General features: G+C 34.8%; 1 protein-coding gene across 50 annotated transcripts; it reads right to left on the bottom strand.

The window, feature by feature from the left end:
• Positions 1-50,176: 50,176 nt before the first annotated feature.
• On the bottom strand, positions 50,177-130,177 carry LOC129259672 (androglobin-like). Of its 50 annotated transcripts, XM_064098124.1 has the most exons (46): positions 127,706-130,177; positions 118,039-118,144; positions 112,722-112,775; positions 111,663-111,842; positions 110,922-111,140; positions 110,131-110,270; positions 109,679-109,768; positions 106,562-106,761; positions 105,972-106,073; positions 99,750-99,859; positions 99,047-99,224; positions 98,436-98,526; positions 98,033-98,231; positions 97,097-97,240; positions 96,486-96,657; positions 91,758-91,989; positions 91,188-91,251; positions 90,636-90,692; positions 89,215-89,274; positions 85,207-85,326; positions 81,259-81,292; positions 80,528-80,692; positions 79,275-79,428; positions 78,702-78,816; positions 78,055-78,219; positions 77,653-77,797; positions 76,474-76,494; positions 74,956-74,997; positions 72,196-72,225; positions 70,495-70,522; positions 69,730-69,824; positions 69,009-69,102; positions 68,429-68,563; positions 67,624-67,777; positions 66,814-67,001; positions 66,096-66,298; positions 65,031-65,125; positions 63,748-63,792; positions 62,900-63,011; positions 60,394-60,498; positions 57,543-57,620; positions 54,514-54,713; positions 53,826-54,042; positions 53,036-53,165; positions 52,252-52,441; positions 50,177-51,843 (listed from the first exon to the last, which is right to left on the bottom strand). In XM_064098124.1, the coding sequence occupies exons 1-46, from the start codon at positions 128,149-128,151 to the stop codon at positions 51,625-51,627; spliced, it is 6,123 nt and encodes a 2,040-aa protein (XP_063954194.1). In that variant the 5' UTR covers positions 128,152-130,177; the 3' UTR covers positions 50,177-51,624. The 50 variants fall into 50 exon arrangements, with proteins under 50 accessions (XP_063954194.1, XP_063954230.1, XP_063954203.1 ...); XM_064098160.1 differs by lacking the exons at positions 89,215-89,274; positions 127,706-130,177 and adding an exon at positions 119,936-120,139 and having other exon boundaries at positions 96,609-96,657; XM_064098133.1 differs by lacking the exons at positions 57,543-57,620; positions 60,394-60,498 and having other exon boundaries at positions 53,835-54,042.
• Positions 130,178-144,179: the final 14,002 nt, after the last annotated feature.

The raw sequence follows: 144,179 nt of genomic DNA, 5'->3' as shown, positions 1-144,179 counted from the left end.
GTACATTTGCAGAGATATTTTGTTTTTGGTTTTCACATGCATGGACCTGCACTTTGGTGGACATACAATATATGATATTCAATTCATTCATCATGAAAAGTTGTTGACTTTGATAATGAAAAATAGTCTCCTCTTGATCTACATGAATGATGAAGAAAGTTCTTTTCAAAATACCATAATAAATCTCAAATCATTGGCGGTTATTTTCCAACAATAATTTGAATTGATTATTATAAGTATATGTATTGTATTTACATAAAACGAATGTAGAAATAAAAAAAACATTTGAATTAAATTGAGTATAGAACATAATGAAATGAGATAAATAGATAATCATAGAAAAAATAAATTACAACACAAGTACTGTTATTGACTTATATCTTATGTATAAATAAAATAATGTCGGGTTATCAAACTGCATGTATTCATTCATTCTTTCAGTTCCGCCGAGGTAAGTTCATTTAAAAAAAGTAACTTACCGTGCACTGAACATGCTGAAGCAATTGTTGTATTTCGTTATTTTCCTGCATGTTCTGTATTTAAGTTTATCTATTTTATAATCCATCCAATTATTCATTCGTTTGAACTCCGATCCATATATAAAAGGCGGCTTATTATGAAAACAAATGATGGCTTTCTCACGAGGCACTGTTAAATAGAAATCCAAGTTATCCAACAATAAAAGTAACAAATTATAAACAGCACATAATGAAATTATAAACAAACTACAGTATCGAATATACATATTTAAATAAACAAAACACTCGTATGCCAGCCTAAATGTTATTACACTTTATAGCGTTTGTAAAAAAAAACAACAACATAAGACAACGATGCTAATACAGAATATAATTATCATGCCTATTCCTGTAATGATTACCAGAAAATGATAGCAATCAGATGAAAATTTATATCTATCCTAAAAAACTTCAGTTTTATTTTATACTATTTATTTGGCATTAAAGCTTTATTCTCTAAAATAAATATAGATAACCTTCATGACATTTATAAACAATGAATAGTTGTGTTGCGTAATATTGTATTAAAATGTATTTTTTTGAAAAATTGTAATTTGTATGGCAGTTATTAGAAAGAGATGAATGAACACAACAGATTTCCATAATAAATGTTTCATGTATTATATTTGAGGTTTAAACAAAATAATGCAATGTAATTTTTCACGTTGATTAGATTAAACCATCAATTTGCCTCCGCGTTCAAAAGTAGCATTAAAATAGAGTAGCAGCATTAAATATTATTGTTGATAAAAAAAGTAATGAGACATCATTTTCTTCTTGACGTCACCGATTTATTTGTACATGTAGACGACATACCCTTATTTGTTTCAAATAATGGAATATGTTTTTCTTATTAATAATCACATAATAATGCATAGCTATTTACCTACGAAATGCAATTTATTTTGACATGATGAGGTGGATTAGAGTAGAATAAAGTGACGTCAGAAATCAGAATTATAAGAAAGAGAAATGTTGTTATGCCGCTCAGTTCTAAACAAATGTTTTTTTCTTTTGAAACACAACTCTCTCAAGAATGGCAATTAATCATTATAGGCTCTTATCATGAGTGAAAATTGTAAATACTAAATAGGGTAGAATTATAATTTTCAAATGTCGTTTTCTATAATGTAGCAAATTTCATTTGATTTGAAATTGATAAAGAAATCAGTGAGCTCATTAGTTAACTTGTGAATTTCGTTTTCTTATTAAAAAAAAAACAACCGATGCTCCCAAAGTTTTTTTTATGTGTACGACCAAGCTCCTTGGTACGACAATCCCATATGCCTATTTGTTTAATTAATGCTCTTTGCCAAGAATGCATAAGAAGTTTTGACTCATGAAATGTGTAAGTTACTGCATCTTTTGAGGGAGAGATTCGTTTTTAAATATTAAATTTATGAATTTTACAAATTCAATGAAATTCAATGAAATAAAAAAGACAGAACGATATAGAGAAAGGTATGAATACTCAGCTTTTCCATGCGGCCATTTTCAAGATGCTGTGCGTTCACTTAAAAAAACAAATTGATTTGACTTTCAACGCAAGATACCAAGAATCATGACCAATTGACCATTTTCATTAAAATAGATTACTCGAATTGAAAATTCCTATGTAATAAATGATAAAGAAATATAATTTAAGATGTGCCGAATCCACTTTACAGTGGAGTGAAGGCACACATAAATGTAAGGAAAATAAAGGATAATACACTGTTAACGTAATATAGACAATATTCACATTAACATAATTATATTTGGCCCGTTGCGCCACGATATCTTGTTGATAGAGCATGATACGGACCTGATGATTATTTGGACATCCTCATGAAAGGAAAAATGATTATACGAAATTGATATACTCCTTTATTCATAATATTAAATCGTATGATTTTATGCAGCCTGTGTGTATATCACAACTGAACGCAAGCACAGCCTACTGAAATTTAGTTCATAGTTTCTGAAGTATTTCTCGCATAGCTGAGCATTCCTAATTTGAAACGAAACTAAAAGCAGAGAAGATGGAATTCCAAAGTTTTTGTTTGCAAGTTTGCCCCTTGTATTTGACCTTTGACCCGATTGGTCATTTGGTCACCCGTTCAAAGAGCGGAGGAGCGTGAGAAATCTATACTAACAACAGGTAGTGTGGACCTAGTCTCACCACACAGTCGTTCCGAATAAATAATTTTACTCTTATAAATATTGGTAAATAGAAAAACCTGCTTTCGCTCGTGTATCTCTGAGAATGAAATGAATAAATCCACAAATCAAAACGTTAGAAACTAGAATTATTGTAACTACCTAATGTAATTATCATAATGATCGTATTTATTTTCATCAAAAGGTCTTTTAGCATATTATGTTACATACATAATGTTCTAAATTGTGTTTACATGTATGTAGCACACACACATCCACACAAGGTGTGGATTTATATGAAAGTAATCATATTTTTTTTAATAACAAATTAGAAAAACACAAAAGTATAAGGTATAGAAAAAAAGTAACAAGATAAAAAGCGATGAAAAAGAAAGAGCATACCAACTGGCACCAGTTGAACATTTTATCAAAATAATTTATATTAGGGAACACTCAGAATTTATATTAAGGACATTATCATTGAAAATATTGATACTTAGAATGAGTGATTTTTATTTCTAAAATGTTATTGCTATCACTGAGAAGTAAAGTTTACTGTAAACCGTGTTGGGTTTTATTGCACAGCTCAAAAGGTTCACGTAGCAGGTGTACATGTAGAGGATGTTCGATTAAAGATGGACTAATTTAAAAAAAAATCTTTTGCAAATAGATAATTCAAAATGGTAGAATTATATTAAACCTGTAAAGGCAGTTAAGCGATCTTCTTGAAATTGCAACACAATTTACAGAAAAAATGTAAAGATGATACACTCTTAAAAACGTTGGGCAACATACGGTCCACACAACAATTGGTTAAAACTTTATCAAATTCTGAGTAGCTTTAAACCAATAATGTGTGCTTTTGGTGAAAACTACACAGTATTGGTTGAAAACTACCCAGAGTTGGATAATGTTTTAACCAATTGTTGTGTGGACCGTATGTTGCCCAACGTTTTTAAGAGTGTATGAAGTCATATGGATACACTTTTTGGTCATAAACTTACATGTATACCATTAGAACTTTGACAGTAAAATTGAGATATCATTTATCTTGAAAAAAAAAATTAAATTAAATCATGAAAGTATATTTCTCTGCCTGAACTTATTTTTAAAGAGATGTTCGATAAGAAGTTCAGCGAACTGGGGATAGAATTAACGTTCATCAATATTTAAGAATGAAAGTTATCCTACTATATCATAATTATGTGTAAAAAGCACTACTTCAAAAGAAGCTTTGAAATTACACAGTATTGTGCTTGTTTCGGAAAAAAACCTACAAATGAATTGATTTAGCATTTTAATTTCTGGATGTTAGAATCAGTGTTCGCTAGACACTCTGATAGAAAGCAAATGATTTTTTGAAATTTGGGAATAAAATGTGTTGTAGTATTGCATTGTGTATCGATTTTTATTATCGACTTGTAGTTATTCAAATTGATTACACGAGTGTAAATTTCTGTCCATATTGACAATCTTAATTATTCGAACAATATTTTTAGTCAGTCTTTTTGTATATTTTGAGAGGATAAATATAAATACTCCACATTTTCATCCAAAAAAATAAGTAAGAAATTGTGTGACGTAATCGTTACCTTGTGTCTTTTTGTGTGCATACCACTTTTGTTAAAATTAAAGTTTTGAATATCATTTTTATATGTTATTTGTTTATATGCAGCGTCGCTTGCTTGATTTTCACTAAAATTACTTGCTTTTGGGGTGGTCTTGATATGAGCAACTACATGTACTTTAACTACATGTACTTTAACTAAACAGTAGTACGCACGCCTGCTCCAGTTTCACTTATTCATTCTTTTGATCATAATTTCATTTGTTTATTTTTGCTATGTATTTATTTTTTCAAAATATTTCTCTCTTAATGCAGATACATAATTATACTTGGGTTTATATGGTATTGGAGACACCGGAAATGCAAATATTTACTTGTTTGAATAGGAAAGATATGTCAAATAACTGAGTGTTTTAATTCATCTTATTCAACAATATTCATACCGTGGGGCCTCGCAATTTAATTCTTTACCTCCTTCTATAAAATTATCTCCCAATTATAATACATTCAATAGGACACTTAATGACCAAATCCTGAAAACTATTTCCCTTTAAACCAAAGTTCAAACATATAACTTTGGGCACTTTTGGGTGGGTGGTGGGAGGGGTTAGGTACTCGATTTTTACTGTAGGGTGGGATGGGGTGGGGTCGCTGTTCTTTCTCCCTTTAGCTGATATTGCCTTTATGTTACACAAATTTGTTAATGAATTTATTTTTGTAATATGAATTTCATGTTTATTTAATATATCTGGACCCCTCGGCAGAACAGTTGTGCTGTAATGGCTCAGCTGAGTAGGGCGATCCATCCAATGTTATTTTTATCATGTATTATATTTTGTTGTAATTTTATATGTATTGTTTTTATATTGGTAAATAAATTCAAATCAAATCAAATCAAACCGGAAACTTTATTACATTCAAGTTTTATGAAATTTTTGAGTATCAATATTCGAACATCAAAATGAATAATGATTTCGTTTGAACGATATGACAATACTTAAAGGGGAATCCAGCCTTGGCCATAAAATGTTGTGTTTGGAAGGAGAAAAATAAATCAAACAGAATGGCGAAAGTTTGAAAGAAATCGGACAAGCAATAAGAAAGTTATAGCTGCTTTAAAATTGAGATCACTAATAGTATGTAGGTTTCAAATTGGCAACTGGGTAAGTAAATTATGACAAGGGGCAAGGACAACTTTCCCATAGGCCATGTACTTTATTATCAGGGATTTGTGGTTTTCTCCTAAGTACCCATTCCCCTGGGGTAGTAATCTAATTATAATCCAGGTAGTATATTGTTTTATGTCCTCATGAAAGAAAAATATAAATTGAAATAAAACTTTTGGGAAAAATGACATTTTAGCCATAATATATATTGGAGTACATGGAAGAGTAGTCCTTGCCTTACATCACTATGACATCCCATATGCGGCCAATTTGAAGTCTCCATGGGTATAGTGATTACCAATATTTACAACTTTTAAAAATTCATAATTTTCTTGTTGTTTGTCCAATATTGTTCAAACTTTCACCTATCAACTTGTCTGATTTTTCTTTTTCTTATAAAAACAAGTTTTTATTTGGGTTGGATTCCCCTTTAAATCTCTCCATGGGCACTCCCAGGATCCCGTTGTATTAACGTTACTATCATGGTATCCTTGCCATCCAATGGATATCACGGAAGTTACCATTTGGATGGCAAAGTTACCATAATAGTAAACTTAATGCAACGGGATCCTGGTAATTTCAATAGAGAAAGGTGTAAGATTAGCTTTACTGAATATCAAAATTTCAAAATCATGACTTTAATTTGTTCACGTAAGGCGTATTGTCCAGTAAAAATCTAGTTTTGCTTGTCTTTTTCATGGTTGAATTAGAATATATATATTTGAAAATGGAATTCGATTGAGATGATCCAAGTGTAGGCATACTGTTAGAAATAACGAGGACATTTAATTTAATTGCACGACAAAGTCCTCTGTTTTCATACTTCTTTCGTCTCCTTTGCTCCAACCCCTTTTTGGCATCTATTGAAGCATCTATTGAAGAATCACAATGGCGGCGACACCCCCCCCCCCTTGGCGCCCCTCCACTTTCTACATGGATATAGGAGGAGGGCTTTTACAGAACAGGAAATCGTACTTGTAGCTGTATATACATGTACGTACGAGATGCAAAATGCATCGTAGTAACCTCATACATCTCGAAATGTCAATGGAAATGACACAGAATTCATTGCCAACGTGCTGAAGTGAGCACGAATGTAGTGGTCAAGGAAGTGACCTAGCCCTATCAACCATTGACCTTGCACGACCTGACCTGACCTTTGCACCTGACCGAGAATGTAAAACGGTAGCGGTGAAGTACATGTAAATCTTCATCCAAGCTCTTGGCCTTATACCTTCCAGCATTCAGCGCGTACAACCGTCGCACTTGCATTGGGACACACACGGAGCAGTCAGATCAGTGCACAAACCCTATTTGATATGTGGGATATTCAATTTGACAGTGATTTCCAGTATTTGTTTTTATGACCGAAAAAGAGAAAATACTCGTATGATAAGAGATGATATTCCATCAAAGAATTTAGTTAACTGATTTAGCAATGGGTTGCAACCTTATAAAATTTGACCGACGTTATAAGCTTTTTATTCTTGGACGCCAAAGTTTATATTTCTTTTAAAATGTATACCATTACCACCCTATGGTTTTTAGGTTTGTTTATAGGCATATAAAGCTTATTTGATATAGTTTGTCGGTGACATTTTATGTTATTAGACCTGCCCTTATTGTCACTCAAGTAAAACCCGAAGAAAAGAATAATTTAAATCAGTTGAAAGTATCAATACGTGATTCATTATGAAACTAGTTGTATGATATCTCTGATAATAGATAATGTATAAGAAAATAAATTATAGCACTTTTTCAATGCAAATTATTTATCAAATAACATGTTTATCTGTGCATAACGTTGACAAAAGCACTTAATGACTTCTCGGAAGCATTTCGTTTCTAAAGATCGTTCTTTTTTTCGATTTTCATGTATATTTTATTTATCTTTTTTCCAATTTATCATTTCCTTTTCCTAGAAAACATCATTTGTCCCCAGCCTAACAATGGTTATATTCGAGTGTTGATAGGTGTTTGGATTCATATCTCAATGGTTTAGATTGTATAGATAAAAATGGAGAGGGAATTATAGTTGTGCTCGTGAAGTATCTCTTAAAAGGCGTCCATCCTCTTATAATCGGTGTTATGAAATTAATTTTGAGAATGAAATTAAGATAATTGCAAGTGACAATTCATGGAAAGAAACATTTTGAAAAAGCTTTTACATATTTTTATCATGAAACGAAACTAAAATAGTACTAAAGATATTTAAGCATTCTTCAGTGTAATCATTTGCAGAAATACATTTAGAAATGTGACTAAGTTCTGTTGATTAGTAGGTTCAGAAATTGATTTTGTTTTTACAAATCAGATATTTATCACTCGTTGTAACCAATAACCAAATTAAAGTCATGCAAAATAGTAACCAAACTATTAGTTGCTGCCGAAGAGATTCATCATGAAATTTCATGACAATTCTGGTAAATCCATCACCAACTTCTTGGCCATTCTACATGCCTACATGCGTTTCTTACTTTCCCGTAACCCAATTAATTAAGGTAGCATGCTTAGCATTACAAAAATAAATTATATACGTTAAGATGTAACACATTGATAACCTCGAAATAACTGAAGTGTTCTCAGAAACCATTTAAACTCAAATAAAAATTGATTTATACGACTGTTTTTTTTTCTATATAGGGGATGAAAGTGGGGCGAGTGACACGCTTTCTGCAGCTGAGCAGGAGCGATTGGCAGAGGTACGGGCTGCCGCCGTGAAGGCGGCAGGAAACCAGCAACCGGGCGAACTCTACCGGGGCAAATGCAAATGGTTTAGCCTGGCGAAATGCTACGGGTTTTTAACTCCTGATGATGGCACCGGAGATGTATTCGTTCACCAGGTGAGAGGCAGTGTTTCAATGAGTTTTGTCAACAAACCTATTATCAATATTGAATATCTGGTAATCAGAGAGCGAGGTGAAGTGAGAAGGTGAAACTCATCGTTTTGATGCGAAACACCAGGTTAAATGCTTGCAAGCTCTATCTAATAAGGGATATGATGGCGGTGGTGGTGGGTTATGGTGAGATATAGTTGGGCATTGACACTACCAATAAGGATCCAGTGGGGACCATTAGTCCACTTTAGCTGGTATATGTTACACATCGTTTTAAAACTGCGTAGCTGACATGAAGCATTATTCAAACTTTCTCGGCCCCTTTCCTCTCACATACACACCCACACCCCACACATACCATAAACTATGGATATATACCACTGAGAATTATCTGCCCTAACCCTCACCCGCATGCTCACCCTCCTGTACCCACGCACACACATACACACCCACATCCCCTCACACAGTGATGGTAGGTACATCTTTCTTTGTCCTATTTCTTGAAAGGGCGAATGGCCCTGCACATAACATCAAAGATGAAATGAATAATTAATTGGTTTGATCTATAAATGCCCTTCAGTTCAATCTTGACATTTGCACAAAAGTATTCAAAGTAAGTACGTATGGTCAACTGTAACGTTGTGAGGTAAAATCGACGGTCAGTTCATTAAGCATATGAGAACAATAAATTATTTTGTAATCATGGAATAACTCGTATAATGTAATAAAACGTGACATTATGAAATGGTTAGTGGAATATTATGATTTAATAATAATAACAACTTATATGCTTATATAGCACATAATATTCAACCATGGAGCTCTGTTTTATAGCTCCATGATTCAACAGAATCTCTTTGCGCTTTGCATACAAGTATTTCAGTCTTATAATAGTGACTTATAAAGAGTCAGAATAAAAACATAAATATGAAGTAAACAAAAATAACAAACTTACATTATATTTCCCCTGAAATCATCAAGTCTGCATCTGTTCTGCAAATGTACTGAACGTGCAATGAAAGAAATATAAAGTATTTAATATGTTAACAACAGGAAATGCAAGAAAAAAATCAATGAAAATAGGAATAGGAATAAGTAAAATAATCTGCTTGATATTTTCAGAACAATGGTATTTCGTATTGTTGTAGAGAGGTTACGAAGTCTTACTTCAAAATGATTCAATATTTTTCTTTCAGAAATCATATAAAATGCTTGTTTCCTTTTATTCCATACATCCCTTTGATAATATATGATGTCATTTTATTTGATTGATATCGAGGCTATCGTGGTGATGTGAATTTATTTAACACAGAAACGAGGAAAGTTGTTTTTAACTTCTCCCTAAGAATGAAAGGTCTCTCTAATTTGATGAATTATTCTCTTGTCAATATCAATACGCCTACCTGTATAATGAGACGTTAGATTACACACTTCATCTAGATTAAAACTTAATTAGGTTTCCAAGAAGGCGAGAAGGCACTGCATCTATTCTGACGCTCGTAATGTTCTTTATTTTGGTTTGATTAATATTCATATTCCGGAGAATACAATCAGTGTTTCAGAAATCTGACTTTAAAAACCTGTTTCCTGAAATAACCCTGGTATTTGAATTGTTGCATCTGTGCTTGATGTATCTTAATACTCATGCTTTATATTTCTTCCCAGTGCAAACATGTAATTGATGTGTATTCGAGAGGCTAGTAATTACCGAAATAAAAATAACTATTGGCATTTTCAGATACGTCTACTTGCCTTGATTCTTCTTCTTTTTTCCGTTACTAAGGTTGATATACTTTCCTTTAAAAAAAATGCATTTTTGAGCGATTGTGAATGATGTGCCGTGTTTAATTCACGTTGTGAACGTCTTCATCTGATTTATGGAAAATATTCACATGTCTACATGTATTAGAATATGAGACATTTTCCACTCCCAAGAGTTGTATATGATCTCAGTAGATTTATTATTCGTGCTCTAATAAATGATAATACTAATTATAATGATAATAATAATACTAGTTTTTATTTGGAGAAAATTACAATTAAGTCTCTTAGCGCTGTATGCACATAATAATCCAATATATTGAACAACCGTATGGTATATAAGACAGTTATATTGAATTGATAATTCAAAGGTTTGATGTGATAATTCAAAGGTTTGGTGTCATAATTTGTGATTGACATTATCTTATAAGCAATACCTTCCCATCATTTATCATGTTTATTAGCTGTGTTTAGCAAACTTTTAATCGTTTATTTCATGGTCATCAAAATGTGTTAGAATAGGAGGGTGACCTGTGCAAAGTGTATCAAGGTCTCTTGTTTTCCCTTAAAGCCCTGTACAACGGGTCATTGTGTTATTGAATTATTCCCAGCGCTGATGAAATATTAATAATTGGATATGATATCCGAAACTTGTTAGTTTATTCACCTTTGGAATATATATTCTTGTATAAACACGTGAGTTCATTTTTAGGCTAAAGAATCTAATACTTTATATTATTGCAATCACTTTTCAGGGTGTGATCCATTACATGTAGCTGAAAAAATTAAGGAAATATAATTATTCACTGAGATTATTTACTTTTCAATTTATTACATAATCATGTCATTCGTTACAAATTGATTGTCTTTAACCAAACCATTCTATGATTTCTCTCTCTCCCCCTCTAATATCAACACCACATCAAAACCAACCAGATTGGACCCCCTTTTAAATGCCACTGAAAGTGTCATGGTAAGACACATGAATGATGATGGTGAAACATTTGAGTGTCATGATCACTCACAAATGATGAAGTATGTTAAATAGAATAACCCCACCTGCCTTGATAAGAGGAGGGTGCGAGGGTGTCTGATGTCATCTGAAGAATGGTACCACGTTCACTCATGTTCCATTTTCTTTCCAATGTCAATTCATCAGGGGGTGACTATAATGGTCGAATTCTGGAAAAGCAACCAGTTTATTCCAATTGTATCTCCATCATCATCACCTCAATGAAAAAGTGGGATATCCTGGCCACAAAGTTTATTTCTTATAATGATATCGAATATCGAACCAAATAGGTTTCATTTATGGTTGATATTGCAATGCATGAAAAGATGAATTTTTAATGAAAAACTTGTGTGTTGAACAGTAAAGATACTATCAATTTACTCCATTCATTACATTAAAAAGCACAATGTTATTGGATCTTATCAATCACACTGCGATTGGTTAACACTGAAGTGTTTTTATTCGATAGACTACAAAAATAGCCCTGATAGATCCATCCTATACACATTTTGTATATTTTATTTACATTGTAGGAGTATTATAATCTCATGCATCGTGATGATTAATCCAATGAAAGCGTGAAATAGTTTACAAAATGTTCGTCACGTGTTATACATGTAAGTAATCACGGCAATTTATCAGTCACCGTACACTGTATGCCGATCTTTTTTTTCAAATCTGGCTCACTTTTAATAGGTTCATACTAACAAATGTATATAATCAGTTTTTGTCATGCAAAGATAAATTGATAATAGTCGATATGATAATGTGAAATCTACAACGGGAGGTCTAGTTATAAATACTTCTTGACCATCCATTTATGCGACGGTATATAACAACATGAAAATTGTTGATTTAATTGATATCCCCTTATCTTGGTCTGTTGGTTGCATAAATAGGCTCGTAGATATTTCTTATGAAATAATCTTTATTTGAAATGTTTGACTTAGTGCTTATTAATCATAATGGGCTCTAAAACGGCTTTTTGTAAAACATAAAATCATCAGTTGTTTGGCATGGAATAAGCATGATTATGCTCGGTCTATTTGGTTTTCCTGTAGGTTTAATGTCACGTTCTCTTCATGTTGAAATAAAACACAATACTTAAAAATTAAAACGCATGCACAGTTCTTGATCTGCATTCGTGCCATACTCATTCATAGAAATGTCTTGCCTCTAGCGGAAATTCCCCCACGATTTCGGCCACATTCGACACCTGTGCTCCCGCGCTCTCCCGTCATTGCTGCCACGAGTTCCCCTTGATATTTTCCAAACATACCCCTTCCATACCTACCTTCCATCCATACCACGTTCAAGTTCAGATAGCACCCGATATAGTTCAACGTCCATTGTACTGTGGAAATTCAGTTGGTTAACCCACACACCAATGTACCGTGTCATTCTAAACTTCGGTCCCACACGTAGATTTTAGATGAGGGTAGCCAAAACACGTGCTTTCGAAAGTTGCAGTAAAGTTTCAATATTTATTCGTGATGAATAACCCTTATACGTTGTTTAAATCATTGCTATCTTGATAAGCCAGCACCAATTCATAATGTCTTATTTCTGATGCATAAGGGATAAAATAAGCACAGGAAACCATTTACAACTTAAAGAAACCATAATAAGTGTAGGCTTATGAATTTGATTTGTGTCAGTTTTATACCCAACAGTTTTTAACGGTTTGACAGTGATGGTCAATTTTGTTGCACTATATCTGACGGGGATCTTTCCACACACAATATCAATGATAAAGTGTTTAAATCTTATTAATGTGCAAAGCCTTTTTCTATTATGCATGATATGATTTGTACAACAAAAATGCTGGGTATACAATAACAAGCCATAATACAGCACCATGAGGGTAAATCCCTCTTTCTATCGTTTTTATTCAAACAACTTTTTGTTGGGGGGGGGGGACTTGTCCTTTAAGTATTCCTCATGCAACACATGGCACAATCACGGATGTAATAATTCACAGCTACATAATCCAAAATCATACACAATATTCCAATCGCCATATAATTGGGAAGCCCATGTAATGCTTGACATGAACCAGTCTTTGATTCTGGTAAACGCCATATAGTCATGGACGGTAGTCTATTCATAATTTGTAATGTATCGGTGTTAAACAGTTTTTTTTTTGCCAAAGATTGTGAAGAAGGTCAACCATTAGTGCCAATGCATGTGGATATTGTCGCCATGATGCTTTGGATGTCATCAGATAAAACATGAGTACTGCGTGGTACAGAAGAACCTGGCTATACAGTGTGAATATATAATTGCCCATTCATGCACACACAGCCACTGCACCGTACACTATGAACACACACGTGCATGTACACGAAACCCACTCACTCACCCTCACTCAAGCACCTCTCACACCCCACACACACACAGCGCCCCAACCCCACTATACAAACTCTCGGAATTATAGATAATGTCTAATATTGAAATCCATTCGGATGCGTATGTTTTACAGCGGACATCGTTTCTTGTCCATTCATATATTTTCTGAAAGGCGAAACAGAAACAAATATTTCTCTGTTACTAATACCATAGAGCTATTAACAGCTTAATAATGAATAGCTCCATGCTAATACCATGGACCTACAGTACTACTATAATGTGTCCGACGACCATTCATCCAAACACGCTATCAACGTGAAATTCACTCATTCTTGAAGAAATAAAAAAACACCCAATATCACAAATCAGAAAGTTTGTGAATGGCTTCCCGATAACTTGACCTCCGGAGGAATTTCCAAAAACCCTAATTCAATTTGTGGTCAGCGGTGACCTAGAATCCCTTTCCATTCTTTCCGAAAACGTGTCCTCAACTGACCGCTGGTTAATGTTCCGTTGTCCATATATTCTATTTTCCAGACTTTGCAATATAAATCCCGGTTGTGGGTATAAATAATCAAATTCAACCAAATTTAGCCACCTCTTTGGATTGTATGATGAATTTTATTTAATTCGAATTCAAATTAATTTATTATTTTCACATCTCTAAAAGACAAACAAGATTTTTCATTGATGACAATGATTTACATTTATACGGCGCTAAATCTGTAACGAGGCGTTTATATTAAATCATTTTGGTGTGGTATTATCAAATATAACATGATTATTATTAATGCTTGATACTGTAGATCTACCCACGTGTGCTGTTTGTAATTTCATTGTGATATGTTTTTAGCTAATTTCTACACAATTACATATTTTTTCAATCAATTTATGCTATGTTAAAATGTCAGCTTATAGATATGTAAAAAAAATCATGATTTTTTAAAAAGAATTTCCATCGAAATTATTCCCAGTAACTAACTGCTCGAAGGTTTTCGTCTTCATCATCTCTTGTAAGTTCGTTCTTCCTTCAACTTTCTATCTGTTGATTCACTGCATTTGTTAACGATGAATTTGTGCTTGTCTCTATACAGGATTCTTAATTTACGTGTCATTCCTTGTTTATTCCATCAAGTAGTTTTCCAAGAAATGAAGATTAAAGACGTTAAAACGGAGTTGATGTCTTAACATCTTTGACAAAAGACAGAGAGTGATCTACTTTTAGCTCAATTGTCTTGATTTGTATTTTTATCAATTTTTAGTCTTCTGCATCTAGTTTGTTGCTCTTATCGTGATTGGTCTTTCTTTAACCTAATTTTGGTCATAGGCATTATTTCGATTTTGTTTAAATCGAAAGATAAAAGAAAGAAACATGCCTTCAGGTAACTGATAAGGCTCGGTCGCTTTGCTCCTTAGTATGTAGTAGTCAACATCAATGTACTTGTGTACCAAGAGAAGAAGAAATCGTGCTTTCCAACCATGGATAGATCCATGGTTCAGATCCATGGTTCAACCATGGTTGAAACTTTATTTTGTGAATGATTTTACTTGTTATAAAGAAAGAAGAAAAAACAAACAAATGAAACGGTCTTTATCCTCTGACATCACTCAAAAAATCTGATAAATGTCAAATTTTTGGGCTGAGATTTCCTTAAAGGCCATTTACCTTCCAATGTGTCTCATGAGAGAATTCCGTGACGTATTTTGAGAGGACCAAATGATAATCTCATCATCACATTCATTCATAAAATATGAAGAGAGAAAACAGAATGTGAAAGAGAATGTTCATTGATCCCCATTAGGAAGGGTGATACAATTTTAATGGTTTTCTGGAAAAGTTGTCCCGTAACTTATCTGGTTTTGGTGTTTTATCATATTTATAGTAATCTTGGCTTTGTCAGAAAAGATGTCAATGTGATACATAATGTGATGGTGTATTTGAGAGGAGCAAATGAAGCTTGAAATTAAAATGTCAGTAAGGTGGAAAAATGGAGCAAAGAGAGCTCATTATATTCAGGCAGCTAACACGCCAAGGTAATTTCTGTAAGCTTTGTGAATTTGGAAATCAGTTTTCACAAATAAAAAGTCAAGATAAAGATTTTGCCAATTCCTTCTGGAAAAAAGATGAAAATTTAATGTCGATCAATTCGTCGACAACGCAGTCACGGTGCGTCGATCATGAGTTATGTATATCTAACTGCTTCGCTCTTTATGTGAGCTTTTCATTATACCACCTGTTGTGAGCCATGGATTTACATCTTGCTCTGGAATATTATTAAATGTTACAATTTGAAAAGTTGGGATTAACACTTTTTTCCAATCGTACCTGTATGTACCTGTAAGAAAACGGATTTTGCTTTACAATCTCATTGTCATTCGAATTCGTTGTGTAGTATACGAACGTTAATGTGCAATAATTACCTCCGTAACTATCATGACTATACAGGAAACAATATATGGAACACTTTCTGATGTATCTTCATATTTTTGTCTTAGTACTGAGTCACGTGATTTATGTTTTGGGTTTTATTGACGAGGGAGTTTTCCCATTTGAAATTTAAGAAATCTTTAATATATTATGTCAATTTTAACATGTCCTGCATTTTTCCATATAAGATTACACAATTTTACATGAGGCTTTGTCTAACAAAATAACTTCCTCGAAAATTATTGGAGAAGTAGGAAATATATCGCATCCATCGTAGAATTATTTTATTTTTAAATTTTCCTGTTTTTGGTAAAATGTAATGAGTTTACCATAATCTTAAGGAGTTTTATTATGCAATTTGCATGTTGTAACCGTTTTCTACAAACATAAGTATTTACATATTTTGAGAAGAAAATGGCCTTTGGAATTCCCCGATTTATTACTAGTGTCCCTTTATAAATTTCATATGCAATTCTGCAGATGTTGTGAAAGTTGTTTGTAATTCTTGTAAATCCGTCATTTCCTTTATGGTAACCTTAAAGAGGATAAGCTTTCAAGAAATAAAGGAAGCAATGTGGTTCATTGTTATCATAAATTATTCTTTAGCAAGAAATTTATCCACACTGTGCAGCACTCGACCCAGGTTAGATGACTGGATACCCGGTAGCCGGTAGGATTAATTCCATGAATGCACTAAGCGCTGAAAGGCAGCTCGAGCTAAAGCCGCGGTAATAATAATAATAACAATGCGCCTCGGAATAGATTGTGTCTAGATAGATATCGCTATATTAATGCATATTGTTATTATCATCATGATTATTATTATGATCATCATCATATTGCCATGGTCCTAATGGCATGTTATTATTTCTTTTAAAGAATATAATTTCATTGAAGACTGATGAATACATCCTCACATCTACAAGTAGCTTAGTCAATTTATTCGCATAACATGCTGATGGTTTTCCCATTGATAGCAGCACTATTTGAAGTATTCCTTGTTTTTGTCACCATCCTTGCCCTTGCTATATACCTTGGGACATAATCTGCGATAGCTTACAGTTCTGTTTTCTTTCAATGTACGTCCAGGAATACGCAAGTTTGCCCTAGAAGAATTATCAAATCAAGTATTATTCCAATGTTCAAATGTCACAAAGTAGTGATAATTACACCTTATTTTATCCATTGATTGATTCTAAATGAAATTTGAAATGGGCCTGTGAAAGATTTAGCGTCCCGTTCGATAGTTTAATTATTTTTCTTAATAAATGCAATTTGAACCCTTGCCTGTGTTTAGGACCTATAATTATAGATCTAGTTACTGCAGCTGCTGCTGAAGATTGTATCCCGAAATCTTCGTCCCATCCCATGCTGGAGATGAAATATTAGTTTCACATTTGTAATTGAATATAAAAAACAATAGGCCTTTATCATTATGATTGATTACAAAACTGGCTCACTTTTAATAGGTTCATACTAACAAATGTATATTATCAGTTTTTGTCATGCAAAGATAATAGTCGATATGATAATGTGAAATCTACAACGTGAGGTCTAGTTATGAATACTTCTTGACCATCCATCTATGCGACGGTATATAACAACATGAACATGGTTGATTACATCCCGAAAATGTTAACGTATTCCATACTTGAGAAGTGTTTTTTATGCCAAAAGAATTGAGACATATAGCGGAATCATGTGATTTTAACGTCTGAATCTTTTTTTATCAAAAAATTATCCCCGTAAATTGTAAATACAGTAAATGAGCAATTTTAACTTTGTTTCTTTTATCATAAAGGTCAAAAGGTTTGGTAAACATATCTATTGTGTGTGTTAGTAGTGTTGTGGGTGCATATATTGGGGAGTGTGTGTGCACGCTCTGCACCCGCGGAGGATTGTATCCGTTATTCATTACTTATTTTGCCAGTATCTTCACTTTACATGACTTGTCTAAAGCAATAAGTCCAACGATATTAACATTTTAATGGGTTTGAACAACTTACATTACTATGATTTTGAACCCTGCAGTGATTCCGATTTGTAAATTAGAACATGATATGGATTAATTTTTGACAGGGCAATATCATGATCTAGTTTTTATTCATGAACGACTTAAAATGGCTATTACTTTTTTACGAACATTAAAGGATTTGTCCTGTCTTGGATTTAGTTGTTGAATACAGATTACCTCATCATTGCAAGCAACTGCATTTTTGTCATGATCTTCTTTTATGATGTAGTTGGGAGGTGGAGGGAGGGGGCTTATTGCCCCTTTTTTGCTCCCTGAAGGAGACACCTTGGATATGTTCCCTCCCTACCCCCGTCTCCATACGGCTCAAGAATTACTACCCAGGGAGGACATACCCCACAGTGGCTGGTTGCAACTTCCTTTCGAAAGAGTTGCCGTTTAGCATGTTTAGGCCTACGTAGTGGTGTCCATCCATAATAATACTCCTGCAACATTCGTCCCGTATACAGGAAAGGCCTATATAGGTGCGTAATCTCTTGAGAGCGAATTATTTAGTGTCCGTCCCCTCCAGGTGAGATGTGTTCTATGTCCGAGGGATGATTTTAACGGGGGAATTATCCTCCCAGACAGGAGCTGCCCTTGGGCGCCCCATACCGTTTCACTCTTTAAATTTTGATTTAAAAAAAATATATATTGAGGAGTTTGTGACCTGCTTATGTCCATTCATCGCATGAGCATTGGTTTCTAATGTTTATACCTGTTGCATTGTTTTGATGATGTGGAGATCGCGGTCACTTCGTCAATCCAGGGTCAACTTGGGTCAGGTCAACATTGCTTGTACGAGTCCCCATGGGGGTAATGGGGACCGGAGAGTCATGGGGCGCCCCCACCCCCTTACCCATGCTCCCCGCCTCCCGCCAGTTTCCCAACTGGCAAATAATGATCAATAGCTAATTCATTTGAATTAGTTCGGTCAGGAATCGTAGCAACCACTAGACATAATGATTTCGTTAAAATGTGACATGTTTGAATCGTCCCTACCCTTCCAAGCAATGAACTGTCATTCATATACCTTCGCAGAAAGAGAGATATCTACATGATCTAACGAGGTTCTTGCAAACCCAATATTCAAACAGTTAATGTTGACGTGGTTGAAGATAAAATTAACTTTACATCGATTACTCGATTTTTACACAATTTTTGCAGAACGACTGGGGAGGTAGGCTGTCAGAAGTAGGTCGCCATGAACTTAGTGTAGTTTATTGTATACATGCGGTCAAATGCTCCATGGTGATAAAAAGTCCCGGTCACTTATTCCTTTGAGTTTCTTGGCTTGGTCTTCCCGAGCTTTCAAAAAGTTTGGATGAACCCTATGGATTTCTTTTACGGAGAAATGCAGAGTGAAGTCACTGTGTCTTTATCCCAATCACTTTTACAGTGATATGCCTCTTGCTGATATGTTTTAAGAAGTATGTCAATTCAATGTTAGAATCACATGCACACTTATCGGCGGAATGGAAACTAAGAAGGTTGAGCAAAAATATTTTTCGTTTGTAGTTTGAGTACATTGAGTAACAATGTAAAGGATATATATTACCCTTGTTTAGCAGTTTAGACCTGTTATAAACGCGGTAGAAATGTCACGGTACATGTATCTTCACGAATGTTGACGACTGTAGTAAATTGGTGATATTTGTTCAAGACTTCAAGAAAGGTGTTCGAAGAGTCAAGCATGAAGTCATGACAAAGTACCCCTCCTTGGCTACATTATCTTATAACGAAATAGATTTATCAGTTTTATCGACACCTCATTCAATTCAATAATCATTTTCATGATTTTATCAGAATGATCATGATGCTATGTTCATATCCAATGGAGATTTTAAAGCGAATGCGAACCAACAGCCTTGTCCTATATAGCATCACCCCACACATCAACTATTCAAATATGTCCAAATTCCCAACCCATGATGCAACATTCTGAGCAAGTATAGTCTTGTTATTAAGGCCCAAATGATAACACATTCACGACTCAATGCATTCATACCGCAACAATTATGTTACCAAGTAGCCAAACAAGGGCTTTTCTTCTCAAAACATGTTAGTTTTTTCTGTACATAGAAAGTGCTTATTCTTTCTCTGTATTATTAATAGTGATCTAAAAATGTATATTTTAAGACTGGCTATAAACACACAGTCAAGGAAAGATTACACAGTGTTGGGTCAGTTCATTCCCCCTTTAGATATGTTAAACTGTCCCCAAAATACAGTGTTCTTGATAGATTTAAGATGAAATCATGAAAACATATTTAAAAAAACCCGCGATATTCCCAGAGCACATATGATTTATGAACAAGATCATCTCTTACCAGCAAAAGGAAAATAAATTAATTCGGACCCATTCATGTTCAACGATATTTTGAGGTTTTTGTTGGACATACAGTCATGACAGGACAATTTATTACGATGATATACCGCAAATCTGAAATGAGAAATAATTTATAAATTTTAATGATTGAAAAGAAATGAAAGCGTTTCAAAGGAGATATTTTTGTCTTGATTAATTAAATTCAAGAATTATGACCACCGCAATGAAATCATTCTCCATGGGAATGGTTTTTTTTTTCAGGGAGACTATCTCTTAAGAAAAGTCGTATTTTATGCGGCAACAGCACGCGAAACTTTGAAAATAATTTTTCTAAGAGATGAAAACAGTTACAATTTATGTGTTCGCGTCCTGTATTGTCCATTTACCGTAATCGTTTCTCAACAAAAAGAAAAGTCGTATTTTATGCGGCTACAGCACGCGAAACTTTGAAAATAATTTTGCTAAGAGATGAAAAAAGTTACATTTTATGTGTTCGCGTCCTGTATTGTCCATTTACCGTAATCGTTTCTCAACAAAAATAAAATGGCTAGAAATTTTCGTCTCTAAGACGTATCAGAGGCGACAGTCGTGACTCGTGTAGACGTCTCCAACATCAAATTTTCTTCAGTCTAACCAACATGACCAAGGAGCCATCACTGCGACATATCAGAGGTCTTTGCGACGTCCCCAGATATGCCAGACGAGGGGACCAGCACTTACCCGACAGTCGCAGGGATGTTGCTGTAAAGTTTTTTAAGTAAGTTGTCCACAGGGTTGGGCTCACTTACTCTCTTCAATCACAATTACGTAATTGAAATATTCAATTACGTAATTGAAATATTCAATTACTATTACTTTTCAATCAATTTATTTTTTCAATTACAATTACCAATTACCTTTTTTCAATTACAATTTCAATTACTTCCTTAAAAAATTCTAATGAAATCAATTTTTATCTTATACACAGTAAAATAAATTATACAACGCTGTTTACTATATGAACCTTACATTAATTGTTTAAACAGTTTAAACAAGTGTTTAAATCTTAAGCAACAAAGTTTAATTTTCAATATCTAATCTTCAATAAATTGAACATGATTGTTTAAACGGGTAAGGTTCACATAGTAAACAGCGTTGTATAAAATCTTAAACAGCGTTTTTACTGTGTACGTAGCGCAACATAAACTTCACAAAGACAGACGTAGCATGCACTCGACAATGTCACATTTATTTTTAGAAAATCAAACGTTGGCGCCGCGTACACTGCTAGGTTTTCTTCTGAATTTCAACATCGTAGCGGGAACTTCATCTGATGCATTAGATAGTCGTCACATAGACGTCGTCTTCATAACGTCTCATCGGTCTTTCGGGTCTCCTTTATCTCCGCAATGTCTCTGATACGTCATTCCAGACTTTTCGCATTCACTACGGGCATGACGGGGGAAACTCTCTACAACCACCAATTCCTTTGAAAATGCAAGTCAAATCACAATGGAGAGCTGAGAGACTTTTGTCGAAAGTTGGTGGACCGGGACAGCATCGGAATCTCTTGACTCTGGACAACGACATATTTTCAATTGTTCGTGCAAATTTTCGGATGATCTAAAACTACCAATTGAAACTTTTCGGAAACATCGAGGAGACGTCTCAGACTCAGAAGTTGGGGATGCATTTAGTCTCCGCGACGTTTCTGCAACCATGGACCAACAATAGGTCCATACTGCAACTGATATAGATGTCTCTGGAGTCACTTACTAGTCGCTTACTAGTTTTGCAAGCCCATGGGCAAGCGAACGTTTTACAGAGGATGCAAATATCGGGAAAGATGTAAGCTTCGAAAATTCGTCAAACTTGGGAGGAGGTTGACATGACAAGAGCACAGGGAAGCGTGCTCCAAAATTTTAATTTGGCTAAAATGGGATAAAAGCGAACCATTTCCATTTCTTCCGATTGTTATGTTAGCTTTTGGATCATCTAAAGCAATGGTTTCTAGAAACTTTCTACCTGCCGTACTTGACAAGTCTGACATGGGTCATGAAACGCTTGTTTTAATGATTGATTGGACATTCGTTTCAAAAGACATATCATGTAAATACCGGTTAAGTATCCTTTGTCAATTTTTGCCTCGTCTGCATAGCAGAGCTTTTCCGACGGCGTCGGCGAAGTTGTCAAAATTGAAATCTTAACCAAGGTTAAGTTTTTGAAATACCATAATTATCTTAGAAAGTGTATGGACCTAGTTCGTGAAATTTAATCAAGTATCACCGATCGGTGTCCATGAGTTTTAGGTCACATGATAAAGGTCAAAGTTCATTTAGGGTCAATGAACTTTGATCATTTTGGGGGGATTTTCTGAAATATGACCATAACTTTGAAAGTTTATGGATCTACAGTTCATGAAACTTGGACATAGGGTAATCATTTTCATCAGTATCATTTATTATTTTGCATGAGTGTCAGCTCCCATGGTCAAGGCCAAAGATCATGTAGGGTGAATGAACTTAGTATGATTTTTGTGAATGGTTATTCATCTTGGTCGTTTTCAAAGTCATACCGCACCGCTGCTGTATTGAATCTCGTAATGCAGGCGATACTGCCAGAGGCGTTACACTTTTTTAAAGCAATGCCTCTTCATTGAAACATGCGCCTACTTATGAAGGTTTTGAAACGAAAAACAATATTAATTTTTACTAAACCACATTGAATATTTATCATAACATACTTTTTACCATTCTCATAGTAAAGAAATTTTAGAATAACCTAAATAGCTGCGTTGTGATGAAACATAATTTCGAAGTAGTTGGCCTTTCCTGTTGGTTGTGGATTTCTGCAAATCAGTATCAGTTCCATTATAAGAGGTGCCGTTTCTTCGTTCGAAGAAAAACTTTATCCATATTCAGATCAAAAGATCAAGGTTAAACACATTTCCGTGATGACCTCAATGTTGAGAAGCAAAAGGAGAGGCAATAGTAATATCCTTTGCCATGCGAACCGTACGGTCAAGTTGTTCCAGTTTGGCGATTGAAAAGCCCGCCAAAAGAACAACGTGATCTGATTCCTGGCCAGGCTCGCGTTGCTTGACCGTTCGTTTGATCATAGATAAACTAGTTCAATTCTAGTTTGGGAATGTGTGGAATTGGGTCAATTTGTGAGAAAAGACAAATTTGTACCTTCTGTAAAATCCAATGAATCCATGATGTGTAATTAAAGGACAAGTCCACCCCAACATAAAGTTGCTTTGAATAAAAGGTGAAAAGTCCAACAGGCATAACACTGAATATTTCATCAAAATCGATTGTAAAATAAGAAAGTTATGACATTTTAAAGTTTCGCTGAATTTCACAAAAAAGTCATACGCACATCCTGGTCGGTTTGCTAATGAAGAGAGTGATGACGTAATTCACTCACTATTTCTTTTGTATTTTATTTTATGAAATATGAGGTATTCTAAGTTTCTCCTTATTGTCCTATGAAACAAAGTTTTACTTCTCCCTGAACATGTGGTATTACCATTGTTTTAACATAATTAAAGTTGGTCCTTAATGTCAAATCTGTAAAAACTGAAATATTGTATATTTCACACTATAAAAAACAAAAGAAATAGTGATGGACATCATTGACTCTCATTTGCATATCACTGACTTGTGCATATAACTACTTTGTGAAAAATTAGCGAAACTTTAAAATGTCATAACTTTCTTATTTTACATCCGATTTTGAATTAATGAAATTTTCAGAGTTACGCGTGTTAGATTTTTCTCTATTGATTCAAATCAACAGTTGTCTGGGGTGGAACTCACCTTTAGTTTTGATTTAATTTGAAAGTAAATGTATTATTATCTTATGTTATATGAGAGGTACCTCCACAGTTACATCCTCCTCACATTTATATTCATTAATGGCGACATGTAAGGTCACCTGCAAGTAGTGGGTCCGGACACAGTCGCAGCATTTAAGTTTCACTCGGGAAAGAAGGATGCATTAGTCGTCACGTCGAACTAGACACAGAATCTTATCGAATTTGAATGAAATTAACCAATTAAAAAAAATCATGTTATGTAATCATGTTCAGAAGGCGCAAATCTTCATTTTCGCCAATTTCCGCGCCTTCTAACAATCATTATTGGTTCATCTTTTAATCCCTAACCATGCTAACGGCCAAACTTACACCTGGTGTGGAGATCAAACTGTAATGTCACACGGGTCACTAATCAGATGGTAATTGACTTGATCTGTGGCATCAAGGACTAAAAGATTTTTTTCTATTTTTTATTTTGTTGCCTAGCAATTTCTGATTTCCCAAAATAAACTCCAGGGCCCGTATTCTGAACTCGGGTTTAAATTAAACCATTGTTTAAAGTTGTGGTTTATATATGGAGAGCCAAGTGGGGCACAAATCCCTAACAGTACACATTCAATTTATTAACTCATATGACACCCAAATTGTTTGGGAATGATAACTGGAATATTTTGAAATATTATTTTGTCATCATTATGAAAGCAAAAGGAAATAAAATAGTAAACAAGAAATATACAATATAAACAGAATGTTATAGTTTTTGGCTCCCCATAATTTTAGCACAGATTTAGACCATGGTCTAAGTAATACCTCGGTCACATTTGCTCTATATACGGCGGCCGTACGGCGAGTCGAAAACAGCCGTTTATTCATATTTTTTCAAACCATCTATGTGTAGCTGGTATTTAATAAAAATGTTAAAACGGCTGTTTTCGACTCGCCGTACGGCCGCCGTGACGCAAATGTGACCGAGGTATTAAACCTGACTTCAGAATACGGGCCTACATCATCTGGAAATTCATGGTGTCGGGCACATACAGTGCTGGGATCAGAAATATTCAAGAGTGAGGCGACATGCGAGTCACAATTATGAAAAAGAAATCTGCAACGAGGATTAACGGGATTGTAAAAACATAAGTTTAATCACTAATGGATAAATTACCTAATCTCAAATTTAAAGGAATAGAAGAAAAAACAAAACGAAACAAAGATATAGACCAAACTACAGCTGCTAGAGTGGAAATAATTATGTAGACATTAAAAGGTGTTATTTTTTTTTTTTTTTTTAGCAAGGTCTTAGATTAATCAAGTGAGTTGACATTTCATTGATGTATGTTAGTAATTCAAAACTGATTTCAAAATGGAAAAAAGTTACGCTAGTCATGAACTTCGAAGCGGTCTGAATACGCATATTTTCTCGATTGGTAATTGCCATAGTAACGGCGCCACTGACAACGATTACATTCCATCTGAGGATGCATCAGTAAAAAGAAGAAAAAGAAAAGAAAAAATGACCATTCTAGTTTCTTCTTCTGGGCTTAATCATGATAAATCGGGAGGGTTATAGTCGTCACACTCTACTTGTCATATACCAGATCGAGCCAACAAGTTTCAGACAATTTTTTAAAATCTTTTATTTTGTTTTTTTTGTGGGGGGATCAGTAATAATCTTCATTTGAAATTATGATTTACAAGAAGTTTTGTCATGATTAAATTCCTGAAAAATAATCATTAAAATGTTCTTTCGTGAATCTGACAATACTGAAATAAGCAACACCAAATTAATGAAGTAGGATATTGACGTAGGAAAATAAACGAATAACCACTGCTTAGTGATAAACCAGAGGAAATATGACTTAATTCTACTGATAACGAGTATACATGAATATTCATTCCTGAAATACCTAAGTTCAAACAGATAGTTTAATGTATGCCAATTGTTCCATTTACATAAATCTATATAAGTGATAAAATATTTATAGAAATACATAATGCAATAACAAAAAGAAAGGAAAATGGTAATGACAGCAATGGGGATAATTATCGAATCATCGTTGATCCCATTATTTTTACCGCTCAGAATGAAGCCTTTCTTTGGTATTTCTTTTCCTGTTTCCTTATGCCTCATGGGCATATATTCATTTATTTTTCTCTATTTGGTAAGAGATTGATGTTTTCATGAAATGTTCCAAATACAGCGTTCTGATTACAGTGGCCGCAGAATCTCATAACCTAGTTTATTCTGATTTAAAGCATAAAGTACCGTTTTAAGTGTGTCAACGGCTTAGTAGCTCCTTTGAGGTAAAAACCTTTCCACGGTTGCACTCATATATAAAGTCAGTATTTAAAAAAATATATAGATCATTGGAAATCTTGAATAATACTTTTTACAGGCTTGGATCTTTCATTAGACTAACCAGCACCCGTGATGGTAGTGACAAAAAGGAAAGGGAAAGGAGGAAGACAGGACAAAAGTTTGGAAGAAAAGAAGGAATAAGACTAAGAGAATAAAATAATAGGTTAACTTTTTAGAGAACTAACAATATTGAAGTTTTGTATCGATTTTGCTCTTTTTCTTCTTTGGATTGTGAATGTATTATAGGGTGAACATGATGAATGTGAAAAAGAGCACACAACATAATCATTGGTTATTATTTAGTGCGTGAGAAAGTGTTACAGTCACAATCGCTCATAACTTACGAACAGCTTTATGAGACACCCACCCGGGCGTGGACGACTCCTATACCATGGATCCTACACAGCAAAAACTATGGTGTTAACCGGTGTACATAGAGGACCACACCAGTTATTTTACACCGGTGTTAAATTGACGCTGTTATTTTAACACCCATAGGTGTTATTACAACACCTCATAGGTGTTATTACAACACCTTGGGTTGTTACATTTACACTCTTTGGTGTCATGTTCAATCTCTAGGGTGTAATTTTAACACCTCAGGGTGTGGTCCTCTATTAACACCAACTGGTGTCAGTTTTAACACCACAGTTTTTACAGTGTACTAGAATCCATGATTATACCTGGCATATTTTTAGAAGTAGGGTAAAGTCGACGCTGCTAACCACGCTAGGAAACTGCTGCATGCCATCATCATGGGTCGGCTAAATTAGATTTGAGTGGAAATTATCAATATTGGTCTTTCTATTCGCAAATTAGTTTGACCAAACGGGTGAGAGGTGGCAAGGGTTCACTGAACGTCTTTCTCGTTCGGTGGTTACCACATATCAGCATCTCTATATTGCCTCCAATGGGTACAGTATGTTTGCAGCATACATAGGTATAGAGCAACTTGATTTGGTGACTGATTCCCAGCAGATCTGATGCAGCTTGCGATGAGCAATAGGAACGTTATGAAGAGGGGGATTTCTAAGAAACACCGAGCGGGACTAGATCATCAGGGATTTGCTAAGTATTGGTTGAGGGTGGATGGTTCAAGATTTGTTCTCCTGTTATCAATCCTTGCTTTCAGCAAAGAAATGAAAGCTGACATTCTTATCCAGTGAGTAACACGGGGTGCCGTTGGCAGTGAAGAAGAAATTGCAGAGGTTAAGGAGTTGGTCGTGACCCCCCCTCCCTTCATGCCCTTTATTCGACGTACGTGAACTGGGGACGTCGACGCATCGTGGTTTACTAAAATTACCGTTACAGATACCCCAAATTTTGCGTTCATTTGAATTCTGATAACCGTCTTTTCTTTAGCGTGTTTAGAGAGTGGGGGTTTTGTCGTTCGACCTAATTGACCAATGCTAATCACTCAACCCTTCTTCTGTAGAATTGAGGGCAGTGTGCGCCCTTGACCCGATCTGCGGACATTAAATACCCGGACCCTCGAGCGTTGCTTGACCGTGTGCACTATTCAGGGTTGCACTGTACGATGGTCATTCTGGGTTGATGACCGCCAGTTTTGGTGAACATTATTAGGTCACGTTTTCAGAGGGGTTCTTTTCTTTACAATGATTTATTACCTTGGTAGGGTTCCTTCTTATCGTCCCGGGTAAATGTAATATAGTTGCAAGAGTGAATTTAAGGAGCACAGAAAACAGAATGGAATGATTCCGAATGCTCTATTTAGGGTCCCATTTTAGTGTTTGTTTAATACGATTGTTAGCAAACATTGAATAAGCCTGTACACTGTTAAAAAAACCCTGATTTTACAGAAAAAATAAGATTTTGCAGAAAGCAATAACAGAATCATTCTGTAAATTCATAAAACATGATTTTTTTCTGCAATTTAACAGAACAGGTCTGTTTAAAAAGGGGAAAATGGTGTTTTATTAAAGGAAATTTGTAAGGTTCAATACACCAAATACCAATTTCCTGTAATTTTACATGATATAATGTAAGATTACGCAATCTGGTAAGATTACAGATGTTCTCGAGACTCTGCTGCAGGAACTTCTTTTATTTTAAGGATAAATTTTCTAACAGTGTAGTATACTCTCCACTTCTCTACTTGAATTTATAATGACAGTTTTGCCCGATGAATTTTACTCTTGTAATTTAGATATGATTATTTTCAGCCCGGAGTATACTCCTTTAAACCTTCCTTTAAATAGCTATTATGTTCAGCTTAAACAACTCTTTGATTGAATGGTTGATTAAGATGATATAGGAAAGTTAAAAAAATAGTTATCCAGAAAAAATACAAGTGAAATTAATTTGAGGGATTGTTACAAAGGCTATGATATTTCTTTTTTTTTTCTATGCTGGGGTCATCGTGTAAGAAAGCTTATCGACGTGGAAGGTCCAAATATGTGTGTTTGGTACACACTGTACTTCAGTCGTTTCCTTTCGACATTCTCAAAGAGCTAAAGTCGCAATTTATGACTTGGTATGTCCTGTTGGTATGGAATTCTCTCCTTTTTAAGACTTTCAGATCTGGCAAGGTAAAAAGCATCCATCATTTGATTGTGATGAAAGATATTACAAAGGTAAACCGTGATACAATGACAGTCCCTTGCTTTGCGATGTAGTATGCTGTGGTCGTTGAAGGCGGTCTTCCCTTCAAAACTTAAAACTTAATCTTGAACTCGATAGTGTGAATCAAAAGGAAGAGTGATAATACACAAGAAAAAGGTGGTAAATGTACTGACTTCATTTATTTAATGAAAGATGAAATTTATTAGAGTGAAAAAAGGAATTGAGCAATATTTCATTCGGGATTTCTGCTAAAGACAATTGAAACGGCATTCTCATATTTTTAGTCCAGGACCCGGACCTACATGTAGGCCCTGCAACCAGCAGATGACATGGAAATAAGTGGAAACTAGAAATAATGTGTTTTTTTTATGGGAGCGAAATGAGAGAGTGATTCGGCGGCTTGTTCTGAAGAAAGTGCGCATACAAAAGGAAGAAATACAAAGAAGCCAAATTAGGGTTGCAAAAATCTTCATCAAGAAATCATTTCACTTCCTATTTAAGATTTGTTGATGTCTTGGAATACTACATTTTTTTCATTTTATTATTTATTATTCTTAAAAGAATATTTGGAATACAACATTCATTCATTTTATAACAACTATGTTCATCTAAATAAATGTACAATGACATGGTAACTAATAATGGTATTTAGGCGTATGATGATTATAATTATCATGACAACTATGACATGTATGAGAAGAAAAAAAAAATAATGTTACCCGACAAATGCCGAATGCAGACCTGCCAACCAGTACGCTTTTGACGTATTTAGTACGTTTTGCAACCAAAATACGACAGTACGTTTTTTTTTAAACAAAATCGTAATTTATATATATGTCTCTATATATGTCTCTATTTCATAAAACTTACACAAATATGGTTATTAGATCAATATAATTTCAGGTAACTTTTTTTTCTTTTCATTTTGTTAAAACCAGGGTGAGATATTATACACGTTTCAATGTTTTTTTTCCATCTGCAAGAGCAGTGCGCATTTTAGCTTGCATGCAGCTTGAGCGCCGCGATGAGCGCGTGCGCCACGCATTTTATATATGAAATACACTTTGGGGAAAAATACAGTTTTTTTTATCACAGATTGCAATTTTTCATTCCCAGAGGTTGGCAGGTCTGGTCGCTATTTCCATTTTGAAACTATAAATCTATAAATGACCTTTGGTTTACTAAATTTTATTTCGACACCGATGAATATGGATGGAAATCATTTGGAAGTGTGTGCGTGTGTGTATTTGAGTTTTGTCAGACGTGTAACAATCAGATATGATTATTTACGTCTGGGACCGACCTTTAACGTCACCATCCGAAAGACGTGACCAGGGCTCGAACCTCTGCATCAATTCGTAACTTCCCCACTTAGCTTGGATTACAGGCGCACGCCACAACGCCCAGTTAAGGACTGGAGTTGCATTATATGGCCCACAGTATTCACGGTGTCTCCAAAGAAAGAGAAATAAATGAAAAGGTCTACTAGTAACGGAGGGATCACACTTAAAATGTTGGACAACATACTGTCCACTGTGTTCGATAATGTTGGTAAATATATATATATATATATATTCTTGACAGTTATAATCCAATTGAGCAAATGTATTACCCAATTTTAAGTTTTCATTACCCAATTTGGGCAGATTTTAACCAATAGTTTTGTGGACAGTATGTTGCCCATGGTTGGTTAAAAGTTGGGCTTTTTTTGCCCATCTATTTTAAGAGTGTATTTAAATGAACATTTTTTTTATTTCGAGGAGGTGCTAGAAAGATTATTGAACATCAAATTTTAAGTAATATAAAAAAAATCTATAGTTGATACTCCTAAATGATTGAAAAAAAAGTTTTTATTATTTACTCACTCTAAATTCACTTTGTCAAAATTCTCTCCTTTAGATACCTTGATGCTTTTATCGTGTGGAAAGAGTGCGTGGGTGCATTCGCAGGAGAGTGCGTGAGGGTGGGCTGTATGTGAGTGTGTGACGTCAATATTTGATAACTAACAGGTGAAAGATTATATGCCGTGGCGATAAGGGGCAAAAATAGACTCCCAATAATATTTTGAAGAACGGGAATTTAGAAATAGCTTGGATTTCTTTAAGGGAGATAATCAGGTTTATTTTTGATATATTATAGGTATGATATGAATATAATCAATGCAATATGTCGAATTTTCAACGGAGATATTCCTCTTAAGCTGATATCTTAAAATATAATGATGGTTCAATTAACCACTATGATTTCTGACTTGTTTGGTGCCCGTAGTTGATCCAGATCATCCAGATACATGTTTGAAGCATTGCATCATTTTAACTCACCCAGACTCCGGCATTACTGATGTATTGATTGATAATATGAGTTCATGAGCAAGAAGATTATATCATTATCAGTTTTATTGTAGTTATTTTTAACACGAATATTAGAGTATTTTTTTATGAAAATGTGAAAATGGTAATAATTAAATCGATGTTTCGGCTATAGATTAAAAAATGATGAGCGATTATGAAATGACATGCATGGACTAGCAAAAATAAATTCTTTGTTTTTGCATGTAAAAATACATAATAAATAATAATACATAAAGAAAAGAATGGCATAATTATTAGTATTTGTAATAATTAGCAATATCTTAACTATAACTGTTGAATATCATATTTATTATATATTATTACTATTATTGTTATTATAAATCTTGTCGTTATTGATATTTATATCAATACATCATCAAAATGTCATGTAAAGATTGTGAATGAGAGATATAATACGCTGTATATAATTTGGTAGTAAAAGAAAAATGAAATCTAACTAGTGTATTTTCATACAAGTTTTGATGACGTATAAAGTTGATTATTTCATTTATCATAATCATATGACTCAGCCAATTTCTATGATTTTGCTTATTCCATTTCAAAATTAGTTCATGGACATAAATATGTGTCTTTTTATATCCCTTGATTGAAAGAGATGTTAGTTTATTATTTGTGTTCTGTCTACGTAAAGGTAATCATACTTTGGGCCCGTTGCAGAAAGAGTTGCAATCAAACGCAACTCTAAAAATCAAGCGCAACTTGATTTTCAGCCAATCAGCAGCGAGCATTTTGGACTTGCGATTGATTTTTTGACTTGCGTTTAAACGCAACTCTTTCTGCAACGGACCCTTTATCTTCTACTTTAAAATCATTGAAATTCATTGCAGGTTAAATGAGGATTTATAGTCTCATCTTTTATGCATTTTACTTTTAAGATACCTTTCCGCTTAAGTCTAATTCCTTTTTATTAACATTGTTGAAAAAATAAAGTGTAGTTGAACAAATCAGATAATTTCTCACACATCAGCGGTGGATAATTCTAAGATTATCTCGGATTTTTTATTATTTTTTTTATAGCTCTTTATGCTTATCAATGTAAACAAAATGGTGGAAACCCCAATGCCTGAATAGTGTTTAGCCAAGAGTGTCATTCGTGAGTATTAATATACCACATTAATTTGTGGTTATAATGTGCAGATATATTGTTAATTTATCCGCTGTTGATAATTTGTTGGGCCATAGGTTATTTGATATCCATCCCTTCCAGAGCCGTTCATGAAACCTCCAACTCTCGGAAAATAAACTTTCGTTAGCAAGATTTATAATTCATCCAAACCTAATTCATCCACAAGAAACAAACACTAATAAAGGGAATTTACATTTATTGTTATGACTTACGGTTAGAGTTCCATATAGTTTAAATTCTACATTTTCCATGATTATCCTGTAAACTGAGCTAGAATTACGCCATCTTGTGTCAATGACCACTCAGTTTCGTTCAAGCATAGGTCTATGGTTCAAGTCAAAACCTCAGCTGTATTTTCTAAAAAGAAAATTCCCTGTTTTGGTGTTATAATATAATATTATATTTGTTAAGTTAACATGCAAGCATAACGACAAAGAAATTGCTTTTTATTAAAGTTTTTTGTTTATTATTGGCGGTGGTTCGGGCGACGATAGCTCCAGAACAACAGCAGAAGAGACAACAGCCAGCAGCAAAGCCGAAGAAAGTGTCAAATCTGAGCCAGAAACTGGCGAAGGGAAGACCTATAACCAATGCCACAATGCATGAAAGTACTTAGATACTTTTGTATTTCCACCATAAACGATAATTGTAGATAAGGATATTTTTTTTCTTCTGAATATGACTTGTTTTTATTGCAGAATGTTTATTTACAGATTATGGCAAAGTGGTTCTGAGAGGGGTATCTAGTATATAGAACTCTTTGCTGAGACATTGCTATGTTATGTATGTAAGGATAATTGTACAGCTGAACACACAAGTGTCATTGTGTGGAACTTGATGAAATGGTTTTATGAATGGATGGATTGAAAGGCATACCAATGTTCTTCTAAAACAGATTTGGAAATATCAAAACATATATATATATACTTTTTTTTAAATAGATTTGAACTTTAAAAATATCCTTATCATTGACCTCAATTGTTAGCCCTTGTAATATTTCTTGATCATTTTTTATAAAGTGTGTGGTCTTATGGGATAAAGATAATGTTCAATTGGTTTTCCAACTTAGTCACATAGTTTTAAATTGTGTTTGTTAAGTAGACAAAAATGAGTTAACACATTTTTAAGTAAAAAGAAAATTCCCTGTTTTGGTGTTATAATATAATATTCTATTTGATAAGTTAACATGCAGGCATAACGACAAAGAAATTGCTTTTTATTAAAGGTCTTTCTTGTATATTATAATTATATATATATATAATGTTTTTTGTGGGGGGGGGGGGGGGTCTAACAATTGTGTTGCCGAATATTTTTTTTTTCTTCAGAATTTTATATTTTTGTTTCCTATCGTGGAAAACTGGGGACCTAATAGACTTTGTTTGTAATGTTAATTGGGCCCGCTATAGACTTAACTCACATACGCAAAAACTTTGATTTTCAATCGAAACAACACATCTATACCCATGCCGCATGCACATAATACTGTCACGTACATACACACACACATACATACCTTCAATCTCTCTTGTTTTGTCCCTTTGAGAGGCCTATTATGCTATTTGATTTTCTTTATATCCAAACGAGGCTTCCTTAGTGTTCTATACGCCTTTTTTTCGTATTTTCAATCATCATGATCTTTGTATTTGTAGCTTTCCTTTCCCCTCTTCCTTACACATCCCCCCCCCCCCCCGCTCAATCTGCTTTCTTTGGGTTTGCTTGATTTGACGTACTACTTCCCATTGCTCCACACCCATACCCCATTCGTCCTGACCCTCATCTCGTTCATGACTGGGCAGAGGTCATGTTCACAAGGACCGCCCTCCTCCAGTTCAACGTCTCCTTAGCACAGTTCTATTCAATGAACTCTGCGTGTTATGTTACACGCTGCTTTCCACCAAACACATAATGCTATACACACGCACACTTGTTACCGCACGATCTTGAATGAATTCCAAGCCTAAAGAACCACTACGCGCACACCACTGCACGCTTTCTCGGATTGGTCTTGTATGAAGAGACCCTGTTTTGTTGTACCTCGATGAACTCGATATAGATCTTGCTATTATTGGTTTTGGGCAGTGGTGTAATCTATTATTAAATGTCGCGAGCGAGCGAAATTTTTGCCCCTTTTGAAGGCATAATGTTTTTCACCCCTTCCCCTTTTCCTTTTCTTTTTTTCCTTTGTCGGCGATTTTTTTTCTAGTTCCCCTAAGCCCTTCCCACATCGTCGGTGTGCTTGAGCTTCGATAGTAATGTCACAAAACCTTTACTTGGGGGGGGGGGGGGGGGGGTTAAAATACGTTAGTAGTTTATTTTTTTATTGCCTTTCATCTTTTCCTAATATAGCTTGCATTTCCAATAGCTGCTGTTAAATTGTTTTCTCAGATGTGATATATTTCATGTGATAATCGTAAATTTAAATCTTTGATTTTAAGTTGAAACAAGGTTCTGAATTACCAAGACTAATATCTCTGCAATCTGCAATCCGAATCAACTTGAAAATGAATAACGTCAATAGTAGAAGTCAAAGGTTACTTCCTGACACTCTTTTTAGGTCACGATTGGTCAACAATGCTCGGTGAGGGGCACTCATATCAAATATTTAACCCTGTTCCTTGTGTAAAAATGTAGAGATAAAACAACAGCAGGGAAGAAGAGAGAGAGGGGGGGGTGGGATAGAGCAAGGAAAGTAGGAATAAAAAGAACAAGGAATGGGAAACGGAAATAAGACAAGAGGAACATAGAAAGGGTTTAAAGAAAATTACAATATGAAGACTCATGGGCTGGTGAGAAAGTATCAACGACTTCAAGAAGACTCTCGTATTTCCTCTATCATTTCGTCGAAGTTTCTTGAACTAATTTTCTGTGAATTTAATATTCTGATTTCAAGACAAAGACGGTAAATGCGTGTCCGATATCAAATAGTAATGCTCATAATTCATATCGTCATTTCCACTAGCACTTTCTACTTCATTACTCCGGACGGTTTTAACTCATAATCCTACCGGAGGTAATTAGAGCTTGCTACAGAACTTTAATGCGCAAGTACATGTATACAGCTAATATAAAGAGTTAAAAAGAAAATAAGGGGCTTTAATGATAGACATACATTATTCGCGATGAAACAATTTATGTATAATATATAATATATTGTAGCGCAGCAGTGGCGTTTAGGGGTAGCGAATACGTGCTCCGAAAATCAGTACAAGTATTTACAACTCCCACAAAGCCTACCAGATGGAAATCCACCATCAATAACTGAGACGGGGGATAAGCAAGGAAGCGCAAGGCGTCGGAAGGTGAAAGGAGCGCGATTTTAGTACTTGCCTATATAGGTGTCAAGGGCAGCATGAGTAGGAAAGGGCACGCCCAACATTTTTTTTCCGAAACAATAATTTTCTTCATCGCTCCTTGTCCAGGAACTGCGGAAATGTTTGGATTTTAGAAGTGTGTGTATTGGGGGAGGGGGGCTAAACATGCATGAAATCATAATTTTATGGTCATATTCTCTTTTTTTGTAAATGGTAAGGGGGGCTGAAGCTATTTCAGACCCTTTCCCCGGTTCCGCGACCCCAATCAAACTTCCACACCAATACCTTCATTATTCCGAATTCTTATTCAGTGAATCCGAACAATTGTGGCATTGTTTTGAAGGTTCGACTCTTCTAAGTGAAATAAGTTTCAGGAAAACGTCAAGACGAATAAAGAACCATAATTAGCAAGATTCTTTCTTCATCTAATAAATTAATTATTAAACGTGCATATCAGTCTCATTTCTTCTTTTCTCTTGCCTTTGTTTATACTTGGCAGAGGGTCATCCAAATGGATGGATACAGAAGTCTTGATACGAACGAAGAAGTAGAATACAGGTTTCAATTTTCCATCCATGGAAGGGAAGCAACGACTGTGACAGGGCCGAATGGAGCGAACTGTAAGGGAAGCAAACGAAGGTTAAAACCCAAGTACAGAAGAACAGCGAACCGGTAAGCACTAGAACTATCAAGGTCAATCAAATGTCCGTTATAGAAGGTCAGCGGTTGATCATGTGTATAAACCAGATTATATATATTATAAATGATCAACTACCGTTTTTTTAAGACTTTGCTTCCTAAGCTGTTGCTTGCATTTCCTTTGAATAATGGCATGAGACTTTCAGCACTTAAGTCTAATATGTATGCGGCTTTTGCAGCTCAAACAGGCATAATGATAGTATGTACCAGTCTCAAAAGCTTAAAGTTATATCTTTCTTGAGACTCAAACTACAGACGTCACTCGCAGAATTGTTTCTTAACCCTTTCTATTTCCTGTCCCCAGGTGCTTTAACTGTGGCAAGTCAGGACACCATGCCAAAGATTGTCCTGAGCCACCACTACCAAAGCGGTGCTACGCGTGCCATGCGGAGGACCACCTCTGGGCAGACTGTCCTAATAAAACTACTCAGGGAAATGACAGCAATGGCGGTGGTTCGGGCGACGATAGCTCCAGAACAACAGCAGAAGAGACAACAGCCAGCAGCAAAGCCGAAGAAAGTGTCAAATCTGAGCCAGAAACTGGCGAAGGGAAGACCTAACCAATGCCACAATGCATCGAAGTACTTCATATAGATACTTTCGTATTTCCACCATAAACGTTAATTGAAGATAAGGATTTTTTCTTTTCTGAATATGACTTGCTTTTTTATTGCAGAATGTTTATTTACAGATTATGGCAAAGTGGTTCTGAGAGGGATATCTAGTATATAGAACTCTTTGCTGAGACATTGCTATGTTATGTATGTAAGGATAATTGTACAGCTGAACACACAAGTGTCATTGTGTGGAACTTGATGAAATGGTTTTATGAATGGATGGATTGAAAGGCATACCAATGTTCTTCTAAAACAGATTTGGAAATATCAAAACATATATATATACTTTTTATAGATTTGAACTTTAAAAATATCCTTATCATTGACCTCAATTGTTAGCCCTTGTAACATTTCTTGATCATTTTTTATAAAGTGTGTGGTCTTTTGGGATAAAGATGATGTTCAATCGGTTTTCCAACTTAGTCACATAGTTTTAAATTGTGTTTGTTAAGTAGACAAAAATGAGTTAACAAATTTTTAAATAGAAATTCTTTAATTCTTTGATCCGTTTTACCTCCTGATTTTTTTCCCTAGAGCTTTCTCAGTCAGTTTCTTTAAAAATATTGTTTCTAAACTGCTGTCCCTCCGTATAACTATCTGCAACATTCAAAAGAGCATTGGTATGCTGATATATATATTTTTTTTTGAAGGAAGGTGGTGTTTATATATAGGTACAGTCTCAGGGCTTTTACGTTGAATTCAGTGTATATGATGACTTTCTTTGTGACTGTAGTGGTCTCTCTATGAATGAGCTGCTTTGTGAAAATTTTGCTGTTTTGACGTCACTCACTCAGGTGTTACTCGGTTTTTAACAACGTGCAGATCACGTGCTGGTGCTATAGCGAGTACTGCAATTATGAAAAGTCATGAGGCCTTAACTAATTCCGTGTATAAAGTCATTGGATTGTAGCCAGGATGTTCTGAAAATCGGCCACAATGCACGTGAAGTGACTTGAGATTTTTTCATTTACTGCGCATGTGCGAGATGTGCGCTCTCTTCGTGGTGACGGGTTGCACATTTGACTTTCAGGGACTATTTTCATGCTTCTAGCGAATGCTGCAGGTTTTTATTTACGTTACTGTGATGCCCGTCGTTCATGAGAGCGGTTTTATTCATCACTTTGAGAGCCACTGATTTATATTTGCATTTCCAAAATGATTGTACATGCTACTGACATTTTAATTAGTCGAGAATGCTCATTTTTTGGATTTTTTTTTTCAGATATGGAAATGCTGGTTAGCGCATCATTTTGAACAATGGATAGAGGGATTCCGCTTCGTTACCTATGTAGATATTTTACACTTTTGTGAAATATGGTCTTCCATACGTGCCTTTGAAAAATTGTGAATCTATGTGTAACCAAAGGATTTTCAGTCGTATGATCATGTGTATTTTTTATGTTTATGATAGGAAGGAAAAAATATATTTTAAGGAATGATGATTGTGGAAGTATGCTCATTTATCTAATTCCATGTGCAAAATCGCAAAGGAATATTCCCGTTTTATTTTCGGGAAATGACTACCTCGGTGTGTACTATTTACCAAGTGTTTGCGATATCACTAAACTTAATGAAAGAAGTCATCAAAAAAAGTTTCATACTTTGTTCAGCTTGTGAAGTATAAGTAACACACAGATGAAGAAGGATGAGTAGAAATTAGGCAAGTGCGACAAGTAGCCTGCCACATACTTTTTCCTACATTTTTCGATATCTATTCCTACTTTTTCAAAGGAAAAGGTTGAAGATCCCTCACTAACCATTATCCCAAAATTAAAACGTAACCTTTATATTTTGCTCCTAATGTTTGTCAATTCTGTAACATTTGTATGAATGGTTATCGAATTCTCGTAATAGTTTTATTTTAATATGTATGCTGATTCGCACAAAATATTTTTTTTTAATTTCGACCCACATACTTATTATTAACCTCTTTCCCCTTGACCAGCATATTTTTATTTGTGTGGGTTGTACAGGTTACTATTCTGCAGCACAATGACAGGGTTATGTTGAATAACCGTAACTAACTTGATACGTTATCGTAAATGTTTCAACCAATATCTACCTCATTGACGCACAGTGAGCGCATTTGTATAAAGCTTTGTTTTATTTTTAACTATGTAGTATTCACAAGACTTCGGTTATTGTTTCATCAGACTTTAAACTTAGTGCTGCTTATTTTGAAGATTGTTTGTTGGTGTTTTTTCTCGACTATTTGAACATGTTGAAAGACAGGCATTCAACCAGTAAAGTCGCGCTGATGATGATTTCAAGTTAAAGATAAAGTTAAAAGTGAAAGAAAAATCTGAAATCTTTCAAAACAACACGAAAAACACCTTGTACATGCCATAGCACTTGCTAAACAACTCATAAAGTTCCAACTGACGATAAATTTTGAAATAAAATATTAAAGGCTATACAACCTACTTACCTCATATAAATCAAAACACTTCATTGCCAAATTCACCTATATATTATGCAAATGATACAATAGCTCAATGTTATATGTCCAAAGTATCAATCCCTAAAATTTGTGGGGTCTTTTTTTTAATTCCTTTTTTATAGGTCTACTAGAGTATTACTTTATTTCTTTCCAAAGGATGAGAAAAGGTAGAAGTCTACTGTAGTTCACGATCGGTAACTGATATGCAATGTTTTATAAGACTTACCATTTATTTGTATGCATTTTAAGCTTAATTATTAAGTTAGATTTACCTATCCGCTCATCCAAGTTTGTGCCAAGACGTCGTGAGGATACGGTGCGCCCATGTGGTCACCTACGCGCGCTACAGTCGACATTAACCGCGAAAATTGCGTCAAGCGCAAGATGTCTGTGCCCAAATGAAGAGCAAGAGTCCCTTATTTTAAAGAGCTGCGGATGTAATTCGGATTTTTAGACCCCGAACGGTGTAAAATTATTTATTTTGGAGATGAGGAGGTTCCATTGAACTGGAAGAGATGTATTGCGTGATAGTGGACCCATATTGGTGTTACAATCATGACAATAGGACTTCGCACATCGACGCAGAATGAATCCTACATCGCACAGATTCCTTTGAAAATGTAAGTCAAATCACAAAAAGTCTTTGTCGAGGGTCGATGAATCGGAGCAGCTGTTTCCTCCAACGTTTCGGAGCTGACGAAAAATTACAGATATGTCGTTTGTCCAGAGTCTCGGACGAAACTGCTGTGCGAAAAGCCTCTACTGACGCACATCCCTTCTGACAGAAACGTACTCTACTCTGTGAAGAGTTCAGTTGCAACGCCCTCTTGCGGTGTCTCCCGCCAAGCTCTATTCTAGAACAACAGAGATTTATAGAGTAACAACGTAATATTATTACCAATGAATATATGAATTCCAACGTGATTAATTATCAAGGACATACAGTATTGCAGGATAAACTTATCGCGTTGATGGCGGGTAGAATGGGACGATTACATAACACCTAAATATGAATTTTATACTTGCATTGAATTGATCTTTGGTGCACTTTATAAGGCTAATTATCAGTCAAAATGATCAGTATTGTTGTATTTCCCATTGCTGCAGTAGCACATTATTTATATGTATTCTATATATCACGTCTGTGGTGAATTACGCTGATTTAAACATAATGCTGCTACCTTGTGGACATGGTTTTTATTATTTTTAAAAGCAACTCGTCTTTTAGCATGAAATATAAGTGGTATGAAATATTCATTCGTTAATGGTTTTAAAATTACAGTTTACTACATTTCATTCATATTCAGATTTAATAATGTTTCATTAAAATAAGTTTACAGTCAATATTGTGAGATATTGGAACTAATGGTCATGGATATAGTTATAGCAAAGTTTGTTTTGAATTGTGGTTTCAAACATTCACTTCTTACATTAACCAGTGTTCCAGTAATTTGCTGCCTTTGTAATGTCTGTATTTTTATACACTTCTCCCTGTTGCCTACGTCGTGTATTGTCTGCACATTAAGCATTGCAGGTGCATCAGATTTTATGCATATTACAACATCTATTTGGAAAATTTATGTGATTGACACAATGTCAATAAAAAAATCGCCATTGGGCGAGTTTGGTCGATTATTCCCTTTCCTTCGATTATAAAAGAATGGATACCTCTACAACGACACATATATTTCAAGTCAACATTAATTCTTGAATCTCATAATACATGCGGGCGAGTTGTACCCTTTTTTGTGACGTCACTTCGCGTTAATTCTGAGAAATAGTATTGGTCGACCACGGTCTACTCAACACCATGTATCAATCACAGTATATTTTCTGTTTCAAAGTGATTATAAATCACGGTTAATAAATAAATTTTCTCTGGAATCTCAATTGAAGTATTGTTAATTCTCACTCGCGGCCTGTACTATTTTGAAAGGAAAAAAAAATTAAAAAAGAAGTTGACCCACAACTCTATGATAAAAAAAAACGGTGGCGGCGCTTGTATTATGCAACGCACGAAGTGGATATAGTGTATACGATATCTGAAAGGAAGTTTGTACATACACCTCAGATACCAAGGCAGCAGTATTGCTCCAATTGAGACATGTCTCTTGTTAATAAATTAAATACCCTATATGACTCTATCTTTATTTTTGATTAAATTATCAAGAGGTACAATTAAAAAAAAATATTTTTCATAGTTGATTGTGATTGTCTCTGGTGATGATCCTTATTAGACTATCTGCCGTTATAGGCATATGGATCCCGAGCATCTTAGACAAATTAATGTACTTTGCTAAATTTTATTATTGATTTTGTTCATACATTATACACTCAGGCCATGTCACCATCTAGTGTATATAGCATGCTACTACATATCACATTTTCGTTCATGCATTATAAGCCTCTCTGAGACAACGTCAGTATATTTTGAAGCAAGCAGTATTTTGTACCATATTTTACCTTTTTCGTTGTCATATCTCATATTTCGTATGTTTTTGTTGTTGATGTAGAATAGAATATGTGCTTTTGACGTTCAGAGGGTGATTCACGAACAGATAATATCAATTTTAAGACGATGCAAACCAATCAAATTTGAGCAGCATCGCTATCATCTCACTTAAAATTGATTTTAGCTGTAAGATGTGAATCATCGCTCTGGTGTAAAACAATCTCAGGGATTAGTATATTTCACATTCAGTAAATGTAGATTCCAAAGACGATTAATTCGTGAAATGTGGGTTTTGTCGATACATTACTTTTGATGAATTGCTGCAAAATAAACGTGCCATTTTGAACTGTCTGAACGAAACGCACGTAACCAGCAGTTGATCAAGTTCATAATCAAAGTTTAGAAAAAAAAGTCCTGCGAATGCACTTTCAATGTTTCTTCCCGTCCAAGAAGATGTTGCCCCAAAATTTCATTAGATATGTTATATTTTTTAATCTTAATAATGTATTTTAGTATAAATAATATGATACACTATTAAAATCTCCTTTAACTCTATTGAATCATTCAACGAAATCATGATTTTTTTTTACATGAAATTCTTCTACTCATTCCCTCTACTTACATTCCATGATTTATGAGGAATATAATAAATATATAATTTGCTTAAGATAATTGTAATTCCAATATAAAAAGAAAGAGTAATCCCATTGAAGAGGACAATACTTTTCCAGAAAATGGACCTGCAGTATAATGATGATTAAAAGAAATCTCAAAGATCAAAAGATTTCCTTTTTTGTATAATGAACACAATAACAACTCATGAATGATTATGAAATGGTGAAATAAATAGGTAAAATGAGAGAAGAATATCTTTTTCATAAATCATGTCGTTTTATTCGAACGTCAAAAGTGTTACCAGACCAACTTTAATTATGTAACTCTGCACTGATAGAAAATAACCTTAAAATAAAAGAAGTTCCTGCAGCAGAGTCTCGAGAACACCTGTAATCTTACCAGATTGCGTAATCTTACATTATATCATGTAAAATTACAGAAAATTGGTATTTGGTGTATGTAATCTTACAAATTTCCTCAAATAAAACACCCTTTTCCCCCTTTTTAAACAGACCTGTTCTGTTAAATTGCAGAAAAATTCCTGTTTTATGAATTTACAGAATGATTCTGTTATTGCTTTCTGCAAAATCTTTTTTCTGTAAAATCACGGTTTTTTTTAACAGTGTGCCAAGTCGAATCTTTTGGATCACATAAATTGTTTTATTAAGGAGAAATTCAGCTGAGGAGAGATAAATAAGTCACGTTTTTTAGATTACTTCGACTTACGCCGATTGCTTCAACTGGGATAATCTACGTAGAATCTATGAAATGGAATATAATCAGTTTAATCACGCTTTTTCAATTTGGACATTTGGTTTCACGGGGTGCACCATATTTTCGATTGTGAAAGTTGGTGATCATGCTACAATCTGACGGTGTGCTTATGTCATGCATACCTCATACGTTCGGAAATTTTCTAATCTCACAGAGAATGCCTTGGTCTTATTGTCTTTTCAAGGTACCATTTTTGTATTTGATGATGGAATAAATGATTTGTTTTGATCAATACGATGGTTTGACCAACGTTTGCTCTGTTGTCTCATAGTCTTAATGCTGCACGTATAACGATCTTTCATTAAAAAAAACTATTCTATTTTCAAGAGATACCTTATCAGTGGGACACTAAAAAATTAATATTAATTTATCTTTTAAGAAAATGGCAGGTTTCTTAACAGAATGGTAAGTATCTTGTCATTTAAACTATTGAGATACATTCATTTCAATGTATAAACAGGGGCGTCGATCCATTTTTCAGATTGGGGGGGCAAAATCATGAATCAACTTTCCAAAGGCGCTCGATCACACAAAACAAACAAACTCACCCACACACACACACACACCCTTATATGCCTATATATATATCTATACACACACACACACACACACACACACACACACATATATATATATATAAATATGTATATGACCCATGAGATAGTGACAATAGATGCGAAGCGCGAGCTGAAAATTTTGATATTTTGATCAGAAAAAAATTGAGTTTAATGGACGTTTTTAATTAAGAACAAGATATATATCCAACAAAAGATTATTGCAAATCGAACCGCGAGTTATTTTGAGGCTTAGAACTGAAAACGGGACATTCTATTCACCTATTAATCATGAAAAGTATGGGTTTTTGCTACAGAAATGATGCGAGCGCGAAGCGCGAGCTGAAAATTTTTATATTCCAATTTGAAAAGCGGACATTTTGAGCATGATTTTAAATAAAGAACGAGTTGTGTATTTCGATCTCGCTTGCTGATTTCTGTGTAACATTACAATCTTATTTTATTTTTTACACATGCGGAATTATTGGGGGGGGGGGGCAAAACAATATGTTTGCCCCCCCAATATTTTCATTGGTGGGGCGATCGCCCCCCCCTGCCCCCCCAGGATCGACGCCTCTGTGTATAAATTGTATTAAGTGGCGGAGTGTAGTTAATGTGAAAAAAAGACTATATCCTCTGGTGAATAATTAGCCTGAAAAATTTTAGGTTATCAAGTGCTTTTTCAGGAAAACATTTCACGACTTCTGGAGGCTTTCGTGGATATTATATGAAAATGTCACAAAAATGCGAAAATAACTTCCAAATTAAAATATATTCTAACAATCTTTATTTGATTTATTTATTTATTATTCATTTATTTCTTTTTTTTTGGGGGGGGGGTAGGGGTAATCACTCGCTCAACTTCTCACTTGAAAAGTGAACATTAAATTATAAAGTAACAACACAAAATCCATACACTTTTTGTATAAAGGAAGTTAAAAAGAATATAGGTCGACTGTGGCGTGTGATCGGTCTATTCCTGGATGCAATTTGAATCTTAATACATTTGTAATTCTCAAGTGATTTGAATTCTATTACCTCAACGGTTAAAACTACAAACAATAATGTTTAAATATAAATCTGGTGTTTTGTTGGTCGTTATAACGACATCCTAACTCGGTTGATCGTAAATTTGTGAGTACTGGATTATAGAATGCGTGAAAATTGATCAACCGGGAAATTAGCTTTGTAAATAAAAAACATTTTTTTCCTATGAGGAATGTATACATGTAAATGGCGGATCTAGGATTTCATCGGGGGTTGACGTAAAGCGATTGTGACCCACCCCCCCCCCCCAAAAAAGGAGGGTATTTCGCAGGAAATTATCTAATTGTTAGCGAAAAGCTTAAAGGTCAAGTCCACCCCAGAAAAATAAATCTCCATTTTTCTGAGTGTGATCCTATTCCAGCACCAAAACCCTTCTTTTGGTGCTTGTTTAAAGGACAAGTCCATCCCAACAAGAAGTTGTTTTGAATAAAAAGAGAAAAGTCCAACAAGCACAACGCTGAAAATTTCATCTAAATTGGATGTAAAATAAGAAGTTGTGGCATTTTAAAGTTTCGCTTATTTTTCACAAAATAGTTATATGAACAAGTCAGCAACATGCAAAAGAAAAGTCGATGATGTCCCTCACTCACTATTTCTTTTGTTTTTTATTGTTTGAATTACACAATTTTTACAAATTTGACAATAGGGACCAACTTGATTGAACCATAAAATGTTAAAACAATGGTAATTCCACATGTTCAGAGAGGAACAAAACTTTCTTTCACATGACAAGGGGGGGGGGGGGGGATTAGAATAATTCATATTTCATATAATAAAATACAAAATAAATAGTGAGTGGATGACATCATCAGTTCCCTCATTTGCATAAAGACCAGGATGTGCATATGACAGTTTTGTGAAATTAAGCGAAATTTAAAAATGTCATAACTTTCTTATTTTACATCCGATTTTGATGAAATTTTCAGCGTTGTGCTTGTTGGATTTTTCTCTTCTTATTCAACACAACTTCTTGTTGGGATGGACTTGTCCTTTAAACAAGCACCAAAAGAAGGGTTTTGGTGCTGGAATAGGATAGCACTCAGAAAAATTGAGATTTATTTTTTTACCCTGTCTAAAATTCACGGGACGCAATTCTATATCTTTTTATTCTTCTTTTTACATATTGCGCATCATCCAGAGCTCCAGATCCACTCCTAGAGTGAATTTATAGTGTATTTTGAGTAAAGTATGTATTTTCACTCACTTTTGGGTGATATTATTCATTATCTCGTTGGGCTGGAGTGATCAGTGAGGTCGATTAACTTTCGCTCTATCAAATTCACCCTGGTTTCTATGTTATAAATATTAATGTTTTTCAGACTGCATTCATCCCCAATCCAGAGAAAATAAATGTTTTCCACAGCAAGTAAATTGCATGCACGGGTAACTGAAAAATTGGTTACCATTAGCTCCGAGGAAAAAAACTTGAATAAGTAAAACATTCTGTAGTTCAATAAAAGGTAAAATATCCGGACTTTGGCTCAGATCGTATTATGCTGGATAGCTTAGCCAACATAAATCTCTGCATTAATTAGGCCTACAGGAAATTGGTGTCTTACGCTTAAAATTTAGTCTAGTTAAGTCGAATAGGAAATTGGTTTCGAACATATATAGTATGAAAGCATCCATCTAAAGATTTAGGAATCCATCGTTTTATTTTCCCCACGAACTGTTCCTGAAATATATTCATATTGTGTAATATGAATATCAAGGAGATAAGACGTGGATGCTACAGCAATAACATTGGAGAGGAAATAGAGAAATGATGACAAAGAGAGGGGAGGGGCGAGAGAGAAGGGTGGGGGAGATGGGATGAGGAAGAGGGCGTGGGGAGAAGGGGGGGTGAGAAAGAGGGGAAGATTGAGGGAGAGGGCGAGGGAATGGGAGGAACTCCGAGGAAGTAAGTGGGAAGGACAGAGAAGGGGAGGGGCATGATTAAAAATTGAATGGTATCTATCACAAGTCATGTTCGAAGTGGCACTAGATTGGGGTCAGAACCCTTGTCTCATAATGACGCTACCACGAGACCTCCATGGAGATGGACTGAGAATAATTCAGATCTAACGATATTAAAATGTCACTTCGATCAGTTTTAATTCAGTGAAAATAGTCCACGAGATTTGGTGATCGAGGCGTTCGTCCACCCACAATAATGTTTATTTAATGTAAAACATTCAACATTTAAATCTATCAAACATTCACTGGGAAGTGCTATCCTCGGAAAGAGAACTTAAGAAAACTGGTAAGTCTTTGTTTTGATTCATTTTCCCCAAGGTTACCTCTTTATAGGTCCATATGGGGTCTGCTGCATAAAAAATAACTATTTGCCTTGCCGGAAATCTATTTTTTTTTTATCGCATGACTTCGGTTGGCATATAATTTTACCACTGAAATCGATACAAGAAAGTGGTCAAGAGAATGCGGATGATCATGCTTCGTACAATCATTTCCCATGTTTCAAGGGAGAAACATGTAAATATATGCTGTATATAGCCTATAAATATTAAATCATAGTTTCAGTATTATAATGGAAGGAGAATTGTAAGTTTATTAAAAAAAATATCACGTGATTCCAAATTGATTATGATGATAAGAACAATGAAGAGTTGATGACATTTATGATTATGGCTCTTTATATGCCTACTTGTTCAATATTTATTTATAGGTATTGTGTGGGTGAACAGACAATCGAGTGACAAATTATAATGCATCTTTTAAAAGAGCATTAACCTTCATCCATAATAAACGAATTCATATTTTATAGCGACAATAGATATGACTCGTTCCACCACCCACAATACTATTCAATATTCTGACCATTGGAATGTAGATCGTGCGAGTTTCTATTTAAAGTTTATCTGAGTCTAAAGAGAACATTATTCCGAACTTAAAACTAGCAAATAATAATTTTCAGACGAAGTGTTAGAATGGCAAGGACGCAATTGTAATTTATTCAAATTGCCTCTTATATGGATGATAATCGGATATACAATATATGTATTAGAAAACTCCGTGGACAATAACTGTTGAGTGTATATACAGTATATAGTATATATCCAATTATCACCACATAAGAGGCAATTAAATCAAATTAATATTGCGTTCTTGCAATTTTATAACCCTTCTACTGCAATCTCTTTGTTCGTTTATTTCTGTAGAATGAGATGGACTACAAATAAAAAATCTCACGATTACAAAAGTTACGTTCAGATAAAGCTTTTATATTTCTCTCAAATGATGGTAATAAAAAAGAAAATGTAATTTTGCTCGAGCTTTTTCTGACGTAGCAACCATCCATATTCTCCTCCTCCCAAGACAATACACATTTCCCTTTTCCTAATGTTTGTCTACTTTCTCTGACCATATGGCTCACTGATACAAAAATATGATTTTGTGATAGATTTTGGCATAATATTTTTGGTCTTGGTCATGAAACCCGCGCGTAAATTGCCACAAAACTCGGGTGTATTGATAAATGTAACGGTTTAACACAACAACAGTGACGAAGGGTCGTCATTGTCGATCGAGTTTCTTTTAAGTTGCGTTTTGTATTTTGGGTGTGTGTTTATAAGCATCATCCTTATATCATCTTTATGCGTATCACTATCTCTCTCTTAAAACATGCCCACACCAAGAATGATAATTATTGATGAAGATCAAGCGCAGTTTACAGAAAGGGAAAACATGCCTTCATGGTAGTGAGTTATTCTGGCATGGTATCCATTGTGATTGTTATCACTCTGCTTTTATGAATGAACTTGGCCTTGTGTGGAAATCGTGATCATTTCATTCTATTCAATATTTATACGGCATATGTGTCACAATTTGTATTGTGACTCTTGAATAGCTATCTGTTGAGTTTTCGACCACAATTCCAAGTAGAATCTTTCAGGTTCTATTCAGGTAGTCATCGTTACTAAAGGATAGATTATGTAGGACGCAGGAGTGACCTCTTTTCAGAGAAACTATTCAGTGGTCTGTTATTTAAGCCAGCCCACGGGCCAAAGTGCGCTAGCCTCACTCACCCCCATCTGTTATTCCTGACCCCCCTCCTCCTTTCCTCTTTCTTACCCCACCCTTCCTCTCTCGCGTGCTCTCTTTCTTCCCCCTGCCTTTCCTACTCTTTCTCTCTCTCTGCATTGCAGCCTGTATTTCACACATATCTTCCTTTCGCCTAAACCGGAGGACGGTTTTTATAAAGACAACCAATGTTAATTAACTATTTTAATTACCATGGAAGTCTTGGTTGTGATTGGCTGCTGAGCACTCTTTCCGTGATACAAGTTGCTACAATAGCAAAGTTACTATGGTAACTCTTTTAGGAACGGGCTCCAGGTAGGTATAATTTCACCACTATTAAAATAAAGTAGCCCTGAGTTGTCCTGTCATCTCCATTTCTCATTCTCTTTTATGTCACTTCTCTCAATGATCTCTCTCTCGTGTTCTGCTATCTTATCCCCTTTTGCAAGTAGGACAATGTAATTGCAGATCAACTAAATCAAAACTGAATGAGGTTTCTTACACTTATACCCCTTCCCTCCTTGTCTAAAACCTCTTTCCCTCTACAACTTTTCCTTGAAAGTTCTCTACTTACTTTGTTTCATAAATCATTCCTCCATTAAACATATTGTATTCACTTAGCAATTAAATTCCTCATGTATAATATTTAGGGCTTAAACAACATACATTCGTATTTGTATACCTAGACAATACAACATTTTCAAGAATTTTGCAAGCAGCATTTCATAAATTGTGTTGGACATTGAAACAAAGAACGGTTTTTCACAATTTTTTGTGTTTTGAAAAATAGATTTTGTGAAATCCACATGGAAAAGAGAAGTTTTTTTTTAATTTCGGATTTTATTGTCTTGTCTGGACAGCCCTCTCCTCCATCCTACCAATTAATATTCCTACTTCATCATCACAGAGAATACAAAAGGTATGAACCCTAAGATTGATGAAAATTGACAAATCAAGTACTTTAATATTTTCTCAAATGACACAAATTTACAGATAAATATATTCATCAAACATACACATTTACTTATAAAACACATATTTTACAATCAATTGCAAAGTACTCTGTATAATAAAATATTTACAAGCTCAAATATTTACACAAGATAAAACTTCATTAAAAACATTTCAATAAATACCTTCAGATATATTAATATGCAAGTGAATATTTTAAGATCAAAATGAAGATCCAATCCTCTCAATAATAATAAACTAATCAAATGTTCACCAACCACAAGTAAGCCACATGAGTGATGGATCATTAAATTCAAATAATATAATCACAATTTTTATCATCATCATCATCATTACCAAGGCAGAAATAAAATATTCAATTACCAGATGAATAGTCAAAAGTATTTAAGGAATGTACGTTAATAAAGGCACCAATTACTGGACGGAGTGCATACAAGGCATAAGTTGCTCATAGTATATAACTTAATCATAAAAGTGGATTCTTTAACTTTTGGATCCACCTATCATCTTTCCAAAATCCCTTCAATTTCCTAGCTTACTGTGGACTTTAATCAAAGAAGAGAATTGATGCATAAAGATTCATGATGAAAATTAAATGACAAAGTATGTATTTGAATTTATCAGTTACTTGAAATCTGCCTAATTCAGCACTTAGTGACTCATGACATTTTCTTAATGTAATATGCATGGGAACATCTGCTCACTTCATTTGATTTCTTTATCCAAACCCATAACCTTCACTTAAACCAGATTGGTCAGAATTCTCAAAAAAAAAAAAATTAAACAGGGAAAAGTTTCAATTTTTCTCCAAGAGATATTGCTGTTGAATTAAAGAAAAGAAATTCTAGGCCTATGCTGCCAAATCAAGCAAACAAACAAACGTCAGAAATTTTAGCATTGCCATCAATTGTTACTTAGAGGAAAATATTGATTTTGATTAGCTATGGAGCAATTCTACTATGGCACCTACCATTAATGATAGACTTATTGCTAATTTAACAAAAGTCCCAATGCAATGGGATCCAGACAGGTAGTGAATGTTAACCTTTCCTTTTTGACCCCCCCCCCCCATTAATTTCTTCTTTACCTTCTGTCCTGAGTTTGTAACAAAGTCAATTTATCTGAGGGATTCACAAGAATCAGGTTTACAAGATTTCCTCTCATGCTGCAAACAAAAATGTACCTAAACCATTAAGTACCCTTTCAACATCTACGATCCATCAACTCATAAAGAGAGTTTCCATTCCTTCTCTCACTCAGTCTATTCAGACCCGTTTCTTCAGTGTTTAGTTCTAGTTAATACGATTTGCTTTCAATCTGGTAGGCAGACACACGTTTACAAATCCTTCAATTTGATGAAGAAAAGTGGATAACTTGCCACTTGGTGGACACCCAATCCTAATTCATCTACAACCAAATTAATTACCTAACCATGTGGTCTATTGCCATTTAACTCATTTATTATCTTGTCTGATTTCCAATGAGGCCTTTATCCATCTGGATTAATATCTATTTTTATCTAACGCCACTTAGTCTATATGATTAGAAGAACTGTTTGTGAACTGCATTTTCATTTAATTAAGAGCAACATGGTAAGTAGTCAAAGTCAAAATTAGACCAAATTGATACGACCAGAGTGGGTTTATCCATGATGGCGTTACACAATTTGAGAATTCAACCATCTTCTAGTAGACAAAGTTGATAGCCAAGGAATGTACTGATCAGAAACCACTTCAATAGACAAGCGACAACCCTTACTCTCCAAACACTTTATTTCTTCTTTCCCTTAGCACTTTTCTTTCCAGGACTCTTCTTTCCTTTAGGGCTCTTCTTGCCCTTGGGTGATGGTGATCTCCTGGCCTGTTCTGCCTTCAGCGCTGCCTCCGCTGCAGCGATCTCCTCAAGGCGTTTCTTCTCAGCCTCTAGGAACTTCTGCCTGAAGGCTTCCCTTGGTTTATTGATCTCTTCTCTCCTCTCATCAAGACTAGTCTGTAAGATGTAAAATGAGATGGATGCATTTGAGGCATGACATTGTAACAACTGTAAAATGTAGGTCCAAAGAACAAACATACTATACTCTGAATTAACCTCCCTTCTGCCTAGATTAAATTTGCATTAGAACTATGATTTTTGTGAAATATTTCCATTGTTTGGGTCTTTATTATGTATTGTCTGTATCACTATGACTGTGTACTGTTACATTGATTAGCAAGACACACTGGGCCCATTGTATAAAAGTTACAATTGTGGCAACTTTGCAATCCAGCAGTAACTTCCATGTTATCCTTGATTTGAGTGACTGTTTATCACTGTTACCATGGTAGTTACCATAGGATGGCAAAGTTACCATAAGAGTAACTCTTATGCAACAGGGTCTGGTTGAAAGAGATGACGTACCTGTAGTTCTATACACTTCTTGAGCTGTTTCTCTTTGGTGAGGTTTCTTCTCTTTCTATCCTGCTCTCTCTCATCCAGTACAGCCTCTCTGAAGAGGGTATATTCCTTGATCTCTCTCTGCTTTACCTCAAACTGTCTCTGGACCTCCTCTTCATCCTTCAGCCTGGGTTCACCTGTGAAGTCTGCAGGTCTGGAGAAAGGGAACAAGGGCATTATGGATAACTCTTATTTTTCACTAATTGTAAATTTCCCATAAGTTATCAAATATATGTGAAATTTGCCAAAGTTGAATCGCTTAGGACAACACAAATATGTTCAACTTACAAAAAATTTGGCTAGTAAGATTCAAATAACAGAAGCTTTTCATATTCTTGTCTAAAAAATTATCTGGAATATGGTAGGTCAACTTGAACAGATTCTTCTGTAGTATATAGTTCAGTAGTAAGAGGGTGTGCCACACTATTCTACAATTTATTGCAAAACAGATTCAGAATTGTTTGATCATTTGTTCATTTTGTTAATTCATTTATTTATTTCAAATTCTCATTTAAAACATGACATCCAATTATTTTTAGTTGAACGTGGTAATGGTTAAATGTAGAAAATGCACTTGAATATTCAGACACTCCTATTTTTTTGGTATCATATGTTGTGAATTAATTTACAATGGATGAAGGTGGCAAGCGTAAGGTGAAGCATTCCAATCACCTGCCACAAAACAATAGTAATTGCAATTTTTTTAGGCCTACTGATTAAAAGGGTTACAAGAACATTAAATTGTTACCTGATGTAAGGTGTATAGTCCATGGTCTTGAGGATTTCCTTGGGTGGTGGTGGAGGCGGTGGCTCATTGGTAAGTATAGTATCATTAATTGGAGGTTCCATCTCAGAGGCTGGAGTCTGCGGTGGACCAACTGATCAGAGAACAAGATGATACAGCATTTTGTTAATCAAATTGTTCTATATGAGGTTTTTGAAATCTTTGCTATCACATGTACTAAAGAATACTGTATATTGTGTAGGAACAATTTTTCAGATCCATTGCATCTTTCAAATGAGTTTAAGTATTCAGCAATACCTGTGGGCTTAGCACCTTGTAGATTATGTAGGACAGTACATGTAACTATGATATGTAGGGGGGTTCAATGATAGCTCCTGTTTCATTAAGCTTCTTCTCAGTGATTTCCACTTACAACTGTTTTAAGCTACTGAAATCCTTGTCTCTGATTGGTAGAGAGCATATTTGAAAGCAAGACACTAACAAGAAACTTTATGAAATATTTGAAAGACAAGAATAATGGTAATAAGGATAAATGAAATCGGTGCCTTATCATTCACATTAATTATCATCATCATCATCATCATCAGCAGCAGCAGCATTATCATCACCATCATCATCATCATCATCATCACTATAAAAAAAAATCATCATCATCATCATCAGCATTATCATCACCATCATCATCAGCATTATCATCATCACCATCTTCATCATCATCATCATCATCATCATCATCATCATCATCATCATCACCATCACCACCACCAACATCATCATCATCCTTTCTTATCACCTGATGTACCTTCTGCTGCTTCTGCAGCCTCTGTTTGTTCTGGTTGCGCTGCTGTCGGGTCTTCTTCTGGTTCTAGCTTGATTAGATGTTCTTTGAGGAACTTCTCCCTTGCTGCTTGTGCCTTGGCAGCCCGACCAGGATCAGCTGCTTCCCATGCCTGCTTCATTGCACGGATCTCGTCCTGACGTTCCGTATCACGACGGATCTCCACCTCCTCCTGAACACAGAGAAATAGTGGGTACCGGTAGATATTTATTTAGTATTCAGAGCCTTTCACTAAGGTGAATAGATCCTGAAGTATCACATTTTGCAGACTGGTGGGTGTTTCATAAAGCTGTTCATAAGATACGAATGACTTTACGCACGACTGGTGACCCCTTCTTGTGCTAGATGATACATCCCTATGTCATTCATTTAGGACATAAGAACATGTTCCAGTCGTTCGTAAAGTTGTGCATAAATTTACAAGCAGCTTTATGAAACACCCACCAGGACTATTAACTTCATTACTAAAAATCAGGTAACAAAGCGGTTTAACTTTAGAAGTTTGAATAGGAATGAAACAAATTAAACCGCTACTATTAGAGAGTTGTGGCACAATAATCCATCTGAAGTTGAACCAAAACTTTAGACTAGAGTTTAAATCAAACCCAAAATCAGATCATGAGGCTAAAAAGTTCTAACTCACCGTTGGTGTCTGGTCCAGGACCACTCTTAGAGTCCAGTTAGGCTTGGTACTATCAAACTGTTGTGAGGATGGTCTAGATGCGTTGCCTTTGTCCTTATCTTTGTCCTTGTCTTTACCCTTGTCCTTGCCCTTCTTACCACGATCCTTAGCTGCTGCCTTGGCATCACCCTTACCAGGGGATAGGGGGCGCTCTTTGTTGGCTGTTTAAAAAAAATATTGCATAGGATAATTAATCAAACTGACACCCACATTATGAAGCTTAGTAAACTTGTCAGAGTTGAACACAGAGGCTCTCTCAATATTTGATATACATGAGGTGATTGATACTTGGTTGTGTACATGACAAGTGAAATAGATAACTATTCAACTTCCATTAGAAAACATAAGGAATTCAAGAGTAATGGTACACATACCTTACAACTAGCCTAATTATAACTTAATGTATCATGGTCAGAGTTTAAGACAAATTCTTGCATATCTTATAGAATTGCTATTACAATTAAACAAAACCTCACAAAATCAAAGTTGAAAGAAAGAAAGACAAGCAACTTAATCTTTTGGTACACTATACTAAACGCTCACAGCAACAAAGCATCGTGTATAATGTACAGGTAGAAGAAGTACCGGTAGTATATATACTTGTTTATAATCAACACATACAATGAGACAGGAATAAGCATATTTTCATGAAATATAACACATAGAAAATATGTACTGTAGTTAAATATGATATTTGAATATGGACAATTTTGAACATTAGTATGTATACACAACAAAATTAAAATTACCTTTTTAAAAATCTAATTATACACATCGTCAAATTTCAGTGCGTTGTATTTCATTTTAAATCGATTCATTGATATTCTGTAAATTCTCTTAGACAATACCTGAGTCAAAGACCAAATGTACAATATTGTCCATATTTATAAAATAAATGTACATGGATGAATACAACAACTATGTATGAATACTGAATGCCAGTATCATGATTCAAGTTCAGTCAAATATGAAGTTCAAACCTGAAGAAAAATGATCCCAATATAGCACTTCAGCTAGTTTACGTTGATATTCAAGACTTCACATCAATATCTTTCTCTGAATTTCAATTTAAAGCGAGTATAAAGCTTCATACAGGGATAATATTGACGATTTCATCACTATTTGTTGAAATAAAATTAAACATATCAAGAAATAAAAATTTCTTTAAAGAATATTTGTTGATTAACTTAATTTCATATCAATTTAGAATTAAAATCATCATGAGATATGAAGGTTATCAAAGAGCAATATTATTTTCACTTTTCTTCAGGTTTAGGTCCATTTCATTTCATCTTCATAGTGATAATAAATGAAATTAAATCAATGTTAATTGCTAAGCTACTGCATGGTCATCAATTTCTATCTATTGTAAGTTTTAAGCTGTATTACAAGGCTTTGCAGTTAGTTATAACAAATTAAATGTAACTCATACACTTTCTTCTACAAATGGATAAGTTGTACACGTACATCATGATGTAAAATCAGTTCTTCAAAAACGCAACAGGTAATTCATTATTTGTGAAGCTCCATGACATGACTTTGCTTATCAATCTATGATTGATAATTCTACAGATGCACATTCTATAATTCAACACACGGACTACAATGTTATAAGGTCTGAGAGCAATGTATACAATTGGCAAAAACAAAGTATGAAAATTTCACAGGCAGTTTCATAGATAAAGAAAACTTTTATCTCAATTCAGTCACTTGAACACAAGTCCTAGGCCCTGTCACATAAAAGACTCAAACGATCGATCAATCAATCAATCAATCAATCAATCAATCAATCAATCAATCAATCAATCAATCAATCAATCAATCAGCATAACTGTAATGATGAAACACATACAAAGATTCACAATCAATTGTAAATATTGATTGTGTCTTTTTTATGTTACAGGGCCCCTGGTCTCTTAAGATGGAGTATACAATTGTTTATATTAGAAAGAAATTATTATTTTTTGTCAAATGTATTTAAACTCTCAGGCCAAACTGTTTGTCTACTTTGTATTCATTAGATCTACATTTATTAACTAATTCTAAGCCGGGAAAATTTCTGATCTACCTGTAAGTGCAATGTGCAGCTTTTATAGTTAATGTCTAAGATGGAGAGGTGATATAATGCAGAAATGATGTGCTGTGCAAGATAGCATGAAAGTTAATTTCTAAATCATGATCTTTGATAAAAAGATTGTTTGGAGTAGCCTCAAATCTGCAGAGATATCCTCAAACCCGCAAAAAGGAAAAGAAAAAGATAAGAAAAAGAAAAGAAAAAGAAACAAAGAAAAGGAACATGTCTGTGCCTACAAACATGTTGACTATTTTCATAAATTCTTACAATTTTCACTACTTAATTTGCAGAAATTAGTTTTCAGTGATATGAGATGTTTGAGAAATATTTGTGAATATAACCATGTCATATTGCCTTCAATTCTTTTTTAATTCAGAGACTAGTACAAAATGCTATCAGATGATGTATAACTATAATGGGAGAATATATTTTCTTTGAAGGAATGATCGTGTTATGTGTTATATAGTGAATAAAATTTGGAATGATACTACAATTAGAGGGGCAAGTTTCTCAAAAGCAAATTGCTTTGGGGGTAAATTCTAAATGATAACGCAAATTGCAAGTAAGCTTCTAAAGAAATTATCAATGATTAATCAATAAAGAAATGTCTTCAATAGAAATAAAGGATGAGTATTTCTGGAAAGAAAATTGATATTGCACAAAAATACTTAGATTTTCTCTTCATTTTTATTTTCTTCTTTCAGACATCTACTATCTTCATTTTTGTTATCAAATTTTGATATCTTTCTATTACCTTAATTTTGTTATACTTTTCAATATTTTTCTATCATCTCTACTCGCAATTTGCTATAGAGTTAGCTCCCCTTATTGTATTGGATGAATATGATCTATGCTACAACTATATTGATGAAGTATGGGATGAATGAAAGATGTGGGGAATGGATTTCTTGTTTGCCTTTTCTTCTCTCCTGCGAATCTTCTCTATCCCCTTTTGCGTCTGACGATGTACTCTCCACTCTGTCCTTTTTTCTTGCTGTTAGTAGTAAAGTTGATGTAAAGATCATTTGATAAAACATTGTGCAATATACCTAGTGCTGTCAAGAAGTATAAGATTAGGAATACAGGGGAGCATCTCATCAATATTTTATCCAACAAGTTGTCAGATCTGACAACTTTCCTTTATTTTGATTGGCTGAGAAGCACTGTTGCTATGGTAATTGTCGGATAAAACAGACTTTGTTAGATAAAGTTCTTTCATGAAATGCTCCCCTGGTGGGTGTTTCATTAAGCTATTTGTAATACAAATGACTTAACATGTGACTGTTAACCATTTCTTGGAAGCTAAGTCACCATCCATGATAATCTGGGGTATACATAATTTACCATGAGAAAGGGTCACCAGTCATGCATCAAGTCATGCATAACTTACAAACAGCTGAGCTACATTACGTGAAAGAGGCCCCAATTCATATGTAGCTATGGGACAGTGATTCACAAAGAATATATTATACATATATGCATGTGACTACAAAAGGGTGCAAGGATAATAAAGACATTAAATGGTGCGAATCTGAAGATGAGTTACAAAGATTAAACCAAAACTACTTAAAACAACATATCTTTGGATAAAAGATGCCTTTGCATAAAGAGTTGCAATTGATCTGAATGTTTCACTGCTAAAATTGAGTTTGATATCATACATGCCTTCTAATTTCTTTCACAAGCACTTTAGAAATATTTTACCAAAATGAAGATATATCTCTAGCTTAAACACCTGTATGGCAACTTACATAGTACCAGGGCCTCGTTGCATAGAAGTTACCATCATGGTAACTTTGTCATCTAATGGGAACTTCAACTACCATAGTAACGCTGATCAACAGCCAATCAGAATCAAGGATTTCATTGAAGTTACCATTGGATGGCAAAAATAATATAATAGTTAAATTTTTATGCAATGGGACCCAGGGCCTGTTTGAACAAAGAGTTGCGATAAGATTCAACTCTAAACTCAGATTGTCATGGATCAAATATTATGTAGTTATTAAGATAGCAAATTAAAATCCCAATTTAAATTTGATTACAATCCTTGGAACCCTTTGTTAAACAGGGTTCCAGGTAAAGATATCTTAGAACTGAGGGAATACTTTCCCTATTAGCGGGTACTTTTACTCTGCGCCTTTGGGCTGACACTAATTCTGATCGACTGCAACTCTTTAGTTCATCCAAGTTTGATGTCATTAACACCGATTAGACCTAGAAAATGTATACATTAATCTATACCTTCTTCTCTTGTGCTTGTCACTTCAAAGTCAGCATAAATACACAATAAAAATCACATTATAACCTCTTGAATGATCATAATTGAACTAAAAAACGAATAAGATCACAGGAGTCTCTCATTCATAATGTTTTAAACCGTTTGTTACAATTATATAATTATTTGATTTTGTTAAGATTATGAAATATATTCTGCCTGATGTAGATTGAAAATGTGAAATATGCAGGATTATTTGAATGTCACTATACCTTCCAATGCCTACAACTGTAGAATCTCCTTGGACTTATGAAATAGATGTGTAGCTTTCAACAAGTTATTAATGTAAGGTGGGAAGAAACGAAAAATTGACGAAAAGGAGGTACAACTATTACTTTGGCTGATTGGAGAATAAAATATGATACCCATGAACCTCTGTCAAAGTAATAAATATCTAATAATGATAGAATGATTCCAAGTAATAAAGATATAGTAAGGTTGGTTTAAAAGCACATGAATCTCTTTACTGTGAAAAGTCTCTTTAGCTATTCAAACCAATCTTTGCTCTACTCTAGCTAACAATATGTTGATAAAAATGCTATGCAGTTGGAGCTTTTACCAACCTTAAAAATCATGAGGCAAATCACTTGCGGACATTCTCAATTTTAAACAGCACATAGTGAGTGATCAATAATTTAGATGGCTTAATTCTCTGGTGTGAATAAACTCACACCTACAAAATTGAAGTTGGTAGAAGCTTGAATGAACAACTCAAACCAATGAAAGTTTCCTATAAACATCTGGATGATAAAAATGCAGACCTAAAGATACTATCAAGAATGGAACGCAAAAAGCGGAACCAAGCATTACAAAGATAAGTTCAACCAACCAATCTAGTGCTACTAAGTATCTATTATACATTGGGGGTGTTTTCACACTCCACCATGTATGCTACCTATGAGCCCAGAACAACATACACTGTACATCTAAAGCACACTACGCTATGGACCGAGGTGTGTTCACACTAAATGGCTAGCCCGATGAAACAATACGACCTGAAAAGCACCATGTAATATACAATACTAAATGATGAGAATAGTACACATGAAAGAAAGATTATTCGAACCTTTTCCTCATATAATCACTTTTGAAAATAGAGATTTTCAATTGTTGAAGCATGAATTTCATAAATAAGAGTTGGATACTTATTTGAAAATATTACCCCAAAAAAGCAGTATATATGCTTGCTTAAATGTCATTTTTTTAAATGAAAGAAGTGTTTAACTTAAATCATAAAAGCTTTATATACTAAGCAAAAATGACATGAAACTACATTATTGAATGTATTTTGAGATTCATATGTATCCTCCTAATCATTATGCAGTATTCTCACCAGTCTATGACATAATGCCGAGATACAGCGTGTTGCGACAGAGATATGCATGTACAGCTACAGATACCATGTTAGTTAGCAAAGCCCAGGATATAATATATAATACATGGATAAGCTGAGTGACTGAAATCATATAAATGATATCAACATATTTGCCTCTTCTCAGTCGCGACGGAGATTCCATTTTGTCTTCATCGTAATCTTCCGGAATTTTGTACTCGAGGAAGATGGCCGTGGGGTGAAAGGAATGGTTTTGTTCCACTATAGGTATCATGTGCAAGATTTGAAATATGGAGACTTTATTGTTTGATGTAAAGAGATGATTTGGTTTGAATTTGTTGCAAAATAAATGGAAGAATCGTGATTTAGGAATATCTAAACAATGGGACAGACTAGAGCCAAAGAGAGAATATAAAAAAAAAAACATTCAAGAACAAAAATGATGAAGTAATAATTACTTCTCTGAATAAAAAATACATCTAGCCTAAAAGATCAAAATTATTAAGAGCTGGGTATTATATATAGGGATGCATTTTAATATCTTTCTGTAGCTAGAATGCACTAAAGAACTTTTGATTATAATTGCTTATGCATGTTTAGGGATGGTGAAAGGGTCATCATATTCAGTTAACAGATACATTGATACAGAAAAAAAAAAAATCATAAACCTTTTAATAATTCATTTTATATAAGGACATTGACAAGGAAAGGAACATTTGAATATAGGATGCATATCATCAATATCTTCTCATGGATTTTCATATCATTCTTGAGTATTGAAGGATGGATTATTCGCATGTATACATGAATATATTACCTGTTAAAACTGATGTACAAGTCCAGTCATAATGGTAAAAATAATCAGAAAAATTGATAGCAAAAGAAACAAATCTTTTGTTATATGCAATTATTGTCATGTCTTTATCTTTTAATAATTACCTTCTAGTGTACTGAACTGCAAACAAAATGAGATTCTAATACTTTTTTTTTGTAATAATTGACTTCCAATGTAAAAATTCACATAAAAGAAAAATCATCTCTGTACGTGCGATATGAGGGAATGTGCAAACACAAGGCCCATTTTCCCTTCAAATGGGGATTGCTTCATTATTTTAGTGTGGTGTAATAAGTGGTCTTTAAAGAAAAATTTACAATGGTACAAGTTTCATCACTCAATATTGTGTGTGGTTCAAATCCCCTCACCTAACAATAGTGGCAAATTCCATTGTGACAAAACAATCGTGATTACGTCTCTCAGTTTTTGTGTGGGGTGCACTCAATCAATAAACAATTTGCAAAAAGAACAGAAATCTCTGCACCCTACAACCAGGCAAGCATATGATTTCTTCATGGTGATAGTATTAACAGGAATGTGCCAATTTTTACTTTTTCATACGGTGTTAATTCAGGTTCCTTCACCTTACAGACTGGCACATATATCAATGCATAATTTGAGATCAAAGGTTTACTGTGATAACTTGGTGTGATCAATTTTTGTGTGTGGTGTAAACTCAAGTCCCTCCACCCTGTCAAATGAACAATCCCTTCACAGTGATCAACTAGGCACCACTCATCTTACTTGGGGAACTCGTAACAGGACTCCCTGTATTCCAGCTTTTGGGAATATCTTACCAAAAATATAGCAAAAAGAGATATGAGCTGCCTTTATGAAGAAGTTCAGTCTCCCCGTTTGTGACTATTTTAAAATGTTTATCAAAAGTATCTATATTCTGAATAGAAAGTGTAATATTCAAAGTATTTTAAAACTGTGGTCACATGAATTGTGCCTTAAACAAATTTCTGACACTATAGCTTTTTCTATTATTATTTTTTTCATTACAAAGAAAACAAATAAGAATTTGCCTTTGTTTTATATATACCATTACAAACTGTGTATGTTTAAATGAGCATCTGACTAGTGCCCTATTCTGCCTTATAACAATCATTTGAAGAAAACTCACAATAGAATGAGAATATTAAAGCTCCCAAGCATTTTAAGAGTTAAGCATGAACAAGGTAAGCCCATTTAAGTAATATCAAGCAATATAAAGGAATTTCATGGTAACAATTTATAGTTTGACAAAATTAGTTCTATTCCGAGACTGCCCTTACTTAATGCACAATTTAATCCATTACAGTACATGATTAGAGAGGCAATGTATTTTGGAACTTTCAATTTTCTATATACTAAACAAGCTGCAAGGGTATCTTCTTTATGTGAGATTGTTAAAGGTTGAGTTGGGGTTAAGGTAGGATTTCCAAAATCAAAATGCTGCAGGGTTCTGTTTAAAACTTTGTTTATTATCTGCTTTCATTCGTTTACATAATAATTTGGCCTTCTTTATGGTGACATGATTAAAGATATGGTTGGGGTGAGAGAAAGAATTATCAAAATGAAAATGATGCTGCAAGGTTTTGTTTTTATTTCATTAACTGCTTTTATAAAAAAAGATTAACATAGCCTTCCTAATGTTTTAAAGTGGATGAGCATGTTTCAATCCAATTCATGACACCAATTATTAACAAATTTTTTGCATTGAAAGAGCTGAAAATCTTGTTCTTTCTTCTCGCAGCTCAGGATGAAAGGGAGTTTACCTTACTTATTCAGGGATAAATATGAGGATTAGAGAAATATTCACGCTATGCAGAGGTTATCTCCTACCTTTCAGCTCGTTCTTCTCTAGTTCTTTTAAGACCTGTACGAAGGCCCAGCTGCTTTCAGACAGTGGCCAGCTCTTCCTCATCACCTTAGCTTGGATGATGTACTTGTGTGGCTGATGAAAAAGGTTATTCATAAATAGCATTTTAAATATTGTTGTTATCACATCACATAGTAAATTAAATTTGTACAATAGACATATATGATATCATATATCAACAATTCAAACAAACATGAAAATCATTAAAAAATATTTTCATTTCCATGAAGTATTGCCAGAAACTCTCCATGCAAAATTGTGCATTGGCCAAGATGCTAATAAAGTCTCAAATATATTCTTATCAAAGAGATTGGAAGATATGATGGTGGTAAAAATGGTGGACGTGTTATAAAAGAAAACATTTAAAACAAGACTGTTCAATAATCATAGAAATTTGTATATCAAATGAATACACAATTCATGATTTTAAAACATTAAATTGTCATCTATTTGAAAAATTATTCTCTGAGACCAAGCATAAAAAATTTCTAGAATCTTTAGTTTTTACCATAAAAAGCGGAATCATTTAATGAACAATCATGTTCCTTGAAACTACATATTAAAGATCAGATTCAAGTAATAATGTATTAAATTCAAAGAATGTGTTAAAGATAAACAGGTGACCAAACGTTAATCTATCTGTAACTTTGTAACTGAGATACAATTATGTGAAAGTGAATGCAATTGGTTAGCAGACAAGAAAATGAAATAAAGCAAATAAACATTTTACAAAATAGACAAATTTAAGATAGAGTTATGAAATAACAACAATTAAATTGAAAGGTAGATCCCGATTGTTAAAGAAGTTTACCTTCATTTCTTCTTCATTAAGATCTCCAGATGCTCTGCTAGCACGCTGTACAGGCACAAGAAATCACAGGTTAGAACTAAGCTATCTAGTTTAATACTGACACGTATGAGAGGACATTAGGAAAAAGAAAATACATCAGGGGCCCGTACCACACAGCTTAGCAATGATCGTAGAACATTTTTCTACGATTGATTGCATGGACTACAATGTACAATCAATCATGAAAATCAAGCGTACAATTAATTGCCAACCTTTGTGTTACGAGACCCTGGTGGATGTTTCACAAAGATTTGAGTGGGACTTAGAGAGTCACAATTAAATTTACAGTTGTGTGGGTGTAAGACATATCACTGCTTGGTCAAACTATGCTGCGGGAACTTACACTGTTGTATAATAATTAATGGGATTGTGTGTAAAAATCATGTGAGAATCGGCACTAAGCGTGACCAAGTCCCACTTAAATCTTTGTGAAACACACCCTTTGCTACTTGTTATTACGAATCTGACTCTGTGAGGTCTATTGAGTAAACTTAACAAAACCAATTCACAAGATCAAGGGCAACATGAGAAATTGTTTCATCAACATTTGTCACCTGACAGCTTTCTTTGGTTTTGATTGGCTGAGAAGCACAGTTGTCTGACTGTGTTACTACCATGGCAACTGTCAGATGAAACAGACTTTGTCGGATAAATGCTCCTTTGATTTCCATGTCATCAGATAGGGGTCCTTATTTTCAAAGTTGGGTTTGATCACAATGTTTTATTCAATAGGCTCCTTTTGTTGTACCATTTTATTTTGAAGGAATGAGGGACCATAAAGAAACCAAGAACTTTCCTTTTCCATTCTGAGTATAAAGATTTAGCCTAGTTATATTATGAATACATGATACATGAAAACAAACACAGAAATGCACTTTCACAGAATGTAGGAATAACATGAAATTTTCAAACATACTGAAGATAAGTTGAGAATGAAAAATATATCTATAACTCTACATCTACTACATCTTCATATTAAACACTACTCACACCAACTACTCGATCTACTACATGTATCTATCGACAGAATGGTAATAACAAACAAGTAAAACAAAACTTCTTGCTAGTTATATTGAAATGTTGTCATACTGAAATGAAACTACAGGTTGAAATTCTATACAGTATGTCTATCTATAAAATAAAACTTGATCTATTTCTATCTAAATATCTAATCTACTCTTCAATCCTCAATGGAGACATCAGAAAATGGCACATAGAAGTAGGTGTACAAAATTATCCCTTACCGATCCTCGACCATCGTGACTGCTGGCTGAGTGTGTTTTCCTCTTGCCAGATCCTATACTGGCTGTACTGCCATGGCCTCGAGCTCCTCTGGCAGCTGGTAAAAAAAAAAAAAATAATAATAATAATTTAGTGATAGTGGTATTGAGAATAAATGAATATAATACAATTTTATATAAAATTGATCTGATGATCTTGTAGGTTTGCATGGTGGAGTTTATAATGTGGAAAAGGTTTACGGTTCACCATCCCCGCATCCGTTTAGCCTCCTTCACTCCTGAAGACAGACAGTCAACCTGCCCAAAACGTTGAGTAACCTCTCTTCACTTCATCCTGCTACTACTCAAGCCATATTCAGCTCATCTCATCTGGTATACAGTCCTTTTCAGGACTTCACTCACTTTCAAGCAAAGAATACTTCTAATTTCCTCTTTTCATACTTTCTCGTCTTTCCATTTCAATTTTTCTGCCTGTATTTCCCTCCCTTCTTCATATTACACATGGTTAACCGTAAACCATCTCCACGTTAAAATTGATCTGTTGACTTCTGCATCTTGTAAATCCCACAGACTTTGTACATTGACCACAAAGTTCCAGTAGGCAACGAATCTATCACTAGATTGGTTAGTGGTGTAAAGGTTCTGATACTCACCTTGTTATCAGAGGGTTGTGTGTTTGAATCCCACTACAGCCTAGCATCCTTTAGCAACGCATTCATCCCTACTTTACCACTCTCCACCCAGGTGCTTAATGGTTACCTAGGAGCCGTTTCATAAGGCTGTTTGTAAGTTACAAATGACTTTATGCACTGCTGGTAACCCATTGTTGTGATAATTGATGTGCAACCAAATTCCATTAGTGTTGATTTATCTCTAAAGAAAGGATCACCAGTCACAAGTAAAGTCGCTTGTAACTTACAAACAGCACCTCCTCCACCAGTTGAATATGAAAGTCTTTGTAAATTGTCCAGCATTGTGAATGCCTGACATGGCGACAGGCTGGAATGCATGTACACAGATGGTGCTTAATCATATACTATCAAGATATAAATATAGTTTAGAACTTACATGAGCGTGATGACCTCTTCTCCTCTTCCCCTGGTTCTCTATCTCTGAGGAAAGTGAAAGCCGGTATGACAGCATGGCCCTTCCCTGATGTACTGGCTACAGACTCCTCATTGTCTAGTATGTCTAGACTGACATACACATCTGGTTTGGATGAACTGAACTGTATACTGGATACATGGTCCTCCTGGGGCTTTACAACATACCTGTTATGACAGATAAATGGGTATGAACGTTTGCTTCTGGAGAGAGTTCTTTCAACATATTCGTTGTCTGACAAGTTGCCAGATCTGACAACTTTCCTTTCTTTTGATTGGCCGAGAAACACAGGTATCTGACATTTACTATGGTAACTGATGTACATTTTGACCAGAAAAAGGGAAATTTTACCATCAACTGAAATAGAGTTTGCACGTGTCGCTATTTTTTGTGGTGATTTGATTTTTTACAAACTGACCCATGCTAAATTTCCTACTTCAATGTAGTTACATCTATAGTAATGAAGATGTAAATTGAAATAACAAGCCCTACAAAATATCTACATATATACACCTGTGGCCCATAGCACAAAGCTTAGCAATGATCGTAGAACATTTTTTTACAATTAATTGCATTGACTACAGTGTACAATTAATCGTGAAAATCAAGCGTACAATTAATCGCTAACCTTTGTGTTACGGGTCCTTGATTGTCTCACTAGCACACAGGGGATGGTTCTTACCTCATTATGATATTGTCCTTATTAGGGATGTAATAATCTCTGATCTCTTTGAGAAGGAAGTTACTATTGATACCATCTCTGATTGGCTGAGGGAGGGGACTAGATGAACCAATCAGACGCATCCTCCACTTCCCGCTGGACAGCGGTAGGTCACTGGTTCGAGCCTCGGCAAGGAAGGTGTAGCCTCTCTGCATATCAAGACAAGTCATTTACAGTGTGTTCTAAGTTTTCAATATACTTTTCAATATACAAGTATACCGTCCCATTGAATCATACAGAGATTTTAAGTCCTACCCCACTTTTCCTTATTGCATGGCAGATATAACAATGAAATTATATTCATACTCTCACCACAACATGATATCATTAATGATGAGTTAATGTCTGAAGAATATTTCTTATTCACACTAGAGATATAAAACCTATCAACATCTTTTCATTCTTCAATCCATTCAAAAAATATTTCTCATTAGTTCAAGGACCGTTCACCAAGTTATTCACAGGAGTAAGTATAATTTGATCAATGCCGGGATGTTTTATATTACACACAACTGAGAATTTGAGTAGGGCTTTGCGTCAAACTTAAAATCTCTGTGAAACACCTCCAGATGATTTATATTTTACCCTATTATTCTTGTACTAGTAGAGAGCCACTCTCTGGAAGATCTTGGTATCTCTTCACCAGTATCATTGTCAACAACCCTTAGCATACAAGTTGGTACAGAGCAGTACAGCTTAGGAACTACCAACATAGGCTAACTGAAATCTCTGTGACACACCCCCCTCTCCCCCATATGGTGTATATCTTACCCTGTTCTTCTTGTATTCATAAGGAGCCACTCTCTGGAAGACCCTTGGTATCTCTTCACCAGTATCATTGTCAACAACCCTCAGCATACAGGTTGGTATGGAGCAGTACAGCTTAGGAACCACCAACATAGGCTCTTGGACAAACAGCACATCCCTGCAGAATAATGAAAAGAGAAGAAAATATGGCTGAATTATGTTTACAAATGCTACCTCAATAAAGAGATCATGAGGAGAGGTCATATAAATACCAAATCATACTTGGTCTTGTGGTCCAGTGAATAAGTGTCCAGACTTAGAATCTGACTTGGAAAGCCAAGGTACAGGGTTTGCGTCCCTGCCAGACCTGCCTGCCACAGTCTTAATATCCTTGACAAGGCGTCATTCTACATTGACCAAGGTGAAATACATGGGTACCTGGCAGGAGTATTTTTGCAATGCTTGCTCACAGGTTAAAGGCCGCCATGCTAAAGCCAGAGTAATGATACCCTATAGTGTCTTTTAAAATGTGTAGAGACATTAGAAGATATGCACTATACATAAACAAATTATCATCACTAATATTAATTGGTCCAGCATTTCTTTATAAGAAGTAATCTCTGACAAATTCTTCAACAACCGCTCCACAATCAGAACTTCTCATGCTCTCATAAAATTACTCCACAACAGGATACAACATCCCTAATGATGATCCCATTGTAAACCCAGGGCTGCCAACATTGGGGTAATAGTTTCCAGGAGATTGTGGAGGCTTACAACAGTATTCTCCTGAATAACTCAAATTGATTAACTATTTTTTTTTTCTTACCTGAAGACCACAAACCAAGTGTGTGGAGGTTGTTCTTGATAGGTTCCTTGGAAGTCCACATAGGAGATCTTGTTCCACTCATCTTGGAAGAAGGTAAAGTTAGGCATCAGATCAGGGTCAGTCTTGAACATTGTCCTACATGATACAAACATCATGGAATTAACATTTATGTAAATTATGTATACCAGGTGAATCTGCCTAAGTAGAATTTCTTGGGACCACAGATATCTATTTGAATAGGCAAAATTTCAATTTAAAGGTGCTTTGCATATTCTAGTCTGAAGCATTACTTACACTTATGCAATGATTTGACACATAGAAGGGTGACTTATGCAGAATTAACTGTAAATGCTTTTAGTGTTCTCTCATTCAGAAAGAGAAACAAACTCGGGACTAGTCAAATCTTCTTGACAAAGAACGTTAGAGGAAGGCTCTTGTGGAAAAGGTGACTAGACCTAGACCAGAGAGAACTAAGTCGGAAGGTTCTACCATTCATAATACATATTGTTGGTGATTAATTGTTGAGAAATGATCTATAACGAAGGCACACTTTCATCACCATCCTGGTTTACAAGCTAACCTGAATAGATGGAGTGCATGTTGCTCCAGGTTTGGCTCCATGATGCTCCAGGCTTTCTGAAGCTGCTCCTTAGCTTGGACATTGGCAACGGTTCCTGGCAGAGATAAAGAAGGGATTGGATTAGGAACAAAAAACATTCTGAGGGATAATGCTAGGGTCAGATCTAAGGGATTACTTGTGAGATTATGGGTGATTTTAAGTTCAGTGATGACCTTTGGATGTTGGTGTTGGGCCAACTTTTACATCAACACAGCCCCAAAATAAAGGAATGCTGGTATTAGGACTACTGTTTCTCAGTATTGAGATATCACTTATGTTATTTTGACCGTTTTTGTAACTCAGATTATATGTTGGAGCTATGGAATACAATTGAATCTGTTCTTGCAACACCAACACTGAACTAAAAATTACCCATTGGAAGTAAGAAAGATGGAGGGGATCATTTTCTACAAGGAAGCTTATCTGTCCGGGATAGTTCTTGGATCTTGCAGCACAAAACTGGAAAGTATCTCTATATGAAATTTACTACTAATGTTAATTTTGACATCAACAGTGGTATACATGTATTCCTTGATAACATAGTAAACAACCTATCAAAATGACACATTCCCTGAAAGACATCATAGACAATAGAATTACAATCAGTGGCAACTTTATCAAATATGGTCCTAAAACACTTTGAAGCAAGAAAAATAGAAGTATGATTTATACTCAGACTGACCTGGACTCCTGGCTGCCTTGACTTTACGTACATAGCACCCTCTCCAGTACCTGGCTAAGAGAGTCACAGCCACGTCTTCTAGTTCTGTAGGTTGCCTGAAATAGGACAGCAGTAATAAATGTATCAGACTTCTTGGTTGATAGATGGATTAATTAATTTAATACAAATTCACCTAAGATTTAGCTGGCACCTTTGTAATATGCCTTAAAATTCATAGCATTTACCAATGGTTGAAAAAAATGTCTGAGTGCTTGTAAAAGTAAATGTGTCTTGCTAAATATATCTTATGGTTCGGGGACATTAAGCATTTGCCTAATAAATAATTTTTTTAATATTCCACTTGGATAAGGTAATATCATATTCCCTGTGAAAGGAGGGGTGGGAGGGAAAACAATGAATTTTTTTTCTTTCTACTACATCTGACTGTTGATGTAAAATGTAGAGATACTTTAAAGTGCTTTCTGTGCTGCGTAATTTCACAAAGATTTGCAATTAATCACTAAATAACAATGGCCAATCAAAATCACTGTGGCATGCAAATGTTGTTTAAAACACTAACTAAAAACCAATCAAAAGAGCACTTCCATATTCAAAATCTATATTTGCAATCAACAGCAAATCTTTTGGTTAGAGCCCAAATTTTTATGAAGTCTGAAATTATGTAACTTACTCATGTAAATAGTAAAGAAATCTAGTTTTATGCCTCTTTAATTTCTAAATCGAAATAGTTTTTAATAACGTGCTTGAATATGATCTCATACTCACCTGTCTACCCACTGGTCTGGAACTTCAACTGTTTAACAAATTAATTATGGGGAAATGTATGTTATTATTAGAAATTTAATGAAACAAATTATCAAAACATCTCTCAATTTCTTTTCCACTTGGCATCTTTTTCACATGATCATTCTCTTAACAACTATGTAATTCATAAACAGTGTCACTTGTCACAAAGATAGTCAGGAAAGAAGGGAATGAGGGTAAAGAAAAGGACTACTGCCTCACTGAAAGGGTTTGAATTTATTTTCACTAATAACAAGTATTATGCTGGTATTATGCTAGTATTATGCTGATGTTAATAAAATCAACACAATAGTTACTTTGAATTCACTTACAAATCATTTAGGCTGTGAGTAATTACAATTTTTTAATACTTAAATCCTCATGGCCCCACATAGTGGCAACAATTAAAATGCTTTTACAACAAATTATTGATACATTTACGGTGGGAGAGGTAGACGTCCTAATAATTCGCTTCAGTAAAAGGATCTTCATTGGTATTGTTTAAAAGCTAAACATGCAAAGTAAACTTAATTTTATATTGACGGTTATGTCATATTAATTGTGCTGTGTAAAGAGTTATCTTCTTTTAGTGCATTATGCTGCAACAGTGTCATCAAATCTTTACTAATATATGTGTAAAATAGTGATAAAGTTAATTACAAACAATCATGATTATGAATGTTACAATTTACACTTTTCAGGTAATTAACAATTTTCCAACCTTATGATAAAAGGGTATGAAATATATACACCCAATGAACATAAATGTAAATGTGATCAAAGTTCCATCACTTATGTATTATATTTTGAATTACATTTGTGGAACAGAAAATTTCCCTGTTTATAAGTATTGATTTAGCTACTTTCTATTTGGTTCAATGTTGCAGAAAATTTGTAGGAATTCTTATTCAGCAAACATGATACATGGATTGATATTGGATATTTCACTCAAAATAATAAATCCCTTCACCATCAAGATAAATGTATGATAGAAAAACAGATAACATTAACTATTAGGGGGCTCTGTTATGAAATGCACTCAATTTTTTTTCAAAAACCCCAACATAGGAGAAATTAAAATGACACGAGTGATATGATACACTTTATTCCCAAGCTGCAACAGTTCACATAAAATCTTGAAATAGTAGAAATGAAAACTTTGAAGGTAAAATCAAAGAGTAATTTCCTTATTCATTTAAGTTTATAAAGATTCATTATTCAGCAATCTCCTAGGAATGTAAAAAAACACTGCTCTGAGGAATGTTTGTAATTAGATAAAACAGAGAGTATGTAAGAATCATCAAATTTATTTCAAGAATGCAGTGAGATATTGCTTTTTAAAAACTCAAAGTACAATAGTTCTATAATCTGTTCTAAACTTTAAAAAAGTTTTGTGAAATACCCATGATTAAAATTCATAGAATAAAGTTCACTCCATAATAAAGGGGAAAGAAAAAAGTGCATTCATGTTTTCTTAAAAGTGCAATTGTGACGATGATCGCAACTCGTAAAGTGAAGGATAAACCCAGTGAAGGACAAATGGAAGGAAAAAAAGGAAAGGATAGATGTAAATTAAACATGGGTAAAAAATATGATTGAATGCTGTGGGATGGAATCATTGCAAACATAGTGAAAGGGGGCCAAACAGAACATAAACAAAAAATAAACAAGGTCCAAACACACCGCCTTGTGGTTCTACTTCCTCTGCATTTTCTGTTCAAAATGAATAGCATAATACAAGAAAAGAGGACATATTACAACTACAAGAAGTCTTCTACATAAAAAGGGAAAGCAACAGACAAAACATTATTTTTCCTGTCAAAACCACTTCAATACCCACAATATCAATAAATCCTTTGTTCTTCTTAAGCTACACACATGTATGACTATAACAATACAGAAAACTTCATAGACATGAAAGAAAAACAATTAACTAATTATGTAAATACACTTCTAAGTTCACTACATAACATAAACAATATACACCAGAAAGGATAAGTGAAGATGGAATTTTTTTTTATTTTATCCATCCATATACATGAACATCAATAAAATTCAAAAAAATGTAAACTCATACAAAACATTCATCTGGAAATACAATTTTAGTCCCCAAAACATTTATTAGAGAACTTTCCACCCATATTCACAGCATACAAAATGTACGTACATACAGGAAAAAAAAAATCCTGACACTAAAACTCTCACTTGGGACTACAAGACTCGCTATTCTACTTACAACTAACATGACTGCCTGCTCTTGACACTTTGAAACCCAATAAGTAATCAAAATTAATCTAGATGTACTTTGATGATGTTTTTTTTTTATCATGAAGTTTTTGTTATACCTGGGGTATCTAGCATATTTTAAATTGATTACATAGGTCTACACATTCTATTATCAAGTTTTATATTGTCTACAAACTATGGAAGCTTAAAAGTGCCACCCAGATGTTCAGATAATAATCTTGTTATGTCTACATCTCTTTAAAAAAATGACCAGATGACGAGATCTTGTCATCTGATCATCTCTCCCACGGGATGTAGACATGACGAGATCCAAGATCTTGTCATTTGATCATCTCTCCCATGGGATGTGGACATGACGAGATCCAAGATCTTGTCATTTGATCATCTCTCCCATGGGATGTAGACATGACGAGATCCAAGATCTTGTCATCTGATCATCTCTCCCATGGGATGTAGACATGACGAGATCCAAGATCTTGTCATCTGATCATCTCTCCCATGGGATGTAGACATGACGAGATCCAAGATCTTGTCATCTGATCATCTCTCCCATGGGATGTAGACATGACGAGATCCAAGATTTTGTCATTTGATCATCTCTCCCATGGGATGTGGACATGACGAGATCCAAGATCTTGTCATTTGATCATCTCTCCCATGGGATGTAGACATGACGAGATCCAAGATCTTGTCATCTGATCATCTCTCCCATGGGATGTAGACATGACGAGATCCAAGATCTTGTCATCTGATCATCTCTCCCATGGGATGTAGACATGACGAGATCCAAGATCTTGTCATCTGATCATCTCTCCCATGGGATGTAGACATGACGAGATCCAAGATTTTGTCATTTGATCATCTCTCCCATGGGATGTAGACATGACGAGATCCAAGATCTTGCCATCTGATCATCTCTCCCATGGGATGTAGACATGACGAGATCCAAGTTCTTGTCATTTGATCATCTCTCCCATGGGATGTAGACATGACGAGATCCAAGATCTTGTCATTTGATCATCTCTCCCATTGGATGTACACATGACGAGATCCAAGATCTTGTCATTTGATCATCTCTCCCATTGGATGTACACATGACGAGATCCAAGATCTTGTCATCTGATCATCTCACCCATGGGATGTAGACATGACGAGATCCAAGATCTTGTCATCTGATCATCTCTCCCATGGGATGTAGACATGACGAGATCCAAGATCTTGTCATCTGATCATCTCTCCCATGGGATGTAGACATGACGAGATCCAAGATCTTGTCATTTGATCATCTCTCCCATGGGATGTAGACATGACGAGATCCAAGTTCTTGTCATCTGACCATCTCTCCCATGGGATGTAGACATGACGAGATCCAAGATCTTGTCATTTGATCATCTCTCCCATGGGATGTAGACATGACGAGATCCAAGATCTTGTCATTTGATCATCTCTCCCATTGGATGTACACATGACGAGATCCAAGATCTTGTCATTTGATCATCTCTCCCACGGGATGTGGACATGACGAGATCCAAGATCTTGTCATTTGATCATCTCTCCCACGGGATGTGGACATGACGAGATCCAAGTTCTTGTCATTTCATCATCTCTCCCATGGGATGTAGACATGACAAGATGATTATCTAAACATCTGGGTGGCACTTTTAAGCTTCCATAACAAGCACAGATGACATTATCAAAATGAGATGTGTGACATTTTTATTTTGGGGGGGGGGGGTTGTTGGGGGGGTATTTTATCGTTAACACACGGCTTCTAGCATAGAGATCTATTTTCTTAAGAAGAATATTCCTTAAACTTCAATTATCAAAATATAACTGTGCACTATGATGCTATTTGAAAAAAAAAAACCTGTACATGTATTTATTGACTGCTAAAAGTAACTGAAATAAAGATGACGAATTGAAAGGCATACCATATGAAAGATAATACAGTATGACTTAACAGATGACAGCTTGACTAAAGTTTGAACAATTGTGACTACCTGGCATATGATTTATCTAACGCTTTACTATGGATTATAAACTATATACACAAATATATTATAAATATATGTCACTGCTATTACTAATGAAACTCACTAATTTCCATCTATTTGTAAAAAAAGTATGTGTACATGACTTGATCATAGCCTAATTTCAAAGCCACAATATTTCAAAATACAACAAGATGAAACTTACTCTTTCTCAACAGTTTGGCAGATTTCCGTGATGCACCAGTTGCTGTAATGTGAATAGAAAATTAAAAAATTTGGTAACAACATTGAATATCACTATAGCAAGAGAATGCTTGAATTTAAGGGAAAATGTAAAGTCTTCATCAATATCACAGAAAATATATCATACCATAATATTATAAGTAGATATTGAAGGAAAACAAGTGAATAGAAATATATTATGTACATAATATATCATTTAAAATATGATTCTTAAAACAAGAGATGAATCTATAGCTGAAATACACAATATTTCTGAGGACAACATTTAACCCAAAAAATGTTACTTATACTCTCATGATACTTCTAATACTCTTCTTAAAAGAATGTACACATTAAACTTCTCTTTCATTCATTCAAAAAAAAAAAAAAACGAATGTAAAGCAACAGAAAACTTCAATCTACTATGAAAGAAGTATAAATTGCCATTTTTTTTAACTAGTTCAACAACTATGGCAACAAAATGAAGAAAGCAAACAAGAAATCCTCAACACTACTAGGTTTATTTCCTACATATTTATCATCTCTGAAAGACCAAAACAGAAATATTACAATGCAAATGAAAATTCTAAACCTTAACTATGTGAAAATTATCTCAAAATGACAAAGCAGGATGGTTATTAGTTGTTTTTAGTGTGAATAACTAATTACAACTGGCATGAAAAATATCAAAGTGATGAAATTGCAAATGGATTATATGCGATGTATTTTTATTCATGGGGTATAAAGAATGTTTACATTTAAATACATCACACAGTCTGAAAATCAAACAAACTTATAAGCATATGGAAAAAGGTGTCTAAGAATTATTACACTAAGTACTAAAATCATGCAGTAAATATATGTCAGTATATTGCATTTTCTTTTTTATTTTGTGGAACTGATATATATTTTTTTTACCCAAGGACATTTCAATCTTTTTCTGAGCAAGTCAATACATAATTCACAAATTTAGAATTAGTAAAAATCGTCATAAAAATGATTAGTACAAGTGATAATTCAGGATAAAATTTTATGAGGTTAGTGAGGTTATCATCTTGAATGTTAGCAATGAACCATCTATTAGTATACCTCCTGATTCACTGATGAGATCTGCTGCGTGCATGATGATTTATCAGGCAAACACACGTGCATGGTGCGTGTGATACATGGATGATGGTAAAGTGATTGACATTGGAAGACAAAAATACAGAAAGTGGGCAATGATTGGGTTCAAAATTTTGACTAACGTCTGATTTTACCAATGAAAATGTGTGCGAATTATTAAGTAATATGTCTAAAATATGGTCAAACTTTCAATGGTGAAAATGATGTGACTTTTTAGAGCATTTTATCATCAGCAGAAAAAGAAAAATCCTTTACACAATGTGACAAATTTATTGGAATTTCATACATTTGAAAATAAAAATCTGTGCAACATTGAATTTTAACAGGTGATTCAGAAAGGCCTGTTACATATGAGAGAGTCCTATCTCATACTTACATGGCCTATCGACAGGTGGGACTATAAAGGCACAAGCAAATTTGAAGAAAATTTAAATCAAAAGTTAAGAACACTCTAAAAGCCATGGATACAGTTCTTGGTTTTTTTTAAGTCTCAAGCCAGTATAATTTTTAGATAATGCTGGGACCCACTTTACAGAGGGTATCTTAAAGATCTTACAGAGGTTATTTTCAATATCTCCAATATTCAACTTGATATAAATGTCAAATGATAACAGGACATGGCTTGAATTAATCCTCACCCACTAAGGCCATGGCCTTGAACGATCTGTTGATTGACCTAAATAAAAAAGATTTAAAAAAAACCCACTCATATTTTGTGCCCCTTTTAACTTCTATTTTTCATGCTGTAATATAGAAATGTGCCTAATAGAAAAGTGGCCAAGAATCTCTTAATAATTCAGTTTTAACCAATATAATATTTGGAAATTAATGAGGATTCAATTTGTTTTGTGGAATCTATTTATTTCAGTATACAAAAGATGAACACTTAATATGAATTACATACACAAACAAAATATTAATAACCCCTCACCTTCCAACAATTTACAAGTTTATCAAACTACACAGATGGACACAAACCAAATCAATTTATGACAATGAGTCTGTACATAAACTACACTGGACTATTCACACTGCAATCATGTCATGCTTTTGAGATCATGAATAAATTATTTTGATGATTTACTTCTATTAATATAACAATGATAATATCAGCAATATTTAGCACAATTTCACCCAATCCAAAGCTTCTTCTTTTTTATTTTTAAATCAAATTGCATCCTAAAGTTATTACTTAACAATTTGCTGATGTGCACAGAATGGAGTGCATACTATCAAGGTCCACAAAAGTTAATACATATACATACATAATGTAAATATATAATGATGACGTTAAATGGATATATATATCATATAATGCCAATAACATAAAGTAAGCATGAAGTATCATTACAATGCTGCAAAGTTTTCACCAAGTTGGGCAACACTACAAGACATTTGCACAAATATATGTATAGAGATTACATATTGAAATGGCTACAAGCATACAATAAAGTGCATCCAAATATCAAAGCAATTATATTACTAAGATGATTCGTTTGTGATTAAGATAAAATGCATATATGTTTGATTCTTATTCTATAGATAAATGGGTTACCTGGGCGACTCTGACTGACAGGTATCCCAGCAATGTTCTTAGTAAGGACATCAAAGTTGAATGCCTTCCAAGCAAAGGTCATCTCTGGGGTCAGACTCTCGGTGAGTGCCCTCCGCAATGTGTTATAAAGGGCATCTTTGAACACCTAAAAAATGAATGGGGAGGGTAGTTCATGTGGAAATTATAATTGTAATGAAAAATATAAGGACTTATCGAGCATCATATAGGTCAATGGTTAGCACCATGAAGGAAATAATATATCATCTTTATAAGGAACCAAACTCAAGAGTTGGGAACCATGTGATCCCTTTATACATTGAAGTTTGTTCATTGAAATGAAAAGAAAAAATAATGAATACCTCTTGCCTAATTTGTTTTACTATATCAATAATAAGATCTCACCTCATGGTTGTGTATGACAGCCAAGGTATTGTTGCGTACAGGACAGTGTAGGAGGCCAAGTTCCTTCATGTTGGCGTTGAAGAGTTCCTTGTTGTCAAAGTTCTGGATGGCATTACCTATGGTCTGCATGACCTGCATGGCCTGATCTACAAACCGACAACTCTCCTGAAAAAAAAATACGATAAATAAAAATGTGCAATCAAAGGTGGTGGTATAATTTTTTTTTCTACATTTGGTGAAGCCAAAACATGGAAGCGTAGCCGTGTAGCGTTCTGACTCTCGCCTTGTAACCAGAGAGGCATGTGTTCGAATCCCACCATGGCCTAGCGTCCTTTGGCAAGGTATTGATCCCCACTTTGCCACTCTCTACCCAGGTGTTAAATGGGTACCCGATAGGATTCGAAAGCCTATGTAGTACGCCTAGCAATTGAGTCTTGGAACTCTTGTTGGAATGCTCCCCAGGGAGGGGAGAAGGTGCATACATTGTAAGTGGGCATGCCAGGATCAGATGACCAGGGTAATAATATATCTATAAAGCATTTAGAGACGTTGTTTTGATGCATTAAGTGCTATATAAAAGTGGATTATTATTATTATCTGATACAATGAAGATTCATTGAGTATCTATTTCTTTGAAAGAGGGTTACCTTTGTAAGATGAGTCATCACAGTTTCCTCATCTCCATAGACAAATGGTACAGTGGAACAGAGATGGACATGGTATCCTAGAGGAGCTGTCATCATGAAACGTAGGACATGCCGCCTGAAAAACAGAAAGAATACATAATTTATGGAAAGAAAATCAACACAAAACATCAAACAACCATAGTCATTATTCCTATGAGCACTGAAAAGCCCATCTTCAACAAGGTACCATCAGATATTTAAGGGAAAACTTACTGCTCTGTCTGGTTGTATGCCTTTGCAGAGCTTTAGAAGTGAACTATGGATATGTGGCTTAAGTTATGAATTTCACATAAAATAAAGTTATGGGAAGGCAATGATTTTGCACTAGGACACAAAGTTCTCTCTAAATATTCTATATCATATTTTAACATATGTATAATGAGCAGGGATAGCTCTTTAATTAGTGAAATTCTCGAGCATATCAGTTGACTGACCATGGGGAATTATACTTAACTAGTTGGAAAGTCCTACAAGCACACAAAAAAGGAAAGCAATATATGCAGTGTCCTCAGGCCTTTGAAGGACAGTACTCACCCAGGAGGCAAGGTAAGAGCAGCAGCCTTTGTGAAGGTGGAGCGAATCCTCAAGATGGGTTGGCCGACCACCAGACTCTTCCAGGAGTAAGGCTCGGCTACCAGGAGACCGGGTGTGGTGGGTGTCACAGGTGTGTCTTTGGGAGTTATGGTTGCTGAAAAAGAATTCAGAGATATCACAAATAGTGATTTTTCACTGTGTGGTCTTGGATATTCCAGCAAAATTCTCCAACAATGAACAGGTTTTGTTTCTCAAATATCAAGTAGGCTAGGCTAGACTAGGCTGAGTAAAGCTACCGGTAATGACTGTTAATAATGGCTTCGTCATTATATGATATCAGAACCTTGATTTGATTAGTAGGTTTAATAGTTGATCCTCTTTTCACTGTAGTTACCAAAATAATAAGATTTTATATAACAAGAACTTGTGAGTTCTTAGATACAATCTAGTCAACTTATAATACAGTGTTAATGGTTTACCATTCGTGCTGAAACAGCTCAGGGCATATTTGCTACTATTGATTGAGCCCAGCCGCAATTGCTTGACAACGCTCAAACCAAAGAGCTGTTTTAAAGCAGATCCTGATCGCAACTGCTTGACATTTCTAAAACCCTCAGGCTGTTAAAGGACGAGTCCACCCCAGAAAATTGTGATTTCAATAAATAGAGAAAAATCAAACTAGCATAACATTGAAAAGTTCATCAAAATCGGATGTAAAATAAGAAAGTTATGACATTTTAAAGTTTCCCTTATTTTTCACAAAACAGTGATATGCACAACTCAGTGACATGCAAATGAGACAGTCGATGATGTCCCTCACTCACTATTTATTTATTTATTTATTTTATTGTTTGAATTATACATTATTTCATTTTTTACAGATTTGACAGGAAGGGCGAACTTGACGGAACCATATAGTATTATACAATGCTAATTCCACATGTTCAGGGCAGAATTAATCGTTGTTTCACTTGACAATAGGAGAAAATGAGAATATTTCATATAATAAAAAAAAATAAAAAAAATAGTGAGTGGATGATGTCATTAGTCTCTTCATTTGCATACCGACCAGGATGTGCATATAACTGTTTTGTGAAATTAAGCGAAACTTTAAAATGTCATAACTTCCTTATTTTACATCCAATTTAGATGAAATTTTCAGTGTTATGCTTGTTGAATCTTTTTTTTATTCAAATCAACTTTTTGTTGGGGTGGACTTGTCCTTTACCAGCCCAATCTTGATCAGCACTCACCATCAGCCACACTGCTTGATCCAGCAATGGATTCTGTATCCTTGAGCTGATCCTTTCCTCTTGTTGAGCTATGGGAAGTCTTGGGTAGGTCCGCAGCAGGATCAAACCACTTGGACAATGATGAGAAGCTTACAATGATCTCAGTAGGCTCCAGATTATCAACGACTGCCAAGTTCAGTGTGTCAAGGATAATTGATTCTCCATTTCATTTGCTAATATAGTTATGAAAGAACTGCCATATCCAATCTCACTTTTACCCACAATCTCTAATATTGAATCCTCTTTTAAACAACAATGGCCAGTTTCCTTCTTCTATTCTTCACCTCCTTTATATATCATGGGCAATTTTTGATAGGTATTTTGTGTTGACAATCAGTCACAGAGAAATACAAAATGGAAGATAATTAATAACAAATAATACCTATTAAATGAATATTCAAAGAAATTGCATTACACAACTATACTCTCATACCTGGCCATATCGGTGGGCCCCAGTATTGGTGTGGCCAGCTAAGCAGAAATGGACAGTACTGGAATTCATCAAAATAGATTTATGACCACATTTTCAATGATTTTTATGAAACTCTTTTCATTGTGCATGAAATTTGACCAAAATCATTTATCCATCTGACAACCTGTATGCTGTTATCCATTAGGAAAATCTTAAATATACTTTTCATTCTTGACATCTATTTGTGAAACATATTTCTGATGCTGGTTGCAAAGGATACACATGTAATGAGGAGATCGATCATCTGTTGTAGTCTGTAAATAGAAAATGAAAGATAAATTATCATCAAATTGAACTTACTGCCGAATATAATTCAATTTTAAAATCAGGAGAACTGACTTATAAACATTACCTTTTTAAGTTTTATATAGAAACAATATTATGAATATAAAATACAAATGAAGTCATATTATCAAAGTATGAGCCTGGTATATATTCATATTTCCATTTTGTCATATTTCCATTTTACAAGGTAATCTCGATGGCTGGTTTAATAGATTTGACATTAATTTTTTTTTCATAATATAAGAGTTAAAGTGGACTTCAGAATATGGGCTAATGATTATCTGTGATAAAGGAAATAAAATCAGGCAAAATAAATTGTAAAAAAGCCTTTAATGAATCTTTAATAATGTAGATTGAGAATAACATATTTTTATTTTAGAAATAAAAGGGAATTATTTTAATGTGGTTGATAGCAAACTTAGAAAAGCAGAAATAACTGGAAAACATTTCTTTCTATTTGATGTTCACATGCGTTAAAAATTCTATAAAAGAAAATGTACTGCATGCGGATAGTCTGTGAGGTGATACAAGTGCTCAACTTGGTAATATAAAAAGAAATTCATACAGAATTTGATGATAGATAGACTAAAATGCTACTGAAAAAAGTTGATGATGATTATTTACAAGTACCAGTAGGTGTCCTGTCCATAAACAATTCTTTTTATGATCTCTTATGCACTTCTCTATGGATCTAACCCATTTTTAATTTACAGCATTGCTTATATCCTGAAACCGCATCTGTACATTTATGAATTTCAAGTAACATTACAAGAGAATAATGGTCAAATTTTATTTGAGAGCTATAAGTCAGAGACAGTGCCAGGGCATTTTCATTTCTATGTCTGCAAAATGAAAAGTAGCTTTAATAAGCAATGAATGACAACTCTTGGAATTTACAGACAAAATGTGTTTAAAGCCATTCCAAGTCAATAAGTACAGTATCAGCACATTGGTGCAATTCTTTAGCACAGTTTTTTTTTTAGAAAGGAACAATAGGATCTCCTATTTGAAAAAGCAAGTTTGTAAATGTTACATTTAAAAGGTTTAACAACGATAATTTAGACAAACTTATTCGGGGAACCCTCCCCACCCTCCCCCCCCCCTACTTTATTCATAATGTTTGGCTAAGGCATCAAGAGTCAGGAATCCCTCAAGCATTTTTTCAATGTTTATTCTCCTTTTTCAGCAGAAATAAAACAAAGGGGAAAGCAGAAATAACGATTGGAATGAAGCTGGATTCCTGGCTTGTAAGATGCAGCACAAGCAATTAAGTAGTTACACTTTGTGACGTCTACTTAAAGACTGATGTATGTTTTATGTGCATCTGTTTTCAAAGCATTCTACTCTTCACTTTTTTTCACTGTAACTAAAATGATAGGACAAGCACTGTATTCACTTCACATATTCTGAATTGATGTAAAAAGATAAATCATTAATAAACCTATGGAGCATCATAAACCAGATATGAGAAGTATTGTTTTCTTTTTAATGACATATATTACTATTAAGCTGATTATCAGAAATAAATCAATTTCATGCTGATCAGGGGTGTGAGTGGTCACAAATAAAAAAATCTGAAAAAAGCTGAAGAGTGTTGAAAAAGTCTGAAATAGAAAGAGCTCTCATACTTTTTGTACAGAGGAAGGCCAAAAATAAGCTGAAATTAAGCTGAAAATCAAAACAAAAAAATCTGAAATCAGATAAAAATCTGAACTCTCACACCCCTGATGCTGATGTACTGCATGCATGTACTACTATACTAGGGCCTATAAAATAAAATGTGAACTACATCTCCCAATGCCTATAAACTGAGGGAGCGTATGACTGAGTACTGGATATCTGAAAAGTATATAAAACAGGCCAAAAGAAAGACGACTGTATAAGGCATCAAGGATCGACCCTTAACACAAAACTTGATGACTGATTGTACAGCTGATTTGTGCGCTTGATTGCACACGATGGTCAATGAAATCAAGTATAACTAGTGCTAAGTTTTGTTTTAATAGGCCCAGATATAGGACATAATTTGTTTGGGAAGAGAGATGTGCTGCAGTGAGAATCTTTAGAAAGGATGTTGGAAGCCAGTGTAAGAATACTCCATTAAGCACCATGTGAGAGTGATTGTAAGAAGGTGACAAGAGTGAATATGATCTATCTTTGAATCTTTCACCTTATGGCCCTCAATGTTCAATGCTGCTCCTCGCTATACGTATAGGATAGGAGAAGAAAACCAAAATCAATCGCAACACACGTCAATTGGACATTACATTATCATGAACACAAATTTTCTTCTTCTTTCAAGAAAAGGATGAAAAGGAATATTCAAAACAATTTGAACCGGATGAATAGTGAATAGATGACAATGTAATATATCAAGGGTTATCTCACAGACTCACACAGCAAAAAACAAGTGGAATGCCTCTGGCCGTCTCACCTGCATCACGCGATTCAATATAGCAGCAGTGCTGATTTTGAAAACTACTATAACTCGCACAAGATGTTCAGTGATACTTGGTTACTCTTATTTCCACGTTTTATGAACTAGACCAATACACTTATAGAGATATGATGGCAATTCAAAAAATACCCCCAACGTGGCCAAAGTTCTTTGACCTTACATGACCTTTGACCTTGATCATGTGACCTGAAACTCGCACAGGATGTTCAGTGATACTTGATTACTATTATGTCCAAGTTTTATGAACTAGACCAACACACTTTCAAATTTATGGCTGTAATTCAACAAATACCCCAATTTGGCCAAAGTACATTGACCCTAAATGACCTTTGACCTTGATCATGTGACCTGAAACTTGCACAGGATGTTCAGTAATACTTGATTACTATTATGTCCAAGTTTCATGAATCAGATCCATAAACTTTCAAAGTTATGATGGTAATTCAACAGATACCCCCAATTCGGCCAAAGTTCATTGACCCTAAATGACCTTTGACCTTGGTCACGTGACGTGAAACTCATGCAGGATGTTCAGTGATACTTGATTAACCTTATGTATAAGTTTCATGAACTAGGTCCATATATTTTCTAAGTTATGATGACATTTCAAAAACTTAACCTTAGGTTAAGATTTTGATGTTGATTCCCCCAACATGGTCTAAGTTCATTGACCCTAAATGACCTTTGACCTTAGTCATGTGACATGAAACTCAGGCAGGATGTTCAGTAATACTTGATTAACCTTATGGCCAAGTTTCATGAACTAGGTCCATATACTTTCTAAGTTATGCTGTCATTTCAAAAACTTAACCTCAGGTTAAGATTTGGTGTTGATGCCGCCGTCGCCGCCGCCGCCGCCGCCGTCGGAAAAGCGGCGCCTATAGTCTCACTCTGCTATGCAGGTGAGACAAAAACCAACACAAATATACTTTTGGTTCCCCTCCCCGATTCATCAGGGGTGATAAAATGTTGCAGAACTATTCAAATTATAATCTTTAATGTTGCAAATAGCTGTAATCATTTGTAAATGTTTCAAATCATTTGTAAAACACTGTTAAACCTTAACCTTACAGCCACACTCTATGATTCTTGATGACGGCAAACAAAATTTCCTATATTTACAAACACTCGCCGTTCAGTGAGATACACCCTTCACATGGACTGATGCACAACAGGGGTTTTCCCTTCCATGCAATGACAATCAATGTGCATCATTAATGTTGCAAAAATGCATAACCACTATATACCTATTATCATTCCCCACTAATATAAATGTAAAAAGAAAAACTTCTTAAAACCTCAAAGTTTACAAAACAAGAGGCGATATATCATTGACAGACCCAACATCGTCTATTCACTAAAATTTCAATGTCATGCAGCCAGGCAGCCCTAGATGTCATGATGATATGGTTAAATGAAACTTACATGATGTGGTGGTGATGGACTGAAGGGCATCCTAGCAGGGGTCTGGGAGGTCATTGAACCACTGGGATTGGCTGGACCACCGGGGGCAGCAGACTTCTTTCCAGCAGTAGCTTGTACATTCTACAAAGACGATTGAGATGGAATATTATGATGTAATGGATTCATTCATATTCTACTGAAAGCGCTTGTAACTATTCAAATATCTTGTATTTTTTTCCTTTTATAACATACTTTTGCTAGAAATCTGGTATGTGTTCCAATTTTCAATTGCCTACAAAAAAAGAAGAAATTTACATACATCGATTGTACTTGTAACCGATTATCTTTTACCTCATCGTAATTAACTTTTTATAACCAACTTTTGATGTTCTTTTAATACAGGAATTAATCTAGTATGCAATTTACTTCAATCTAATTCACTATAAATACGAAAGATATATATTTTGATTTAGTAAACATCCTTCTCACATGAAAATCATCAAGCACTATATTGATCTTTGAAACAAATACATTTATCATATGCAATTCATTTGGTCGAAAAATACTCTAAATTATATCTAATTATTTCTCATAAAGACATTTGATGCCCCCCAGCAAAAAAAAAATTATCTATGAAAAATCTTGAATAAATTTGTGGTGCCTGATAAGTTCTATTGTGCAGATACACATAGGTTAAAACAAGGATTATGACAACACAGACATAAATATAGTTCTGAGATAACACGATCAGATATTAATAATATAAAATCAATTAGCTGCAATCACCAAAGGAGACGACATGAATAATCAATACTAAACAAATTTGCACACAACTCGTTCAATTCCTCATTTTCATTAAGATTTGAAGGGGAAAAAAATCCCAGCCAAACCTATTATACACGATGAGGGTATTTCATTAATATTTGTAAAATTCCATAAAGTATATATGCCTGTGTCCCTGAAATTCACAGGAAAATCCTGAAATAATTTATCTCTATTTTCTAGTTCATATGAAAAGTTGTGTGCTTTCAAATGATCATGGCCAGACAAATTTGTGAAATGAGTAAAATATAGAATATAAAAAAGATTGATTATTACATGGAATATCCCACTTTTTTTATTTCCCATATCCATTTCAGAATGCAACAAAATGGCTTCTTGAAGCAGATGGCACACTAAATGCCAATCATGTACAAAAAACAAATAATTTATATATATATATAACATGAAATAATATTTGCTTTAACTCTAACCAAGCACCAAGAAAGCATAGACATCAAAAGAAAAGACTGAATAAGTACCAACAGACTCAAGAAGAAAATATCAAAAGCAAAAACATTGATATTGAAGATGGAAGAAACATGATGTGAAAATACTTTGGAACATGAATAAAGTAAAGCTAAACAATCTTACTACATGTATCTTCATTTTCTGCTTCCATGTACAACCACCAGCCCCCCCCCCCCCCCATCGAAATGTGGGGACCAAATATTGATATGTGGATGTTTGCTTTTACTACTCTTAAATTGCTGTATTCAAAACAAATTTGCATCTATTTCATCTCAAGTTAGAAATTAGAAGTTGTTGTATTGTTTAATCTCAATTATTGGTGTTCTACAGTACAAATTTAGACCTAATCTCTTCATTTTACCTTAAGTTATGCCCATTTATTTTTCAAAAGACAAAAAAAAGCAAGAACTGGTGATAGAAAATAGATATAAAAAGCACTATTTGAAGTATGAAAGATTGATCAGATGATTACCACAAGAAAAAGAGAAAGGCTTAAAGAATATAAAGAGCAATGCCGTGCCACACTATCCAAACTCAGCAGTGTCCAACTAAAGTATATAAGCCGTCAACAATTTCAACCTGAGGGAAAATTCAAAGAAAACATTCTATATAAATCATACCTTCCCTGCCATTTCCTTTTGAATTCATCAAATAATTGTTAGCATTTGGTGAAATGGAGATACAATGAAAATGGACAATCACATAATTGATGAAACAAATGATATTTTCATGTTTGTGTGTATCGGGGGGGGGGGGGGGGGGTATAAGGTACTTTAACAGAATTTGAGTCATGTTTAGCCGCAGCTTTTAGTGAAAAGTACACTCAGCATTCAATACTCCAGTTTTGTAACTAGACAAAACAAGAGATTTGAAAGAATGCACAGTAAAGCCGTGGACATGATCTGTTTGTTAAACAAGATGAATGCCTCTGGCCGTCTCACCTGCATCACGCGATTCAATATAGCAGCAGTGCTGATTTTGAAAACTACTATAACTCGCACAAGATGTTCAGTGATACTTGGTTACTCTTATTTCTACGTTTTATGAACTAGACCCATACACTTATAGAGATATGATGGTAATTCAACAAATACCCCCAACGTGGCCAAAGTTCATTGACCTTACATGACCTTTGACCTTGATCATGTGACCTGAAACTCGTACAGGATGTTCAGTGATACTTGATTACTCTTATGTCCAAGTTTCAAGAGAAAGATCCATCAACTTTCCAAGTTATGATGGTAATTCAACAGATACCCCCATTAAGCCAAAGTTCATTGACCTTTGACCTTGGTCATGTGACCTAAAATGCGCAAAGGATGTTCAGTGATACTTGATTACTCTTATGTCCAAGTTTTATGAACTAGACCAACACACTTTCAAAGTTATGGCGGTAATTCAACAAATACCCCAATTTGACCAAAGTTCATTGACCCTAAATGACCTTTGACCTTGATCATGTGACCTGAAACTTGCACAGGATGTTCAGTAATACTTGATTACTATTATGTCCAAGTTTCATGAATCAGATCCATAAACTTTTAAAGTTATGATGGTAAATCTACAGATACCCCCAATTCGGCCAAAGTTCATTGACCCTAAATGACCATTGACCTTGGTCATGTGACGTGAAACTCATGCAGGATGTTCAGTGATACTTGATTAACCTTATGTATAAGTTTCATGAACTAGGTCCATATATTTTCTAAGTTATGATGACATTTCAAAAACTTAACCTTAGGTTAAGATTTTGATGTTGATTCCCCCAACATGGTCTAAGTTCATTGACCCTAAATGACCATTGACCTTGGTCATGTGACGTGAAACTCATGCAGGATGTTCAGTAATACTTGATTAACCTTATGGCCAAGTTTCATGAACTAGGTCCATATACATATTAAGTTATGCTGTCATTTCAAAAACTTAACCTCAGGTTAAGATTTGGTGTTGACGCCGCCGCCGCCGCCGCCGACGCCGCCGCCGCCGCCGTCGCCGTCGCCGTCGCCGCCGCCGTCGGAAAAGCGGCGCCTATAGTCTCACTCTGCTATGCAGGTGAGACAAAAACCTAAACACTGTACAAAAAATAATAATCACAATATGCAATATTAAGCCCGCATACCAACTGTATAATATGATTTTAGACAAATTTAATAACCCGTACATCCCAGTCTACATAAAATGATGGATAATTGCAATGACTTGTTTTGCCTGATAACACAGCTGTGTGAAAGACAGGTATAGTAGCAACAGGTAAAAAGCAGCCTCACAATGTAGGTTACAAGGTAAAAGGAATAAGAAATATTGAAAGGTTTGTTACCAATAGCTCATTGTTTCAAACTTCTTCAGAGCTCTTTAGATTCCTGGAAAATCATGCTTTCATAATTATTATTTTTATGGACAAAGTAAAAACTCATGTCATAGAAAGTTTCTTCTTTTTATTCCTTCTTTTTTTATAACATCTGAATCAAGAAATCAAAGTATCTATAGAAAACCTAACAAATATGCTGCTTCATAGATTATAGTGCTGTGGTATGAAACAACCAACTGAATGAAATCAATCTGTGTCTATGTTCACTAAACAATTTTAATCAGAATAAACCTGTAATAATGATGAGGCTGCATTTCTTTCTGTTGTTATGTATATCATATCCATCAAGTTAGCATTTATGTGCATTAAGTTTAGCAATGTTCACACAAGGTAACACCATCGATTTATATTTGGATGGTGTGTTTACATACAGTGTCAGCCAATAAATCAATGTTTGTAGTAGTTCTCTTCCTGGTAGATGTTGTAGTGTTCTGTCATTTAGTGAAGGAAATGGAAGATTAAATCAGTCTTTAGGACAAATCTTTTTCATCGGGGCAAATACCAATAATAGGGTAGATTATATTCACTTGAAAGGGGAAAAAATGATATTTTAGGGAAAATATGATTGTATCAAGAAACTTATCAGGAAAATTGAAATTTTTTGGTTTTTTTATTGATAGACATATAAAGAAAACGCAAAATAGAAATTTTGCATTTTTACAAGATTAAAGATTAAAAAGAAAAATTTACAACCTTCCATTTGCTACTCTATTTGTAAAATGTTGCTATTCCTTTTCCTACTTTTTATCCGGATATACTTTCCTATATTAAAGTTTATTGTTAATTTCAACGTCAGTGGGCTATCAACGGAAAGTGCTACACATAATACATAAAACATCTGTCGTTGGCTTGGAATTGGTAAATCAATCAAACAAACAATTCAAACTACTAGATAAAGAAAATGAAATTTTGCACTGAGATGTATTCTAATAAACTCCACACAAATCTGCAATTAGTGGGTGTCACACAAGTAATAAAGGATACATGTGTAAAGTCAAGTGCACTCTGTAATGCAAAATGTGTATACTTTATTCACATGTACACACACTGTTATGAATTAAGATTATACTGGAAGCATAACTTTCAAACTGTGCGAAAAATAAACGGTTAATAGCTGTGGAATAAGACATTGCATGTATTAATATGTATCAACAAATCATATCACATTTAGATAAAATGCTTGAAACAATATTCTAAAGACAATGTACATCATATATAAGTGAGTAAAAGACGGTATGTGCTAGTGCTAATACTGTTACATTAAAATTTCTTGAGTTGATTGAGTATTACTGTTTATAGCAGAAATCTATCAGTTATATATAATTATGTTTCCTGTGTAACAAATATAATGCTGAAGTGTCATCATTAAAAGCACTGCAAATCTATTGTGAAAGGCAATCTAATTAATGCTCTAACAAGTTCAATTCATATATATAGCTTAAAACAAATTATTGTGAAATATATTGTTTCTCTCTGAAAAAATTGTGTTTTTTGTGGGTGTATTGGGGAGGGGCGGGGCAATAAAATGAGGAATGTGTCTTATCATGAAACTTATTTCTAATGACTCCTGTATATGGGAAAAGATTTTTTTTTTTTTTTTAATCAAGCAATATTTTAACATATATTCCTCTGTACAATAAAATCTCAATCTTGTGCATAAAATGAAAGGTAAACTACAAATCATAATTGCACTTAAATTAATCTACAGATGGCACATTAAAGTAAATGGCAATTAATGAGTGGTGTTTAGTGTATTTTGTGCAACAAACTTCAGTCAGTGATAAGAACATACTGGTTCCTTGACGCCTCGAGCACTAGATGGATGAGCGACCACGCCTGGTAACTCACTCTGGTAGCATTGGGAAGGGAATGTATCAGTTAATTTGGGTTTAGAAGAAAATCACTAGATGCTATATACATGTGTTATAAAGGAATGTCCTCTCATAAAAAACTTACATGTATACAAAAGAATACTGCTTTTTACTATTTTAATTACAGAAATTTGCCAGGAGTGCCAATTACAGAAATTAATGAAAAGGTTGACCCCCCCCCCCCCCCCAGAAAATGAGTTATTGGATAAAAGCCCATTTGGGGTCTTTTTGTCCAAAGGTTTATTTTCATAAAGTTTCTATGTTAAACAAGAGCAATATCCTTGTTGTTTTGAAAAGATAATATAATGAGCAAAACTTTGGAATTGAATTACCTTTTTCTTAAACTTCTACAGGTATTTTGTTTTATACTCTTAATTTTCAATTGATACGAACAATAAAATTTTCCTTATTTTCAAAAATCAGCTTATGTAAGACAGAGTAAAATGGAATCCAAATATAATTATTAGCCTCACCTTTAGATCAGATACTTTGTGTGTGCACATATAAGAACTTGGCTTGTGGAAAATATACAGTGTCCTGCAGAGACAAACAAAACAGGAAAAATACATTTTAATTCCTACATAATTTGTGTATCAGAACTTAGGTACCAATGTGGAGTCATAGTTGGATTAAACTAATTTGTTTCATCATTAGAAAATAGTACGCATGTACAGTTGTAAACATGCTTGCTTCCTTAAATTTTCTGTAAATTGAATTGTTTTCATGTTTGATTTTGAATAAAATCTTTCTATGACAGAAAAAAAGAAGAGATTTTGACAACTCTCGGAATATAATCTCTAAAATTTTATTGTAACTTCCTTGATTATATTTTCAAATTTATTTTCAGGAAATGTAATTGATCCTACTTTCTCACCCCCCCCAAAAAAAAGGCATGGGAAAAAATAAATTATACATAGAAGCATTGAAACACACACTCTGAATGTAAAGAAAATTCAAATAATCTTTTATCGATTGTTACATTGTATCAAATATGTACTTTTTACCATTTTTTAGAATAAAGAAAACAAAGACAGTTCACTTACTTGAAGCATTTGCAGAAGTCTTCAAAGTCCATCCAGACTTTCTTATCGGCCTGATTGACCTCGACCTTGTCCCCCGCTGGAGTATCACCATCAACAAACATCACTGACCCCTCCCCAAGGGCAGACCGGGGTACACCATCTGTCATAACGGAGAAGGTATCAGGGGGTTGGTCCATGTACCCCTCACTGGTACCGGGGGGTTTGAGTGCCCCGCCCAGCCCGCTGCCTCCATCTGTATGCATGTTTGGGTGTGGGAGTCGGGAGGGGTATATGATATTTCAAGAAGGGTGTGTTGTGGGGAGTATATATCAGTGTGTATGAAAGCGAAAATAAGGGCAAAGAGTGGGGAATAATAATGGAGGAATGATAATAGATGTTGCAAGGAGGGACTGGGATACAATGTTTACTCATCTGAAGAAAATACTGGTATATGTATAAATTGGATATAATATAGTAATGAAATTTATCATAAATTGATATATCTCATGAAATCTAAGGTAAGCTTGGTTACTTGTTTCTTTTATATAAATGAAAAAAAATATACAAAAAAGAAATGTTTAGTACCAGAATTGAAGTTGTTAAAATTAATCTGATTCTTTTTAACCGCACATAGAATAGATCTTCCACAGCAATGTACATACTCCTGCACAATTCTACAAGTACGATGATACACCAACCTGGTGGACTGTACTTTAACGGATGATGATGAATCAAAAGATTTAAATGTACTTTTAAGATTTTACTTTTGTTGTCTATTACGATCAACATCTGTTTTCATTTCAATCATTTCACATAATCAAGAAAATTCAAAGAAAGAGCAATACCTTCATTCAAACTGAGGCTATTTTTTTAGTAATAATGCGAGTAGAAAGTGTACTAAAAATATTGGATATAATGCATCATTAAATAGACAACTTCAAGACTCAGAGATTTACATATTGTAAGAATCAGTAATTTATGCATACAGCAAAATTTTTCCAAGAAAATGTACAATGAGAGCATTCTAAAATATTGCTTTATTTATGTTGAATTAGCTCTTCCACAGCAAACAGAGGGTGAAAATGAGCACAAAATTAGAACGGACAGACTTAAAATGGAAAATATTTAGCAATTATGTGAATGGTAACACAAGAAGGTGAAATACATGTAAATGTACAGAAGCAGGTCACTATTATGAAAGCAAGTTAGAAGAGCGATAGCTTTTGCAGATGTTGAGGTCGCAATGATGATATACTGTATAAAATTAGTGTCAAATACAGATGTGATGATACAGGGAGGGGTGGAATGTGTGACTATAATAGGGTTTAATATAGTGCATGGGGAGATAGGACACTTCAAACATGCATACAGAGAGAGGCAGGTCAGAGGTGAAAAGGTCATTGCAATTTTCATGAGAAAATCAAATACTTGCACATAAAACATGAGAGAGGAAAATAGAGAGGGAGATAGGGAGACAAATAGAAATAAACAGGAGAAAAGGAAAGAGAGAAAGAGACATCTAAGAGAGAATAGAGTAAGAGACAGAAATACAAAAACATACAGGAGACAGAGACAGATCGAAAGACAGATATGGTAGGAGAGACGAAGAGTATGAAAAGAGAGAGGTGTTTTCAAGACACTCATAAGTCAGTTTCATTATATCATCTCTGAAGAAAAAGATTTTTTAAAATTCAAAAGTAAAGAAAGAGCAATTGTAAGGAACAAACAAACAAAACAAGAAATAAATGAAATGTCAGATTTAGATATTGACAGAAATCAAACATAATTATTACTTGCTGAAATCTGAAATTTGAATTTTAAAAGAGCACTCTTGAAATAAATTTTAATCAAAACAAATTTTCATATTTCTTTAAAATTTAGGTGAAATTACTATTGCAAAAGATAGAAAATTGAAGGACATTAGGGCACAGAGTGCAAGCTACAGAACAATTAGATTCAATGTGAAAAACATGCAATTTTCATTCTAGCTTGTGCAATAAGATTTAGAGGATCAGAAAATAGTGAACAGCGTAAAAGTATCAAGAGTCATGCATTCTTACAAGTAGCTGTGAGAAATCAAAGAATTACAACCTGGATACAACAATTTTAGCACGTTACCAACTGCGAGGCAAGCAGGAAGCCAAGGGGTCAGCAAAGGTCAGATCGGTGTCATAGGTCAGTGTAAGCTTTACAGATGGTCAATAGACTAGTAAACACAATTAATTTATAATGATCAGTGAGTGAGGACCTTTAGGAGTGGAAGTAGTTTGAGCCAAAGGATTATATTATTTCATTCTAAATATACTATACCTATAAAATAAGAATATATATGGTAGTAGCTGTGTCATATCGTTGCTGGGGGAACAAGACTTTGGTTTTTTTTTGGGGGGGTGGATCCGACTTTTTCTATCAAGTCATGTCCTGTCCAAATACCAACTTCTAATCTCTGAAAATGAAGCTGCATCTTGGCCATGTAAAAGGGAAGCCTATCCCATTGCATACAGTATTGTGGCATTTTTTTTCCTTTCCTAAAATTTTTCTTGGTTAAACACATGATTTTGTTACCCCAGCACCAACACTATTGTAGTCCTATGATAATATACATTAATTTATCCATTTGATACATTCATCAACCTAAAATATAAAAATAAAATTGTAGTGCCACAACATATCTTTACTGCTCATCATCAGCATGAAAAGAAAGAGAATAGGTCAGAAAAATAGCATATTTCAATTTTTAACAATGGGTATTACAAGTGCATTAGACTATTATGACAATTTTTCATCTAGTTCTATTGTTGTGAATTTCTTTCCTTCATAGGAGAAAACCTTTTTCCTTTAATCTTTTTATGGGATTTCCTTTAATTGCAAAATTATTTATTGCCTATACACATGCTTGTTGTATATTGTGTTAATAATACAGATGGATAAAGAATAATTGAAGTCAAAGTCACATTACTCAGTTTTCTACATTCTCTGAAGCATAGGTGAATTTTATCGCAAAATATTAATTGCTATGAATTGACATTTAACCAATTATTAAACTAGTAATGAAATAAGCAGTTAAATCATGACTACCAGACGACCCAATGTCAACAAGACTTTGAGAAAAAATAAGAATAGAAGTCAATATATTTCCATTACTTTTAAAGCATTTAAAAGTGTTAGTGCCATTTACTCCATCCTCCATGCAGCACAGTCGAATATACAAGGGTTAACCTTCGACTTTGTTAGAGGGATTGGTTGAAGTTGGAAGTGACGAAGTATGGTCTTTCAAGAGAGACCATGAAAAACTTTAAAGGAGAATGAAACCCTTGAAACCAGCTGAATCCATATCAAAGAGAAAAATCAAAGAAACATATTGTTGAAAGTTTGAGGAAGATTGAATGAATAATAAGAAAGTTATGAGCATTTGAATGTCGAGATCAATAATGCCATGTAGATCCTCCCATTGGCAATGTGACCAAGATCTGTGATGTCACACACGTACAACTCCCTCATTACTTTAGTACTTATTTCACTTATATTCCCACTTTTATAGAGTCTATCACAAGGTGAGGTGTTCTCTTTATGAGAGTACAGAGTACAGAGGTTTCACAACATTATATCATTGATGAATCGTTTGTCATATGATTAGAATGAGCAAAAAGAGATGTTTTGGGGTATATTTTCAGTGTCCAAAAGGGTAGAGTTGTTCATCTGTGACATCATAGATCTTGGTCGCATTGCCAATGGGAGGATCTCCATTGCATTAGTGATCTCGACATTCAAATGCTCATAACTCTTCTATTGCTAGTCCTATTTTACTCAAACTTTTGTTGATCTTATTCTTTGATTTTTCTGCTTTCACAAAAGCTAACTTGCTCCAAGAGTTTCATTCTCCTTTAAATAAAATCAGGCAGATTTTGGATATCAAGGCCCATGACATAAAGCTTAGCGAATTATAAATGGGGCTAATTTTCACGAGTAAGCACACAAAATAATCGATGCGATCAATTGTAGGAATCAATCCCATGATCTATTGCTTAGCTTTATGCTCGTGTGCCATAAATTGAATCGTCAGCATGAAGAAACCTGTGTGGTTTCTGAAAATGTCTTATCTTGCATATATGCTTTGGCAGCATGTGTGAGTTGCAATTTTTTAAGCCAACCAGGCCTATGCACCACAATTAGTTTTGCCTAAAAAAGCAGGCATCAGTTTTCTACTTTTAACCAATACTCAGATAATATACAGGAAGTAAGCGCAAGTGTTGGTCAGTGCCATATCAGCTTGAGAACAGGCTTTTTTTTCTGGAAAAAAATTATCATACAAATCATACTGCATAAAATTTATGATCAAAATTTATTTGAAGAACAAAATGTCAAATCTATTTGAAATAGTTTTCATTATTGAATTTCTCAAATCTTCCTGTTTTGATTTAATCTTATTTTGCACAATTGATACAATTTTAAATTTTCAATCTTGTATCAATCAATGACAAAATATGTATGTGACAAAACAGGATTATTTTTTCAAATGGGAATACCGAAAAATATGAACTGCTAAAATTAATAACAAGGCTGAATAATTATATTTCCAGCACTTTGACCAACACTACAATTTACTTTGAACATTGAATATATATTCTATTACTTCTACAGCCACCACCATATATATGCACAAAATAACACCAAAAGCGAGCAGGGGGGGGGAAATTTTAGGGGAGGGGTACGTTAGCTTACAGACATCATGCATGTATTTCCTCCTACCTTTTGACCCACTACCCTTCTCCTTCTCACTCTCTTTGCTTTTCTCTTTGACCCCTGACCCTTTGAGATCCTTCATTGACCCCTTGGATTCCAGCTTGCCAGGGAACATCTTCTCCTTCTCACCTGTACCCCGAGATTTCTTGGCAGACTTCTTCGGGGCTGGACTCTGGACCTGATCAGAAATAATCAGAAAGAAACAGAATCAATAAAGAAATCAAAATCAGATAAGCATTTTTATGTGGAAAAAAAAGGACTGTTAAAAAAGGGTGAAAATAAAATCAAACGGTGCATGAAAAAAAATAGAAAAATTGTTACATGTTCATTTCCAAGTTTTAAGTTAATTTTCTATATCCTGATTTGGACAACATAACAATAAAGAGTATAACACACATAACTTTCTACATAAGGGCAATTCCATGATATGTTCATCCAACCAAGTGTGACCTTCCTGACATGAACTTCCTGAGTTTCATGAGTTCATTTGAAAAGTTGTAATGCTCTTAATTTATCACGACTTGGAAAGTTCTTCAAGTGAAAAGGAATGGAAGAAAATGGGGGACAAAGGTACAAAAAGGTTGATTATTTTGTGAAATTGCTCAAATCATACTTACATCTAGTTTTGGTTCCTTCTTGTCATCTTTGGTTTTCTTATCATCGACCTTCTCAACCTTGACACTACTTGTTTTCCTGGCTGACTTCTGTCTCTCTCTAGGGGATGTGTTGGGCATCAATCCTGGTGATACAACTCCTGCCATCTAAAATTCATGGAAAATATTAGAACACATGAGTGTAACAGCAACAAAAATATTGTCCCAATCACTACTGTCCCACTTCTTGGTGTCTCACTGGTGCGATTGCATCATGTTTCCACTGGAAGTTTTTAGTTTCATTGCTTCAGAACTTTTAAGGTGCAGATGGCAAATATCAGCCATCTCAAGACAGGAAATGCATGAAAATAGTTTATTTCTTGTAATCCGAGTGGATGATTAAGGACAAAGCTTTTAAGAATAATTTTCAATCTCTCAATCTATCAAATGAAGGGGTTGCAAACTGGGACAAACTGAAGGATCATGATGGCAAGGATCATTCATAACAGGGACTTGATGTGAGAGGGCTAGAGAGGGGTATATCTCTCGTTCACTTCCACCTTCAGCACATAAAAAGTTCTAAACAAAATTGCTTCTGAACGGTTGTAGACCAGGGCCCCATCTTACAAGAGTTAAGATTGATCCAATCAATCATAACTCTATTGAAATCCATCAGTGTCATAATTTTCTCTACAGGAAATGTGCAAAATGTCCTTTGTAAACAAAAGAGAACACACTGAACTGTCAAGATATCAATGAATTTATGGATATACATTCATATCTAGAAAAAATTTTGAGCAAACATGCATTGTATATGTTGACTTTGCTGGCTTTCCATAGTTGCGATTGATCGGATCTATCGCAACTCTTTGTAAGATGGGCCCCAGTTTCGTAAACATTTAGGATCAAACTTGAAACTGATTGAATGATTTGATTAAATCAATGACAAAGTGGCCCAACCTGTATATCTGGTACACTATTAGCCAACACTTCTTTCTTTTTGGCCTCCTCTTCTGCTTTCTGCTTGGCCTCCTTCTCCTTAGCAAGCTCCTCCTCGGTCTTCTCAGGAGCATTCTCATCCACCTCACAGATCTCACCCATCTGGGAGGTGTCTGGTCTGGAGACAGCTCCTCGGGATAGAGAGGAGTTAGGTCTCTTCCTGTAAGGATGGAGGAAGGGGAGGAAATTATATTAAACCAGTACACTGAATAAAGGGTGTAGAGATCATTACTAGAACACTGAATAGGGTAAAAGATTGTGACAGGTTTTAAAGGATGGCTGAAATCTCAACTGGAAAAGGGTCAAATTAAGAATATTTGAGATTTTTCCCCCCCCCAAAAAAAAAAAAAATTCATGCACATACGTGTCTGTAGGAATTGGTACAGAGCTGACTTTGTAGTTGACGAATGGAGACGTTATTTCAACAAACTGCTCTGGTTTCTTCACTTCAGGTTCTATGGAAATAAAAATCAATGAAACAATACAATAAGCATATAAGAGCAAAAATCTAGTTGAACAATTTACATACACAGCACAACTAGATATTTAGAATGTTAAAAACAAAATTGCTGTTATTTAATTCAGAAATCAAAATTTCTTTATTTAATTTCAGAAATTTAACTACTGAATACTACAATGTATTATAATATCAAGAATGTGTTATGAAGACCTAAATGAATTATAGTCCAAAGTTTTCTATTTATAAAATGCAAATTCTGCATCCTTTGGTGTTTCCAGCATCAAATTCCATGTTTGGCAATTTTTGCAAATATGTTTTATGAATTCTTTTCCAGTTGTTTTTTTGTTTTGTTTTTTGCACTGTGCTTTATTGGATTTCCTTTGATTTTCCTAAATTTTACATTATTTTTATGATTCAAATTTTCTGGCCTGAAAAATTATCCTTATTAAAATCTATTATCTTTCTGAATTTAATGAAATTTTCCAGTTTTCTGGGAACATTAGGTTAAATCTTACCTGAAGGTTCATCAGTAGGGGATGGTTTCTTCTTCTTGGGGCGTATCAGCTTCCAAGAAGGAATCTTAGGGGGTGGTGGTGGGGCTACCAAGGGGCAAGATCTGGTCTGGGTCAGCATAAGAGGGTGAGGATAAACATGGGAAAGACCATTCTGACGAAGCCTCTCTGATGCATCAGCCTGTATTAAACACCAAAGACCAAAGGTCATGAGTTCGCAAGTTACAAGGACACACCAGTCAATACAAAGTAAGATGTCTCTAGGGATTTTAATTCAAGCTTTCTTCCAAAACCGTATCCTGGAACATGTTGAAATTATAATTTCATGACACATATTTTTTTATATAACGTATTTAAGATATAAACTTCAATTGATGCAAAATAATCAAATCCATGTGACATACCAACTTGCCCTCTAGAAGCAACTTGTTTATTCCACACACAATAAAAATAATTGTTGCATGTCAGAGTTGTCATTATTGTTAATCTTGTAGGACTGTTATTTTGACATTTGGTTTCTTTATATTTTAGTTATTTACAGTCCCATCTTTACTATTAAGATCAGCTTTGTTTACATTCTTGATGCTCATGTTGTCATCCATATCCATTTAACTTTCAACCTTTGTCTCCGGTCACGATTGTTTTTCCTTTTGTTACTCTTTAAATACTTGATGCCTTACGAGTAGGGTAACCGATGTAAACATACCATTTCTCCAAGCACCGAGATCCTGAGTGGTACCTTAGGAGGGTGTACATAGCTGGCAAACAGGGTCACTTGAGGGCTCTCTGGAACCATCGGCATTGACTGGTCTTTATCTATATAAGTAAAAGGGCATTGTTACTTAAATTAATTCAAATGTAATTATAAAAAACATTAATGAGTATATTACAAATGGAAATAATGCATTTTTTCTTGAAGAGTAGTCATTAATTGTTAGCTAATCGTAGTTTCACCAAATATCAGACATTTTACTGGAGAAAGAAGTAACAAGTGAATGCATGGAATATACATGACATTGAACATTTCCTAAACAATATCTTCACCTTAGCATACACACAGTAGCAAGGTTTTATCCATATAATGCCCAAAATTTCATATCTTGGTCTACAATATTGAACATAGAATCAGAAAAATTTGCCTATTTACAGGTGTATTCTATAACTTGACATCATTTCTGGATACTTTTTCCATTACAGTTCAGTTAGTACATTTTCTATCAATATTCGTTTGCAAACGCTTCAACAAATGCTTTATAACTTCTAACTATCAACATCTTAGTGCCATGACAAAGCTAGGGGATATTTTGACACTTTGAACTATCATAATCTTTATAAAATAATACTTGAAACACATCTTCAATTGAAAGATCATCATAACTACAGTCTAACCATGCACACAGCAATCATGATGCTTGGAAAGAAAGTTGAATTCTACATCTAAAATACCGTTAAAACTGGGTGAAATCAACATCTGGACAATTTTCCCAGAATTAAAAGAAAACAAATACGTTATGCTATCCATCCATCATCATTCTGCAATGTATCTGCAAGTTTAATTTGTTTTAAATTGGATCTCTCATCAGACATAAACTTTGAGGGGATCCTATTTCACTACAAGATAATAAATTTCATTTTATTCTTTATTTTTTCAAAATTATGCATAACAAACAAAAGGTCAGAATAAAAGAGAGAAGAGCAAAGGTCTAAAAAAAAAATATATGGGAGGCAGAGAATAAACAGTTTCTAGGAAAGCTTTGAGGTGAAAAAATGGGGAATTAAGAAGAACAAGAACTTCATGCAAAGGGGAGTTTACATTACCATTACAAATGCAAACTAAAATATATCCTGTAGCGACATATGAAAAGAGAAACTTCATAAAAATCCTAAAGAGAGTTGAACAATAAACATTTATTCACAGTGCAAAACTTTGAGTTAAAGAAAAAAAAAGCAATTGGAAAATCCCAACATTGGAATGTGTTATTATACCAAAATGATGTACTACAGCAAGATATTTCCCACGTATGAAATGGTACAAAAACTCCTGCAAACTCTGTTCTCTCTTTTCACTTATTTTTCTTTTACTGTGGGGTTTATGCATGTCTCATATATTATTTCATGAATTAGAGTATAGAAGAAATGAATGTTATCTCCAAACTGCATGCAATATATAACTTATTCAACAAGCTGCATTGTTATTTGTACCTGGTTCTCCCTAGAATAAAATCTATTTCATTCAGACAGGTTTTGTGCTTTACACCTCATTAACAAAATAAAGTGTAAGGCAAACTTATTTTCTATAGAAATGCACAATTTTATACGGTACCAAAATAGAGACTGCACTTTCAAGCAATGTGACTAACATACTACTTAATAATGAACTGATTCAACTACAAATAATGAAATAAAAGGAAAAAAATAACATTAATAAGAAAAAAAATAAAAGAAGTGTACTGTTTGGGTATCAAATGGTCTGTCCAATCTCAGTACATGGAAATTGTAGAAATTGTACAATAAATGTTTTGCCAGAAGTACGTGACCAGTCATCTTTAAAAAAAACTTGTCATACAAGATACATTAAAATAAGATGTATCAGTACTTGTAAAGGAAATAATAATGATGGAGGGGGGTCAAATTTAAAAAATGCCTTCAATTATTTGTTACTCCACTGTAAGTTAAACAAAATTGATAGACAGCAGGGTAGGAAGGGGAGAGGGAGGACGAACAGGAGTGAGGAGAAGGAAGAGGAAGAAGAGAAGGGAAGAAGGAAAGAGGAGGGAGGAAGAAAAGGGGAAGAGGAAGAAAGAGGAGGAACCAGGAGGAAGAGGAATGAAAGGAAAATGGAATGATGATTGGGAGGGGGGGGGGGGAGAAAGGGAAATAGGCAGTGGGTCTGATATTGATCATTGTAGTTCCATATTTTGAATCATAAACATTCAAATTGGCACATAGAGGAGAGTCTGACATAATCAAAATCATGCAACATGCAGGAAATTCATGCAAGCAAGCAAGATAAACAGACCTAGGATTGTTACTTGTTCTTTATCAGGCGTGCCTGTGCAGGGTTTATATGTGCCGGGGTCACAAAATAAAGAAAACACATTTAATATTGGAATCAAACAGGTTCACATTCATGCAGTTTGTGCACCTGTTACAAAGATATTAAATATAGTGTGTAAACAAGTTTTGGGGGTTAAAAATTAAAATCGGTAAAAGTGGGCAAGTCCAAATCACAGACTAATGAATCACTTTTATAATAACTTCACTGATCTCCTTCTTATGACCTATTTATTGCATCATCATGATGTAATTTTAAGCCGTTTTGGGGTGTTTTAAAAATCAAATCCATCTTTGTCATATACCTCGTACCTACACCGAACATTATATCTAGTTTATCATTGGTCACTCATCATTTGACATTCTGATTAATTTTGGGCTTGCCCATGGATATAAAATATCAACATGCAGTTTCAAATCAATTCTGAAATGGGTTTTGAATAGATTCATGGAGAGTATAGGCCAGTACAAAACAAAAAGAGTTGAGAGTATATTTTCTATCATTAATTTGAAATGATTTGGAGTAAGCATTGGCCAGTGGCAAGAACAAAAATGAAAATAAATCTTAGAAAACGTATACAAATAAAAATGCAAAATCAATGACGAGACAAATAGAGAAGATTTAATCGCAATCTAGCAATAAATCTTTTTTTCAAGGCAAATGTTGAAAAATGCAACCTTAGCTGGAGAATTGATTTGCTTATGATTTACTTTGATTCAAAAGAAGACAAGAATAATTTGAAGTGCTAAAATGAGCTCAAACCAAAGGCAGATTCCAAGTGAGGATACTTAATTTTCTTTCGCATCAGAGGTGATTTTTCAGGGAACTGCGTCTCCTTGTTCTGATTGTGCCCTGAGGAAGCTAACAAGTGCACTATTTTGATCTTGAATAGAACAGACTGCTTTGCTTCCACAACTTGGAAGAAAACGCATTGATTATTACTGATTTGTGGCCGTTCGTTCAGTGACAACGGAGAAACCATTATCACACATAATAGTATATTAATTATTACAAAAGTAAAATAACAAGTAGCAATAGTCAGACAATTTCCCAACAATTTCACATTTAGAAGTATCCCTTACACCATTATATAGCAAATACAACCATGCATCCCGAATCTTTGTTATGGGGGCACACTTTCAAATGCTGAGAAGTGTATTGGTATACTGCAATACCGGCCACATAGAATCGTTGTTAGCACTAGTAATGCGTTAACAGAGGCCTTGTTACAAGCAGTAATGTTGCAGCGATGCCCAATGTCACAACATGTACAACACGTTATTTACGTCTTGGATCAATGTATGACATCACAATCCGAAGGATGTGACCAGGCCTGCAGTTAGTGCTCGGTTTAATAGAGCTAACAACATTTCTATGCAGCCAGTGCTGATTATAAGTAGACCTTAATTCAGTAATTCCAATTTACACTTTTAATTATACCTGCTAAATCAGTATACAATGAGTATTAATTGTAACAAATGATTAACAACATACAAAAAACACATGGATAAAAGGGGATAATTATCAATTCCATGCTTTGCTCTTTCTTTATATCAATATTGCCATATTTTTAACCATGAATTACAATTTTGGAAACCTTTACTTTCCTAACACCCAACCATATCACACAAATGGTGACAATGAAAATAGATGAAAGATACATTCCATGTTAAATTATTAAATCCCAATTTCTTTATTTGGTATGAAAAAAAAATCAACAAAATGAATACTGATTCAATTGATAAACTTAAGGTATGCTCAATTATTCAAGAAGACTGAATAGCATACATGAATGTCCATTATAGAGTTCATGACACAAGTGTAGGAAGACCAGACCTGCCAACCTTCTACAAATAAAAAGTATTCTTAGAAGGAAAAAAAAAGTATTTTTGGACAAAAAAGAGTATTTCTAAAAAATTGTCTCAATGCAACAATTGCTAGCCTGTTGTAGTGAGATCGGTAAAAAAGCATGTGAAATGACTCTACTTGAAAACTTGATAATTCACCCTTTTAAACATGTGCTCGTAGGCAAGAATTTACTTGTTCATTTCATGCAACAAGTTACTGGCCCGACAGTGATTTTTACTGGTCTGGGACCGCCGGACCGGCACTAGTGTCACATGCACGCTGTGTATAATACATACTCCATGATTGGAAATTTTGAAAAAAGTAACAAATCATACAAAAAAGTATTGGTGTATTCATAGCAAAAAAGAGGAACAAATACTATAAAATAGAACAGTTGGCATGTCTGGAAGACCCTGCGAGCGTTATTTACACAACTGACAAATGTGATTAAAAAATCGAAAGGTGTAGGGGCGGGGTGGAGCAAGATTTGATGAGGTGGGGTGAGGTCAGAGGTCAGATGTCACCCATATCATAATTAGTGAACAGGAAGATGATTGATATTTTGAGAATCCTTTATCACCTTGACAGATGCACCACCATATTAAACTTATACTTTGTGATTAGTGCTGTACTTGATTAAGGCTTGGGGAAAGTGGTACCTTACAAAAAATCGATAGATGTAGGGTGAGGTGACAAGTCGGAGAATTCACTCATTTTATGAATTCACTCATAAATATGCTTGATAATTAGTGAACAGGTTGCTGATTAATATTTTTAGAATCCTTTCCACCTGTACTTATATTACCATCAAGTTTGTGATTTAGTGCTGTAGTAGATTGAGGAGTGGATGATTACTTGATTAGCTCATTACAGGATTAATTCATGGTATGAGAAATAGAAAGGCATTCAAAAGATTTTTATAACCAAGATTTAAAAGCATGAAAATATCACTTTTTTGCAAAAAGCAGAATAAATTTGTAAGTCTAATTTCCTTCTATGCACAATGAAGTACAAACATGTATGAGCACAAACACTCACTATTGTGGCCCTTTATCAACACTAAAGATCTTTTCTTTTGGGGGGGGGGGTCAGAGAAGAAATGAATTTAAAAAAATTGAATGGGCTCCTTTTAATGCCTAAAGCCTAAATATCTGCATATTCTGAAAAGATTTGTATGGCATTTTCTTTAATAATTGTAGGTACTTTCCTTTCTTACCTTTAAATTTTAGGCTCTTTTGGATATTCCCCCTTTTGGGCATTTCAATTGGTAAAATCTGTCCAATAAAACATTTTATTCAGGGGGGGGTGGTTACATCTAGATAATAGCATTTCCAGACTGTTAGGTTTTCAGACTAAGTCTTTTAACAGTTATAGCCATATCTTAAGAGTCATTTATGTTAACTGCTTCCTTGAAAGCCTTTCTAATTCCCATCCAGTTGTTACTTTGTTATGTGCATATGCTTTACACATAAGGGAGCACTATCTACTTACAGGTTATTTCTCCTGGGAGGGGGTAATTAAGCAATAAACAAAAAGGGAAAAAAATTATACATTTCCCAGCAAATTAAGCACGTCATTTTGTTTAACTCAACTAAGACAAAGCACCAATTAAAAACGCAAGTTTATTACAATGGTTCAAATTTGATCTCTTTCAAAGCAAATTAAGTCAAATATATCAGCAACAGAAAACAGAGTGTACAAACTCATAACTTATCTTGTTTGGGAAGGGATGAATGACAATTATACATGTGTTCATTTTAACAGCAAAATCAATAAATCCTTATAATCATTTGCAATATTGAGTTTGGCCCTCCACTAAAATTATATTTTCTTTCAACCATTTAAAAAAAATAAAAAATTATGCATCTAAAAATATATATATATTTCCAATAATGAAGAACAAATGTCTAAAAACTACCAACAATGCTATATATCAACAATTAGAATTATTTGTTAGTTTCAGAATTCCAGGTTATATGCATAAAATAGAAGGAAATTCTAAAGGAAATGTTAAGAGGAACTTACGTTTGTCTTTGTCTTTGTCATCTTTCTTGTCCTTCTTGTCTTTCTTTCCCTCTTTGACGTCCTCTTTATGACCGACTCTAAAGTCCTTGTCTCCCTTTTCAGCTAGAATGAAATTGCACGATCAATTATTTATTTTCCACACTTCATATACTACTGCTACTCTTTGGAGTCTTGGAATTTCAAGCTGAGCTATTATTGTACACTGAAAGTGCCACTTGTGGAGGTTAGCAGACATGGAAAGTATAGCTTATCGACCCCCGGTGAACCACTAGACCATGGGATAGAGAAGGGAGATTGTAGGCATGTCATGTGCCCTAGGATACTGTGTATCTTGCAAAAATATTTTAATGATCTTTCGTAAAAGTGCACTATCTGATCAATTACTAAAGTATCTTCTTCTGTTGGCATTAGCTCTGACTTTGGTTGTATCCACATCTTAGGTGCAGTGCTTCATAATATTCATATTACATTTTTTCAAATTGTTAAAACATTCTACACATTTCATCTTCTACAATGTTTTCTTTTCAGGTAACTAGCACACTTATAAACATTATAATTCAAATAAGTCAATGAAATGATAATGAACTTACATCTTCCATCAAATCCTTTGCCTCCTTTGCCATCTTTGTTAGACTCCCTGGTAACCACAGACATCTCATCTCCCATCTTCTCCTTCTTAGGAGCCTCTTCAGGAGGTAGCTCCTCCGATGGGGGAGGATCCAGCTCAGGGAGCTTGAACTCTGGAAGGAGCTTCTTCATCAGCTCCCACACCTTGTCTAAATGACCATACCTAGAGGAGATAAAGAGAACTAGTAAGAAATGTTGTAGAAAAAAGGTACATATTTTGGAACATTGGTAAGGCCCTTCTTCATGATTGTCTGTGAAGTATTACATTATCCCATTCATTATGGTCTCATCACGACATAAAAAGGATCATGAAGAAAGGACCTTCATTTAGTGCACCAATTAGAGAAAAAATTGCGGAATCAAACACAACTTGATTTGTAACTATTCAGAATGATGAAATTGCCAGTTCATCATGATTTCACATGAAGAAGGGTCAAACACACCTGTTGCAGAGAGAGTTGCTATCAGAGCGAAACTTGCAAGTGTTCTTTAATAGGCACCTTGTAAAAGAGTCAAAACTGCCTCTTTCCCGTGTGAATCCAGCAAGCGGCTTTTCTTTGCCAATCCTCACATTTCATTGCAGACAATATAATGTGGGAAAGATTTTGTGAAAGACGCATAGCACTTTTACAGTGGGAATCTTGTTAAAAGATGCAGCGCAGACTTTTGATAAGTTGTATTGGTCATGTTCAAATGCGACTCTTTCTGGAACAGGCCTCAAGATGAATATATAAAAAAATAATGATCTTAAGAAATTAATACAAATAGCAATAATGTCTAACAATGAGTCAAGGTCATGCTTGGTTTAGGGTTTGTAACCAAACACCTACTTGATGAGAGTAAAATAATAAGTTTTAAAACAATGGAATAACTCAAGAACTCAACAGCAAACATAACATATCAGGAACAGATGCACAGATACGACACTACAGATCCAGTCTCTTTGTTTAGTTATTCTCTGTTCTCTGTTCCTGATATGTTAAGTTTGCTGTTGAGTTCCTGAGTTCTGCCATTGTTAATAAAACTGATTATTTTACTCTCATCAAGTAGGTGTTTAGTTACAAACCCTACACTTGGCACTGGGGTGACCCAAGACACAAGGGTGTCTATTAAAGTACAAATCAGTTTTGAAGTTTGCAAACTTCCTGCGAAAAGGTTGTTAGTGCTATCAGCAATGTCAATAGGGACATTCCGTGATGCTTGGATTCTTACAGAGATAGGTATACAGACTGTAAGGCTTTCAAGACAGACCTCTTAAGAAGCTATGTGTAGATGGGCCAACATATATTCATGGATTTAGTCAATTGTAAAAGAAATCATTCATGCACTTTCCAAAGATTTAAATCTTTGCAATTTCAGTAAATAATAATGTGTTATTAGGAAAGAATAAAGTGCCAGCATTTACAGTGTTACATGTATCTACTAAAAATGAGTATACCTCTTTGACTTTTTTCCATTAATAGTTAGCTTACATGTACCACAAGACTGAATCAAAGTTAACTCTGGGTTGATATGCAAGTCACTTTAACAACTGGCGCAAACGTTACCATTCAATCTTTCATACATTTTAATACAAATATACATCTTAATAAAGTGCAAAAAATGAAAAAAGAGAAAGAATCAATATAATAATGGTAATGCAATGCAAAAAGAGTACTTTGATAAATGAAACAGGTTAGTCAATGCTATAAACAAAATATGAAAATGTGAGATTTTGGTTATTATTGGGAGGGAAACATAAATCATCTAAAATCATACACTGTATTTCTTTACATATAAATGCAGCATTAGTTATCGACATGCATTTCATAAAAGATAAACAATCACTGATTTTTAAGCAAATATCAATCAGATATTCACTACAACATAAACACCAAATGTGATAACAGTAAAAAAAGAGAGAACGCCTCTAAGACCAAAGCCTACTCAAATATGTCAATTCCTGTATCCTCATCATCTTCTTTCTTGCTCTTGGCTGAGCTACTGTCACCATTTCCATTCAATTTCAATTCTTCTTCCTCCTCGTCTTCTTTGTCATCTCCTTCCGGGATGACAGAGTTTAGTATCTCCTGACCAGATCCTGGGCTGTACCTAAGACTGTCTAGTTCTAATTCTAAACGTTCTTGAAATTCATTCATTCTCTCTTTCTGTACAGCCTGTGTCTTCATTCCAATGGAACAAGCCAAGAAATGGCTAAGACAGATATAAGGAAATGTGAGTAAATTGGTCAAATGTTGTTGGAGTTGAACTGAGAAATTATTTAAGGTTTTCAATATCGATTTAATCATTTGAACATCGCTTGATGTCAGTATATTACACTATTTCCAAACAACCTATCCCAAGTTATCTCCTGCATGGGACTCAATGGGTTAATAGACCTCCATCAGGATACTATAGATAAAGAGCTAATGCATTGGGAATGAAAATGAGTGCCCTGAGTGCACTGAAGAGGGGATTACAAGTGTTGAATAAACAGCATTTTTAATTTTTTCAACATATATAATTAATTGAAATTTCATACGACTGCATTTAAAAAATCTTCTTTTATTTTAATTCCACGACCATTATGGCCTCTTTGGCAAGGCAGAAAAGGTTGATACATTTCTTCCATTATCAGGGTATATTCTTCAAATCATATCAAAGATTTTAGAAAGAGAATAAAGTGTTGGAAGGATTCCAAACATTTATAGACAGCAACATTAATATAGGGCATTTCATTCCGCAAATTGCAGTCAGTTAGCATGACCCAACTCCCGGGCAGTTATATTTGTTCACCAACACCATACATCTCTAATTTTAGGTGCTGTGTTTATCAACAAGAATGATGATCTTTTCCTAGAAAGTTGACGTAGGAAATGATAGGTCCTTTATATATTTCAACAGATCCAGAGGTTGATGCACTACAACTGAATTCAATTAGAAATGAGATAAACTTAATTTCAAGTGAGATAAATCGATCAATTATAAGTTAGATAAAATTATTTTTGAGTGAGAAAAAAAAAATCAAGTCTGCATCCTCTTAAAATTGGTTGTAGCTGTTAGTAATTTACCCCAAGTAATGACTGAATTTTTTCACTTACTGTAGAGGTATTGTTTCAGGTAGCCATCCAGTCAACGTCTGAATCACAGTCACGTCACCAAACTCACAGCTGCTGTTTCCAGTTGAGTAACTATACAAGAGAAAATAATTGATTGAAGATTAATTACATTGAAGGGGTGATTACTGTTTTAGATAGTGAAAGTGAACATCACAGACATGACATTTGCTTAACATGAAGTTCTTTGCATTAAAAACAAATGCATTTTCTCTACACCACTTCAATAATATTTGATAGTTATAATCACAAGCCAACAACAGCATCAACATTAAGTAAATGGCAATTCATAAATAATATAGCACTTGATAGATCAGAACAACATCTTTAAGTTCTTTACAGATATTATACCCAGACATCTGATTATGGCATGCCTGCACACAATGAATGCAATTTCTCCACTCCCTGGGGAGCATTCTGACATAAGAATAACTTACTCTAATGAGAAGACTTTTATGAGAGCTTTGGTAAGGAGCATAGGCCAAAGTTCATGGGTCAACCTGGAGCAGGGTAGAAGCATCTTGCCATTGTCATCAAACGGGACGGTATCATCGACCGTCACTTTCCTCCATGTTCCCTGAAACAAAGAGAAAGACTGTTTTACAGATGATCACTACTAATACAAGTCAATGATAGAACTAAAGAAATGAATAATGTCACTAATATTTTTTCACCTTCTCAGTGAAAATAACAACTTAAGGATGACTTGAAATGACAAAATAAGACATTAATTGAATATGGAAAGATTTGATGGTTGAAAGGTTAATACATAAGACCTATACATTAAAAGAGAGAAGACACCAGGCCATAAGAGTTGTGATTGGAATGCACATGATGGGTTTTTAAAGAATCCAAAATAAATGGAAACCAAATCATCATGAAATTAAAACCTATATGATGAATAAATAGAACCTAAACAATTTGTCATATCCAAATGCAACACAGGAGCAGATAGGATTACTTTACTGGAAAAATCAAATTGCAATCATGCAAAAAGAAAGAAATCTGGCACAAATTCAGAAAATGGATGAGAAAAGTGTATCACTTTGAGCACTGGCGGAAATCTAAGCAGTTAACATATTGTTCAGGGGGGATGATCTATTGTTTCATCCTCCACTTGAATAGTATGACGTCACAGATTTACGCCAATAACTTTAAGCTATCGGAAAGAATGCTAGGACTAATTCAAATATTCCTGTACAAGGCTTATAGATTGAAATAAACTTACCATCCAGTATATTCTGATGATGTATTTGCCATGGGCATTGTAGAGGGGTACATGTAGATGGGGTGCCTTGCCTACTTTACAGAGGGCGTAGATGTGGTCCCATGGCCTCCAGGGGTGCATCTTACCCCCTGCTATGGTGGCTCCCTCATGAGGTTCGGTGATGGGCGTAGCTGTAGAGTGCCACAGGTTGGTGATCTGACTGGTGATCCAGCGTAATGTCTATAGAGGAAAAGAGATAATTATTATTTCAACTTACAAATTGACAACAATTATAGACTGAGCTCCATTTGCAAACTTGTAGAAGTTCTAAAAAAAGAGCTACTCACAGCTAATCATCCTCTAAAGTCTTAGATAGACTGGAATAAATCAACCCTCAATAATTATCAGTTCGCAGCACTTACTTTGGTAAAATACATGCATATTTTCTTTGAAAAAAAAATGAATATAAAATAATTTCAACAATTTTAACCTATTTATTCCTGTTTCGTATTAGCAAAGATTTTTGACTTTCTTTGTCTTTTTGTTGTATTCAGACAATATTTGATACAGCATCTTTCGTAGCATTTTCATCTTGCAATGCTGCATTCAACATTCAACATGTTTGGACCAAATATCACCTCTACAATACCTGCATATACAATACAGTAACTACCATGGCAAGGCTCAGCAGCCAAATCAAAGTTTTCATTTTAGTAAAAATGGCATAATTAATCAAATGAACATGACCCAGATTCAACTTACCTCACACTCATCAAGGTGTTCATTGTTAGTGAGAAGATCAATGTCCTGATTGCTGTCTGGATCATAGACTACTGGTGTCTTGTCAGTGATGAAGTCCTGTGGTCTTCTCCAATGATCTACACGATGTCTCAGATTGCCAGGAAGGTCTATCCTTCCCTCCGGATCATCAAAGAAGTGTTGCTGCATCAGAACAAGAAAAGAAATACAATTTCAGAAGAGAGCTTCATGAAACAATCACTGACAACTGGGGCCAGTTTCATCAAGTCTTGCAATCAATGTATTGTCACTTTGTCATGAATGTAACTACCGCAATGAAATATTGATTGTGATTGGCTGCTGAGCTCTGTTACCACGGAGGTTGCCATAATAGCTGGGACCCTACTTTACATGGATGCTACTTAACATTATAAAGTAATCATCTAAAATTAGGCCCTTTTGTACACAAACAAGGGATCTATGACACAGAGAGCTTATCACATGATTGAAAGGCTGATTTTTATGATTGACTACATTGATCATAATGTGCAATCAATTGTAAAAATCAACCTTATGATCAATCGCATAGCTTTGTGTTACAGGGTTAAGATGTTTTCTGTGGCCTAGAGTATGTTGTAAAAGCAGGATTTCATACCTTTTCTGAAAAAAATGTCAACACTGGTAATGAGCTACTTAATTCCTTGCATTTGATTGGCTAAGAGCAAATGTAAACTCCTCTGATATTGAGATTTTTTATTTTTGTTTACATCCCCTTTATTGTTGAGACAATTTAAAGCAGTTGAAGATCACATTCCCCTCAGACCTACCAATTTGAGTCATATACACTTTAACCATTAAAAATCATTTTAACTCCATCTTATTTCAATTCTTCAAAAACTGCTTGTAAATGCAAAATCAGTAAAAAGTTGTAATTGTAAATGAAAAGTGGTCAGAAAAAAAAAATCAGGAAAGAATTAGGGGCCCAAGAATGTTCATATCAGAATTATTTGCTTGATCTTTTGTATATGTTATGTTTTCTTTATCAAACTAAACCAAAATGAGAGAGATGAATATTATACTAACCATGCTGCTTGGGCTCTTGCCCTTGTCCTTCTCCTTGGGTTTGTGTGGGGCATCCTGGTAAGTAAGACAGATACAGAGTATAAGCAAATAATACACCTTCATATCATAAAACAATCCCGTTTACAATATTTTCTACATTATTTCCATCATCTTCACAAAAACATATGGAGTGATATTCTGGGCTGGTATTCTGGAAATAATCTTTTCTGTTACATACAATATAAGTGGCATTCATGGGTGGTTTAAACTGCTCAAATGACGAACAATAAAAAAGTGCATGATGTGAACCAATTAAACATGCACTAGCAAAGAGAAAATGATAACACAATATTAGGAATACTGTCCTGGGGCCAGTTTCATAAGACTTGTTATAATAGGGTCATTCCACGGGGTTGGGGCAAAAATTGTGACATCAGGGTCAAAAAATAGAAATGTAATAAATGAAAAGTTTTTTTTCTCATATGTTTCATGGGACAATTCTTCAACTAAATCCACTTACAGGCATTTCATACCACCCTGCATATTTGAGTAAATTGCGAAACAAGATTTGACAAAATACCACCGTTACATGGACATCATTTATCATCCCTACTTAGACTATACTCTCCCACTGTCAAAATAAAAGGGTTGATCTCAATTCCTCTTAAAAAATATTTTGCTAACAACATTTTTAGTCACTTTATTCCACATTTTCCAACATGGCATATATATTTTGAAAGATTTAGCATCAATAAATGGAACTTGATGCTCTGTGTGTATACCAGTGCCATGTTCTGTGTCGTTCTTTTTTCTCACCAGTCAAGAAAATTCAATTTATGATGGCATGTAGAACTAAATAGTTGACAGAAGTCATGCCTCAACAGAATGGAATATTCTTTTTGGAAAAACTCAACTACTCTTTCTGGCCTAACCTCCTATTTTTGGTGTTACCACCGTTACATGGACATCATGTCTCTGTAACAGAGGTATAATTTGAAGCATTGTAAGTTAAGGTCCATTAATGGTCATCACATACCAAATTACACTTTCTGCCTTAAATTATTTGCACAAGATCAATTGATTATATTAGAAAAAAACATTTTGCATGTCAAATTCTTTGCAAATAAAAGAAATTTAAATTAGAGTTTAAACAAAGAAAAATGTACAAAATTATTGACAAATTATGTGTCGTTCTTTTTTCTCACCAGTCAAGAAAATTCAATTTATGATGGCATGTAGAACTAAATAGTTGAGAGAAGTCATGCCTCAACAGAATGGAATATTCTCTTTGGAAAAACTCAACTACTCTCTCTGGCCTAACCATCTATTTTTGTATGGTGTTACCACCGTTACATGGACATCATGTCTCTGTAACAGAGGTATAATTTGAAGCATTGTAAGTTAAGATCCATTAATGGTCATTACATACCAAATTACCCTTTCTGCCTTAGAATATTTGCACAAGTTCAATTGATTATACAAGAAAAACATTTTGCATGTCAAATTCTTTGCAAGTAAAAGCACTTTAAATTAGAGTTTAAACAAAGAAAAATGTACAAAATTATTGACATTATATTTAAAATTATACTAATCCTCAAGGTTCCACTTCCGTCTGTCTCTGGAAACATTTATGTTTCTGTCTAAAGGGGAAAAAACGAAACAGTGCTATCTTACGATCTCCAAATCTTTTATTACTTTGAAATATCTCCTTCAAGATATTACTTTCAAATGTAGATACCTCTGTTACACAGACATCATGTCCTTGTAATGGTCATATTGAATAGCATTACTTGAATATTTGACATATTTTTCTAGTATCAACACACTAAATGCAAGTTAACTCATCTTACTCAAGTGTAGAAATACAACATCTACAAGCAAGCTTCTGTAATTCATAGGTAAAATGTTTTTTTTATTCATACACAATTATAAATTTTTTTGATACCTTTGATACAATATTCAGGTGAAAAATATGTAGGGAAAAGGTACTAGTTTAGTTCTTCTAAGCTATGGTTTTTCAAGACAAAACAAGACAAAGTTGACATGGAAGACATGGACAACGCATTTATACCTTACACATATAAACTTGTTCAATTTGTTAACTCTAATTTGTTTTACCTCAGTTACATGGACATCATGTCCTCAAAATGGTAGTGTAGAAGTGACATTAATTAAAATATAATCATGTCATCACTGGAACTTACATACATTAGATAAAACATTAAGTTCCAACATGCAAAAAGGACAATTGTAAAGTACTTAGTGGACAAATTTAATTTAAAAAACTCACCACCTTTATATCTTCTGTTTTTTTAACAGAGTTGTATAAAGCGAGAAAGTAAAATGTACTAAGCTATTCTAATGTTCAAAAATAAAACTGCAAGAACTCTTTGGTAAACTTCTTATTGGCAAATGCAAAAAAATGTATTACACTGTACACTAAACCTGACTATTAAAATTAACATGCAATATTTCTCTCTACATTCAGGTTACAAGTTTATGAACTTCAAGAAGACTGGTGACCCAATATTAAAGAAATTTCAGTTTGGAAGAGGATTCTGTCAATGTCACAAAGTGGATGGAGGTAGAATTGTGCCTCGCCATCAGGCCAGGAGTACAGGTCACCAGATTGACACTTCATGTACTGAAGATATACATTTTCACCTTGAACAGAGGCTACCTGTAGTTGAGAAAAATAGTATTTGGAAGTTTGACTATATTTTTTAAGCAATAAGCAAATATTTTTTATATTATATCAAATCATTTACTTATTTATGTCTTGACATTTTCTCATTAAAGGGGGTGGATTACTAGGGACAATGAATCTGATCTGTTTTTGCAAAATACACAGGAACCTTCACTTTGTATTTTTTCATAGCAAATAGAATTCATCATTTCATAGTTAATAAATTAAATATAAAGTTACGTTTTATAGAAGGTTTTTGTATTTGTGTTGTTGTGTTCTACTTTGTTTTCACAATACAATTACTTGCCCATTACCTTTTCATATATTATCTGTACTTCAATTTCATTTCTCAATGGATTAATTTAATCTAATTTTAGTCTGCATTCTAATCAAGGATGGTTATCTAGACAATTCCATTTAGTTTTTTATGACCATCCTATTTAATTTTCATCGCTGAAGTTTAATTGTTCAAGCGATTACATAATATATTTATGTTTTATTGGAATTAAATGAATTAATGGAATTCAAATCTGCAATTTACCTTCTGATACAGCAAATAAACTCTTGTGAAACAAACTTGATTGTGTCACATTTTCTTTTGTTCACTTGTACAGGTTTTAAAAATCTGATTATATTGCAATTAAAAAAAAAATCACATTGAAAACAATCACACAGGCTTTTGCTTTCTGATAAAACGAACCCCCCCCCCTCTCCTTACAATTAAATATATAGAAATCAAAATACATAATATTGAAAAAATATTGAGAGAAAAAAAGAATGTGCTGAAAAGTATAACATTCAACAAGATGAAAAGTTTTGGGAAGGTTAGGCCTACAGCCAAGAATTACTAGTAATTGGATTATGGCCATGCTTCATCATACACAAAGCACATGTACTATGTGTAGTGGGTAGTAACAGAAAAATTATTTTGCCCCCCCCTTCCCCTTCTTTCGAATTGGGATCAGCTGACAAGCAAAAAAAAAAAAAAAAAAAAAAAAAAAAAAAAATGGTGGGGGGGGGGGGGCCTGCCTCCACTGGTTCTAAACTCTCATTTTTTGGGGGAAATTCAAATTTGATCATCAGGTCTTTGATACCCATATTACGTAGAATCAGTAGGAGCCAATTTTAACAAGGCGAGATTTTGTACCAAATCTGAGATGTCAGCATGATCATCGGTGATAGAGCAGTTTTGAGTATCCATTGGCCTATTGAAATAACATATTTCGGTGTTTAAAAAAATCAACTAAATTGCGATTGAATCATGTCAGCTAACATTCAAAACATGTTTGCACGGAATCACAGTAATAAAAACATTATTTCTTTGGGGCCGTTTAGCAAATCTGGAACAAACACGGCGATGTCTCACTCTCAATCACATATTTCACTTACACGAAAAGATACATGTGGGACTGTAGTAAAAGATTATGGAAAATTAGCGAGATTTTTCAAACTTAAAAACACTTTCTGCATGATAATATAGTTTCACATTTTTAAGGCAAGGTTTAACTGATTTAAAAATACGAGTATCGGGATAAATCTCCGTACTTACGTCGCTTTGAAAGGGAAAACATCGTGGAGATCCAATCCACCGTTACACGGACATTGCGGGAAGATTCCCAATTGCAATGCTGCAAAACACCCGATATCATAGCCGTTCATGTGCACGTGGATTTCGGCTAACATCCCGTCCGTCTGATACAACGACGGTCTCTTCTCCGGTCTCTCCTTTTTACATACGCGATGAAATGTGATCCACCGTTACAAATTTGGCCCGGACATCGCCCAAAACATCGGCGACCCTCGATTAATTTACATGACATTAACATTGGTTTTCAAAGCTAATCTTTTGATGAAAAGTTGCTTACTGCCTGCCCTTTATTTCTGACACATAACTTTGGAAAGAATGATTTCTGACTTTTAGTTATTTACCACTTTACCGCCGTTACAGAAAAAATAAACGCGGACATCGCATGTAATGGTGGTATGCGATGTTGTAGGAATGATTTATGATACGAAGCCTCTTTTCATTTGCTATCCCATTACTGTTTTGTTATTAAACAAATGTTGCTTTATCAATCATGGCCATTTGAATTTGACTAAGTTTATCTTTTGATTAGATATCTTCAACTGAAAATGACCATTTTGGATGTCACACTTGGTACCCCAAAAAAGAGTCTGGACATCATCATTTAAAGTCTCACCACAAAAAAAAATTGAGGTTCAACATTTTTATTTCTGCATCAAGTAATTGCTTACATAACTGCCTTCCAACAAAACCACATTGCAACATCCAAACGCCAAACACATTTTCAGGATAAAGCCAACAATTCATAGGGAACACAAAAAAGTGCTGTTGCCCCAACAACGTGGAATGACCCAATAACAAATATGCAATAACAGTTTAAAGCTACTGAAATTAATCAATTTGATTGGCTGATGATTAATTTGTTGTAAAAATATTTCATTTGTTATCATAAGTCGTTACAAAACAGGCCCCTGGAATCCAAGTCTTAAAAAGTGTGAACACAATTGAAACAAAATATTATGCCTTTTATAGTCCTTCAATATAAATAATTTGGTATTTAATAACCGAGGAACATATCTTCTTTGCTTTCGGCTTTTTCAAGTAAAGATAAAACATAAACTTCTTACCCATTTTTCTCCATTGACATCAGTATCACTCCATTCAGGCCAGATGACCACCTTCTGTTTTCTACCTTCTTGTGATCCAATCACACTGGCAGCTATGGATGCAGCTCTGCACACATACACACAATAGAAAAATAATGATTTAATCTTGTATGAATTATGAAAGTCTTTGAACAATTTATACAAAACATTTAAATATTGATTGCTACTTATACTTCATGGACAGTAAAAGTGAGTTCATTAGCATGCCAGTGAATAGCAAAATACGGACCACTTTACAAGTCGAGTAAGGTCCTAGTAAGGCACCTTTCTATTCTGTTTTGATTAAATTCTCAAAGTGCTAAAGCAGTCATGACATAAATAGAAATGACAGAGAGAGATAGAAACAAAACATTTTGATTTAGGTCTGTCTGCACATTCATCAGAATAATACATCTCATTTGAAACAACCTTTTTTAAAAGGAATGTGGTTTGAGTTTTAGGTTGTCATTTACTGAATTAATGTTTGTTATTTTTTTTCTTAACTTTTAAGGCTATAAGCATGTTTAAAATCTTTCTCATCATGAGTTCCAAAAGGGTGGAACTTGTATTGAAGAATGTTGGCAGAGGACGATGTGTTTTATTCAATTGCAAAATTATACCCCTCACACTAAATAGACTGGGGGGGGGGGGGGAATGGTGAAAAACACACAAATAAAGAAAATGTCAAAAGATGCAGACAGACTATTCATAAACAAGAACTTCAACAAGCAAGCCAGGTGACAAATTCTATGATCCAAACAATTAATTGTACTCTGTAGGGTAGTGTAACGTTATGAAAAGTGAAAGCTGAAATTGTTCATGAAGAACCTTTTCTGTTTTTACTTTCTTCTTCTTCTTCTTCTTCTTCTTCAAGCTACACTGCCTCCTTCAATCCTGAAGATTCTTGCAGTATTGTAGTACAGGGGACCGGCAGGTGCAATACACCGGGTGAACACCCTACTCTTTGACGAATAGTGTATTGGTTTTAACGTGAATAGGTTGTGACTCTCCTATACACGGGACCAACATTTGCGTCCTTTCCGATGGACGGAGTGTTTTCCAACTGCTTTCACACCCGCACTGAACACAGCGGTGAGGCACGTTAACACACAACGCTAGCATCAGTTTTTTTTTGTTAGACGTCTTCCGGCATGCTGCGGGACTCGAACCCACGCACGTTGAGATCTACGATCTTATCCGGAACAGGCGCTCTAACCGACTGAGCTACACTGCCTCCCCTTTAAAACTATAGGCAGCTCTGGAGTCTGGTCTATTTGGCACAAAGAAAGACTTCCAGTCCTTCTTAATGTAAAAAAAAATGTCAAAAGTGACAAAACCTCAAATCACTGTTTCGTGTCACCAATATTCAAACAGGAGTGAAGAAACAGGATTCATTGACATTGAAATACTGTACATATTGACAAATGACAGTGTCGCAAAGTGGCCCAGACTAGTTAGTTTAAATTCCCTCAACAAATTTGAGTTTGACAAGTCATGGGAATGACCCGTTTTAACTTTTATGCAGATTTTAAATAAAAATTAAAATCCCCAAATCAAATCTGCGGTTTACATACATCTTCCGATACGTATAGGCCCTACTCATATTAAAAGTCACAGGCCCACACACTCAAAGACAAAGTAGAATCCTACACAAACTTTGGACAGGTCCCCAGTCCCATATCTATATCAACATATTCATAACCTAAGTTGTTGAATTGTTCATTGAATGAGTGCCCAGTCCCACACATGCAAGCAATGCACAGACGAGACAGTCATTATTTACATAGACAATGCACACAATCAGTCACTCGATTCCTTTTCATCGCTGCTGTTTGTCACTGATCGAGATCGCGAGATCGTGTCAGCTGCGTGAACTTACTCTTGTTTGGAAGCTGAATTTACACGATTAGAAGATTTCTTTTCCTTCGCTGGTTTAGACGCCATCGTGCAAAATGCACGATTTATGTAATTTTGCGTGTGAAAATGTAAATTTTAAAAGTTAATGTTAGCGTCTCGTTGCTGAGAAAGTCGATACTTCGTTGACGGTTGTCAGGAACTAACTAGGGTCAATTAGATTAGGGTTACGGAGCATGCGCAGACACTCCATCCGTAGGGGAGTGTTTCATCAACATTTTCATCCGACAAGTTGTCAGATCTGACATCTTTCTCTGATGTTGATTGGCTGCAGTGGCGTAGACAGGTTCGTACACCTGGGGGGGATGACTGGGCTGCCAACGCTAGTGAGGGCGCGAGGCGCCCGAGCGAGGGAGCGAAGCGACCGAGCGGGGGGAGGGTGTGGGAGGGGGGTGTCCCCCCTCCCGCGGTAGGGAGCTTTTGCAATTTTGAACTTGAAATCGTGCAATCTGATGCATACTTAATGAGGTAAAATAACACACACAGGCGCGCACGCACACACACACATACTCACTTTTTTTTTTTTTTTTTTGAATAATGTTTTTATTCTGATTTCATGAACAAAAAAAAATACATAACATTTCAAATTAACATTTCAAATCACATATAATCACATCACCCCCCCCCACACACACACACACACACACACGGGTGCGCGCACCACACACATACTACGCCTTGAATGGACAGACATACATCGACAAGATCTACACACCGTGGCATACGAATACAGAATGGACTGACACATAGTATTGCATATTGAACCACACTACGTATTTATTTATCTCTGTGAATTTTGCTGTTACACCTCTTCAGAAAAAAAACCAATGTCAACTGTGTACACGCAGGTATAGTCTCTGTTGTCTTGATATGGGTATGTGGTTATGAATGAAAACAGCCTCTGTGGCCATTTGTGAATAGAACACATAAACAACAAACAAGTGTCTGTTCATTATAAAGCATAATGAATACGTACATACTATGCTTTTTTTTACCTCAAAGAAACAGGCATAGTATCCATAGATGGATATTGGCTGGCGGCTCATTAACATACAGATACAAAAAACATAAACAGTATCACTATGATCCATGGAGTAACAATACTGCTCTGTAAGTTTGTGAAGAAATCGGAACCATAACGGCATTGCATCGTTTCAAATTAGGGCATTATTTACTTCTATCTGATCTCAGTCTTATAATGATAATAATGATAATAAGAATAATAATAATAATAATACTAATAATAATAATAATAATAATAATAATAATAATAATGATAATAATAATAATAATAATAATAATAATAATAATAATAATAATAATAATAATAATAAATGCTCCTTTCACAAGAAACTTCAAGAGCAACTTAAATCCAAGCGACTTCATGGCCACCATGAAAAACAGACGCATCGGGAGTTTGTAGACCAGAAAGACACACATCAATGGCTTAAGTCGGCGGGACTAAGAGGTGAAACTGAAGGGTTCGTCTATGCTATTCAGGACCAGGTGGTGAGGACCCGTGCCTACGAAAAATCTATCCTCAGAACAGACACAGACGACACTTGCAGGATGTGTGGAAAAGAGACCGAAACAATCATGCATTTGGTATCAGCATGTTCGACTCTTGCTGGAACTGAGTACATCACAAGACATGACAATATTGCCAAACTTATCCATTGGCAACTACTGAAGGATCGCGGTAAAATGACTTGTGATCACGCTTGGGAACATCAGCCACAAACGATCACCACGATCAATAACAGCACCATATATTGGAACTGTGGCATATACTAACGGATAGAACCATCAACTGCAACAAGCCGGACATCATCGTCAGAGACAACAACGTAGTAAATATCATTGAGGTCTCTGTTCCCCATGATATCAACATTGCTGTAAAGGAAAGAGACAAACGGCTCAAGTATCAAGACCTAAGGATTGAGATCGAGAGGATGTGGAACGTGAAAGCAGAGGTCACACCAGTCATCATTGGTCACTCAGGAATGGTGAAGAAGGGAATGGAAGCCTGCATAACCAAGATCTCTCCTCACCTTCGGATGTACGACATTCAGAAGGCAGCTATCTTGGGTACAACCAGATTGATAAGAAAGACTCTCGGACATTAGTAGTGTAAAGTTCCTAGTTGCACTTGAAATTACTTGGTGCTTTTTGTTAGAGCAAAGTTATTCAAGAAAAAAATACGGACTTGAACCTGTTTAGAGGAATAATAATAATAATAATAATAAATAATAATAATAATAATAATAATAATACAAATAAAAAATAATACGAATACAAATAATAGTGCTAATACTAATAGGTTCCTTTTATCTCGCATTTCAAGACAGGGTAAATTCACACTGCGCTTTACATGAAACAAACTTCTTTAAACATTTCAAACTTATGTCTTCATGCATCAATCAACATACTTTAAATGAATACAAAACAAAGTGCATCTTAAATAAAACAAAAATAAATAAATAGTTAACAATACAGAAAGGATGTAGCTGCTGCAAGCTTAACAACAAACTAATGTATACCAGTCAGTCCTGATATCAGTATTAGTGTAACAATAATCATATAGTGGGAGCATGAAGTTGAACAATTCATGATTATACATAATTATATATGTTTGTTTGAATAATACTTGTTATAAAGATAGTAGTATGGTACTCTCTGTCACGAATTATTATGTATACTGTTGTATCACATTCATTTTCTATTCTGTTTTAGATTGCGCTGATGCATTTTGCACACAATGTATAATGCCTATAACACGAGTGGGCCAGACCACACATGTATTTCAATAAAAACCGACTTGAGAAAATAACGTGTATATAAATATATAAATAAATAAATAAATAAATGCATATAATGTATATATATATGTATAAATATCATATACCTGTAATATAATCTGATATAAAGTAATAAATAAATAAATAAATATAATACATATCATATATGAGAAGGTATTGCTAGTACTCGGTTCGTGCCTGAAAAGTAGTCTCGATGAAAAGAAAAAAGTTGTTGCTTCATTCCCATACCAAAAACATTATTATTATTATTACTATTATTATCATCATTATGACTTATTAAGTAACCAAATATCATTCCCCAAAACCTGGGGGGGATGATTGTACATGCCATCCCCCCCACCTTGTGAGGTGGGGGGGATGCATCCCCCTCATCCCCCCCCGTTGTCTACGCCCCTGATTGGCTGAGAGGTACTGTTACTACGGTAACTGTCGGATAAAATGGGACTTGTCGGATAAAACGTCCGACAAGTCCTTTCATGAAACGCCCCCCAGGGTGTTTGATTTTGCTGGATAGAACTTGAGAAGAGTCGAGTCTCATCAAATTGTGCAGAATTGAGGTTACACTTACACTTAAGAAATTGAAAATGAAATCATAACTGTACTTGAAAGATCTAATCCAGCTTTGACCTACAGGTCGACAGTGAATTGTCAAAACATGAAAAGACATGATTAGAATCAGAATCGTACTTCTACATAAATCTTTGAAGTTCACCCTGAACATATTAACTGCTTGTTATGATTGTCTGTGCATTTACAAAATTTATGTTTGGGTTTAAAAATATAGGATAAACTATATGAAAAAGCAGAAAAATTGGGGTAACATGATGCTGGTCATGCTAACGGAAACTAAATCCACAGATAATTAATCCGTATGAAAAAAAAATGGAAAAGTACTAAAGAAAATCCAGACAGTTAATCCGGAAAAAATATATATATAAAAATCTCTGATCAAATCGCATAAAAATTTAGTGAATAAGGCCTGGGCATATTTTTGTTTTCATCTTTTATTTTGTTTTAATAAACCTGTAAATGAGATAAAAGGGGGTAGCATGGGAGTCGATAGTTATTCGTGGATTCGAGAGGGGGTAAAGTACACAATTACTTTTGTTCTCCACAGTAATTTTTAGTATATTGCATGTCCGTCATATATCACTCTATCAAAAATTTGTTTTTACTTTTAAACAATTGTTGTTTAGACTTTTTTTTAAATGTAAGAACTTTTTAAACAACTTTTTGAAAATCTTAAGCAATATTTTTTTAGAGTGACATACTAAGAAAAATGCGCCTGACATTTTAAACAGCGTTGTTATAGCGGCTGTGAGTGGCTGCTTGAAGATATAATTTTTTTTTAATTTAGACTTTAGAGTGGAAGAGGGTAATCCTTCTAACTGAAGATTTAAAGGAGAATGAAACCTTTGGAACAAGATAGCTTGTGTGAAAACAGAAAAATCAAAGAAACAGATCAATGAAAGTTTGATAAAAATCGGACAAATAATGAGAAAGTTATGAGCATTTGAATATTGTGATCACTAATGCTATGGAGATCCTCAATTTGGCAATGCGACAAAGATGTGTGATGTCACTTGTGAACAACTCTCCCCATTACTTTAGTATATATTTCACTTAAATTGCCTCTTTTATCACATCTATCAGTAGATCATGTTTTCTTTCTATAGGAGGGCATGTAATACAGATTTTTAAAGAATACATCATGGATAAAGAGTTTATATCACCATAAGAAATAGCAAAAAGAGACATTTTGAGGGTATTTCATAGTCCATCAAAAGGAAAGTTGTTCACATGTGACATCATACATCCTTGTCGCATTGCCAATAGGAGGATCTCCATAGCATTAGTGATTGCAATATTCAAATGATCATAACTTTCTCATTATTTGTCCGATTTTTCTCAAACTTTCTTTGTTCTTGTTCTTTGATTTTTCTCTTTCCACACAAGCCTACTTGTTCCCAAGGTTTAAGTACATGACTTATAGCTTTATTTAAAAAGGCTATACGATTATAGATAATAACATGAAAATAGACTGTTTTGAAGACTAGATCTTGTCGGTTTTCGTGGTTTTTATACCTTTATACCCTCTTAAATTTACTAATTTCTCATTTCTTTTGTATCTTCTCCATTCATTTTATATCATATACCCGAACATAAATGAAATGATATTTAAAAGGGTGGAAATGAACGGGGAACATCCCATGCGATTGGTTGCTGGAGGGGTATTTTTTTAATGTTCATTTATAAAAACATTACATTATCATGAACATTTTATTCTATGTCATCCTAACTTTATACTTTTTTCTTTATCCATCTGTTTGTAACATTTTACAAAAGACAAAAAAATTCATTCAATAAGCATAAAAAATACGATTAAAAAATGATGGTCACCATCCGTCTACTGTATTCGATAATCATCACCTTCTTCTTCGACTCACTTCTTAACATCATGATCGAACTTGTCATATGAGGCATCGTAACTATAATGTTTTACCGGAAAATTATACTGGGGGAAGATAATACAGGTCATCCCCCACCTGAAATACTGTCTTGTTATGACTATTTCCTTTGCATGGAAGCCAAGATAATTTTTTTAAAAATAAATAATCCCTATTTAGATTTTTATTTTACCTTTTCAAATGGGCCTAGCGGCTCTTTTTCAAATCCAAGTTACAGTTTTTGAGCTGAAATTCACGAGGCCTTATTCTAAATGCAATAGGTGTCAATATTTTTTCCAGAAGTTAGTATTGCTTATTTTTTATAATGTGAACAAATTGCATATATGATCACATCTTCACTTCCAATAACACCGCGTGTGTTTTTAGATTATTGAATGCGCCGAAAGCAGCAGATGAAAACAAAAACAAATACAAAACAGCCCCCCCCCCCAAGAAAAAAGGGAATAAAAAGTATAAAAAGAAAAAAAAAGATAAATAATGAACCAACACGTCACTGCACAAGAAGTCAAGATTTCAGCTCCTGCTTCGATCGCGCTCGCAATAATTGAGATAGACCTACTTTTTCTGTTCATGATGATTGATTACAAAGAATGTTTATAAATGTCCAGTTTTCAGATAGGAATATAAAAAATCAAAGAAAGTTGTCTGATCCTTGATACTACTGAGAGCCTAGCCATTGGAGGAAACTGATTCGAGGTCAGCTACACTCGAGTAATTAAGAAAATCACACAAGCTGTACATTTTATTTGACAATTAGATTTGACAATAAGGAAGTTCTTCGTTGAAACACAATGGTATCATATTCACGTAATAGACCCAATGAGGGGAAATTCAATATTCCATAATCCATATAATAAAATGCAAAAGAAATGAGTAACCTGGGTGAAGCCATTGGTTCCTTCATTAGTAAGCCTTTATAGCAAGATGATCAGGCTGTGCAAACTGTTTAATTATTCATCCGGACTTAATGACAATTTTCAACAGTACGCTCGTAATACTTTTATATTATATTGCTTCAAATCAATTTTTTGGGTAGAGTCCGCTTGACCTTTATGTCAGTAAGTCATGACAGGCCGAGTGATATAAGTTTATGTACCGTATACTTTTCCTTCGATGTGCAATCTCGGAGAATGGGTACATTTCAAATACTAACCATTAAACAAATTCAACAGAAGGTGAAACAAAATCTTTTTCCTGAAACTGACCTGAACCGAATCTAAATTCCATACCTCTGTAAGTAAACCAGATGGCAGAGCAAAAGTTGAAATAAGATGGAAGGAAAGAGACAATGATGAATCAATGCGATATTTGATATACGATGAAACATTGACGATTCTTTGCCTTTCTTTTGTCAAGACAAGCCACAGACATGACTTGTCAGGCTTGTATCCAGGATTTTGCAACCCGTGGGGGCCCGACCTCATTTTGGCGCCCCTGTGAACTATTGGAAAATGGTGCCCCTCCCGTCAGGCAGTGGCGTACCGTGAGTCACGGCATGGGGGGGGGGGGCGCCGAATTAACATTATTGATGTTTTACTTAGGGGCGCCGAATTGATCGACATAGGGGCGCCGAATTGATCGTCAACCTAGGGAAGCGCCGAATTGATGTTCTACCTAGGGTCGCCGAATTGATCGTCAACCTAGGGAAGCGCCGAATTGATGTTCGACATAGGAGCACCAATTTTGTCCTGAGGTGCCAAATTCATGTTCAACCTTGGAAGGAGGCGCCAAATTCATATTCGACCTGTGGGTTGCTAATTTGATGTTTGTCCTGCGGCGCCAAATTCATGTTCAGCCTAGGGAGGGGCGCCGCCAAATTCATGTTCAGCCTAGGGAGGGGCGCCGCCAAATTCATGTTCAGCCTAGGGAGGGGCGCCGCCAAATTCATGTTCAGCCTAGGGAGGGGCGCCGCCAAATTCATGTTCAGCCTAGGGAGGGGCGCCGCCAAATTCATATTCGATCATTTGGGCGCCAATTTGATGTTTGACCGGGGCGCGCGCATGAATTGGCGCTCGCACTCATATCAAATGCATTTGGCGCCCCCTTCCAAGGTTGAACATGAATTTGGCACCTCAGGACAAAATTGGTGCTCCTATGTCGAACATAAATTCGGCGCCCCCTATGTCGAACATAATTCGGCGCCCATAAGTCGAACATTAATTTGGCGCTCCCTAGTTCGAACATCAATTCGGCGCCCCCTTCCATCTTTTTGTCTCTCTTTCTCTTCTTCTTTCCCTCCTTTTTTCTCCTCCTCTTTCTTTTCCTATCTTTTCTTCTTCTTTTTGGCGCCCCATTTTTGCCTACCAGGGGACATGGGCCCCGAAAGCACCCCCAGAATACGCGCATGCTTGTGGTAGGTATATTAAAAAATATTGCAAACTTCCGCAAAGAATCTTCCCTATTTGTATAAGGGACAGTCTCATCCCAATAGGAAGAGTAAAAACTTACTCATCAATACCAGCATCATCTCTTTCCCCTAGGGTACCGAACCTCCGAAAGTCAATCGAACCCAAGGCCAACCCAGCACCACCAGCAATAGTTCCCCTTCGACTAGTATCAGGAGCAAGCAAGGACTTCCGATTACCGGCACGACTACTACTTAATGCAATCGTCATTCTCCTGTCACCCGAACCACGTTTATTCCTAATCGAGGCACCGAGATCATCATCGTCGTCGTCGTAGAATATGATAGGCCGTGCCAGGAACTTACTGGTGTAACGGGTGGCGCGGTCATAGATTTCGTCCAGAGACAACGGGAGGTCCGGATATATAACATGACGTCGGTAAGTACCACCGGCGCTGTGGTGAGTGACTTGGTGGTCGAGTGTGTTTTCACGAGCTGCATTGATCGTATGTGGTGACTTCGGAGCGTTTCTTCTGTTCTTCGTCGACATTATGGGATGTGAGATTTCAGTTTGTACAAAAATTAAAACATGTATATCCTATAGGCCCACGGTTTCGAAGATTCGTCAGGAACGTCATTTGGTAAATTCAAGTCATTAAGGTGTCAACAACAAACAAAGACAGAAGAAATTACAATTAAGTATGCACATATTATGAAAGTATTCAAACAATTGTTATTGTAGAGAAATTCGTATTTTACTGCGAATATGAAATGAAGGCTATTGTTATTGACTCTTCATCGAGAGCCTCAGGATCTTGTATATTAACTGGTTATTTCTTGTGTCGAAGTTAACAAAGGATCATCAAGTGCCTTTGTCGATAAACTTTCCTCTTTCAGCAATTATTACCATGATAAAGGATGCGTTTTATATCCAGGTGAACATTTATTGATCCATGAAACCAATCGAAAGATGACATGTTATCCTCATTAATCAATATCAAAGGTCTCCTAATGAAGGCCATACAATCATGCAACATTTGTTTCTAATTATCGAATTGCCATATGAGATCATCCATGAAGCCATCAGATCTAAACGAAATTCACAAAATTGAAGTTCTTCTAAATTTCGTTCCACATAAAAAGATTAAAAGATTTTCCAGCTTTGGTTGATAATCATGAACATAGTTCTCTAGAATATATTCAGCATTCTCAATGATTTTAGTCGCAGTAAAGAATAACCCTCTCACTTGTCTTTTCTTTTGTCTTTCTATTGATACATGTAATCAAATTGTCGATGATGATGGCAGGTGAAGATTGGTTCCAGTACAGTTTAACTTGAGTATGAAGTTACCACCTCAAGTTGTAGATTGTTTTCAACTGGAACATACAAACACCAAACTGATCGTTTCGTCTTGGTTATTACTATCTTTGTAAGAGTTTCTCTTTCGAATCTCGTCCTATTAAATATCAGGCATTGTCGTCGGTTATGGTTGTATTTTCTTTCGTTCTTTGTATGCAGAGGGTTATTGCATAATACCAGGTTTCCAAAGTTGAATATACCAGTCCATTTGGACTGCTGCATTTAAATACATCACTGAATGGCCTTCTCTATGAACAATGTAAGGTAATACAGGTTACAAAGTCGATTCACAATGATTTAATCCGGATCATTGGAGCAGAATACACATGGGGTATGAAGGTATTCGTTGCCAATGCCTTAATTGGGGTACGGGGGCGTCTCCAAACCAACTTCTCAGCGATTCTCTAGATCTATGATCGCTGATTCCTGCAGTTCTTTCTAATCCGAGAACCACTCGGCTCCGATAAAAAAAACATTGAAATTAACAGTCAAAGGATAGCTGAAGGGTGAGGTAAGAACTGAGTGGATGAAGTACCGAATAACATCTCATCTGGTACAGACTCAATGTGTCACCTGACGAATTCATCCTCAATGGTCGAGCGTAGTCCTTTTCATTTTCGACCAGTGTTGAAAACATAATATTATAGTGCATATTAACTAGAGAATTTCCATGTATTATCTTACCAATACTGATACTTATAATCTTTAGATATGAAATCCGCAATGATATTTAAGTTTCACAACAAGATTTTAGTTAGCTGTGTTCGCCATTCAATTCCACAATAAAGCAAACTTTCGCTTTGTCAATGTACGAAGAAACAGACTGTAGGTTTTAGCTCAGAGTGCGTAGAAGATGAGCATTTCGTTGAGTAACCACGGCAACACTAAGTATATCATGAAATATATATCATTATCCTGAAACGCCTTTCCTTCCGGTCGCATCGAAATGTATTACTGCTGGATCCTCTTGAAGCGTTCATTACAGAAATAGGATCATCATTCTTGATTGATTATCTGCCTTGATAACAAAGGTCGATTCGATCGGATAACGAGAACAGCACCTTCTTTTACAAGAACACAATCGTCCACCAATGACTTCTATTTACCTCTTTAAAGTTATTGCATAACAAGTTATAGTAAACCGACATGAAAGTAATATAGCATCGATGCCAACTAGAAGTGAGAATTCAACATGGAGTTATGCTTTGTTAGACTTAAGTCTTTATACTTGAAAAAGAACATGAATCTTTTGTTGACCTCTGTTCCACCATAATTATGTTAATGGTCGTAAATTCCGGACTTTGATTAAATTATCCCTGGTGAAATATAATATCCGTCATGCTCAGTTAACAGCTCATGTTGTTAGTTCATAGCTCCTTATCAAAATCATAAAGTTTCTGATGCTTGTAAAATAAGTATGTTGTGAACTTGTAGTCTTGGGAGACGGATGGCCTGAGGAAGTTTTATTGCATACAATGAATATGCCTCTGCTGATCAACGTTCGCTTTAAAAATAAAACCAGAGACTCGAAGTTAACGATCTCGACGAGTTCACAAGAGCAATGGTCGCGAAGATCGTTCTTTGCCACTAGTCTCTTAGCTTCTTTAATGTTAAAGTGATTCGTGGATAACCACAAATTTGAATCACCTGAATGCATTTCATGCAGTGCAAATCAAATCGATCAAATTTGATGATAAAAGGAATTTAGATGATCAACTAAACTAGAGCACTCTTGGGGATACTAGTGTCAGACTCAAATGTTTGATTTGGCTCCTTCTCATCGCAGCAACCACTTCGGCTCACTGAAAGAATTCGCATCTCACAAAAGAAACTTCAAGATATACACTTGACCAAGAAGACTTGAAACTTAGAAACTCCCACAGAAGTGGCAGTCATGCCTTTTCTCTAAGTAACCAGAAATGAATTCTGGTGGCAAAAATACACCCTTTCTATATTGGGGTTCTTTTAATAGAAGGTTTAGCAAATTTTGACTCTGCAAAGAGGTTTATATCGAAATGCCAAAAAGAGCAGACCTTAATAAGCCATTGATGTTTTTTTTATATACACGCTTTACTCTAAATGGATATTAGGCGAGATAAAGATTCAGTGGTAGGAATTAAATCCCATGTTAAATGGTCTCTACCCTGCATTTTTCCAACTTCCTATGTAATTTATTTTGAAATGTAAAGACACTATCTGACAGAAGGAACAACTTCTATGACTTCATCAAAGCTTGACAGATGACGATAAAAAAACATTGGGTGGGAGTACAAAAGTGATGAATTAGTAGAGATAGATAGGCGAGCTTTACTTTATAATGCTACAAAATTTCCCCAATAAGCAGTGTTATAATAACAAAAAGTCCAGGACTACAATCTAGGTGATCCAGTCCTCGTGAAACAGAACAAATTTCGTAAACATTCAGATTTCTATAGACCGAATGCCATCATCACACACACCTCCGATCACGAACCGTCCTACCATATGAAGTAAAATGAAATAAAAGAGTATTGTAAGAAATGCGAAACTAAGTGAAAATGATAAAGAGAATGTCCTTATACACACAACCCTAAACTTATTTACCCTGCAATATTTATTCTAAAGAACAAAGCAAAAAATTAAAAAATAAATAAAATGTTCAAAATTTTGCCAACAAGCGAGGAAGCGAACACACTGAGCTGTTTACCAAGGTACTAGTAATTTGTATTATTAAATTGAAATGAAATGATCTAGTGCACACTTTGGTGAAATTTGTGTAAATTTCGAACGAAAATTTAAATTTGGGGCACGGACACTCGCACCCCAGGTGCGGCCATGGAGGTACAAAACCATGAAATGCCGAGCTTAAGAATGTTTAGACAATATGTTAAAATATTTTATATTAAACCAAGAAGACAATATAACTATATAGTCTTAACTATTTCTTTTAAAATTATTTACGAGGTTAATAATAATGACACCATATGAAATTTTAATTAAGATTGCTTAATTCTATTTGTAAGATTTTGTTTGTAAGACGACTAAGCTGACAACGGTGAACATTGTTTTGACATTCAGTAGAACCCTTCTTCCCATCCTGATTGCAAGTTATAGCGGTGCTCCATCTCACACACCTTTACCCCACGATCAATTGACGCTTTTAGTTATGATGATCCTCCATGACGAGGTGTATTTAACTACAGAGTACAATGTCCAAGATAGAATGTTTGCAAACACACAACTCCTTGGTGACGCCATAACTATACATCTTTAAGACTAATGTCTACACACTTGTATGTCTTCAGTGGGGTATGGGCTTTCTTACAAATGCACTCAGAGAATTCCCGATGGATAAAGGTATGTAAATTAACAATAGCGCCCACTTAAAATACCCAAGCTACAACATCTTGACAAGAGAGAAATTATTACTTCTGCGTGGACTGACCCGGTATGATGTTTCCAATGTAACAACGCATAGTTTAATTGTTCTATTTTACCATGTTTACTAGAATCATATCATTTTGTTCCACAATTATATTCACGCCCTTCAGGTACAATGTATCTGAGTACAATACAGCTAAATACGTTCTATTTTAAAGTGTTATTCCTACTAATTAGATTTTGTCACCCTACAGCTATGACTGACTGTAAAATTAGGATTTCGTCAAACTAGTACTGCAGTCTCCCTCGATGCGACTTTTCAGATATCATTGAGATTATTACATGATGATCACTCTTAGTGATTGAAAAGTTTCATTTGCTATAATCAGAGTGACACGAAACGAAACAAGAACGATCTTATACCATGTAAACCAAACAGCTCAACATGCTTAAAATATGTATATTGTCATGATTGTGAAGTTTAGAATTTAAGTTAAAAAACTGTCAAAAGACCCTATTTCCACCAAAATATCTTTATTTCTTTACTCAATAAAAATTGATAAAAATATTACTTACAAACGCTGAATCCATTACATCATATACAAATTGATAGTCAATTATACGTTTCAAGAAAATAAAAACGAAAACAGAGAAATCGTCGCCACTACGGTATAGTTTCCTTAAGGTGCAAGAACTCTAAATATTCGACTCGATATAGTAATTTTCAATTTCAGAAACAAGAATAAGTATTTCTCAAAGACAGCGACTGGAAGAACAGAAATAATTTGAGGCTGGCAATCCCAAATGATATATATATACTTATAACTTTTCTCTAATATTGTTGACTATACAACATGAATTATTATGTTTATGACATGTGTTTTATCTTAAATAAAACAATCTAACCTACCAACTCTTGACGATGTTTCTCTCGATCACTTACCGATTTCGAGTAAAACCAACACTCTGGTGGTTCCTTGGCATCCTGCTTCAGTCAAGAAAAAAAATCCAAAATATTTTCTCTATATCTACATCATTCAGTCAACAACCAATTGGCCCCATTTGCGTAGAGTACGATATATGAAACATTCCAAAATCTGATTAAAATTGTCCTTTTTGGTTGGAGACGGTACAGATTCAAATGCAAGAACAGAACAAACAGCACGCGCTCAAGTAAGAGTGAGTCCACTTTAAACATTGCTAAAAGAGCTGCCGAATTTGCCGAAAAGATTCTCCAGTGTATAGGAAGCAGTAAAGATCATGGCTCGCTTGGATACAGATCTTTCAACGATCACACTCACATACTTCTGTGCATGTTAACTTTAATCTTCAAAGAAAACTGTTTGCGTGACTTTTATGTTGATAGCTGGGTGTCGAGACATCATCGATGTTTGTCTTCCTTTTATTGCCCTTGACTAGTAGGATTGTGGGTTCTTTCTCTTGACTTAACTCCTTTACTCTTACTGGTTTTAATGAAGTGTTTTCGGACATCTTGAACATGATGGCCACCCTTTCCCAAGGAAAATACACGAAACTAATTTACATAACATCATTATGGTTTAAAACGTCTGGATATTATATAACATAATATAACATTTCTACAATTACAATTGACTGAGAGCAGATAATTATAAGACAATCCAAGAATAACAATAAAATGTTACTTAAGTTTTCTTGTTATAATTGATAATAAGTCTTATTTCTATTTATTCCTTGGCACTTGCCGCATCTATACCACATACCGAATATTATCTTAACGATAAATTTCTTTTGGATATGCGCGTTTCAACAAGTCATTAATGCATGCCCCATTTCCATTCATTTGTTTCAACTTTATTGTCACAACTATGTGCCAATTATCATTTTAATCTTCCCATTGTTTGTATTGCTGACCTTCTTGTGCTTTATGTTTGTTTTTGTTATTTTTTTTCTCTGTCTATATATAATTTTGTTTTCATTGTTTTTCCAATGAATTTGGAAATAAATACTTGAACTAAAAAAGTTACCATGTATACGTAATGCATAGAGTGAAATTTCTAACAACTAATGAAACATAAAATATTGGACATCATTATAAGGCTGACGATCATTTTCCAACTTTACATTTTATTGTGCTCTACTCCCTCTAGGGAAGATGATGGATGGTACTTCTTGATTACCATGAAAACCAGGTATCTTGGAGGACACTAATAATATTATGTCTTACAAGCGTTATCATGGTTATGTAAAAGTTGATATGGTGCCGTGATTGTCTGATATGCCTGAAACTCAGAGAGTAATATGACTACGATTCTATTTTCGAAGAATTCACAATATTACGATGTTCCCTTTTCATAATTATATGAACAATAATTTTGTTTTCATTCATTGATCGACGTAAAGACAGCCACAAAATATACTTTTTTTTCCTGCATATACACTGTAAAAATTTGGGACACCAGTCGGTGTCCCTATATACACCCTAGGTGTTAGATTACACCGTAAAGAATGAATATAACACTAAAGGTATAAAAGTAACAACCAAAGGTGTTGTAATAACGACCATATAGGTGTTGAACTAACACAAAAATAAAAACACCCGTGCAAAATGACTGATGTGGATCATGCATGTGTGGTGTACATTAATTAATCAACACCGCGTTATTGCTGTGATTTATGTTTGCCCGTAATATTTTTATGGGGTAGTGGGTCGTTCGCCAGGATCAAATCCAGGGCCTTGTGAACGATTTTTAACAGGGGTGCTGGTTGAATTTTTTAAAGCAAAAAGAAAAAAAGAGAAAAAGGTTTACACTACAAAATGAAAGTGGTCACGAGGAATTTGACAAGTAATAAAAAAGTTCCCCTACAAATTGAAGATGATTTTGGTCCAGTAAAAATTTTACGAGCTCCCACCCTAAACAATGTTTTTTTTAAATTTTTATATATAGTAGGTCATTTTGGTGACGTTTCTCCTATTAACATACCTATACAGATATCCAGGGGGTGCTGCCTATGAAGAAAACACACGCAGCACCCCGGGTAAACTTGGGGGTGCTTCAGCACCCCGCTTCACAGGGCCATGTTCAAAGCCTTAGTTTCGTCCGATCTGAAAGTAATCATTTTTTGACAATGAATAAATTAATTTCTAGCACAGTTGATGCCTAACACAATGACCTAATATGCAAACTTTCGACTCTGGTCCTACAGAAGAAGTCATTTTGCTTGTCAAATTTTTTTTTGTCAACCAGGGTTAGCAGAGATGGCACATACATGTAAAGAGCGACGAGACTACAAGAACAATTGCTAGCTTTGTCCAAGGCAAATAAAAGACTTCAGCTAAAGAAAATGCTTGTCTATAAAAATTAAGCATTTGCTTCAGATTTACCTTATTAGCTTGACTTTTGCTTTTGGTTTCAACAAAAGAAGTCAACCTGATGCGGACATCATCAAAACATGAGTGCAATCTAACATGGTTGTAACCATGGTAATACATTTTCGACAAGCAGATGCTTCTTTTCATGGATAATGGTGCAAGCACAGAGATGATAATAAAGGTCTTGGAAAAGCAAGTGCTATATTATTATCTTCTATGCCAATTATAACCCGACGGTGAACTTCATACCTTGAGAATCGAAAAACACGTTCTCTTTTCGGAGATGGCTTCTTTGGAGTTTTTGACGTCTTCGGCGTCGTCACCTTCCCAGTCGGTCTTCTTTCATCAACTGGAATAGATGGCACAACTAAATTGATCATTGGTGTTGTTGGCCTGGGACTGTATCGAATCTGTACTCTTCTACTACGGTTCCTCCTCATCCATAACTGGGCTGGTGGTGGCGAAGGACATGAAGGAAGGCGTAGGGTGGGTCCAGAGTGCCCGGTGGGTTGATCCCGATGTCCATCGCTACATATCTTTATAATTGGTAGATTTATCTGATGGTTGCTCATAATGGCTGATGGTTAAGACTTTGCTTTCTATAACAATCCATAACTTTGATATTAAACAATAAGATGTAGAAACATTCGATATACAAGTATAAAATAACTGTCCATAAGCAGTTATAATAGGTCTAAGAGGTGAGATAATTCGTCTTTGAATACAATCTTGAAAGTTAGAAATATGATGTGCTCTCGATGTTGATTCATCCTGTAGGAAAGCTTGAAACTGAAAGATGACATTGACAACAGGCTAGCGATGATAATACTTCAAAGTTAAATGAACTGTGATTGACAACAGCGAATATCCCTAGATAGAAGAAAATCCATGAATATAATTTCTTAAAGCGCCGCCGATCACAATCATGACTGAGATTGAATACGATGAGATTCCTCATCGCTTCACAACGCCATATAAGTGAATCTGAATGTCACAGTTTTTACCAAATTATATTCTAATGGTAAAGAACAATACTTCCCGGTGATATTACTGGCTTGGCAAGCCTCCGTCGACCTAATGAAACTTCTCGGTTTTTCCACAAAAACAATATCTGAAAGAAAGGCATCGATGATGAAGATGGCATCGCCGACTAAACAATCAGTTGGTTGGCTCATTAATGTGTTTGCTCAATTAATGCAATCAATTATCATTCAACATCCAGCGAAGAGCAGGATTATATCAGGAAAATCCCGTGAATGATTTGAGGTGCAATAGTTCCTCCAGTAATGACCAGCAAGAAGTGATGAAATCAGTTACCAACTCTTAATCATTCGTCATCTGCAATACTGAATGTGAAGACGACATCAGATAGTTTGACTTGCTATTGTTACGATTGTAGTTATACCACCATCCCAAATGTCCTTTATGCACATAAATCCAGTCTCGAGGAAGAAGCATCGAATACTCATCTTTATGATCGGTAGACAATAGTTGAATGCAGGGAAGACACGTTGCCATGGCAATTTGTAATCACCCATAGGCATCAGTTTGGTTCACAAATTAAATAGATCCACCGAGAGCACTAATTTTGATGATTGTGTATGTGGTTACGTAATACTCACCATGACTTATATAGCTTCATTACAATAACAAAATAACATTGAATTATATTTTATTTGCAATCTTTTGAGATCTTAAGTACCATCACTTCAAAATGTGCTATCTTTTTCTTTTGTGAATTGACAAGCCGAGTGAATTACATTTTTGTTCTTTTTAATTATGATAAGAATGCGCTGGTTCTTTTTTTTTCAGTGCGAAAACTCGATGACACCGGAAGATAAAATCTAAATGATTAATTGGTTTCTGCGTATATGAGCTTTATTTGCCTTAAAAAGAATGTTCAAAAGAAAAGATATAAGGATGAAATAGTTTACAAACAGTAGTAGTAAGCATGTGTTTCCTAATGCTTTTGAGGTCTCCATCAATTTGAAGCTCATAGCAGCTTAAGACGGCGATATCCCACATTACAATTTACATATTATATGTATTATACATTTTAGTTCACACTTGCAACAATAAAAAAGAGCAAATTTTCCAAGTATAATGTTAATCATTGTATTGGGAAATGCACGTTTGCTTATTGTTTGAAAAATGATTACACTTGTATATAGTTTTGCTATTGCAACGGGGAAATAAAATAAACTAAAATGAAAAAATAAATCATCATATTCAGCGATTAAGCCAAAGCATTAACAAGACATTATGAAATGCTCTCATCCTAAAGTACAAAATATTATATTTAATAAGGGAATGGTAATCACAAATTAAATTAGATAAAAAAATTATTGCGTCTAATACTCTTGCAAAAAGCATGTTTCTAGTATAAGTGATGTTAGAAAAAAAATCTACGATTTATTTTTTACTAGGTGATTTTGTCTTTGAAGATTTAATTCATATTTCATCTATCTTTTGTTTATAAGTGCAGATATAAGCCTATATCTCGTTGAGTCTTATCATCTATACACTCTAAAAAATGTTGGGCAACATACGGTCCACACAACAATTGGTTAAAACTTTATCCAATTCTGGGTAGTTTTACACCAATAATATGTGCTTTGGGTGAAAACTACACAGTATTGGTTGAAAACTACCCAGAGTTGGATAAATTTTTTAACCAATTGTTGTGTGGACCGTATGTTGCCCAACATTTTTTAGAGTGTACAGAGAGAGTATATGATAGCTTAATTTAGAATATGGTGATTTTAGATTTGATTTAGATATTTTCTAATATTCTTTTTATAGACTTCAATCATACCAACACAACCACGACTGAGAACAACTTCTAATCAAGAATCATACTTACGACTTCGATAAGTTGGATCGAGATCGATGACTAGCAGGCGTCGTCCCATTGGAAACCTCCAGGTAATTTTTGCGATTTCTGCCGTTCGACATCATTCACGTCCTCGACAATCAACGCTTACGTAACAACATGACTTGTTCGGAATCTAAGGCAAAATGGGACCTACTTGTATTGTTCCGTACTAAAGTTGTATTCCCGTGCTCCGATTACAGTAATACAACTTACGATTATCAAGCTTTGAGCCGATTTGTTAAACTAAGCTGTTTTCAAATTCCTGGACAAATGTTTCTTTAAAATGACAGTCTGTGAATGAATCATGTCGCCGCAGGATCAATCTTCATAGAAGTATTAATAAGGCCCGGATGGTAAGCATAAACATGGAGCTATAGCTCCATGGTATGAATACCCAAATCAGCAAGGCGAAATGACTGCAAGTGATAAAACAAGAGTTTAAATATTTCCATTGATTGTATGTCACATCCGTGTGTCACTAACAGCAATGAGTTCTATTTGCTCAGATATATTTTTGTAATACATCATCAGTCAATAAAAATCCATCAGTCAATAAAAATCTGTACCAGCTCCTATACCATCGAAAATGTAGCATCGAGTGGAAATCCATTGGACCACAATGTGTACCATCAACTTTAACTTTTTGTAAAAAAAAAAGAAGTTATAATTTGCAAAGTAGAATCCAACAGCGACCCTAAACATAAGCTTCTGTCATTGGGTACGCAATGAAAAGGGAGCATGAATCATAGAGAATAGCTCCATGCATGAATCATGAACATTGAGCGAATGGTGCAAAGAATGTACCTCTTGTTATCCATCGAGTGTGGTGGAGAAAATAAACAATCGAAAAGAGGGGTGTAATATTATCCCTATTTCAGATCAGGGCGATGGATGGATTGGTAGGTTGCACTGCACGAACACGTCTACATGGTGATGTTTGACTGGTGACATCCGACTTTAGCATCCATATGTGATAGTTCCAGTGTTGAATCACGAAAACATTATTCGGTTCGGAAAGATCCAATCGACCTGACATTTCCAGAATACATCTGTACAGCAGAAGATGGAAAGATCATTGTCCGGTCCATTTTCGTGGGAGGAACATTTCCCTCTGTATACACGGTCCTTGTATTATTGTACCTGCATGATCACTTTATCCAATAGATCGAGGGGTCTGGTGTTATCACCCCATGAGATCAAACCATTAGTTGAATCGAATCAGATTAATTCCAATATCATCCATTCAAGTTTATTGATAAATCCATTGTCATGATTATAGTTCGAACCAAAACGGAGAAACCTAGCAGATCTTTAATCAGCGTGGCGTGCAACGTATTAAATCATTTGCCTTGTTATATTGTACTTTATGAATTTTTGTAAATTGACCCTTTCAGCATGTGCTGCAGGTCAATTTCTACATGTATTATATACCAATTAAAAATAAATAAATAAATATACCAAGAGCATGAAGAGTCGATTATCAAGATGAATTTGGAACACACGTCGAGTTCATTGAAGTAAACAACTCAAAGGTAACATTTCAAAATAAAGACAAAAGAAGTTGGTATTCCTTCAAATTTGTTCCCTTGGACAAGTTAAAAGTTCAATATCATCAGATCTAGAATCGTCCATTTTGTCCCCAATCTTCTGTTCGCGATTTAGATCTGATTCTTGAAATATAGTGGAGCACTGGATGTAAAAAACAGACTGTATTCTAACTTCTTGAAGTCTATTTCGCCCCACCACATGTTCACCGATGGTTATTGGGAAACAAAAGAAACGTTCCAGGATTACAATAGCAAAGATCCGCTCTTCAATTTCAAGATATCTTCATTCGAAATACCACAGTGCTCCTCCATCGATTTCTGACGCCAACTCTCTTGTTGCAAAACCATGAAAAGTGTTATCCAAATCAGCTGTAATTTGTTGATCTTTCAATCAATTTCGCTGTTGACGTATATAATCTACTTTAATTCTATATATTGAATATTCATAAGGGAATTCGGCAAGTTCTTCGAAAATTCTGAACGTTTGATATACCATGGCCAGAGTTATAAATTTATATTCATTCACTCCTGGTAGAACACATTGAGACTGAACATGGACTGAAGTACCGGTTATAAATTGCAGTGTCGATCAAGAAAAAAGTCAGCACGTGACATTTGCTCAATCGATCGAAGGCGCTTCATGTTGCCATGGTAACACAGAAGTAAAGTATGGTTGCAGATCCTTTGCAAACATCACATTCTAATGTCTCGAGCTATATTTATGCCTAAAATTACACCTTACACATTCTATTTCACAGTGGTACTCGGTTGATTTTTTTTTAATAATTAATGTCAGAATAAAAAATAAAGAAACAAGCTATAGAAATTCCTAATTGAAGTGTAATAAAAACGAGACAGGCAGTCGAGGCAAGAGTAAAGAAGCTCGTGGAGTGTAATCCGAATCCACAGTTATTCTTGTCAATGTAATCAGTTTACAGTCTACTTCTTGTAATGAAAGGAAACTCGAATCACTCGCTTTCTCAGCTGTATTAAGATACAACAGGAATAAAAAGGCTGTAATCCGATTTTACCTATATTTGGAGTGGGGATTGTTACAAAATGAGGATAATAAGATATCAGGTTATTCTGTTCGCTTGAAACAACAATAGAGCTTTTACATCAAAGTTTATGTTCCTGACAATCGGTGATGCAAAGTGGGAACATTATCCGTTAGGTAACTATTGTATAATAGGGAATGCGATCAAAACTATGTAAAGAAAATACATCAATGTTCCAGAAGGAAAAGAATATCCAACATAAAGGTGGTTTTTATAAAAGTGGAAAATTCAAGAATAACAGTGTTAGGTTTTTTTTTAATTTTGTGACGTCAAAATATGCGAGCGGTTGCCCAATATATTATCATGAATTCCATTAAATTTCCATTTCAAAACAGCGCATGATGAGTGAAAATGTTTTTCTCTTTGAGTTAGAAGCATGCATGCAATTCACCTGGTACTGCATATGATATAATGAAATGCTCAGATAGAATCATTTTCAAGTATCCTGAGAAAATGGTGTTTTGTTTGATCTGCAATATGGCATATGGGGAAGTTGCTCGCATGTGACGTCACGGAATGAAACCCATAACTTCATTACGATTTGATACACTTTCGATGTTTTCATGATGGCTTTATTATATATTTACTATCATTTTGAGAATATGAAACATCTGTTGATCAAAACAGACCAGTATAGCTTTATCGAAATCAAACTGTTCATTTTTTCTTATCTGGTTGAAAAAAAAAAAAAAAAAACTCTATTCCACGACCAAGCACCGGCTTGCTGCCATTGTTTGTACTGGCGATCGAGCTTGAGATCATGAAATCAATACTTTCATGACTTGAGACGGGGATAAATGAACAAAGACTTGGAGGAAATAATATACCCTGCCTGAACAAACACATTCATTGATTTTGATTGGCAGGTCTAAAGGGATTCCTGTCTCATTCATTGTCATTCATACAAGAGACATAACGAAATAGAAGTCTTGGGGAAAATCCGAGGGAAAATGGATCATCTGACAAAAGTGTGCACAAGAATACACCTGCTGCGCATCACGTGATCAATGAAACGATGGGAGCGTAAAATATGGTCAAATTAAGTGTGTAAAACTATTGGAAATATCAAATGATATGCATCAAGAAAGTGTTATCAAATTTTTCTTTAGTGGGGAAATATTGAGGAATTTTGAGTGTGTACTACAACACGATAACCTATAATGATATAGGCCTACGCCAGGCAGGCTTCAAATTCAAATTCGTATTCATTAATTTTGCAAATATAAAAATAATACCAAATCATTACATACGTTCTATTCGATAGCATCACTGGGAATATAGAACATGTACAAACATAGATAATGATTATAGTTTGTTTTATAGGCAATAATTTACAGCAGAGTAAAATAAAGTAATCATCATTTTGTGAAGATAAAGTACCTAAAGTAATATGTACACAAGGAATGATGAAGCAGATGGACATTAAGCGGAACAAACGATGGAATGTCAAGAAAGCAAAAAAATATGTTAGTATAACGAAATTGATCTCATGAAAGTAAAAAGAAACAGGAAGGGGAAGGAATAGAAAACAGAAAGGTAGGAAGAAAGAGGGAATACTAATAATTAGTTTCTAAGTTATGATTTATAAATATAATTGAATATTGCATGCATTGTTTTACTTTGTTAAATATTGATACATGTATGGATTGTATTTTTTGTTGGAAATGAGAAAAAAAATAAAAACTGAAACTGATGGATGGATGGAAAGCAACAAAAGAAAGAGAAAGAAAGTAAAACGATAGAAAGAAAGTAATCGATAGAAATCGAAAGAAAGAAAACAAGAAAAAAAGTAAGGGAAGAAAGAAGGAGAAAAAGAAAGAAAATAAAAAAGGAAGAGAGAAAGAAAAGAAATAATGAAGGGAGGACGGAATGCGGAAGAATAAGAAGAAAAAGATGATATAATCTGAATATTTTTTATGAATGAAGGCTAAGTTAAAATGAGAGGATTCAACAACAAATATAAGGTTAAATTCCAGTGAATATTGAAAAGAGTACAAGTGGAAACGAATTTCACTCATACAATCAACACTGCCCTGCAAACCTTTCACTATCTAACCTGTCTTGATTTATTTACAACCACACAGCAAAATTTAGAATAGCTTTTGAGTCAATACATCATGCCCGACACAGGGCACAACGACGCGTTTGGTAGCCATGACAACGAGACTACATACTGGTGCTACATGTCGTCTGATCAGTGATGGGGCTATTACGTATTTTACAGTGCTCAGTACCGTATAGAGATCGCCAATCTAAAACCCCAGGGTCTAAAACCTGCGTGAAAACTTCGTGAAATTTTACTTCGTAGCTAGCTTGATACTTCGGTTACAGTCCGTCATTTCGAAGGTTCTTTATTCCGAAGGTGTTAATCCGAAAACGAAAAGGGGTTATTTGATTATTTTGCGGCGTTATTCCGAAGTTTCGTTAATCCGAATACAAAATAGGGTTTGTTATTCCGAAGGTTCGTTAGTCCGAAAACGAAAGAAGGTTCGTTATTCCGAAGGCTGGTTTGTCCGAAAACGAAATAAGGTTCGTAATTCTGAAGGTTCGTTGATCCGAGAATGAAATAAGGTTCGTTACTCGGATAAATGAAATAATGATTTGTGGCGAAGCCAGGAAAACAGGAAGGGCAAGAGCGGTGGAGGGGTGGGGGTAGAAACACTGTTGCTATTCAACTGTTATGAGGATAGGAAGGTAAGGGGCGGCGGAACGTATTTTTGTTAGGGGGGGGGGGGGCAAAGCCAAAAAGAGCACTTATAAATGTAAAAATTGGCATTTTGGTACAATTAACGGATATTTTCACCATGAGATTACCATTTGCGTGAAGTCGTTGTGTGTTTTGTAATAATTAAGTTGGGCAATGCCTTTTTGAAGTGATTTCTGATTATGATAAGATATATTTAGGCTTTATTTCTTTCGCGAGAGAGCGTAGCATGCGAGCGGTTTGGAAAAAGTTCAAATCTTAAGTTCTAAAACTCGCTTTTTGGTTAATTATGACGCCTAATTACTGTCAAAATTGCATCATT

This window comes from Lytechinus pictus, chromosome 4 (genome assembly GCF_037042905.1).
Source record: "Lytechinus pictus isolate F3 Inbred chromosome 4, Lp3.0, whole genome shotgun sequence".
Lineage (NCBI taxonomy): Eukaryota > Metazoa > Echinodermata > Echinoidea > Temnopleuroida > Toxopneustidae > Lytechinus > Lytechinus pictus.
This window is presented reverse-complemented; position numbering and strand designations above follow the sequence as displayed.

Excerpts from the sequence above, each read along its gene's own strand:
- LOC129259672 (XM_064098124.1), bottom strand. The coding sequence starts at position 128,151 with ATGTCGACGAAGAACAGAAGAAACGCTCCGAAGTCACCACATACGATC. Across the intron at positions 60,499-62,899 it reads AGAGAAGAACGAGCTGAAAG|TGGAACAAAACCATTCCTTT; the intron begins GTAGGAGATAAC and ends TGATACCTATAG. Across the intron at positions 54,714-57,542 it reads TTCGCAGGAGAGAAGAAAAG|CCAACAAAGAGCGCCCCCTA; the intron begins GCAAACAAGAAA and ends TTTTTTAAACAG.